General features: G+C 49.8%; 2 protein-coding genes across 11 annotated transcripts; one reads left to right on the top strand and one right to left on the bottom strand.

Annotated features, from left to right (window-relative positions):
* The first annotated feature begins 30,533 nt into the window (after positions 1–30,533).
* On the top strand, positions 30,534–72,331 carry TCOF1 (treacle ribosome biogenesis factor 1). Of its 9 annotated transcripts, none has more exons than XM_010373636.1 (28): positions 30,534–30,742; positions 34,150–34,205; positions 37,157–37,296; positions 40,506–40,579; positions 41,365–41,551; positions 42,148–42,221; positions 44,934–45,164; positions 46,137–46,349; positions 46,579–46,773; positions 46,913–47,122; positions 47,304–47,516; positions 47,669–47,857; positions 48,053–48,298; positions 48,392–48,589; positions 50,853–50,990; positions 51,177–51,356; positions 51,480–51,680; positions 55,014–55,124; positions 60,151–60,337; positions 62,408–62,544; positions 63,590–63,703; positions 64,002–64,221; positions 64,752–64,837; positions 65,421–65,601; positions 68,323–68,883; positions 70,356–70,450; positions 71,023–71,071; positions 72,094–72,331. In XM_010373636.1, the coding sequence occupies exons 1-27, from the start codon at positions 30,635–30,637 to the stop codon at positions 71,047–71,049; spliced, it is 4,572 nt and encodes a 1,523-aa protein (XP_010371938.1). In that variant the 5' UTR covers positions 30,534–30,634; the 3' UTR covers positions 71,050–71,071; positions 72,094–72,331. The 9 variants fall into 9 exon arrangements, 6 of the variants coding, with proteins under 6 accessions (XP_010371938.1, XP_030783620.1, XP_010371939.1 ...); XM_030927760.1 differs by having other exon boundaries at positions 55,017–55,124; positions 71,811–72,306; XM_010373637.1 differs by having other exon boundaries at positions 64,755–64,837; positions 71,811–72,306.
* Positions 72,332–73,616: 1,285 nt separating this feature from the next.
* On the bottom strand, positions 73,617–85,462 carry CD74 (CD74 molecule). Of its 2 annotated transcripts, XM_010373641.1 has the most exons (9): positions 85,151–85,462; positions 79,103–79,275; positions 78,838–78,911; positions 78,217–78,279; positions 77,038–77,133; positions 76,642–76,729; positions 75,089–75,280; positions 74,529–74,591; positions 73,617–74,215 (listed from the first exon to the last, which is right to left on the bottom strand). In XM_010373641.1, exons 1-9 carry the CDS (start codon positions 85,273–85,275, stop codon positions 74,205–74,207), a joined length of 885 nt encoding a protein of 294 aa, XP_010371943.1. In that variant the 5' UTR covers positions 85,276–85,462; the 3' UTR covers positions 73,617–74,204. The 2 variants fall into 2 exon arrangements, with proteins under 2 accessions (XP_010371943.1, XP_010371945.1); XM_010373643.1 differs by lacking the exon at positions 75,089–75,280.
* Positions 85,463–114,206: the final 28,744 nt, after the last annotated feature.

Below are 114,206 nucleotides of genomic sequence, written 5' to 3'. Positions count from 1 at the left end.
TCCCTCCAGCCCCAGTGTTTATTTCAGCAAAGAAATGGTCTTTGAAGTCCTCGCTTCTTGAAAACTGAGAGGGAGAGGGAGGCACTACAAACATTTAAAAGCATATCCACATTTTGGTTGGAATCTGGAAGTTTTTAAGGATTAATAACAGTTTTTAGAACCCATGGACCCCGCTGCTCTTTCAAGGTGAAAAAATAACCCCTTGAATATCACAGCTGCTGGGGTCTGGAGGAAGAAATCATCCAGAGCCATGCCGAGGGCCTGCTTCGGCCGAATGTGATGAGGAACAGCCCGAAATTCTGGTCCAGGGGGCGTGTTCATAGCTCTGTGGCAAAGCGGCAGTAAGAAAAGGGAGATTTTCCCAAAACTCCATTCCCTCCGTTGAAAGGATCGTCTTTCATGAGGGTTATGCCCTTCCTGCTTTGTTTGATGTCAAAAGTCCTTTCTTTAAGGAATTTGTGACTATGGTAAAAAAAAAAGTTATTTAAAAATGTCTTCAGCAAAAGAAAATAGTTGGCAATCCTACCTCAGTCTCCCAGTTCTTAATCTTTTGGAATGTGCCTGGTTAGGGAAATCTCAGTTCTTCAGTTGAGGAGGAAGAAAGAGATGGACACACAGTGTCTCACCCTGAAGTAGAAACTGGGGCTTCATAAGACACTGCCAAAGTGCAGAGTACGGTTCAGGGGCAGTCGCCGCAGACGCAAACCCCGGGGAAGGCTTCTCAGAGGGCAATGCATCCCTGGGCCGTGGAAGGCAGGTACCACCTCACCTCCACAGCCAAGGGGAACTCCAGGGAGAGGGAAGGAAGCAGCAGCAGAACATGTTCTAAGGACACCTGAGTGTCTAAGGGCTCCCTCAGATGCTGATCGCATCTACTTCTCCTCACAATCCTGCAATGAGTGTACTCCACTTATCCCCAGTGGACATCCAAGGAAACTGAGGCATGGTAAGGTTAAAGTCACGCTCTAGGTCATGCAGCAATCAAGGGCAGAGCTGGGGTTCTCACCCAGGCCACTCTGCGAGACTGGCTACATAACTTGCAAGGTCAGTACAAAATGAAAATGTGGAGCTCCTTATTCATAAATTATTAAGAATTTCACGGGGACAGCGGACTGTTCAATCAAGGATGGGGCCCTTCTAAGTGCAGGCCTGTGCAGCTGCTCAGGTCACACACCCATGAGAGCAACCCTGCTTCTGGGCCTGAGAGTCCAGCTCTCGCCGTTGTTCACCACTGCTTTCCATTAGATGGTGGAGTTAAGTTAAACAGATGAAGCAAAACCTAAAACTATCCATTCAGTAAAAATCTACAATATCTCTATTGAGACAGGGTATAATATACAATATACCAAATTATTCATCAATGACTATGTTTGGAGGGTGAGACCATGGGTGAATTTTTCTACTTTTCTGTATAGCTACTTTTTAATGTAAGTATGAATTTCTTTACAATAGAAACGAAGTGGGTGTTTGCTGTGTTTTAGTAATTTTACCTGTAGGACAGGAAAGAATTATGGGGTTTCCTGGCCATTCCCCCAGCTTCCCTTCCAGGACCCCTTGGCTCCTCTCTGCCTATCATCTCTCTGACTCTGGACCCCTGCCCACTCCACTTCGGGGCCCCAGCCTGGCTCTAATCAATGGCTGATGATCAGGACGAGAGTGTGTTGCGATCAACCAAAGCATGTTGGCCAGTGGAAAGACCATGGCCCTGGGAGAGAAACTGAGCCTAGTCCCTGCTCTGCCAGGCATGTGCTGTGTGGCCTTGAGCAAGTGCCTTTCCCTCTCTGAGCCTGATGTTACAGTGGGGTCCTTGAACACAGTGTGGCCTACAGCTCAATGACTGCAACAGTCAAGGAAGCAATTCCAGCCACCAAGACCTTTTCTTGAGTTTCCTCCTTTTCCACAAACAGCAGAGAGGGAGTGAAGCAGGATGATCTGGAGCAGGACAGTGTGGTATAGTGGGAAGAGGAACTCTAAGTTGGAGATACTCAGTGAGCAGTCTCTGCACCTCTTGAGACCCCTGTCCTCTCTGCTTCAAACTCTCCATGGTTCCAATTGCCTCCAGAATAAACCCCAAACTCCTTACCATGGTCCTCCACGATCCGTTCTGCCAGCCTTGTCTGCTCCCATTCCTGATTCTTGCTCACGCCCCACCTGCCACACTGACCTACTTGCTTTTGTGTCAAGCTCGTTCCCCTAACAGGACCTTTGCACGGGCTGTTCCCTCTGCCTGGAACTCTCTTCCCCAGATCTTCCCCTGACTGCCTCTTTGGATTTTGAGCCCCAGCCAAAATGTCAGTCTCAGAGAGGTTTCCCTAGCTACACAGCTCTTTATCCCACGAGCCCATGTCAGCGTCTTCACAGCACACATTGTCATCTAACATTTCCTACTTCAATGTTCTCATGTTCATTATCTTTGCATATCCCCCATCTTTCCAGTCCCAAGACACTGAACACCATGCCAGTGACCTACTGTCTGGTTCCCCACTTTGTTCTCAGTGCTTAGACAGTTAATAAATATTTGATGAATGAATGATTGAATGGGCCTCAATGTGCCTAGCAATACAATTAGATGGTAAGAAGAATTCAATCATTCTGGTCACAGATGTCTTTTAAAATATAATGAAATTTAGGGATCCTCTCCTCAGGAAAGCACAGACATAACATTGTACATCCAGTGAGGTTCCCACTCCCTTTGAAGCCTGCCCCAGAATCCCTGATCATGCTCTGAGGTTTTCAGATCTGGGAACAGAAGACGACAAAGATCAAATGAGTGTTCCTTTGATTGTAAAAGGTGCTTAGGACTTGGTGCTCCGTCTTTGTGGAGTTTATATTTCCTCATTTGGAGCCGAAAGTATGTCTTGGTGCCCCCTCCCACACTCCTGATCTCTAACTCAGCAGACCCGCTCGGCTGGAGGGACCTGGCTCTATTATTCTTGCTCCTTGGTTGCCGCCCCCCCCCCCCCCCCCCCCCCCGTTTTCCTTCTGGCCCTCTCCTCTCCTCTTCCTGCTGCTGGAATCTTAAGACAGCAGATTCAGGCCTCTGGAGAAATGGTCTCCCTTAACACCAACATGGTCCCCCATCTATAACACCGTTCAACTTCATAAACTCGTAACTGCAGAAATCTGTCCAAACATTCCGGGGCGGTTGTAACTATTGGTGTTGGCTTGCAGACCTGAACTAAGCTGCCAGAGCTTTAATGAGGAAATACTTAACAGGCCCAGCCCAGGGTGACGGCCAGGGAGGGCAGGGAGCCCACAGACGGGTGCCAAGGAGCCATGAGCTGGCCTCCGCTGGGCACAGTGGACAAGACAGGCTATCGATCGGCTTCTCAGAAAAATGAAATAGACTTTTTCCTGTTACCCTTTGAAGGTGTGGGTGGAAGAAGGTGAGATGGGTCAGAGACGGTGGGACAGCTGTCAGGAGTGAGAACCTAGCCAGGACTGAACTTTGTGTTGAGACCCATGTAGCCAGACAGATGAAAAAGGCACTTTGTCCCTCCCAGGCTGGGGCACGCTGTCTTTTCCATGATTAATGTGGAGAGAATGGCTTAGACGCTGTTGAGGGCCGGCGAAGAAAAGTGGTTCTTTTTTCCCTCCTCCCCAGGCGCCTGTCTGGAGAATGGAGGCAGGGGAGGGTCAGTTGTGTCAGTAGGGATGGCTGCAGGGCCACCTGGAACTTGCACAGGAATCCACATCACTGAACACCCAGAGCCCCTGGCACCTGGAAGGTGGGCTGCGGGTGACCTCAGAAAGAGGGGGCTGCCGCAGTCCCAGCTAGGCGGCTATAGAGAAGCAACTACCCCTGGTATTTCCCCTCCCAGCAGCCACATGAAACAGTTCTTGGGGCACAGGGAGAGAGTACACACTTCAGAGGTGGCTGTGAAAATTTGGACCTGGCAGACAAGTGCTATCCACAAGAAAGGGGCAATTCCGTGGTCTTGTACATCCTGCAAACTTCATTGAAGGAATTCCCTTCCATCTGATCGTCAGGAGGAAGGGCCCCTTGGCTGTGAGGTTGGAGGAAATTGTGGCCCCCCTGCAGCCCTACAACCCCATCCCCTCTTTGTGGTATGATGAAGGCCTGGATCCCGATGGGACCACACTTTGTACCTGTGGCTAGGTGGGCATTTCTAAAAGCTGGATACCCAGAAATACCAAGTCAGAACAGCATCTCTGACCTAACCACATGGCCCAGCTTAGAACCACACCCTGGAGCCCCAATTTCCAGGGCAGCTGCCCCCAGGCCAAGGAAGACCCATAAACTCCAGGTACATGAAGAAATGAAGTCCATGCTTGTAGAAGCAGGGAGATAGGGTTCTTTCCCAGCTGGGTGATGGATTTCTTTTCCCTTCATCACATCAACAGCTCTCAAGACCTTGCCTTACTTAATGTCATGGTCCCCACTGACACTCTCCAAGACTCCCATGGAATGAGGCCCTACTCTCTTTACAGATAAGACCCCAGAAATCCACTTGCAGCCCTGTGGGACAGAAAAGAGTGCTTAGGTCCCTGACTATTAGACAGAAGGAGAAACTGAGACCTCAGAAAAAAAGCTGAGTTCAAGTCATAGAACGGATTTTCCCTTGGAGGCCATCTGGCAACACACTGGTTTTGCAGGTAAGAACTGTACAGCTCTGAGAATAGAGGAGACTAAATATGTCCCCAACCTCCTCCACGCAGCATTGTACCATTCCCTCTCCCCAGGACCCCTGAACATGGCCTCCCCTTCCTCTGCTCTCATCTCTGGAGTGGGGCACAGCAGGCCATCCCCCCACAGATTTGCTCCCAGCTCCAGCAGAGGCCAGGCCTGAGCCTCAAGAACCTCGCCATAGCTGAGGGGGCTCAAGAAAGTACCATCTGCAGGGAAAGGCATCGAGAGCACCGATTTCAGTCCCAGATCTCTGCTGGAAAGCCTTGTGACTTTGTGGGGCCCCTTTACAAATATCCTAATATTTGAATAACACATTATGTTTCACAAGGCTCTTTCATATACGTTATTTCATTCTGTCCTGAATCTCTTGGGGCCTCAGTTTCTTCACATCAAAATGAGGGAATTGAACTGACAGATGGCTTCAAGGCTTTCTCTCCCACATGCTAATATTTTGTGAGAGACTATGGTTTATGGCATTTCATAGATTATATCGTTCCTTTTAGGATTTATGGTGCTAAGATGCTGTGTTCGGGGATCCTAGAAGCATCAGCTTCTAAAATTCAATGGTCTTTGATTCTCAGAGTATATGACTTTTTCGTTCCATGATTGCATATGTCAGAGTCTCCCAGATTTCACTGGTTCCTGTACCACCTTTAGCACATAGACTGTGTCTGCATGCCACCTGTATTATTATTCATTTGGTATTTTTTCTTTAAGTAGACACTTTTTTAACTTAAATAAATGTCTTTAAAATGGAAACTTTATATCACTGTTGCAAATGGAAAACTGGTCTCACCTGCCATAAATAGGAGCTAAAAGTAAAAATAAATACAATAAAAACAATGCTATTAAATTCTAACTAGATATTGTTGCTTGCCAAAGGCTCCAAGCCCAAGGCTTGCTCTTTAAAAAATGTTTTAATATACATACGTGTATATATATTAGCAAGGTTTAGAGAGGTATTAAAGACACATTAGCATCAAATTGAAATGGTGTAATGAGAAGGACTGAAAATATAACTGGACTTTTCATCTCTTTCTCATGAAGTGGTTCCATGTTGTTCAGTGCTGTACCTGGGCGTCACCTAGGTTCCCTGTGGGGCATGTCCCTTCACCAGATTTACCTAGTGTAAAACTCCTTGTTCTGCTACGTGGTAAAGGAACATAAACTCTCACCTCTCAGGCCACATGAACATTGTCCAGAGAGTCCATTTGGTTTCTTCTCTTCTGAGCTTGGAAGAGCTTTGCATTATTGCAAAAGCAGTCCCTCAGATTCAGGCCCAAGGCTTCCCTCTCATGGTCTTCCCCGGATAAGAAGAGGCAGACTAGAAACCTCCTAAGCCTATCAGCTGGAGATTGTTAGAGACGTCGGTGGTTCTGGAGCTGCCGACAGGACTCAGCTGAACAGAAATACACTTTCTTTAGCGCAGATCTGGTGACAGCTGGGCCCGCAAGTGATGCCTTTGCTTGTAGGGCAGAGAGAGCAGACACAGCTCTGGGGGTGCTGGCCCCCAGAGCCGAGAGTGGGGATCTACAGGAAGAGCCTGTTGGAAGAGCTCAGCATACCCCTGGAGGTTCAAGGCTGGACTCATCCTCTCTGGGGCTGGCTGCAGAGCCACAGTTGTATCAGGCTAGGCCTTGACCTGTGGGTAGAAGGACCCAGGTTCTAATCCCGCCTGCTGCTGGCCTACTGTGTGACCTTGAGCAAGGCCCTTTTCCTCTGCAGGGCAACATCCTGTCTGTACAATTGGTGCACACACTGGCTCTGACTATCTCTGTGAGGACTAGGGGTATAAGAATGCTTGCTGGCTCACAACTCTGTCTTCAGCACATGTTTGCACTCAAATAAATGGCTGCTGCTATTATCATTATAACAATAATTATCACTTGGTCTTCATGATTCTTTGAGAAAGGGTAAGATGAGTAACAATTTTCTCATTGACAGGGGCAACATATAGAAATGTTTTGATACACAGAAGTACTCCATATATTTGATAACAATGCACCCTGGTGCCTGAGGGTAACATCAGTCCTTGGCCTAGGCTCAGTTTCTGAAGCTGGCCTGATGACTTCTCTGTGATAGTGACATCGGCCTCACATCGAACACAGCCTTTCTTTGTCTGACTCCAGAACCCAGAACAATATATGAAAAACCAGGGCTGCCTTTCCCCTGCTCCCTTCACCCCACACAGAGTCCCACCTCCAGGCCTTTGCTCTTGCTCTTGCCTTCCCCTACAACGTCCTCCTCTCTCCCCATGACTTGATCCAGCCCTCAGAACCAACCTCCAAAACCCAGGTAGTAGTCCTGGCTCAGCCCCGGATTCTCTGATTGGCTGCTCTGGGCCTCAGTTTCCCCATGCAAAATAAAGGGATTGAACTGCATGACCTCCAAGCTCCTTCCAGTCCTGGCATTGGGAATGACAGATGCAGTAGTGCCCAACACGAAAAGGAAACGACCCTGGCTGCTCAATTAAGACGCTGTCAAACTTGGAATCAGGAGAATGGGGACAATTGGCTCCATGGCCTATGTATATAGCCTTTATCCCATAAACTGTAGGCAACCAGAGGACAGGGGTCACGCGTGATTTACTAACCCTCACAACTGCAGAGTGTTCAATGCATAAAAGTTCCTCAATAAATAATGATCAAATAAATACATGTATGCTTGAACTGTATGATAAGCATTCTTATTAGAAAACTGAAGTTGAAGTCAAATGCAATCAAGTTAACTCTCCTTGATTTTAAGCTCCAAGGAGAGAAGCCCCCTCTTTCTTTTCCTCCAGGCTCAAACTGCAGCATTAGCCTGAGCTTAGGGCAGGAGGCAGAGAGGAAAACAAAGCTCTATTAACTTATTTTAGTTACCTAGAGAAAACTTACTTTTTTTTTTTTGAGACAGAGTCTCTCTCTATTGCCCAGGCTGGCAGGCAGTGGTGCAATCTCAGCTCACTGCACCCTTCATCTCCCAGGTTCAAGCAATTCTCATGCCTTAGCCTCCCAAGTAGCTGCGGTTACAAGCACACACCACCACACCTGGCTAATTTTTGTGTTTTTAGAAGAGATGGGGTTTTGCCATTTTGCCCAGGCTGTTCTCCAACTCCTGACCTCAAGTGATCTGCCCGCCTTGGCCTCCAAAAGTGCTGGGATTACAGGCATGAGCCATCGTGCGCAGCCAAAAACTTCAAATCTAGGGGCATATTCAGGCTTTTTAATAGCTTTTCACCCTGCATAGTATTCAATCATTGATTCCACAAACACTTCTTTTTTTTAACTTTTATTTTAGTTTCACGGGTACATGTGACTGTTTGTTACATGGGTAAACTTGTGTCACGGGAGTTTGTTGTAGAGATTATTTCATCACCCAAGTATTAAGCCCAGTACCCAATAGTTAACTTTCCTACTTGAGAATATCTGTATAGCTGGGGCTACAAAGAGAGTGTGAAGGACAGGCATGGAATTTGAGGAATCTGAATACTTGGTTTCCAGCCCCAGCTCTGATAGGAACTCTCTGTGTGATCTTGGGCAAATCACTTCTCTCCTCTAGGCTTTAATGTGCTCATCCATAAAATGGAGTGTTGGACTTGTTAATATCTAAGGCTGTTTCCCTTCTTATTATCTATAATCAACATCTTTTTTTTTTTTTTTTTGAGACGGAGTCTTGCTCTGTTGCCCAGGCTGGAGTGCAGTGGCTGGATCTCAGCTCACTGCAAGCTCCACCTCCCGGGTTCATGCCATTCTCCTGCCTCAGCCTCCCGAGTAGCTGGGACTATAGGCGCCCGCCACTTCGCCCGGCTAGTTTTTTGTATTTTTTAGTAGAGACAGAGTTTCACCGTGTTAGCCAGGATGGTCTCAATCTCCTGACCTCGTGATCCGCCCGTCTCGGCCTCCCAAAGGGCTGGGATTACAGGCTTGAGCCACCGCGCTGGGCCTATAATCAACATCTTAACCTGTGAGCTACAGATTCCCAGAGCAGAGGGACTAGAATTTTTTTTAAGAGGTCTGGGAAGTAGTCTATGCATCAAGCATTATCTGTAAATAATACACAAAATTACATTTCCTTTTGTGTGTGTTGGAGAGAGGAGGCTAACGCACTTTGCATAAGGGCCTCACACTTGAAAGGGCAGAAGCTCTGGTGTGAATGGCACTGGCTATCATCCTGACTTGCACAGAGCTTACAGTCTAGCAAAGATATAACCCAAGCAACGTGAATACAATGAGAGAAACAGATGTGGGTCCTGAAAGTTCAGAAGCAGGAGAGACCAGTAAAAAGCAAGAAAGTTCTCTTAGAAGTTATAGACCCCACTGAGAAATTGGGAGAATTATTGGCCTCCCCCAACCCCCACCATACAAAATGCACCAAATTTTACAAACAATTGCCAGGTGATCGCAGGCCTTCAAGTTCATCTCACAGAACTCATCACAGTTCTTAATCAAGGTTAAGAATTATTGATTTAGATAAACCCATAAGCAGAAGTCAGGCAAGTCTGGAGCAAATCCCTAACTTGAATTCTTGAACAAGGGCACCATACAAGCTTGTAGGAGAGGCTAGAGACACTTTGGGATCAATGGTTCCAGGGCCTGAGAGGTCTTGATCAGAGAGAAAGGGGCACGGGGAAGCTTGGGTGAGATAAGCCATGAGCCACCTTCTCTGTCTCTTCTGCTAGACGAAGCAATTTTTTATGCTGTTTCGGAAGGCCAAACTCATAAGCTTCAAAACAAACAAGCACAGCCTCTTAAATCACTGGGGAATTGTTTATGAATTAAATCATCTCTTCATAACAAACAGAGACCAGGCTGAGGATCCACAACCTCCATGATTAGATGTAGACAGGCAAGGAATCAAGAAGGACCCCTGTGGCGATAAGACCTCATCCGAGATGGTCCCATTCAGAGGCAAGGCCACTGGCTAGAAAACCCTGCCTCTGTTCTCGTGAGTTCCTTGGGGTGGTAGAAACCTGATGGACATACAACAAGATTTAAAAGCTGAAAATATGCTTTTGATCCTGAAGTGGTAATCATTTTAAAGGTCATGGCCAACACCACAAGCATTACAATTACACTCAGCAGTCTCATGCCAAAGCACAAAGGACGCAATGGCAAAATGTAGTTTGATTGAGCCAAGGACATGGACCCTCTGAGTGACTGTGGGCGCGGAATGACTCCCGAGTCAGAGCTTCTCCCACTTTAATGTATATCTGAGTCACCCAGCATCCTGTTACTAGGTGGATTCTGATTCAGTAAGACTGGGATGCAGCTGAGATTCTGCATTAACAAGTGCCCAGGTGATGCCATGATGCTGGTTCCCAGGCCAAGATAATGGCAGTGACAGCAGAGCACAGCTAAATCCATGGACTCTGGGGTCAGATAGACCTGAGTTCAAATCTTGGCTTCCTTATCCCACTGACTGAATAATATTAGTTACTTAGCCTGTTTGAGATTTGGCTCTTTATCTGTAAAATAGGAATAACAGGCATGATTATTTGTTTATTCAATAAATATCTATTAACGTCTTCTATGTGTCAGGCTTGTGCTGGGCCCTGGGGATGCAATGGTGAGACAAAGCAGACTCGGTTCCTGCTCTCGGGGATCTGATGGTCTTTGAGATGATGGATGTAAAGTATTTAGCACAGTGCCTGGTACCTGGTAAGAGCTCAACAAATGATATGTATTTTTATTATTAGTAGTATAGTATCATCAATTTCAAGCACCCCGGGGAGAGAACTCTTCCGGTAAGTACCGAGTTCCTGAAAGGAGTTGTGATTCATTCTGTAATAAAGGGGACACTGAGATGAAGGGTATATGGTCCTGCCCCTTGAGGAGCTCCTGGTTTCGTGGAGAAATGTGTATTTAGCCCAGGTATAGCACAAGTTAGATGTAGAGTTCACTCTGTTCACAGGCTTGATCCAGAACTACTGGCCTCTGCATGCTTCTCAGAGCTGACCCTCCTTCTCTCTTGGTTGCCCTGCCCCCAACCTGTGTTTTTTGACTCTGCCTCCCATTTTTTACCCTTTTCCTACACGTTGACTTGAAAAATGCTTTACCCCCTCAGTAGTGACTATAACCCAATGCCTGCTGGCTAGACAGCCTGTAGACTTCCCACTAAAGCTATGTATCACCCCCTAGGCCTCCCTACCTTCCTGCCCACGAGGGTTATACAAATGGATCAATCTAGGCACCTGCTATGGAGCTCTGGAAGAAAATCACAAAGACTTGGAATGCTCTGCATTCCATTGGAATTCTCAATACGCTGAGTATCAGGAGGTTGGAGATCATGGATGGTGTTGATAAGGAAATTATAGTGTGCTTCCAGGCAGGCTGGTCGTAGACATCTAGGTCTGGACCTTCCCGTGGCCCATTCCTGGTACAGGCTTCGCTACAGTGAGGCTCTAAGTCAAGGCCAATGAGAAGGTGAGAAGGAGCAGGCAGCAACTTCAAGGAACAGCTAACAGAAGGAGACTCAGAGCCTTAATCTTAAAATCAACTGAAGCAAATCACAGAGACTTATTGAAATTGTCATGAGCAGCACTGGGGCCTAGGGATGAAGTAAGGACTGGGGCATAGTCCCTGCCCTCATGGAGTTTACCATCAAACACTGAAAACCATCAATGACAGGGCATGACAGCACAGCGTGGTGGGCACCATCATGGTGAACACACTGGAACTAGTGCAGCCCATCAACAGAGGCTTCCCAGGAAAAGCACTTCAGCTGAGACCTGAAGGAGAAGAAGGGTGAGGCCAAGGGCAGTGAAGGGAAGGAGCATTCCAAGATGAATGAACAGCACTCAGAAGGCTGGACCGAAAGGACTGCTCTATGTGGTCCCAGAGAGAGGTGTGAGACATGGACCTGTTAAGGGGGCCAAGGGCAAGCCGCACAAGTCTAACCATTCCAAGTGTCCAACTTGGACACCTCCCCAAGGGCAATGGGGAGCCACTGAAGGTTCTGCAGTACAATTCAGCACCAGTTATTAGTCTGCTTTTACAGATGGGAAACTGAGGCACCATGAAGTGGTTAGGTAACTGGCCAGAGGTCACACTATCAAAAAGTGCTAGGGCCAGGATTCCCTGACATCTGAGGCCAGAGCCTACACCCTCCAGCACGTAGTTAAGTGCACACAAAGGTACAAATACACATACATTAAAAAAAAAAAATACAGCCACGGCACAGGGCTCAGTCAGAGGCCTTGCAGGCAAACTCTATTTAAAGTCATTTAACAAGGAGCCTCTTAATGATCTCATTAGCCTGGACAGGGCCCTTAGGAAACTTGAGGCAAGGCCCTGCTTTAAATGGGGCTTCTTTGAAGTGGCCACCACCTGAAGCAGCCACCTGAGTGGCGGGTAACAACGAGGGCCTGTGAGCCCTGCGCCTGCTTGGGCTGCAGCCACGGGGCCTCTAGCACAGCAAGACTTGGCCTCGGTGGAGCCCAGGATGCCTGTCAGGTTGCTGTTAGCTCACTCCCAGCCACCCTCTCTGCAGGCCCATTCAGATGGGTGATCTGGCTGGCCAGGCCACAGTGAGGTCATGCGTCATGATGGCGGTGGCCGGAAGCAGACTGTGGCCTTCTTTAGGCCTCACCCTCTCATGTCTGGACTCCCAGGCTCCCCTCGGCCTGGTCTGGCTCCTGATCAGGGATGCTTCATGGTTCTCCCTGATCCCAGGCTCTACTTCTACCCTCTCTATCCCCAGCTCCTCTCATCAGTCCTCTTGTTTCTAGATTGACTCCCTTCCCTTCCAGCCACCCAACCCTGATCTCTTCATGATCCCCTTAAGGGTGGGTGCCTGATCTTCCACAGGAGCAGCTATGAGATTCCACCCAAACATCACCCCGAACCCCAGTCACCCTAGATGCCTACTGCTCTGGTCATCTCTGGGGCCTCTGGGCCCCCGCTCCCTCTGCCTGGGGGAGGGTCAGCATCCCAGCAGGGCCAGGCCACACAGCTCCCAAGCTGCCCTAGGAAACAACTGGGGGTGACTGACCTTCTGAGGAATATGCACCTGGCCAATTGTCCCACCACGGGGTGCAAAACCCAGACAGGCAGAAGGAACCGATTCACCTTTCCAGAACTGCATGCGGAGGCCCTCCCAGCAGGCTGTGGCTGCCGCCCTGCCTATTAATAGTCAAGCAGCTGTTTGCCTCTCTGAATGAGAGTCTTTATTGCAAGCTGCGTTGACAAAACAGATCCTGCTCCTTCCTGCCCAGAATATGTGGGGGTGGAGGGGCCACATTGAGATGTTCCTTCCTTCCAGGGACATTGAGAAGATCAGCACTGGGACAGACCTTAGCAGAGACCCCCTGAAAATCAGGGCCAATGCCAAGCTCATTCTCACCACCTCCTCGGCCCCTCACTCTGTCCTTTGCTCATGTTCCTAGTTTCAGCCAGCAGCTCCACTGTTCCTTGGTAGTTTCACAACATTTTCATCCCTCCCTTGTTCCACCCCAATCTAGAAGCCTCAAAGTTGAGGCCTTGGGCCAGCGCAGTGGCTCACACACGTAATCTCAGCACTTTGGAAGGCCAAGGCGGGTGGATCACTTGAGCCCAGGAATTTGAGACCAGCCTGGGCAACATGACAAGACCCCATCTCTACAAAAATACAAAAGTTAGCTGGATGTGGTGGCTGTGCCTGTAGTTCCAGCTACTTGGGAGGCTGAGGTAGGAGAATCACCTGAGCCTGGGAGTTTGAGTCTGCAGCAAGCCATGATCCTGCCACTGTACTCCTGCCTGGGCAACAGAGCAAGACCATGTCTCAAAAAAAAAAAAAAAAATTTAAAGCCCCTTCTGACATCTGGCCTCACCTCCCATGCCCCACCACCTCAATCAGCTGAGTATGTGACTTGACATGCTCTCCCTCAGCTCCTGGCCTTTGCACGTGTCATTTTCTCTGCCTGATGCTCCCTTTCCCCAGATATTCATGTGATTGATGGCCCCTTAAGTCATGGCTTGTCTCCCAAAACCTACCTCGGTGTGCCTCCATGCTCTGCTGAACTTACTTCCTTACCTGAAGTTCTTTCTGGGAGGGTAGAGGTGGGGCTTTTTTCTTCCCTTACTTTCCTCTACCAGCTGCCAGGACACTGACACTGAGCTGAATCAAAGAAAGATACATGAATGCTTCCATCTCCTTCCCCAAGCCCCCACACTCTGACCAGCAGCAAGTCCTGTTCATTCAACCTGGGGAAGAACGAGAGATCTGGAAATAGGTTGCCTGAGTTTGAATCATAGCTCTGCCACTTATCAGTTGAGGGACCCTTGGGTAAGTCATTAAACTTGCAAAGCCTGTTTCCTTACCTGTAAAATGGAGCCAGTCATAGTTCCTGCTTCCTAAGATTATTGTAAGAAGTCAAGGGATGGCTGGGCGCAGTGCCTCATGCCTGTAATCCCAGCACTTTGGGAGGCTGAGGAGGGCGGATCACTTGAAGTGAGGAGCTCAAGACCAGTCTGGCCAATATGATGAAACCTCACCTTTACTAAAAATAAAAAAATTGGCTGGGTGTAGTGACATGCTCCTGTAATCCCAGCTACTTAGGAGACTAAAGCAGAATTGCTTGGACCCAGGAGGCAGAGGTTGCAATGAGCTGAGATTGCATCACTGCACTCCAGCCTGGGCAACAGAGCAAGACTCCATCTCATAAAAAAAAAAAAAAAAAAAAAAAAAGTCAAGAGGCAATGCTTATAAAATGCCTAGCCCAGCATCTGACACAATCAGTAAATGTTAGCTGCGTAATTTTACTCAATGTTTCAACCTGACCACAGAAACTTCCCCTATCCTTGTCTCCTCCACCCCCATTTAATCATCATCCACAGTGGCGAATGTCCCACAGCACATGCTTTCAGAAATGCCTGTGTAGCTAACACTCATGGCATTGAACAGGTGAGGCCCATGGGGCCAGAAGGAATAGAGTACAGAGCCATGAGCCTACGTCTTAGACCTAATGGCTTGGCCACATCTTGGCCTAAGGAGCTAAACTTGTGGCTGTCTATGGGTCCAACAGCCTGCAGTGTTGGGTCTCCCAGGAAAGGACCAGGTACCAAGGGGCCACTCTCTTCACATTAGAGCAGGCTGGCACAAGTTTTGGTTCCCATGGACCCTCAGAGTAGCCTAAGGCACGCTTAGGTGAGGAGTTAATGGAGTTTTGTTCCTTCTCTGCTTGATGGGTGCCTGGAGGTGAGGGCTGTGTAAAGGAAGAAGATGTGCAGTTAAGCCTTGGTGCTGATGCTCTCTGCCTGCTGGAGGTTGGCTAGCTGCTAGCTGCTCCTGCTCCCCTGGGCTCCAGAGCCTTCTTAAATTGTCTTCAAAAAGGGAACAGTAATCCCTAACTGGTGCAAGACTTTTCAGTCCCCAAAACACATCGATTTTCATAATCTCACTTGATCCCTTAACTGCCCTCCCTGTGAGCAGACTAAGCCTCTCCTCAACTTGGCCAATTATAAATGTGAAGGTCAGAAAACACAATGCGCCTTGCCTAAGGCCACAGAGTTACGGTGTGGCCATCCTGAGACTGGAACCCAGGTATCCTGGCTCCCTGTCCAGCGCTCTTACCGCTCTACCTGGCTGCTGTCCAAGGCATTTAGTGGAATGTTCACTGTGGTGTGAGGGAACCAGGCTCCCCTTTTCTTTTTAACTCAATATTATTGAGCACCTACGAACTGTTAGCCATTGTGTTAGGGATAAAATTACAGGCCTTTGTGGTGTGTGTGTGTGTGTTTGTGTGTGTGTGTGTGTGTGTGTTTTAATGGCCTTATTAAGGTGTAGTTGATAAACAAAAACTGCACGTATTTAATATATACAGGACCCAGCACTTTTAAGCAAACAGTTCTAGGCCAATAAACATATGAAAAGATGTTCAACCTTATTAGAATTCAGAGAGATGCAAATTGAGACCATTATGAGATCCTTTTACACCCACTGGATTGGCAAGAAATTAAGGAGCCTGACAATACCAAGTGTTGGCAAGAATGTGGACCAACCAGATGCTTATACACTGCTGGGAGGAATGTCTATGGGAATAAGTGACTGGGAAAATCATTCCAGTATGATCTTGTAAAGCTGATCAGTAACTTTCCCTGCAGCCTCACAGTTCCACTGCTAGGCAACATATACTCCCAGGCACATACACACCCGTGCTTACCATTGTGCACACACTGGTTGTTAGAATCTTGAAATACTTCCATGCCAGTTGGTAAATAGCTACTATTCCAAGTCTCTCCCACCCATTTACCTGTGATCCCCTGTGATTCAACTGCCCCCAGCCTTTCCTTTAGGTACCCACCCAAATTCCCCATGATCCAACAACTAAAAGGTTAACACCCCATAGACTACCCCCAAGACCACATTCCAGCCCTACAGCATCCATTCTGATTGCTCAGTGCCCTCACCTCTCCAATTGTTCATTGTTATTGTGTCCACCCTAGAGAAACCCTTACTCCATGCAACAAGAGAAATGCACAAGGTTATTCATAGAATCAATCTTCTTAATAGAAACAACAATAACCACAACAACCACAATAACCAAACAACTATAAATAACCTCAGGTCCATGGAAGGGAAATGCCCATCCAACCTACTTCCTTCTGTCAGCTCAGAGAAGCTCCCGCAGGGTTCAGGGCAGACAGAAGAGATGGGCTCATTTTCTTTTCTTTCTTTCTTTCTTTCTTTTTTTTCTGAGACGGAGTCTTGCTGTGCCACCCAGGCCAGAGCGCAATGGCGAGGTCTCGGCTCACTGTAACCTTCTGCCTCCCGGGTTCAAGCGATTCTCCTGCCTCAACCTCTCGAATGGCTGAGACTACAGGTATGTGCCACCGCATCTGGCAATTTTTGTATTTTTAGTAGAGACTGGGTTTTGCCATGTTGCCCAGGCTTGTCTCGAACTCCTGAGCTCAGGCAATCCACTCACCTGGGCTTCCCAAAGTGCTAAGATTACAGGCATGAGCCACTGCATCCAGCTTTATTCTTTAAATATTGATTGCACACCCATATGTGCAAGGCACTGAACTGAGCTTGGGAGAAACAGCAATAGCCAGACAGAGTCCTTGCTTCCTGGAACTGTCAGCCTGCCCTGGGTGCCCCCAACCTTGAAACACATTCCTCAGAGCAGCTGGGTGCTGACATGAAGCCCACATGCCTGGCTCAGTGGCCCTTCATCCCAGCAAAACGGCAAATCCAGGAGGCTGGCACTGAAGTACCTGGGTGTTTTGTCCCCACGTGCCTCCTGTCTGACCTTCTGCCTGAGGAAAGAGTTTGTTTTTGCTCCAGGAAGAGAGGTATAGCTGTGGGAAATTCAATGTGCTTATTTATTTGTTTGGCTTCCCTAATTTAATCTTCTCAACAAATAAAAATAAAGATAGCATGTTTGCCCAAAGAGCAAAGGCCCCACCTGAGATGTTATTACGCTTTCCAGAATTAGTCACATCATTACTGCTAGTGGCCGACGTGCCCAGGGCAACTGAGGGTCAGAAGCCCAAGCTCCCAGCCCATCTCTGCCAATGATGGTTTGATATCAGAAAAGTCGTTTCACCTCTTCAACTCTTGTTTGCCTCCTTTATAAGATGAAATGCTTGGTGCTTCCAAAGTCAGAACTTTCACATTCACTATCTCATTTTTTGTTCTTAATATGCTGTGAAGAAGTCATTTTGATCCTATTTTACTGGTGGAGAAATTAAAGCAGAAGAGACAGACAAGTTCGAATGACCCAACTGATAAGAAGAGGCAGAGACAGAAGCCGAATCCAGACTTCCAACTCTTGCCTGAGGTCCTGGGGTCCTCACCAGGGTTTCTCATACTTGATTAACATACAGATACCTCCAAAACAATTCTCACTGGTCCTAAGAATATGTCCAGAAATCTCAGGAGTCTGCAGACACAAATTTAAGAAACTTCTCAGTTTGATTCACAGCAAAATCTTGGTTTATTCAGGTGGCTGTGAAGTCATTGATGATCCCAGCGCCAATGTGATCACAAAGGCAAACATCAACACAGCATTGAAATCACATGTCCATACAATGTTATAAGGCAGATGTTCAAATGATCCAAAAATATAATTTGTTTTTTCTTTTGAGACGGAGTTTCGTTCTCATTGCTTAGGCTAGTGTGCAACGGCGCGACCTTGGCTCACTGCAAACTCCGCCTCCTGGGTTCAAGCGATTCTCCTGCCTCAGCCTCCCAGGTAGTTCAGATTATAGGCGCTGCCACCACACCCAGCTAATTTTTTCTTTTCTTTTTTTTTTTTTTTTTTTTTGAGACCAAGTCTCACTCTGTCGCCCAGGCTGGGGTGCAGTGTCTGGATCTCAGCTCACTGCAAGCTCTGCCTCCTGGGTTCATGCCGTTCTCCTGCCTCAGCCTCCTGAGTAGCTGGGACTACAGGCACCCACCACCTCACCCGGCTAGTTTTTTTGTATTTTTTAGTAGAGACGGAGTTTCACCGTGTTAGCCAGGATGGTCTCAATCTCCTGACCTCGTGATCCACCCGTCTCAGCCTCCCAAAGTGCTAGGATTACAGGCTTGAGCCACCGCACCTGGCCTAATTTTGTATTTTTTAGTGGAGGCGGGTTTCACCATGTTGGTCAGGCTGGTGTCGGACTCCTGACCTCAGGTGATCCACCTGCCTCAGCCTCCCAAAGTGCTGGGATTATAGGCGTGAGCCACTGTGCCTGGCCTAAAATTTTTCTTTGTTTTTTTTTTTTTTTAGAGACCGAGTCTCACTCTGTCTCCCAGGTTGAAGTGCAGTGGTGCAATCTTGGCTCACTGCAACCTCCGCCTCCTGGGTTCAAGCAATTCTCCTGCCTCAGCTTCCTGAGCAGCTGGGATTACAGGCGCATGCTGCCACACCCGGCTAATTTTTTGTATTTTAGTAGAGACAGGGTTTTACTGTGTTGCCCAGGCTGGTCTCAAACTCCCGAACTCAGGCAATCCGCCTGTCTCGGCCTCCCGGAGTGCTAGGATTACAGACGTGAGCCACCGCACCTGGTTAAAATTTTTAATTATTTTAGATTATCATTGAAATTAAAATTAAAAATTAAACCCTTGAAGAACTTGTCGGAACTGTCCCCCTTCCCATTCTGAGATTCTGTCAGGCTGCCTCCACGTTGCCTGAAAACCCCTCCCCGTTCTAACATTCTTTGAGTTTCCCTGGTAACCATCTGCTGGTGGAAATGACAATTAAGCTGTTCAGCTGCCTGGTTCACTTAGTTCCCCCATTATGGCTCTGTGCCAGGGTCAAGAAGGCCTGAATTTACCCACCTGCAGCAATCTGCCAAAGGATAGGGATCCTCCCAGGGACAAGATGAGTCTCAAAACACAGAGTAGAAAAAGCCTGCACCTGGACCGACATTGTTCATCCTTCCACCACCTGGTCCACTAATCCATCCGTTCTGCATTCACTCTCGCCTGTTACATTCCAGGTCCTAAATTTGGGGGAGAGAAGATGGGGTGAAAAAAATAAGCAAGGTTTGCCTTTGTGTATATAATGTACTACTATCAATATTGTGTGCCTGTGTGTGTGTGTATGCAGTCACAGCTAAGCTCTGGTAATATTGCTTCCTCCTGGGAAGAGAACCGAGAAGCTGGGGAACAGAGGGTGGGAGCCTGGGAGATTTACTTTTCTCAGTACCCTTTGCATACCTTTATATGTTTGCATCATGCGTATGCATCGTCTACTCCAAAAATAGGCTTCAGTTTTTGAACTACATTTTCCACTGGAATCCAGTGCCTGGCCATGTAAGCAGGCTGACCCTTCAGAGGTGGTGATGGTGGAGTAACTCATGGTCAGTAAGTGGGACGAAGAAGGAGGCATCGTCCAGACCTATTGGCCATGGGTTCTGTGGCCTTGTTCAAGAGGCTGCTGGCCCCAGAGGCCTCTGCCCACCTCCCCTCCAAACCTGTTCCTGTGTATGCTGTGCCCAGGATTGAACTGCTCAGAGGTGATGGTGTAACCCCCTGCCATGGCCTCAAGAGACCACTTGTGTGGGCTGGCATGTGGTCACATATGAGTGAAAGTGACCAGGCACATGTATCCTTTTCTTTCCCCAGACAAATATTTTCTTGGAGTCCTCAGATGCCCTCCCCACCCTGCTGCCAGGGTTACTGGGCAGTTTTGAGTGGCCGTGGTATATGGAGGCCATGAGATACCTCCTCCGTCCTCTTCCGGTTTTCTTGAGACATCACAAATGCCACTTCCATAAGTTCCTGCCTCCGGAGTCACCAAGCATGGTCCCAGGAACAGCTCAGAACCCAGGGCCATGGGTGGGATGGAAAAGGAGGGAGATTGGTGTCTCATGTCTTGCATGTCCCGGCTCCTCCAGAGACTCAGCTCCACTTGCAGATGCAAAATTAGATTTGAAGAGACTGTGTTAAGCCCTTGGGGCCAGGCAAGATTAGGACATTCACATTGGATGGCTCTCAGGGAGCAGTGTCTTCTGAGGCTTTTCTCAGTGAATCCCCCCTCTCCCTGGAGGATTTCAAGACTTCCCACTGTGCCTACGGCTGCTTCCTCCAGCCTCATAGCATCCCAGAGAGCTCAAGATAGTTCTCTTCTCTATTTTGCAAGTAAAGAACCTGAAACCCAGAGGTAAAACGACTTACCCCCAAGTTCACCAGCCTGTAAATCACTCAGCCTGAATTTCAACCCAAGTGGGCCCTGCTCTAAAGCCCATGCTCTGAACATTCCACCTGAATTCAAGGCCTCCTGAGGAGGGTGCCAGGCCAAGAAATGGCCTCAGTTTGCTGCGGATTGTAGAACCCCAGACCGTAGAGGAAGACATTGGCGCAGTTCATTATATTCAAACCTAAAGCCTTTGTGCATCACAAGGCTGCATAAATAAAGTGAAAAAAGAATTCACAGACTAACAAAAGATAGTCGCAGCAGAGCACAGGATTAGAGCTCCTGCAAATCAATAAGAAAGACACAAACAGCACCATGGAAACACGGACAGGGGGTACAAGAGGCGATCCACAGAAGAGGAAATCCAAATCAGCAGCACAATTATGAAAACGGTTTAACTCTACTCATCAGAGAAATAAAACTTAAAAACAAGAACGAGAGACATTTGGCCCCCATCAGAGTAACAAACATTCCAAAGTCTGACTATTGCCAGGTCAAGTTTGGATGTGGAGCCGCAGAAACTCACTCTTTCAGATATAGCCGGGCAATGGCAGGGAGCCCCAAGATGCTCACACACCCGGCCATTCTTCCCCAGGCACATGCAAGACACGCATGAGGATGGTCACAGCAGTGTGGGTTTTATTATGGAAAATTGGACATCACTCAAATGCCCATCAACAGGAGAATGGATTGATAAACTGTAGTACATGCCTACAATGAAATTGATTGAATAGTGAATATGTGTATACTGGTGCTCTGCACATCAAATGTGGATAAATTTCAAACACAATGTTGAATGAAAACAAGCAAGTTGCAGAAGGCTATGCACAATATTATGTCATTTACGAAAAGTTTAAAGCTACAAAGCAACACTTTCTATGCTTTGTGAATGAATACATGTATAGCATGTATACATAAACATGTGCAAGAACAACTCATGCCAACTTCAGGGATGGGCTGGTGACTATCTCTGGGCAAAGGGAAGGGAAATGAACTGAGATGCTCTTATATATTTGAAATGTCTTTTTTCACAATCTAGGCCAGCTGCTGTGGCTCACACCTCTTATCCCAGCACTTTAGGAGGCCAAGGCAGAAGGAGGATCACTGGAAGCCAGAAGATTGAGACCAGCCTGGGCAACAAAGCAAGATCCTGCCTCTACAAAAAGTTTCTAAAAATTAACTGGGCATAGTGGTGTGTGCCTGTAGTCCCAGTTACTCTGGAGGAAGAAACAGGAGGATCGCTTGAGCCCAGGAATTTCAAGCTGCAGTGAGCTATGATCACCGTCTCACTCCAACCTGGGTGATAGAGCAAGACACTTGTCTCTAAAAAAAAAAAAAAAAAAGTAAAGACAAGAAATCTAGGCCAGGCATAGTGGCTCATCCCTTTAATCACAGCACTTTGGGAGCCTGAGACATTTGGATCACCTGAGGTCAGGAGTTCGAGACTGGCCTGGATGACATGGTGAAACCCCGTCTCTACTAAAAATACAAAATTAACTGAATGTGGTGGCACATGCTTGTAATCCCAGCTACTTGGGAGGCTGAGGCAGGAGAATCTCTTGAACCTGGGAGACAGAGGTTGCAGTAAGCCGAGATCGTGCCACTACACTCCAGCCTGGGCAACAGAGCAAAAGACTCTGTCTCAAAAAAGAAAGATAAGAAATCTAGATCATGGGAACAGGGAACTGTATGTATGTGTCCCTGCATTTTTCACATGCCAAATATCTTAGATATTAAAAATTAGGGAGCTGGACAGTTGCCCTAAGGTCAATTGTCTTCCAGGTCACTGACCATTGTTCGAGAGTTTCATCTGGAATTAACTTCCCATCCATTGGCCCTAATTCTCTTCCTTAAGGATCCCATGTGAAAATCCAATGGCTAGTGGCATACACGTGAACTAGCTCCTCCTGCCCTCAGCAAGCTGACTGTGCAGGCTGACAACTACAAAAAGAGGCCACATCTCCCAACCACCCCCTCCACTGGCGTCTCCCTCCACCCTCTCCCACCACCATCCCTCGCAACCCCTCTGGACTTCTCAGCAGATGGTAGCTTGTACAGCTTGTTTTCTTCTGTAGAAAGTCCTTGACAAGCCCAAAGGGAGGCTCAAAGAAACCCCACCACTTTTTCAGCGGGGTTATCTTTGCTAACCATGGACTAGGCTCAACAAGGGATGCTCAGTGGGAAGAACTGAGCTGGGAGTCAGGACAACTGCTCTTGACTTGCTGGGTGACTTTAAGTAAGTGACACAACCTCTCTAAATCTCCACAGGTACACTGAGGGAGGTGTGCAGTTTGAAACCTTGAAAGCCTCAGAATCCACTACAGAGATTTTAAAAGCCCAGATGCAAGGGTCCCAAAATGGGAGTTGCTTGAGGTGAGGCCTTGGAATTGTATTTCCCTTGACTAGCCAGGTGATTCCACTGCACAGCTAAGCTTAGGAATCATTAGACAATCGTGGCAGGTTGGACATTCAGGTATGTGAGCAAACTCTGTCCACATCGCCTATTTTCTCTTCCTACCCCCAGTGCCTTCCTGCATCCTTGTTTATCATCATCACCCTGAATAGTTTATGCCAAGCAGGGTGCTGGGTGAGAATGAGAGAGCAGATGAGCTTCCAGAATGAGGCCCCTTTCAGCCTCCCACTCCTTAGTAACCACAGAGAAGCTGAGAAAGAAGGTGGGAGGGGGAGCCAGCCCTCGTACCCTCCACAGGTGGAGGAGGGTCTGGGGGGCAGGGGCACATGGCCCATTTGCTGAGTTCCTGACCCTCTGCCCAAGGCCCAGCCTCCCAGCCCTGGGGCAGCTCTTTCTCCCTGTCTCCACCCCTACCAAAGGCAGGAGTCTGCAAATCACAGCATTCTAGAACATCAAAAGCAGACTAATGTTTTCCCGATTGCAGCCATTCACTGCTGTCTTACCACCTGTATATTATTTAATTGGTACTTTCTCTTACATTGACTCACTGTTTTTTACTTGAATGCCTACTTTAGCCCCATTCTAAGCAATAATATCTGCGAAATAACAGGTTTGATGTGCTAGTTATTTTTTGTCTAATACACGTTAAAATAAATACATAATGATTTCCATTTTAAAATGTCCATCTTTTTTTCTCTTGAAGTCACTTTGTGCATCACCACACTTTCAGAAACACTGAGCTAGTCCAACCCTGCAAATGCAAACCCCAGAGATGCAAACTGAGGCCCACAGAGGGGTGGAGCTCGCCAAAGGTCCTGCCACTGGGGTGGAACCTGATATCCACAGGTGGCCCCACTGGGCAGGCCCCAGGCACCCTGGTGACCTTGACCTTTTGAGAGACCTTTCTTCGGTTGTGCACTGCCCCCTCCTGGCTGGTTCTTCTGCAACACATGACCTCCAGGAGGAAGCAGCCAGGAAGGGTGGAGGCAGGGGCGCCTTGTCGCAGAACAGAGATGACTGACTGTCCAGGGTTGGAAGGCTGGGCAGTCAGGGAAGGCACCACTGCAGAGGCGGCCTTTGCACTTGGCTTTGAAAGATAAATAGGAAACAGTCAAACTCCAAAGAGCAGAAAGGCAATTCTGTCCAAATGGTGTGAAGGGAGGGAGATGTTCTGAGGACACAGAGTACTCAAGATTTAGCTGCTGGTTTGGATAAGAGACACACCAGGGAACAGACTGGGATGGGTTTTGAATGCCTAAGAAGAAGCTGTGACTTGAGCCTGTAGTCAGTTGTTAAGCTAGGGGAGGTTTAATGAGCAGGGAAGTGGTGTGATGCTGAGTGCAGTGTGGAGAGTGGACAGGAAAGGAGAGAGAGCCAAGGCAGGGGCAGCAGGGAGGGAAGAGGATGTGGCAATGACCCAGGGAAAGGTAGACAGGTACTTCCCTTTGCCTCTAACCTGCTGGGGTCCTTGTCGAGTCACTTCCTGTCACTGGGCCTGTTTCCTTATCAGCAAGAGGAGCGAGCTGGGCTAGATGCTCTCCAAGGACGCTTCTAGCTCTGAGAAATAAAACCACAAAAATAAGGAATTATGCTGATGAAGCTATGAATTGCTACAACCCTTTTGGCAGTTAATTGGGCTTTAGCTATTAAAATGAAACACATGCATCCCCTCTGGTCCACTTTCAATTACATCACACAGAATTAAAGCTCCAGTCTGCAAGGATGTATTTACTAGGAATGTTTAGAGCAACACTACTGTATTAGCCAAAAAACTAGAGGCGAATAACCTATATCATATCATCTACCATCTCTGTCTATTGATGGCCCTACCGGGGGACTGGTTATGAGCCCTCTGGAAGCTGGAGCCTGTCTTGAGCCTCAGTTTCCTCATCTACAACCATTTGACATGCTTTATAGGATGCTGTGAGGTTTTGATTGGTTAGTGTTGGAGCCTGGAAGCACCGCTCCAGCTCATTGCACACACTCAACAAATGATAGCTATTACTATTACTCAAAAGAGTATGGCAGATCCCAGCATCTGGAGAAATAGCTCTGCTGTATTGTTATTAGGTGAAAAAAGAGAGTTGCAGAGTTGAGTGTTTAGTATGATTCCCTTTTGTAAGAAAAGAAGCAAAGAAGCCAGGCACGGTGGCTCACGCCTGTAATCCCAGCACTTTGGGGGGCTGAGGCGGGCGGATCATTTGAGGCCAGGAGTTTAAGACCAGCCTGGCTAACATGGTGAAACCCGTCTCTACTAAAAATACAAAAATTAGCTGGGCGCGGTGGTGCATGCCTGTAGTCCCAGCTGCTCGGGAGGCTGAGCGCAGGAGAATCGTTTGAACCCAGAAGGCAGAGGTTGCAGTGAGCTGAGATCATGTCATTGCACTCCAGCCTGGGCAATAGAGCGAGACTCCATTTCAAAACAAAAAGAAAAGAAAAGAAAAAGAAAAAAGAAGTAAAGAGAAATGAAAAAGGAAAAGGAGAAGGGGGACTAAACCATATGAAGGATGTCTGTGTTTGTCTGGGCAGAGAAAAGATGTGAAGGGATCGAATACCAGGCTCCTTTCTGACTGGGAAAGGAAGAAGCTGGAGTGTGGAGAAGTGGGCTGGGAATGGCTAAGAGGGAGGGAAAAATGATTGACTTTATCTAAATATATCTCTAAATTGTTTAACTTGTTACTTCAGTAACAACTTGTAAACCTTTAAAAGCTCGTGTGAGATTAAAGAAAGAGACAAATTGTCATCCCAGGAAAGAGAAGGAAGCCTTGGGAAATCTCCTGGCCAAAATGACTTGGTCCAGGGAAAATCTGTTGTTACAATGGATGAAGGGAGCCAAGGGGAAGGACACCCTTCCCAGATGAGCCCTTCTCTTGAGAGTTCCACTACTGGAAGGGTCTTTGTTCAACAGCTTCATTTAACAGAAGGTAATGCTGAGGACCAGAGAGGGCAAGAGACTGGCCCAACGTCACACAGCTGATCCAGGTGAAAAGGGCCTGACTCCTGACAGTAACACAAGGGAGAGGCCCAGTAGCCTTTCCCTGTATCCCTGCTACCTCCCACCTCTGTGTCAGAGCCATTCCTGCTGGGAGAGGCAGGTAGAGTGTCCCATCTGTTGAGCTTCCTTCTCTTCTGTTGTTCATTCTTCCTTCATTCATTTCCTGAGTGACCTCGCCGTGCCCTGCATGGGAATCCAAGGTGACTAAAGCATGTTGCTTCCCCGAGAGGCACTCGCAGTGCAGTGGTCTGGGAGCATCTGGCTTCTACCACTAACAAAGGCATTTTCTCTTACTGGTAGAGAAATGCTTTGAGGCTTTTTTTTTTTTTTTTTTTTTTTTTTTTTTTTTTTAATGCACTGTTTTGTTTGCTGCTGTCTTAATTGTTGCCATGTTATATTTTATCAGTGTAATGTTCTAATTTTGTGCTTGGGCCCTGAGGCAATTCAGTGAAGAGTATGATTTGGAAAATGAGGGAAATAAAGAAATTGTCCACAGAAGAGGCAGCCTCCCAGGAGCCGAGGACAAAGCATAAGTGCCGACAATGAATTTTATTAGGAGCAAAACGAAAACAAACAACCTGTTGCCAGACAGAAGGTATTAGACCATCCTGGTGCGGTTTTTTTTTCGTTCTTTAATTTAATTCCAGCTCTGCATTTCTTCCAGGGTCAGCCAAGGATGCACAGTCCAGTTCCTTCCCCACTGCCTTCCACAGCCTTCCACATTGCTGCCTCCAGGCCTAGACTCAGTGAGCTCCTTGCCTGCCCAGCCCTCCCTTCTTCTTCAGGAGAGGTCTGTAACCATTCCTGCCCTTGCCAATACTTATTAAGTGCCTGCTGTGTGCAGGCACTGTGCAAAATGTTGGAAATAATGCAACGAACAAGGCAAAGGTAAGTCTGCCTTCAGGGAGTTTACATTCTACTAAGGCATGCATTCTCAAGTGGGGCCTTGATGCCCTCAAGGAAATGAAAACTAGTTCCTGGAGGTGTTGGTGGAAAAAAATATTAGATCTTACAATGGTTTGTATGCTCATCATGTATATTCATCACCTATCCAGCCACCCAAGTGGAAACCTGGGTGTCACTACCAGTTTCAGCTCCCAGCCCTCTCTGATATCAGGGCTCCCAACCTCATAAGGCCTGGCCCATGAAGGGTTTCACTCTCTCCCTGCAAACACCCCATCTGCCTTGCTTCCCTCACTACCCAGCCTAGATTCCAGGACCCAGAATTTTAGCATCTCTTTGCCAACACTTTAGACCCCTGTGCCGTTTTTTCCCTACCCATCTGGCAAAGCCCTAGGCCTGGATAAATCCCACTGTGTACATACATCCTCCCAGCCTGCAGCTGGGTAGGTGAGCCCTGATGGAGGATTTCACTCAGCAGGACAGGACGAGACACACATACACTAAGGACCACCAACCTCAACTGGGGAGCCAAGACTGTCAGGCAATTGGGGATTTTGTGGGCAAGTTGCTTCTCAACACTCTGAATGATCATTCTCCTTCTTTCAAACTCCTCACCACCTCTTCTTCACTCTCAGCAGAAGACCTTGCCTCCCACTTTGCAGAAAAAATAGAAGCTCAAAACGAAATCTCCCTTAACATCCCACTACAAACCTACATCTACATCTGCACCCATCCTCTCTTTGTTCCTGCTTTTGGGTTCTGCAGAACTCATCCCTCCTCCTCCCCAAGACCAACCCCCCCACCCACATGCCTGATCCCAGCCCCTCGCACATGCTTGAGAGAACTTTACTCACTGATTATCTCCCCTATTCCTTACACTCTTGATTAACCTCTCTCTCCTGGATCTGCCATTCACTTTTAAACAAATTTCAGGTTTCTTCTACTTTAAAACACACCTCCCCTAACATACATATTGGACCTATCACTTTATCTTTCTCGTTCTTTTTACACAAAATCATCTCGAAAGACCCACTGCCTCCCTCATCCCTCCTGCACTCATCAGACCACTGCCATCTGACCCCCTCCATCATGCCACACATAAATAGCCCTCCCTAAGGCCCCAACAATCTCCACGCCTGTCCATAAACCAAAGCCCAGGGCTGCACCCTCCTCATATCTGACCTCTCAGAGCATTTCCCTCCATCAAGTCTTCACAGCTTCCTAAAATGTCTCCCTTGGCCTCCTTCCATAAGCCCACTCTCCTGGGCTTTCTCCAGCCTGTCCAGCCACTCCTGATAAGCCTTTGCAGGAGATCCTTGTGTACACAGCCCTAATCTGTAGATGTACCTCAAACCTTCGTCCTGGGCCATCTCTCTTCTCTCTCCACATTCTTCGCCCTGGGCAAGCTTCTCCTCATCCACAGCCGCAATTATCATCTCTCTATCCACAACTTCTCATCTTCATCTCTAGCCCAGACCTCCACGCCACGTCCAAACCCAGGTTTCCAAGAACCTTCTCAACATCTGCACATGGTGACTGTAAGGCATTTCAAGCTCAAGATGTCTAATGTAGAATATATACTTTCACCTCTCTGTCCACATCCTCCTCTCCTCAATCAAACCACCCCCATCTCAGTCCTCTTCCAGTTTTTTCTATCTCAGTGAAAGATACTGCCTACTTGTTTGCACAGAAACCTCAAGGTCCATTCTGACATTGCCTCTTCCTTCCCCTCACATTCCAACACACCTCTGTGACAACTTTAGTTCCTGATTAACTCTGGGAACCTTCCACTGCTCTCCAACTCCACTGCCACCAGCAGCCCCCCGCCCCACCCCCCACTCCCTCCCCCGCCACTTCACCCCCTCCCCCGCCCCCGACACACATACTATCTTCTCCCTGGATGCGTGCCTGCACTCCTAACCCTGGCTTGTCTTCCCACATCTACTCATACCCACCAGACGCACTCCACTCTCCACTGGGCAGGCACACAGGTCACAGTAAAATTCGGATTTCATCCTGTACCTCTTGGGCTTACACCGTCAGTGGCTTCCAATGGCTCTTAGGATGGAGAAAAAAAACCTGATGTGCCCAGTCCTTCACATGGAGTCTGCCCTCTGCCCACCTTCTACACTCCCCAGTCACCCTGCTCTCCCTCTGGACCATGCTACCAAGGCCTTTTCTTGTCTATTCTCTCAGCTGTACCTTCTGCCCTAGGCCCTTTGCACAGTTTCTTCCCTCTGCTCAGGTTTCTTCTCCCCGACTCTCCCTTACACATAGTTCTGGTTTCCTCATGACCATCAATTTCTCAGGGAATCCTTCCCTAACTCCCAAGAAAAAAATAGATCCCTCCTTCCTGTTATATGCTTTCATAATAATAGCACACACGCACACACAGAGCGCTATTGTTCAGAGCTCCTCCAAGCATTTCTGCTGAGAATTCATTTACTCCTTATGACAACCCAATGAGGTAGAAATTATAATTATCTCCATTGTACAGATAAAGAAACTGAGTCACAGTGAAGTTATGTAACTTGCCCAAAGTCACCTAATGAGGCAAAGCCAGAGTTTGAACCCAGGCAGTGTGACTCCAGTGCAGCTTTTAAACACTGTATTATTACATAAGAAAACACTATCTTTTTCCTTCTGGCACTTACCTGCTGTTTGTAACACTGTATTGTATGACTATTAGTCTCCTCCATTAGACTGTAAGCTCTATAGGAGTAGAGACTATTCCATCCCCAGTGGTAGGTGCTTAATAAATATTTGCTCAAGAAAATGGGAAATGTTGAATGTGTACAGACACATAACATTTTCCACTCAAGTTCAAGACAAACATAAGCACACACTTGGACCTCCTAGGGTTAGGGACTCCTGCACTGGTAAGAAACATGCTGCCATCAGATTCTCAATGGGTCCATTAAGTTAAGAACAGCTGACTCTAGCATTCTCCAGCCTACCGTACCTTTTCCCTGCCAACCTTCCCTCAACAACTACAACAGCCTCACATTTAGTATTAATAGTATGTGCTTTGGTTTTAGCAATCTTTTAAAAACACAAAACAAGGTCAACCTCCTTTGAAAAGCCAGTCAGAGACTATCTAATGCCCTCAGAGCAAAGTCCAAACTCCGTTCGGGGTGGGGGTATGGCAGACCTTGTCTACTTCTTCATCCTCATGGGCCCTCATTTGTTCCCTTTTCCCCACCCCACCCCACCCCACCTCGACAGCCCAGCAGCGCAGACTGGGAGTTCTGGGTTTAGGGTTCCCAGGCAATAGCACGGTGTTTTCTCATGCCTAGACTCATGCAGTGCCCTCTGCCAGTCCTCTCCTTTGCACCCAGCAATTTCAGGTGTCTTTATGCCTCAGCTTAGATATCTCTTTGGGGTTTGGTGCCCCTCCTTGGGGCGCCCATAGGCCGCATCTGTCGCTGACAATGCACACTAGATATTGAACTATAGTTGCTTGGTTACGGACAGTCGTCTCTGTGAGCTTTGAGGGCAACCGCCATGTATTATGCATCTTCTGAATCCCCCTAGCCCAGCCCGGTGCTAGCCCAAGTTACAGTGCTTACTACAGATTTGTTTAATTAGCGAATGAATGAATGAATAACCTGACAACTCGTGTCTGGTTCATGGGCACCAAAAACCGTGTGAAATGGATAAACGAGCAGGTAATGGCAGTACGAAGTTCGGATCTAGAGAAAGATCCAGATTAGGGAGTTCAGAGACGAGTAAAACGCAGACCCAGCCATCAGAGAATTAACAAGGAAGACAAATCTCTTCAAGGAGCCAGCCAGAAGGATTAAAAGAGTCATCCCTGTCACGGCCGGGCCCGGGGGCGGGTCCCTGTCTAGCCCCGCCTGCTCAGCGCCAATGGGCGGTCTTGTTGCCCACGAGTCTCCGCCCCTTTCGCTTTGAGGGGCGGGGCCGGTCACTCCTGGAGAGGAGACTACGTTTCCCGGCGCGCCGCGCGGCCAGAGCCAAAGAGGAGCCGGAAGTGGGGCGCGCGAGGTCTTAGGGCGCCAGGGAAGTGGCAGGCGGGGACTGAGGCGGGGCGTGCAGGTAGCCGGCCGGCCGGGGGTCGCGGGCATGGCCGAGGCCAGGAAGCGGCGGGAGCTACTTCCCCTGATCTACCACCATCTGCTGCGGGCTGGCTATGTGCGTGCGGCGCGGGAAGTGAAGGAGCAGAGCGGCCAGGTAAGCGTTCGTGGGCCGTGTGCGAGGGCCGCGTGCAAGATGTGGAGATCAGAGGCCCGCGCCGCGTCCCCAGGCGACCCGGCGGGCGCTAGGAGTCGGGTCCCGCAGTGCTCGACGGCGCGGGCCAGGGGTACCAGAGGAGCCGCAATCTCTGCCTCCCCACTGCGACTTCAGTTCCCCTGGGCCTCACTTGCCTCATCTGTGCAGTGGGTTGGGCCAGAAAGTGTGCTCGCAGGGGCCGAACTTTGTAATTCCCGCGTCCCTTACCTCCACCCCCTTCCTGGTAGCGGGTGTTTTAAGTTTCCTAAGTCTCCCGCCACGTGGCTAGGCGCAGCGCGGCCCCCCTGGGACGAGGAGGTTGCTGCGAGTCTCGGGAGTGGATTGCAACCAGCCCCTCGGGGGAGCGCCTGGAGAAGGGACCCCACAGCCCCTTAGTTGAACTGGAACTCAGGCCTTTAGCGATTGCCTGTACTGAGACGGACAGCTTTGGGAGTCGAACTCGTGGTACAGTCATTTCTTACTTGGTTGATTAATCCGGTACTCGGGGCGCTTCCTGGTGTTCGAATGGTGTCTGGTTCAAGGGCACCAAAAACCGTGTGAAATGGATAAACGAGCAGTACGAAGTGATGGTGAGCACCGTGTCCCAGCCCTCCTGGAGCTTACACTCTAGTAAGGTAGACAAATCAAAGAATCACAAAAGTAACTATATGCTTAGCACTACAATAAGTGTTAAGAATGAGAGGGATGGGCCGGGCACAGTAGCTCACGCCTGTAATCCCAGCACTTAGGGAGGCTGAGGTGGGTGGATCACTTGAGGTCAGGAGTTCGAGACCAGCCTGGCCAACATGGTGAAACCCCGTCTCTACTAAAAAAATACAAAAATTAGCCGGGCGTGGTGGCACACGCCTGTAATCCTGGCTACTCATGTGACTGAGGCTCTAGAATTGCTTGAAACCCGGAGGCAGAGGTTGCAATGAGCCAAGACTATGCCACTGCACTCCAGCCTGGGTGATAAAGCCAGACTCCATCTCAAAAAAAAAAAAAAAGAGACGGATGGCAGATTGCCCTGGTCAGGAATAGCTGAGGTGTAAATGCCTTCTGGTAGGAGGGAACTTGTGTACACACTGGCCTCAAGAAAGTTCACTCTCTTGAGCCCAGGAGTTTGAGGATACAGTATGAGCCATGATCATGCCACCACACTCCAGCCTGGGCAACAGAGCAAGACACTGTCTCAAAAAAAATTTTTTTTTAAGTCCATAGCAGGCCAGGTGCCGTAGCTCACGCCTGTAATCCCAGCACTTTGGGAGGCCGAGGCAGGCAGATCACTTGAGGCCAGGCGTTCAAAACCAGCCTGACCAACGTGGTGAAACCCTGTCTCTACTAAAAATGCAAAAATTAGCCAGATATGGTGGCGTGCACCCGTAGTCCCAGTTACTCGGGAGGCTGAGGCAGGAGAATCACTTGAACCCAGAAGGCAGAGGTTGCAGTGAGCTGAGGTTGAGCCACTGCACGTCATCCTGGGCGACAAAGTAAGACTCCGTCTGAAAAGAAAAAGAAAAAATTTGTCCATAGTGGCTGAAGTGTGGAGTACAACGGCCAGATGCCCCTGGGGAGATGGAGGCAGGGGCTGGCTGGAGTGATCTGGTGGGCAATTTGATCTTCCTTGGAAAAGCAGTGGTAAACCAATGGAGAGCTTTGAGCTGGTGAGAGGGTATCCTGAGTAGTCAGATCCCTTTGGCCTATGGTGTAGGCTCTGTTCCTAATGCTTGCTCTTAGAACCTCCTGGAGGGACTAAAGGGTGATGGGCCCTAAGACGTTATCTATGCTTTTCCCACTCTCTGAACCTCACTTGCTCTTCCTACTGCAGTTATAGTACTTCACAGATAAGGGGAGCAGGAGATAGTACCCATCTTCATTGGAGCAAAAATATCCTGCCCTCGTGGAGCACACATTCTAGTAGGAGCAGACAGGTGACAAATAGAAAAAGTTTAATAAGTTAGTGATATAGTGTATCCAGTGATGGTTGGTGCTTACTGTAAAATAAGGCAGGCAAGGGGGATAAGGGATGTCCGAGTTCAGTTATAAGTAGGGCAGTCAGGGAAGTCTCATTGAGAAGGTGTCATTTGGGCAGAGACCTGAAGGAAATGAGAGAGTGAGCTATGTAGTTAACGGGGGAGAGAACATTCCAGACAACAAGAATAGCAAGGCCCTGTTAGAGGCAGGGTGGCTTGACACATTTGAGGACGGCAAGGAGGACACTTTGCCTGAGCTGGAGCAGAGGGAAACTGACTTTGAAGTCTTAGTGTTACCGGCTCACTGCTGGGCACTGACAGATGGTCTTGTTCAAACCAGATAGCAGCCTGCAAGGTGGGTATCGCTGTTGCCCCATGTTAAGAAGAAGAAACCTGAAGTTTGAAGAGGTGACGAGATTAGTTCAGTCCACCCATGCCCCACATTGCTTAGCCTCATTGGAGTGCTTGATATCCTGGCTTCTTGACATTTACAGAGACAGTGGTGGGCCCTCTGGCCTCTGCTCCAAAGGCCTGGATTCCACCTGGTTCTGTCTGCTTCCACCAAGGTACCGGTACCATTTGGGCCCAGTCCTTTCCCTGCAGACTAGTGGACTGTGGTTATGCCACCTGGATGCCTCCGGTGTCTGGGCTGTGGTTCGAGCTTGGGGAAGATTGGCTGGCCAGGTCTTTGAAAGCTTTTTTAAAGGTCAAAGGTGGGAAAAAACCTGTCTCATAGCCTCTAGGCATGGATAGTGCCAGAGAGACTGGGAGCTGGATAGATGCTAGCTTGGAACATTCCAACTCTGGCCTTTCAAAAGGGCCTCTCACCATGTTGTCTTAAAAGGTTTTAGCTGGGATTAGTTGTCCATCTTATCTCTGGAAGGTTTTGGACAGAAATGGCAGGGCCAAGCAGACATACTTCCCAGAGCATGTCGGGTTCAGAGAGAATGGGGAAAGCATAGATAACGTCTTAGGGCCCATCACCCTTTTTTTAAAGAAAGGGTCTTGCTCTGTTGCCCAGGCTGAAGTACAGTGGCGCGAGCATGGCTCACCGCGGCCTCGATATCCTGGGCTCAAGTGATCCTCCCACCTCAGCCTTCTGAGTAGGTGGGACCACCAGTGCATGCCACCATTCTCAGCTAATTTTTAAATTTTTTTGTAGAGACAGTCTCACTATGTTGCCCAGACTAGTCTTGAATTCCTGGGCTCAAGTGATCTTCCTGCCTCAGCCTCCCAAAGTGCTGAGATTACAGGTATGAGCCACCGTGCCCAGCCAAAAAGACCCTCTTCTGAACCACCTGTCTGTGCAAGTCATGAGTTTGGGGAGAGTTGGGCCCAAGGAGGATCCTTACTGTGCTGGGGGTTAATTGTGGCTTTCTCTTTACCTCTCTACAGAAGTGTTTCCTGGCTCAACCCGTAACCCTTCTGGACATCTATACACACTGGCAACAGTAAGTGGTGGGGCCAACAGGATGGAGTAGGGACACCTCGAGCAACTCAGCTTGGAATAAGCTGGGATACCTGTCTGGTCTAAGATCTGTCCCCGTAGCCCACTCTGGGCACCACTATTGCCTCCAGAAAGACAGCTCACATCACATGGATGGGTATTTCTGTGTGGATATCTGGTAGTGGGAGGGCACATTGAGAGCTGTGATCTCTTAAGAACAAGAGCTTCTCACCAGCCTGTTATTCAGTTGACCAACAAATGTTTATTGAGCACCTCCTGAAAGCCAAGTCCTATTCTTAGTATGCAAATATTGTCACGAGTGAGACAGACATGGTTCCTTCTTTCCAGCAGCTGACATCATAGCCAAGGAGGTAGGCATGAGTCAAAGAATGAAGCAAATGAATGTTAAATTACAGTGGTAGTAAGGATTACAAAAGAGAGGAAGCTGTTGTCACAGCCACATAAATGGGTAAGCCTGGCTTCATTTGAGGGTCCAGGGGAAGCTTCCCTGAGGTGATCTTTGACTTGAGAACTGCAGGAATTGGAGGAGTGAACTATGCAGTAGGTAGAGAGCAGCAGGTGGAACATACCTGCCAGTGGAAATTGCTCATGCTAAGTCCTGTGGCTGGTGGACAGTACAGATGGGGCTAGGTTATCGCATGGATAGCCACGCGTGGGCTGCTTATCCGTGGTGAGGAATTTTGTCTTTATCCAAGAGCAGTGGGGCCATGGTAGGGTGAAAAAGTGAGGAGATCACTCTGCATCATGGTGAGACTGGTCGGGCCATGGACACCATCATCCAGGCAAGAGCTGATGGGGCTTGACACAGGGAGAACGGGATACACAGTGGATTCCCAAGAATCCTAGGGATGAAACCAGGGCCTGTGGATGGGTGGAAGAGGAAGTATCTGATTGACTCCACGTCTGGCTTGTATGCCCATGCATAGAGCTTGAAGGGAACCCAGTTTGGAGGGGAAAGACTTCAATGACATGTTGAGTGTGAGATGCCTTTTAAACATATAAAATTTAAGTACTCTTTAAGGAAGGGGGAATCATCCAAGGATGTACCAACAGAGGAATGGTTAGAAAATGGAGAGAGTAATTGTGTCATCTTCATGCACTGGCCCGACCACAGCTGACTAAGGGAGTGAAGGATGTGCAGACACATCCCATGAGGCATGGTAGAGAGTACTGAATTGCCTTGGATGGAAAGGAGGCAGGAGAGGGGTGTGAGGGACCACTGCACATCTTTGAGGACCAAGAATAGTGCGTTCTCAGGCCCTGGAGACAGAAGCGGGCCCCAAATATACCTGCTTCAGGAAGACAGGTTTCAGCTTCTGAGTATAACGACATCAGAGCTATCTAAAAATGAGGTAGGCTACGGTGGAAGTGGTGAGCTCCCTGTCATTAGAGGTGTGTAAACAAAAGCAGAAATGGTGTGGAAGGGATTACAGCCTCTGGTGGAGAGCTAAGATCATTGAAAACCCTGCCAGCCCTCAGTTCTTGGCTGTCCTCTGCTGCTAAGGAGAGCTTAGAGTACAGGTTACAGCCCACACTTCCTCACCCTGACTTGCCCAGATGTGTGGGTGTTATTCGTAGTACTTCCTTCCCCCAGAAAACTGCTTCAGTGAGCTGCTCTGCACACTTTTCCCTGCCACTGGCCCCTTCTATGGGTGAGGGGTGCTGAGTGTGGGACAAGGACCTCAAACCCACCAAAGGCAGCGTAGCCTAGCAATTCCCTGCAGAGTTCAAACCCAGCAACTAGCTGTGTGTATGACCTTGAGTGGATTTCTTGGCCTCCCTGAGTCTGTGTCTTCACCTATAAAATGAAAATAATGATGGCAATTATCTCATTGCATTGTGAGGGTTAGACACAGTGGTCCATATAAAGTGCTAAAACTACTGGTTGGAAGCTCCCCAATTCCTACACCGCACCCCCCCCCCCCCCCCAGTATTTATTGAGCACCTACAACAACCCAGGCAATATTCTTGATATAACTACAACAACCCAGGCAATATTCTTGAACAAACCAGAGAGAAATCTCTGCTCAGCATTTTTGTTGGGGGAAAAGAGGCAGAATAAATTGATACATGTAAAAATGAAACCTGTTTTTAAAGGAGAATCCTGACAAGTGGTTTTCGTGGGAACAAGAGACCCGAGTGTCACTTCGCAAACCATAATAGAACAGAGTCCATCGTGGCTGGGAAACCTGAGGCCTGGACAGTGACTCCCTGGGATAGGGGTCAACGGGCGTGAGACTTGAAAGTCCAGGGGCCCAGCCACCTAGGTGCTTATCCTACCCATGCCCCAGACTCACTTTGCCGTGAGCAAGTCACTTAGCTGTTAAGTTTTTGAGACATGTGCGAGGCACTGAGGATACTGTAGTGAGCTGCCAGCTGCCCCCTTCCCTGGGCCTTTCTGTGTAGTGGAGGAGTCTAGGAAGTAAGTAAAATAACGGAAGATAGAGAAAAGCTCTGAAGAAAATGAAACAGGATCACAGGGCAGAGCATGCCTTGGGGGAGGGGCGCAATCATCGAGGGCCTCTCTGGGGAGGCAACATGAAAGTTGAGACGTGAAGGACAAGGACCTGGGCAGAGTCTTCCAAGAAAGCACAGTCCACACAGCACGTTCTGCAGGAGGAAGAGCCTGGGCGGTTCTGTGAGGTGCCTGTGTGGGTCGGCCCCTATCACTTAAAGACTGGTAGCTGCTGCAGCTATTATATAACATTATCCAGCATTCCTGATTATTTTAAAGACTAATCAAGAATTGTAAAAGCACTTTATGAAGTGAGTAAAAATGCAGAATACAAAATTGTATCTATACTGTGTTTTCACCACTGTTTAGATTCTATGCACATTGCCTTGAAGAGCTGGAAGGATGTGGGAAGGTCTAGTCAAATCTTGTGGAGTTGTTCTGTCACCCAGTTGGTATAGATAGTCACCCTTGTCCTGCAGAACCTCAGAGCTTGGTCGGAAGCGGAAGGCAGAGGAAGATGCGGCACTGCAAGCTAAGAAGACCCGTGTGTCAGACCCCATTAGCACCTCAGAAAGCTCGGAAGAGGAGGAGGAAGCAGAAGCCGAAACCGCCAAAGCCAGTAAGAGCCTTGCAGCTTTGGGAACAGGCTATGGAATATTGATTGTTCTAGGGTAGAGTCTACCTCCAGCTTCTTCTCTTACCACTGGAAGACCTAAAGGACCCTGGGGAGAAAATTGGGAGGGCACCACCTGTCTTTGGCGGTATTTGAGCCCTTCCTCTGTGCCAGGCATTGTATCTCCAGGCTCTGGGGATGCAAGGCCAAACCAAAACAACCAGATGGATCCTTCCAGTCTCGTTTGGTGTACGGGGCCCAGGAGCTGCCCTGTTACAGGCTCCTAGGTGATTCTTACTAGCTGGAAAGAAGACACATGTTCAGAAGTACTGCTGGAGGGATTTCAGAAGGCACCTAGCGGACACATTTTCTGTGTGACCTGTGGGATGCTTCAGGAATTGCTGACCTTCATGTTTTTAGAATTGTACCCATTAGCACTGGAAGGCTGTACTAGGTACTGGTTTTACACCGTTTGCAGGAGTAACTCAGTCAAAGCTTTTATAGCCCCTTCTTCCCCTAAGGTCCCAGGGCTCCTTGTACTTTCCCCAACAGCAGCCATAACTCTACAGAGGAATTCCTGTGTCTCCTGTGCATCATATTATCTTCTTTTGCTTACATATGAGACAAATCTCTTAATACTTACTTTTTATTTTTCAAGACGAGGTCTCGCCATGTTGCCCAGGCTGGTCTTGAACTCCTGAGCTCAAGCAGTCCTCCTGCCTTAACCTCTTAAGTAGCTGGAATTTAAAGTGTTTGAGATCATACTGGATATATCTTTTATTATTATTTTTTTTGAGATGGCATTTCACTCTTGTCACCCAGGCTGGAATACAATTGCATGATGTCAGCTCAGAGCAACCCCCACCCCCTGGGTTCAAGTGATTCTCCTGCCTCAGCCTCCCGAGTAGCTGGGACTACAGGCGTGCACCACTACTCCCAGCTAATTTTGTGGGTTTTTTTTTTTTTTTCAGTAGAGACGGTTTCACGATGTTAGCCAGACTAGTCTCAAACTCCTGACCTCAGGTGATCCGCCCACCTTGGCCTCCCAAAGGGCTGGATTACAGGCATGAGCCACTGTGCCCTGGATATAGATTATATATCGCTTAATTTTACATTATAAATGCAAAACGAGTTCACTTTGAATTGCAGAAGAATGAATAGAAGAAAAATTAAAGATTTCTTGTTCTCCTACCCTGTTCCCCATCATTCCTAAGTGCATCTCCTGGTAAGCAGCCTTTAAAACTTCCTCCTTTGCCTCTATAGTCATTCAAACATGTATTCATACATGCATATGTGTAGACCTGCATGCTATTTGAAACACAAATGGTAAAATTTCATACTGATTGACTATTTGGTATTAATCAATTTTATAAGCTATGATAATGTAAGTGTAATTACATTTTATTTTTTTGTTTGGGGCTTTTTTTGAGATGAGGTCTTGCCATGTTGCCTAGACTGGAACGCCTAACCTCAAGTGATCCTCCTGCCTCAGCCTCCCAAGTATGTAATTTTATTTTTTAAAAAGTCTTCATTGGGTTGGGCATGGTGGCTTATACTGGTAATCCTAGCACTTTGGGAGGTCGAGGTAGAAGGATCACTTGAGCCCAGGAGTTGCAGACCAGCCTGGGCAACATGGCAAAACCCTGTCTCTACAAAAAATTTAAAATTTAGCCGGGCATGGTGGCATGTGCCTATAGTTTCAGCTGCCTGGGAGGCCTGAGGTGGGAGGATTACTTGAGCCCAGAAGGTCAAGGCTGCAGTGAGCCATGACCATGCCACTGCACTCCAGCCTGGGCAACAAAGCAAGACTGTTTCAAAAAAAAAAAAAAAAGGAAGGAGTCCTCTTTGGCATCCTGAGCAACATAGTGAGACCCCATCTCTGCGAAAAATAAGAAAATTAGCTGGGCATGCTGGCATGCACTGATAGTCCCAGCTACTCGGGAGGCTGAGGTAGGAGGATCACGTGAGCCCAGGCATTGGAGGTTGCAGTGAGCTATGAATGTGCCACCGTACTCCAGCCTGGGCAGCAGAGCAAGACCCTGTCTCAAAAAAATTTTTAAAAGGGTCCTCATTGAGAGAGAATCATGCTGAAGTATTTGTGGGCAACATGATAGGATATCTGGTATTTTCTTCAAAGTACTGCTTGATGGGGAAGGGTGAATGAGGTATTAGATGAGATGAGAAGATTGGTCACAAGTTGCTAATGGTTGGAGCTGCCTGGTTCTTCCTACTTCCTACTTAAAATTTTCCATAATTACAGAAAGAGAGAGATGAAGTGCCAGGAAAAGAATTAGATCATGCCATTCATCTCAGCAACATTCTCCTTAACAATGGAAATCTAAGATTTAAGGAGACAATACCCTGGTATAAAAGCACTGAGAAGCTGGGCGCAGTGGCTCACACCCGTAATCCTAGCACTTTGAGAGGCCAAGGTGGGCAGATCACAAGGTCAGGAGATCGAGACCATCCTGGCTAACATGGTGAAACCCCGTCTCTCTAAAAATACAAAAAATTAGTCGGGCATGGTGGCAGGCGCCTGTAGTCCCAGCTACTCGGGAGGCTGAGGCAGGAGAATGGTGTGAACCCGGGAGGCAGAGCTTGTAGTGAGTTGAGATCATGCCACTGCTCTCTAGTCTGAGCGACAGAGCGATACTCTGTCTCAAAAAATTAATTAATTAATTAATAAAAAAGCACTGAGAATCAGTGAATATCTATATCTAATGGGACTCAGGTGGCATGGTTCAGCTACCTGTCCACTAAGAAGCCATTTGAATTCCAGGCAACTTTCTCTATGGACCTGGGGCTGGCTGGCTGCCTGCCTGACCACTGCCGCTTTTTGCCGAGCAGCTTTTAGGGCTACAGTGTGGTGGTCTGTGTGAATGGTGCCCATTGCCCATTGCAGTGTGAAGTGCCCAGTAGGCAGCGAGAACGTGGGCCAGTCCTTTTCCCTCCAAGGGCCTCAACGCCTCATGCTGCAGGGGAGTTGGGAATCCATCAGGGATGCAGACACATACATCCTCTTCTCTCTTGCTCCTGGTGGACCTGGCTGATGTATCACAGAGCTCATTCCCGCAAGTCTGGGCTCAGCCTCAGATCCTCATGCCAGCACCAGGCAGCCAATACCAATAGAAGTGTTAGGTGAGATGAAACCTGTTTGCCATTCATAGATGAGAAAAGCTCATCTGGCTCCTTTAGCAGATATTTGTTTCTTGCAGCCCCAAGACTAGCATCTACCAACTCCTCAGTCCTGGGGGCGGACTTACCATCAAGCCTGAAAGAAAAAGCCAAGGTGAGTGGGACTGCTTTCCAAGCTGTTGCTTATGGGATTTACCTGGTAGGGGACAGTCTCCTGTGTCAGAGAAGGATAGGGTTGTAATTGCCCCACCTGGATTCAGAGCTGAACCTGTGTCACCAGTTGTGGGATCTTACTCCCTTCACCTCTCTGGGCCTCAGTTTACTTTTCTATAAGATGAGGATGATGCCTGCTGCAATGGGCCACTGGGCACATTCTACACCTGAGATAGGTGATTTCTTTCCTCATTAATCCCTGCATTCACCTGTTCACTCAACAGATCTTGACTAATACCTGTTATGTTCCAGGCACTGTGCTAGGTGTGGAGGCACCGTAGTGATCAAGACACCTGTGGTTCTGAAACTCTAAAAGCATTTTCCAAACTGGAAACTGCTCAGAAAACAGGGTGTCATTTTCTGATAATCCAGAAAGCAGAGTCAGATACATACATGTATAAAGAATTGTGCCTCTGCAGTTGCCTGGAGCATTAGCAACAATGTCTCAAAGTAATTATGAAATAATGATAAGATCAACAAACTGCTACTTACCACTTAGTAAATAACTACCGTGTCCCAAGAACTGGGATTCTGTTCTCTCAACACATCTGGTGAGAGGAGGTACTGTTTTTAACCTCACTTTAAAGATTGGGAGACAGATTGAAGGGGTAGTTTACCCAAACTCACACAGCTAGGAAGTGGTAAGATTGGGTTCAGATGCAAGTGGCCTGTGCTCTTACTTCACCATGCCATACCAGATGTGTCTGTCACTCTTGTTCTCTGTAGGCAGAGACAGAGAAAGCCAGCAAGACTGGGAACTCCATGCCACACCCTGCCACTGGGAAGACGGTGACCAACCTTCTTTCTGGGAAGTCTCCCAGGAAGTCAGCAGAACCATCAGCAAATACTACCTTGGTCTCAGAAACTGAGGAGGAGGGGAGTGTCCCGGCCTTCGGAGCTGCTGCCAAGCCCGGTGAGAATCAAGTCCCCAGAACTTGGGCTGGTGAGGCAGGCCTAGGCATTGCTTTGTTAAGTTCTGGGACGTTTCTGGAATCAAAGTTTTGTCTCCATGACAGCCAGATTCCTGCACCTTAGGCCATTTTCCCATCCCCTGGATGAGGGAGGGTCAGCTACAGGGACCTGGCCTTGGGCCGAACAGCCCATCTAGTGGTTGGAGCATTTTCTGCTTTATGACTCCCTGGTGAGTTACAGGTACCACTAGTAGCTCAGAGACTAAACTGAAAGGCCTGAGTTTGCCTGTTTCCTATGTAGAGTAGACATGTCTGGCCTGCATCAGTGGATATGATGGTGGATGGAGGTTCTGTAGACTGTTGCTGGTGCATGCTTTTTGGGTCCCCTCACAGCCCTTCCCAGGGCCTCAGAGATGTGTGGGAACATAGGGATGGTGATGGTACCCACCTCAGAAGGGGGCTTCACAGCTCAGTGCACATGAAGGGCAAGCACCCTTCACCTGGCTTTGATGAGCAGCTGGTTTGTTGGGAGGTGCTGGGAAGGGGCAGGTGAGGCTGGAAAGGAAGTCCCTCAGTCCCCTTTGTGTCCGACCCTCAGGAATGGTGTCAGCAGGCCAGGCCGACAGCTCCAGCGAGGACACCTCCAGCTCCAGCGATGAGACAGATGTGGAGGTAATTGCCACCCATCCCTAGGAGTTGCCCTCTCTTAGCCTCTAACCCTCCCAGGAGCCTCTCTGGGGCTTCAGACACCAGTGGGCCCAGATCAGTTCAGCACCTGTGGCAGGGTGACCGGGAACTGGAAAGGCTGCAGCCGGGGAGGGGCAGGGAGAGGAGCCTGGTGCTGCTTGCTGCACTGTGAATGTAAGATCAGCCCCGGGGGTGGGAGAGGGACACCCTCCTGCCTGTGAGACTAGACAAGCCTTCCTGGGAGAGGTGGCCTGGAGCAAGGCCTCAAAGCACAGTGGGCTTCACTGGGAAGGGGTGTGGAGGAGTCAGGGCATTCCAGACAGGAAATAGGGCAAGAGCAGGGCCCAGGGGCAACAGTGTGGCTATCTTGTGGTGTGGCTAGGGCTGCGGCTGCTGAGAGGGTTCTGGGCCCACTGGTGAATGCCAGACCTAGACACTTGGCTAGAGTTGGGCTGGACTCTTGGGTTTGTGAACTTTGACCTGGAAAAGGTCCTCACAGGTTACTTTTTATTGTGTACCTACTAAGTGGCAGGCCTGGGGAATATATAGTGATGAGCAGGACAGGCAGAGTTCCTGGTGCCATGGGGCAAGGGAGCGTCGCTCAAATATTTAACTGTGGTGATGGCTACTATGAAGGGGAAATGTAGAGAGCCATGTGGGGCAGGAACCTGACATTGATGAGTAGGCGTAAGCAGAAGGAATGGCATGTGCAGAGAAGGAGGCAAAGAGAATTTGGTGCTTTTAAAGAACATTTTTTTTTTTTTTTAAGACAGTCTCACTCTGTCACCCAGGCTGAAGTACAGTGGCGTGATCTTGGCTAGCTGCAACTTCCACCTCCTGGGTTCAAGCGATTCTCGTGCCTCAGCCTCCCGAGTAGCTGGGATTACAGGTGCATGCCACCACGCCTGGCTGATTTTTTTTTTTTTTGTAGAGATGGGGTTTCACCATGTTGGCCAGGCTGGTCTCGAACTCTTGACCTCAAGTGGTCCACTTGCCTTGGCCTCCCAAAGTGCTGGGATTACAGGCATGAGCCGCTGCACCTGGCCAAAACATTGATCTTTAAATGAGAGGGAGAAACCAGGCACGGTGGCTCACACCTGTAAGTGCAGCACTTTGGGAGGCCAAGGCAGGAGGATCATTTGAGGCCAGGAGTTTGAACCCAGCCTGAGCAACATAGTGAGACCCTGTTTCTACAAGATGTTATTTAAAAAAAAAAAAAACAAATTAATTATGGGGAAAGTGACACAAGATGAAGTCCTAGGTAGACAGGGACCAGATCTTCTGTCTGACCTTGAGGACCACCATAAAGAATTTGGGTTTTGGCCGGGCGCGGTGGCTCAAGCCTGTAATCCCAGCACTTTGGGAGGCCGAGACGGGCGGATCACGAGGTCAGGAGATCGAGACCATCCTGGCTAATACGGTGAAACCCCGTCTCTACTAAAAAATACAAAAAACTAGCCGGGTGAGGTGGCGGGCGCCTGTAGTCCCAGCTACGCGGGAGGCTGAGACAGGAGAATGGCGTGAACCCGGGAGGCGGAGCTTGCAGTGAGCTGAGATCCGGCCACTGCACTCTAGCCTGGGTGGCAGAGCAAGACTCTGTCTCAAAAAAAAAAAAAAAAAAGAATTTGGGTTTTATTCTAGGGGCTGTGAGAAGCCATCCCAGCACAGACAGATGGCCTGATATGTGTTTCAAAAAGATTGCTGGCTGCAGCCTGGGTTGGAGGGCAGTGCAGAATAAAAGCAGTGAGACCATGTAGGAGACTATTAGAGTAATACTAGCATAAGAGGCTGGGGGCTGGAAGAGCAAGGTGTCCACAGTTGGAAAGATGTTTTCGACGGAAAACCAGCATAAATCAGGGATAAACTGATCTGGTTCCCAGGGAACTTCTGACTTTACTGTAGTGCAGTAACCCTGTGAAGGTTGAAAGCTCACCCCCATCTACCCCAGGCCTGACCAAGGGCTGCCCTCCACCTTCCATCCTCACCTTTGGGCCCTAGATACCACCAGCCATAAGGACACCCCTGGCTTCTATCACCCCAGGCCTTGCCAAAGGGAAGGGGCCACTCCCAGCCCTCCATAAACACACAAACTCAATGGGCTGAGGCTGTGCAGAGCTCCAGTAGCAGACGCCCCAGAAACCCAGGGCTGCAAGGGGTCTGATGGATCTCAGAGGTGGAAGTAGGGCACTGACTGCCTGGGAAATGTCTGAATTGTGGAAGTGCAGGAAAGAGCTCACAAAAGGAAGGAATTTGCCCAAGGTGTCCAGCAAGCCAGTGGCAGGGGTGGTGTTCACATCCTGAACTCATGGCCCTCGGGATGGCTGCTGTGATCAGATACTTGAGTTTAAGGGGCAGACAGGATGAGCTCTCCTGATTGAGAGATGCGGCCCATCTCTCAGGCCGAGCCATGTGTGCCAGGTGGGAGATGAGCGTAATGATTTTGAGATCTGTGCCAAAGTCAGACAGTCCAGGGTTCCAGTGGGGCTCTGCCCCTTCATATTGATGAGTAATTTTACCTCTTTAAGCCTCTTGTATTTTTCTGGAAAATGGGTCTAAAGCTAATAACTGTCTCAGGGAATTGCTTAAAAATCCAATGACATTAGGAAAGAGCTTTATCAACTGTTGAAGCACCTAATGCAGAACCTTAGGGGAAACAGTAATTGTTATTAATTTTCTAATTCCATCCTCTTGTTCCAGGGGAAACCCTCAGTAAAACCAGCCCAGGTCAAAGCCTCATCGGTTTCTACTAAGGAGTCTCCAGCAAGAAAGGCGGCCCCAGCCCCTTTGAAGGTGGGGGATGTGACACCTCAGGTCAGAGGAGGGGCCCTGCCCCCAGCCAAGAGGGCCAAGAAGCCAGAAGAGGAGTCAGAGAGTAGTGAGGAGGGGTCTGAAAGTGAGGAGGAGGCCCCTGCAGGGACACCAAGCCAGGTGAGGCCTGAAGGAGGGCTGCCCCTTGGAGGATCCTGCGGGTCCCCCAGCAGCCTGAGCACTATCCCATGAGCACCTCTGCCACTGGAGTTGGGGAGAGGGAGGAGTACAGTGTGAAGCTGAAGAGCAAGAACAGCCTGCTTCCCACAGGGGAGTCCTGCACTTTACTTTGTCTGTGACCAACTTTGCCTCAGTTTCTCTGCCTAGTAAATGGGCCGCTGTCCTTCCCAGCCAGTCCTGCTGTGAGGTACTTGAGAAGTTTTGATTGCCTGGTCCTCTGACGTCTCAGGACAAACCAGACCCTGAGCAGGGAAACACCATGTTAGCTAAAGGGAATCCAGTTCCCTTCCCCATCTGCTGGGAGCGGGTAGGGCTGCAGCCCCAAGGCTCTGGGTGCATCCCAAGGGCAAGACGGGGCTGGAAAGCAATGGAAGTCAGAGCAGGAAGGAGGAAGAGTGAGGGTCACCCACCCAGCCCCAGGCCTGGGGAAGGACAAGGTGGAGGCATGCAGTAGATAAGCAGATCTCCTGTGTTAGCTGCTGATAAATGGTAAAGGGGAAAGTCGGGTGGGGGATATAGGAATGGCAACTTGAAACAGGGTGATCTGGGCTGGCCTTGGGAGAAGGCGTCTCAGCAAAGACCAGAAGGAGGAAGCACTCTTAGGAAGGTCATTCCAGGCAGGGGCTCAGCAACTGTCAAGGTCTTGAGGTGGAAGTAGGACTCCCTCCCTGATCTTGTCCATTGTATCTCCCAGGTGAAGCCCTTGGGGAAAAACCCCCAGGTGAAACCTGCCTCTACCATGGGCACGGGGCCCTTGAGGAAAGGCGCTGGCCCAGTGCTACCTGGGAAGGGAAGCGGCAGGGAGGGGGGGCGTCTTAGGAGCCTCATTAAGGCCTCTGGACTTTATCTTAAAGGCATCACCAGAGAGTTTTCACAAGCAGGAGAGCAAACTGCCCTTTCTTTTTTTACTAGGTAAAGGCCTCTGAAAAAAATCTCCAGGTCAGAGCTGCCTTGACCCCTGCCAAGGGGACCCCTGGGAAAGGGGCTACCCCAGCACCCCCTGGGAAGGCAGGGGCTGTAGCCTTCCAGACCAAGGCAGGGAAGCCAGAGGAGGACTCGGAGAGCAGCAGCGAGGAATCGTCTGACAGTGAGGAAGAGACGCCAGCTGCCAAGGCCCTGCTTCAGGTAAAGCCTGAGGAGGGAGACCCCATGCAGCCAGGCCCTCCCCAGAAGGCCTTCTTAGGACTTGTTCTCCCACTCTATGTCAGAGCCCAGGGCGTGCCTCAGACCCCAGCTCCTTACTCCCCTCTCACTGTGTGGCATCATTTGCCCTATCTGGTCTTCTTTACCTGGTGTCCTGTGTCTCCTCACACATCCATCCCCTGGGCTGCCCCCCCTTATCTTGTTTCTCCAGGCAAAGGCCTCAGGAAAAACCCCTCAGGTCGGAGCTGCCTCAGCCCCTGCCAAGGAGTCCCCCAGGAAAGGAGCTGCCCCAGCGCCCCCTGGGAAGACAGGGCCTGCAGTTGCCAAGGCCCAGACCGGGAAGCAGGAGAAGGACTCGCAGAGCAGCAGTGAGGAATCGGACAGTGAGGAGGAGGCGCCTGCTCAGGTGAGGCAGAGGGGAGGGGTGGAGAGTAGCCCCATGCCTAAACCCCAGCACCTGCATGGGTATGGCCACCTTTGCCACATCCAGCTCCTGTCTCCTCACACCTTCCGGGCTCTCCCTCTCATCCTGTTTCTCACTCCAGACGAAGCCTTCAGGGAAGACCTCCCAGGTCAGAGCTGCCTCGGCCTCTGCCAAGGAGTCCCCCAGGAAAGGGGCTGCCCCAGCGCCTCCTAGGAAAACAGGGCCTGCAGCCACCCAGGCCCAGGCAGGGAAGCAGGAGGACGACTCGGGGAGCAGCAGTGAGGAGTCAGACAGTGACAGGGAGGCACCGGCAGCCATGAACGCAGCTCAGGTGAGGCTGGAAGCCGCCGTGCATGGCCTGTGCCTTGCCTCAGAAGACCTCCTGTGGGCTTGACTTTTCCTCTCTGAACCTAGAGCCCTGTGCGGCTGGCTTCGTTTGCTCTCCTCCCCACCTATGTCTTCACTCATATTCTCCTTCTGGACTCCCTGATCTTGTCCATTGTGTCTCCCAGGTGAAGCCCTTGGGGAAAAACCCCCAGGTGAAACCTGCCTCCACCATGGGCACGGGGCCCTTGGGGAAAGGTGCCGGCCCAGTGCTACCTGGGAAGGTGGGGCCTACAACACCCTCGGCCCAGGTGGGGAAGTGGGAGGACTCAGACAGCAGCAGTGAGGAGTCATCAGACAGCGATGATGGAGAAGTGCCCACAGCTGTGGCCCCTGCTCAGGTGAGGCCCCTTCTTATAAGGCTCTTTTTTCCCCCCTCAGTGTGGAGCCACCCATGGCCTCCCACTGGGACTCTGTCTACCGTCTTGGTCTCTTAATGTCTGTACACACCTACTCTGGGCTCCCTCTCCTGATCCTGTGTATCTCACTCCAGGAAAAGTCCTTGGGGAAAGTCCTCCAGGCCAAACCTGCCTCTGGTCCTGCCAAGGGGCCCCCTCAGAAGGCAGGGCCTGTAGCCATCCAGGTCAAGGCTGAAAAGCCCATGGAAGACTCAGAGAGCAGCAAGGAGTCGTCGGACAGTGTGGACAGTGAGGAGGCACCAGCAGCCGTGACTGCAGCTCAGGTGAGGCCTGGGGAAGGAGGCTGCCACATGGCCTGATCTACCACACCACAGTCAGCCCCCCGGGGAGCTGTGCTTCCTCAGGCAGATCATGGGTTCTCACTGGTGGGGCAGAACAGTAGTGGCGATCCACCTCAGAACAGATGGGGGACTCTGAGTTCAGGAACCTTCTCCAGCCTTTCTTTGGTGTCCCCTTAGGCAAAACCAGCTCTGAAAATTCCTCAGACCAAGGCCTGCCCAAAGAAAACCAATACTGCATCTGCCAAGGTCACCCCTGTGCGAGTGGGCACCCAAGCCCCCCGGAAAGCAGGAACTGCACCTTCTCCAGTAGGCTCATCCCCAGCTGTGGCTGGGGGCACCCAGAGACCAGCAGAGGATTCTTCAAGCAGTGAGGAATCAGATAGTGAGGAAGAGAAGACAGGTCCTGCAGTAACCATGGGACAGGTGAGGCCTGTGTTTTCTGGGTGGACCTCAGGGCCGCCCCTACGTGGTCCTTTGGACTCCTGGAGACACCTCTCTTCCCACTTGTCATCCCAGGCAAAGTCTGTGGGGAAAGGCCTCCGGGTGAAAGCAGCCTCAGTGCCTGTCAAGGGGTCCTTGGGGCAAGGGACTGCTCCAGTACTTCCTGGGAAGACGGGGCCTACGGTCACCCAGGTGAAAGCTGAGATGCAGGAAGACTCTGAGAGCAGTGAGGAGGAATCAGACAGTGAAGAGGCAGCTGCAACTTCAGCACAGGTGAGGCCTAGAAGGAGCAGGCCCATCCCACCCACAGCTGTTCCTGAGCCAGGGCTGAGGATGGGCTTGATTGGGGGCTAGTCTTGCCCACAGGTGTGTAGAAGCCTCCGTGGTCGCCTCAACACAGCTTCCTTCCTATCTTTCACTCCATGCCTCCTCTGCCCATCAGAGCTCCAGGGTCTCTTGTCTTGTTGGCCTTTTGAGCTTCCGCTGATTTATTCCCTGTGGTTTCCACAAGCTCTGGAGTTCCCACCCTGCCAGGTGCTGCCCTTGTCTGGGACTGCTGAGGCCCTGTTCCTCGGGGAAGTCCTGTCTCTCTGGAGCATGGACATGCTCCTCCAGTGTGGAGGGATGGGGTTGAGTTAGAGGGTGTGAGCCTGGGCTGCACAGCATGGCAGGTGAGAGTATCTAGGCCTTTTACAGGAGGTGGCGGCATCTGAACCATGGGCTGAAAGAGATGGGCAGGGAGAGTGTTCCAGCAGAGGAAGCAGTCTGTGCGAGGCCAGGGAATGGGAGAGTCCCGGCTTGGGTGCCTTGCCACAGGCAGCACATTGTGGTGGGATGGCTGGCAGGGCTTTAGAGCCAGACCGCATGGGTTAAAGTTTTAGCCCCAGCCCCACATCCTGGCAAGTGCTGAAGTCCTCAGAGCCCTTACTCTTCTGTAAACACAAAATCAGCCCTCACAAGTTTGGGTAAGAATTTAGGTGAGATCTCACCTCAACACCCAGCAAGGGACCTGCACACAGCAAGTTGTCTCCTGTCACCCTGACGATGGGCCAGGCTAATGTGGAACAGATCGAGAGTGAGGTATCCCTGCCTGGAAGAGCTGAGAGAAGATGGCTCACTCCCTGCACTCACCCACCCACTGTTTATTATTTTTAATTGTCGCTCTATTTTTTTCTGTAACCACTCAAATTAGTCATTTCTTTTTTCTCGGTACCAGAGCACACATTTCTACCGATTTTTTTTGTCCCCCTCTCATTATTGACTTGTGGGACCCGAGGGTCCTAGGATTCCTCCATTGAGGCTTTTAAGCTCTGCAGGGGCCCCTTCCAGAGCCTCCTCTCCTCTTAAGCTGCAGGCACATTCCAGACCCATTGCCTTACCAGAGTTTCCTTGTGCAGATCACTTAAATATTTGTCTTCCCTTCTGAGCCTCCCACCTGTACCATGAGGTGGGTGTTTTGCTTATATTTTTTGAACCATGGGCTGTTTTGAAGTAAGCTGTTTAATTTCCAAATATCTGGGATTACCCAGGTTTCTTTTTGTTGCTGATTTCTAATTTAATCACATTGTGGTTGGAGAACATATTTTGTATGATTTCAATCCTTTTTTGTGTATTGAGACTTGTTAGGTCAAGTCAGTCTTGGTGTCTTATTTCTTGTGGAAAACATGGCTCCCCTCTGGAGGACTTACTTGCTGTGCTGATGAGTACCTCGGCTTGAGTCATACTTGGTCCACACTGTAGGGAATCTTTCAAAGTCCTGATTCTTCACCTCACTTGACCTCATGTGTTTGAGGAATACTGGGGGATGGGGATGTTTCCTGATACTGACCAGATGCCGTCCCTGAGTGAGGCAGGGGTCTTGAGATGCTGCCAGATTTCTCGTTCTGTTTCACATCAGGCTTGCTGTCACTCCTGTCAAGGATCTCACTCTGGGAATTTCCCTCTTTCTTGCTGTCCTATTTGTTGGAGTCCCTGACAGGCCTTTTGGGGGTTCTCTGGATATCAGTTAAGACTAGGTTAAGCTGAAGAAAACCTTGAACAACAAGTATCTTGTTCTGCCGTGGCTGCTTGAGCTCCAGCTCTTACCTCAGCATTCCATCTAGCCTGGAGGAGGAAGGACATGTTTCTGACTTTTTATGGTACTCAACTTATATTCTATGAACCAGAATTTAATGACATGACCACCTAGCTGAAAGGAAGCCTGGAAAACATCTTTGTTTTAGGTAGTTTTGTGCTTAGGTAATGCTAAGGAAGGCACGCACAATGAGTTTGAGTGTTTATTATGTTCCAGACATGTTAAACTCTGAATCTCCTATTTAGTCTTCATTATAACCCGTAGGTGGGCCTTATTATTATCTCCACTTGTTAGAGGACTGAACTGAGGCCCAGTGAGATCAAGTGATGTGCTCAGGTTCACACAGCTATTGCATGGAGGAGCCAGAATCCAGACTCGGGCTCCGGCTCTAGAATCTGTATTTTTGACTAGCTGTTTTACTCTCTCACCTTCTCCCTCCTTAATTTCCGTTTCTCCACTCAGGTGAAAACCTCAGTAAAAAAAACCCAGGCCAAAGCCAACCCAGCTGCCGTCAGAGCATCTCCAGCAAAAGGGACAATTTCAGCTCCTGGAAAAGTTGTCACTGCAGCTGCTCAAGCCAAACAGAGGTCTCCAGCCAAGGCAAGTGGGGCCAGAAGCCACAGGAGGTGTGGAGGGTTGGAGCAGAGAGGAGGACCACTCACTGAGCCCAGCCTGGAGAAGGCTCCTGCATGGGCAGGCCACCCACCCAGAGTTGTGCCATGGTGGAAAGTGGGACCTGAAAGGAATCACTTCCGCCTCCAATCCTGTTATCCCCCTGCAATTCAGGCGAAGCCACCAGTGAGAAACCTCCAGAACAGTACCGTCTTGGTGAAGGGCCCAGCATCTGTGCCACCTGTGGGGAAGGCCGTGGCTGCAGCAGCACAAGTCCAGACAGGGCCAGAGGAGGACTCGGGGAGCAGTGAGGAGGAGTCAGACAGTGAGGAGGAGACAGAGATGCCGGCTCAGGTGAGGGGGAGGGAATGGAGAACATCTCCTACATGGGATGTAACACTTTTGCCGCATCCAGCTCCTGTCTCCTCACACGTCCACCCTCCAGGCTCTCTCCCCTCATTCTGTTTCTCACTCCAGGCGAAGCCTTCAGGGAAGACCCCTCAGGTCAGAGCTGCCTTGGCTCCTGCCAAGGAGTCCCCCAGGAAAGGGGCTGCCCCAGCGCCTCCTGGGAAGACAGGGCCTTCGGCCACCCAGGAGGGGAAGCAGGATGACTCAGGGAGCAGCAGCGAGGAGTCAAACAGTGATGGGGAGGCACCGGCAGCTGCAACCTCTGCCCAGGTGAGACTTGCCAGGCCTCTGAGCCACCAACACCCACTTAGAACTGGGGTATAGGGCCGGGCACGGTGGCTCACACCTGTAATTCTAGCACTTTGGGAGGCCAAGGTGGACGTATCACTTGAGGTCAGGGGTTCGAGACCAGCCTGGCCAACATGGTGAAACCCCATCTCTACTAAAAATATAAAAATTAGTTGGTCATGGTGGCGGGTGCCTGTAATCCCAGCTACTCGGGAGGCTGAGGCAGGAGAATCCCTAGAACCTGGGAGGTGGAGGTTGCAGTGAGTTGAGATCATGCCACTGTACTCCAGCCTGGGTGATGAGAGTGAGACTCTCAAAAAAAAAAAAAAAAAAAAAAAAAAAAAGCAAAGTGAAAAATCAGGGTTTAGGGCCAGGTAAGGAAAAGGAAGGAAGGTCAGGTTAAGGCTTAAGGCTCCGGCTCCACCATGCCCTCCTCCCTCTGCTGTCATCCACATCTCCTTAGGTAAAACCTGCTACTAAAACTCCCCAAACCAAGACTTCCCTAGCTAAAAGTGTCCCGGGTCTATGTCTAGGTTGAGGTCTCCACCAGCCCTACAGGTTAGGCCAGTATCTCCCACCAAGTCATGTGAGACCAAGAGTCTATATGTTGGTTATTGTGCATACATTGACGTAATACAGAATGACTCTCCCTATTAGAGTCCCAAGGAAACTTGGAGTGTGGCACAGGTCCCCCGAGGCCCTGAAGAGATGGAGGAAGTCTTGTCCCTCACCTTGGCCTGGGGCTCACATTAAGCAGGTGCATCTTCTCAGGCAGGGCTTGTCTAGCTTAGTGCCAAGCCTAGGCCCTGAAGATTGGGGAGAAAGAAAATCTGGACAATTTCCTCGGTCTGCTTGCAGAAGGCAGCAGGGCTTGCTACATCCTACAGAAGTGTGGGATGACAGACTCTAGCACTGCCAGGGCACAGGTGTGTGATGGACATGACTGATGCAGGCCTGGCAGAAATGATAGATGTCAGCTGGGCGCAGTGGCTCAAGCCTGTAATCCCAGCAGTTTGGGAGGCCAAGGCGGGCAGATCATGAGGTCAGGAGTTCAAGACCAGCCTGGCCAACATGGTGAAACCCTGTCTCTACCAAAAAAAAAAATACAAAAATTAGCCAGGCATGATGGCAGGTGCCTGTAGTCCCAGGTACTTGGGGGGCCGAGGCAGGAGAATCGCTTGAACCCGGAAAGCGGAGGTTGCAGTGAGCCAAGATCGTGCCATTGCACTCCAGTCTGGGCAACAGAGTGAGACTCTGTCTCAAAAAAAAGAAAAATGTCAGGAGAGGTGGTAGATAGTGGTAGCAAGTAGGGCAGACCGGGGAGCCCTTGCGCCATCCATAAGGACAGTTCCTGTCAGCTTCAGCCAGTCATGACTGTGGAAATGGACCTTCTTTGTGGCCAGAGCTTCCATTTCTTAAGGGAAGCTGGAAGTCCCTGTGCCAGGCCAAGCTGCATAACCTCTCTTAGATTTGTTTTCTTCATGAAAAGCAAGCACTGAGATGAATGCTCCCTATCCCTAACCTCTGCCTTTGATACACCAAACCAACCATTACTGGGGACGAAAGACATTGGCCCTGCCCTCAAGGAGCTCACAGTCTGTGGGGCAAGACAGGTGGCCGGATTATCGCAGAGTATGCTGGTGGTGCTGACAGCTGAAAGGGCAGGTCTCTGAGAGGCCAGAAGAGGAGGGGATGATTGAGCTGAGCCTGAAGGATGACCAGGCACAAAAGTGGACAGGGCCCCTCAGTGTGTGCAGACGGGCTGGGCATGAAGGTGCATGGTCACTGAAGGCTGCTGTCCTGCAAGTCGTAGGCCCTCCCAGGTGCTTGTTACTGGTAGATTTATGGAGGACCTAAATGACAGACTAAGGCATAGTCCTCAGCCATATTTTGGCCTGTGTAGTATTTTTGTTTCTAAGTTTTCAACGAGTTCCTCTATCCATCAGAATGGCCTGAGCTGCAGGAGAAAGCCCCATTCAAATAGAGCTTCACTAAGGGGATTGACTCTTACAGTGCACAGAGTCCCAGGTTCCAGTGGCTGAAAAGCTGGTTCCTTCAGCTAAGCATCAGTGGTGACCAGATTTCTTCTATCTCTGTGCTCCATCAGCTTTATGGTCATAGCAGGGCTGCAGCATCTCCTAAAGTGCTGGGGGCAGGCCAGGTGCAGTGGCTCACACCTGTAATCCCAGCACTTTGGGAGGCTGACACAGGCAGATCACTGGAGGTCAGGAGTTCAAGACCAGCCTGGCCAACATGGCGAAACCTGTCTACTAAAAATACAAAAATTAGCTGGGCCTGGTGGCACGGACCTGTAATCCCAGCTGAGGCAAGAGAATCACTTGAACCCGGGGAAGAGGAGGTGTTGCAGTGAGTAAGATTGTGCCACTGCACTCCAGCCTGGGCGACAGAGTGAGCAGAGCAAGACTCCATCTCAGAAAAGACGGGAGTAGACTTAAGGCTACTCAGACCTCAGGCTGAACGTGCTAGCTACCCCCTTAGCCATAGACAAGAAGCCAGTAGTTCCCATGACTGGCTGGGAGGAGGGACCACCCTCCCTGAAGCATATGGTAGGAGCCACTGAACAGAGTGAGGGTTCTATTAGCAAGGAACAGATGGGGGCATGGCTGTTAGGAGGCAGCCAGCAGTGTGCATTGTGGTTGCCCCATTTTAAAATTGGAAATGACATACACAGATCTTCCAGCTTCTCTTGAGAAATTGGAAGCTCAGGCAGCCTGGGTCCTACTTTTTTGGCTAGGCTGAGTAGGATAAAGGGGTCCTCTATTCCAGTAGGGACCACTGAGCTGCCATCACCACCAGCATTTCCACCCGGATTTCTGAGTCCTCCTCTGACTGCAGTGCTCACCAGTCCAGCCCCCATCATCATGCCTGCCCCAGCAGGAGGGTGTGGTAGCCAGTGGAACACTTCTAGGCGGCTCCTGCTTTTGGCTGGGGATGTTACAACCAGAGATGAACTGTGCTGGGACCACTGGCTTGTGCCTGCAACCTTGTCCCAGACTTCTGTCACCTCTTGTCCAGACCCTGGGCCAACAGCCCTGCAGCCCTCAGGTTTTAGCTGTATCGGAGTCATAAATCCCTTTCACGTTCAAAGTTAGCTCTGGAAGGAGCTAGCAGGGTGGAAGCATGTTTCCAGTGGCTGTGGGGCAGGTCAGGCTAGCAGCTATTCCTGTGCGTGTGCAGGAAGGGGCCACGGTGCCTCCCCTGGAAACCAGAGTGCCTGAGGATCATTGCCTGCTGGGTGTTTCCCCCTCAGCAAATGCCCCTCTACCCGACCACGTGCTTAACTTGTCCCCTCAGAAGGACAGTAACTCCAAACCTGCCAGAAGCAAGACCCTGGCCCCAGCACCTCCAGAGAGGAACACGGAGGGGTCCTCGGAGAGCAGTGAGGAAGAGCTGCCACTGACCCAGGTACGCCATGCCTTCTCTTTGCAGTCGCTGCAGGGTCAGAGCTGGGCTGGCAGGCCTTGCGGGAGAGGGCAGATCTTTCCCATAGGGAAAATCTCGTCATATTTAAACAGCACCTCACAGCTTCCAGAGCTCTTTCTTATATTGTGACATTCATCTGAGCCCTGTGAGGCAGGCAGCAGTGCACAGTTAAACATACAGGCTTCAGAGTGTTGGGGCGAAGCCCAGCTCTACCACCTAACAGCTCCGTGGTCCTGGGCAGACGCCTTTCCCCCGTGTGAGGCTCAATGTTTCAACCACAAAATGGGGACAGTACTAGCGCCTCCCTCCTGCCTCTGTGCACTGGTGCCAGCACACAAAGTACTTGCCACAGTCCCCTGCCTAAGGGTGCCTGTTAACTGCGAGAAGGGCAGGGAGTGTTGCCCCATTTGACAGATCGGGAATCAAGCCTTAGAGTTGAAGCAGTTTCCCCAAATTCTCATGATTCATAAGAGGCTGAGGAAAGGTGCAAACACTGGTCCCCTGGCTCCCTATATCTCCGTTGTCTATTTAGGACCGGGAGTCTTCTCAAATTCCATGAACTTTGCCCAGGACTCTTTCTCAAGTGCCTGTGGCATACCTTCACATGCTCCACTGCACCCAGAGCTTAAGCCATAGTCCTGCCCAGGCTACACACCCAAAGATGAGACCAGGCCCACCTTATCTCCCTATACTCCAGAGGCCTAAGTCAGCCATGCTGGTGTGGTTCAAGCTTCTGTGTGAACCCTGGCCCTTCCATCAGACAGCATTACCCTTTGTCCTCCTCTAGCCCCAAGCTCCCAGAAGCTTCTGCCAGACACCTCAGAGCACCAGCTCCCCTCCCAGGGCCTAACGACAGATCCTGGAGTTCTGCAACCTCCAGACCAGAGTGGTCTCATGAACCACCTCCCCTTGAATATCACATACCACATTCTTATCAATTCATCAGTAAAGTCAGATGCTGTTTGCACACTTCCAGCAATAGGGTGCTCACTGCCTCTCACTTTCCAGTAGCACAGATTACAAAAGTAAAGAACAACCACCACCAACATCGGTAACTCCCTGTATTTGCATTTTTCTGTTTAATCCCCACAACAGCCCTATGAGGGTGGCTCCCTTTGTGGTTTGCATTTTAAGGAACTGGGAATGAGGCTCAGAGAAGTTGAGGGACCTGTCCCAGCATCACATGGCTGATGACGAGTGGACAGACCTGGTGTTGGAGCCCAGGCCATTCACATTCAGACCCGTTGCCCTGGGCTGCCCCAACACTCCCCTCTCCCAGGCTTGGGCATTGCCCTCAGGCTCTGGGTGGAGCCTTTACGAGGCCACCTGCCTCTCTGAGGGATCTCAACAGCTGGGAGGGAGGGGACCGCTCCACCTTTCTCTGTGGGGGTGGACTAACACAATTAAAATGAACATCCTGCTTAAACTGAACCGTTTAATTGGTATGTTAGTCCGGAAGATTCTGGAATCCCTATTTAAAAAGCAGAAAGAGGCCGCGCGCGGTGGCTCAAGCCTGTAATCCCAGCACTTTGGGAGGCCGAGACGGGTGGATCACGAGGTCAGGAGATCGAGACCATCCCGGCGAACACGGTGAAACCCCATCTCTACTAAAAAATACAAAAAACTAGCCGGGCGAGGTGGCGGGCGCCTGTAGTCCCAGCTACTCGGGAGGCTGAGCCAGGAGAATGGCATGAACCTGGGAGGCGGAGCTTGCAGTGAGCTGAGATTCGGCCACTGCACTCCAGCCTGGGCAACAGAGCGAGACTCCGTCTCAAAAAAAAAAAAAAAAAAAAAAAAGGCAGAAAAGTCAGCAGTTTGTGCATTTCCCCAGGAGGATTCGGGGAAGACAGGCATAGCCCGGGGAAGCTGCAGCCTCTTTCTGATTGAGAGATTTTTAGTTCCTAATCCCCAGCTCACTAATTATGATTATTTTCATTATTGTACATTTATTGAGCACCTCTCTATTGACAAGTTTTAGTCTGATTTTATTAGCCCATCAGTGGGGAAAGGGATTGAGGCCAGGGTGGTGGGCAGAGCCCCAGGCTAGGAGGCAGGGATAGATACCTGGGCTCCATTCCTAGACCCTTCACTGTGCCTCCGCCCCGTTGTGCAGAGCAGACCTCAGGCCAGAGTCTGCTGGGGTCTGGGATAGCTTCCAGATTTGAAAACAAGTATGTGAGGTGATGCATATGTTAAATAACTTAATTTAGCTATTCCACAATGTATATGTGTATCAAAACATCGTGTAATATACCACAAATATATGCAGTTTCACTTGTCAGTAATATAATTTTGTAAGGCCAACTTCTATTAGTTTGTCAAAGAGGTAGGCCCTGCTCTTGAAGTTTTAGGTTGAATCAAAGAAAACGGAAACCTGTAAGAAACTAAATTTGGGTGTTAAATTGAGACCTAGCATAATTGGTTCTAGAAGGAGCTCTAGTCTGGTGCCTGGAGAACTAACTTCTAATCCTGGCTCTGGCACCAGTTTGCTGGTCACCCTGGGTGAGGCCACTTGCCTTCTCTGAGCCTCATTCATCTCAGTCTCTGAGATGAGACTTCCTGGGTGGGTGGGGTGGACTTTGAGGCTCCAGGCCACATCCTCAGAGAGAACTTCTCAGTCCCCTGGAGTGGGGCTGGCCTAGATCTGTTAACCAACCCCAGGCAGTTTTGAGAGAGCTTCTTGAGAGTGTTGCCTTTGTGGTTATGTCCCTTGCCAGGGTCCGCAGCCTAGGCCATCAGCCCCCTCTCCCCACTCTGTGCCCCAGACTTGTTGGAATGAAGGCACAGTTAGAATGAGCTCAACTTTGACAGGAGGGGGTGAGCACTGTCCAGAAATCCCCTAGGTTTGGTTCTGCAGGCATCAGACCTGCAGGTAGGAGGGGTATCCCTGTGTTCCCTCTGGGTGCTTACTGCCTAGCACCTATAGGGAGGTACAACCACATGTTCAGACTGTGCTGGTTTGCTGCTTTACTCCCATCAGTTTTTTCCTAGCTGACCCCAGAACTACATTCCGGTGTGTACTGTGCTTTGCAGTTTCCACAGTGCATTAGAACTCTTCCAGTGACTGAGCCCAGGCTAGGATAACTACTAGCCCTTTCATTAAACAGGAAACTGAGGAGCAGAAAGTGGAGGGGCTTGACCACACAGTGAAGTCATGAGAGGTGGGATGAGAAGCAGGTCTCCCCCTACATCCTGGACAAACTTCACTGCCCACCTTTGTGAACTCTACAGACTAATGCACTAATGCCCCGCCCTGACCCCCCACAGCCAAGCCCCCTGCACCACCTTCCTCCTACGGCCCAGAGACCCAGTGGGGTGGCGTGGGCGGGTGGAACTAAGAGGAGGCTTTTGCTGCTGAGCTGCTTTTAACATCCCAAGACGCTATTGTTCGCCTCAGTGGGTTCGTTGCTTCTCTTCATCCCCGACAATCTGTTCCTGTCTTCTCACATATATATAGATCCCCCCTCCCTCAACTGTAAGCCTTCTCCCACTTTCCATCCTTCTCTTTTTTATATCGTAGGAAGGAAGGCTCTGGAAGTGGCAGATCAGAGCAGCCGTGGGGGAGGCTATTTGGCAGGGGTAGGAAAGGCCTAAGCCCAGGGAAGCTTCCACCCTCAGGCAGGCACCTTTCTGTTTTACTTTTTACTTTATGCCTCTCCACAGCACCTTAGCACCCTGAGGAGCCAGGTGTGCTAAGTCAGGCTCAGAGGGTAGACAGGATGCTGCAGCAGAGACCAGTCTGGACCTGACTCCACTCCTCCCTTAGCCTCAGGCAGCTCCCTCTTCCTATCCTCCAGCCCTTTACTGGCCAGAGAGGGAGCAGAGCTCACACCAGATCTGACATTTGGGGGAATCGAAAGTAGACCTAACCAGCTCCCTGGCTCACAGCCATGTGTGTTCTCATTAGCTGGGGGTTTGGGAAGGAAATGGACCTGGAGGTGCCCTTGTGTGCAGTGAACATGTTCAGGGATGGTGCAGTTCACAATCAGACTGGCCTGGAGAATACCAGGGAGCTGCTGTTGTTTGCTTTTTCTTTTACTGTTTTATTGGAAAATTTAAAGCATACCCAAAGATAGAGTGATATAAAGAACCCCCAAGTACTATCCCCAGCTTCAACAGTTAGGAACTCCTGAGCAGGCTTGTTTCATGCAAACTCTCCACTCAGTTCCCCAACGCCCCTGGATTACTTTGCAGCCAGTCTCAGACGTGTCAGCTCATCCACCAGGATTTCAGTATGCAGCTCTCAGTTATAAGGACTTTTTTAAGCACAACTACAATACAATGTCACACCTAATAAGTTGATCTATCCAGTGTCCCTGTTTCCCTGATTTTCTCATGGAGTTCAGTTAAAGGCCACATAGTGCATTGAGTTATTAATCCTCTAAGTCTTAATCTGTTGGTTCTCACCCACTCACCCAACCCTTGTTTCTCTTGTGCGTTTTTTTGTTGAAGAAACTGAATCGGTGTATAGCTGGGGAGTTTCATCCTGGGCCACGTATCAGGAGGGCTGATTCAGAACCTCTGGGTTGGGGGCAACTAGACTAAATACCTCCCCAGGTGAATTGTATATTCCAACCAGGCAGCCTTGGAAAACTGCTAGACCACCCCCTGCATTCAGCCCGTAACCATCTCTAAGCCAGCCAGGGGAAAGAAGGCAGAATTGGACATTCTGGCCTTGGCTTTGCTTCCAGTAGGCACGGTGGCCTTGGGTCGCTCCCTTCCCCTCTGGGCTTGCAGTTTTCCCACTTGTACAAGGGAGCTGATCCTGCTGAACGTAGGGCTTCACCCTGAGGGTCAGGTGGGCTGTGAGTTGTGAAGTGCTGCGCTGGGTCTTAGCAGATGTGTAGGGTGGGAGGGGGCACCCTGGGCAGCTGGAATGGCTTCTTTGCCCAGCTGCCCCTGAGCTCTGTGGACCCCTTGCCTTGTAAAACACTCCCTAACCCCATCACCTCCTTTCCCTGGCCAAGCCTTTAATCACTGGGGGGGTGTTTTGTTTTTGTTTTTCAAGGTGATTAAACCCCCTCTGATTTTTGTCGACCCTAATCGTAGTCCAGCTGGCCCAGCTGCTACCCCCGTACAAGCCCAGGCTGCGAGCACCCCGAGGAAGTCCCGAGCCTCGGAGAGCACAGCCAGGAGCTCCTCCTCCGAGAGCGAGGATGAGGACGTGATCCCCGCTACACAGTGCTTGACTCCTGGTGAGCACAGCCCCTATGCAGTGGTGGGAGGGGCTGCCAGCACTGCCCACATTGAGGCCCAGAAGGGACGGGACACTGGCTGAGTCACACAGCAAGGTGTTGGTCAGGAAGGGCTTGGGACCAGGTCTCTGGGCCCTGCATTAGCCATTCTGATTATGGCCTGGCTCAGACCTGCAGTTCTGGGGGAATAGTTGCCACGGCTTTTTTGTGCCAGCCCCAGGCATGGAATCCAGAACAGTGGCTAGAAGCTTCAGGGACCAGGTTCCTCCATAGTCTAAGGAAGAATTCTGTGTCCGTTGACTGCCTGTGGAACGAGTGGTCAGGGTGGTTTTGAGTTTCCCGTCCTTGGCGGCATGTAAAGTGGGTTAGGCAATCCGTAAGCCAGAGACATTACAGGGAGAGATTTCATCTGTCAGCGAGAGACAGGACCAATCTGAGGTTTCTTTGACTTCTGAGAATCTGTGATTCTACCAATGACAACAGGAAATGGGCTAATGTTACTATTAGTTATTATAACATTTTTACAAGGAAATAATACCTGATCCTGATAGGATAATTTAAAAATACAGGCCGGGTGCAGTGGCTCACGCCTATAATCCTAGCGCTTTGGGAGGCTGAGGCAGGCAGATCACCTGAGCTCAGGAGTTCAAGACCAGCCTAGGTCACATGGCGAAACCCCATCTCCACTAAAAATACAAAAAAATTAGCCTGGCGGGCGCCTGTAATCCCAGCTACTTGAGAGGGTAAGCCACGAGAATTGCTTGAACCCAGGAGGCAGAAGTTACGTGAGCTGAGATGTGCCACTGCACTCCAGCCTGGGCAACAGCGAGACTGTCTCAAAAAAAAACAGAAAGCAGACAAAATGCAGATTACTGCTGGACACGGTGGTTCACACCTGTAATCCCAGCACTTTGGAAGGCCATGGTAGGAAGATCACTTGAGCCCAGGAGTTCAAGACCAGCCTGGGCAACGTAGTGAGAGTTCTATCCTACATATATACATTTATATGTGTATATATATGTGTGTGTGTTTGTAGGTATATTTGTGTGTGTATATTTTTTTAACAAAAGTGCAGTTTAGCACATAAGAAACTATAGGCCGGGCGCGGTGGCTCAAGCCTGTAATCCCAGCACTTTGGGAGGCCGAGACGGGTGGATCGCGAGGTCAGGAGATCGAGACCATCCTGGCTAACACGGCGAAACCCCGTCTCTACTAAAAAATACAAAAAACTAGCCGGGCGAGTTGGCGGGTGCCTGTAGTCCCAGCTACTTGGGAGGCTGAGGCAGGAGAATGGCGTAAACCCGGGAGGCGGAGCTTGCAGTGAGCTGAGATCCGGCCACTGCACTCCAGCCTGGGCGACAGAGCGAGACTCCGTCTCAAAAAAAAAAAAAAAAAGAAACTATATCACCTGTAATTCTGCCCCAAATACTGTTAACATGTGACAAGTGCTAACTTTATAAAGACCTAAGATATACATGTGTTTTAAAGCAAGACCGTACTGTAGCTAAAGCTCAGTAACTTTTACTGGATATTTTATGACATCGGGTTTTTTTCATCTTTACATATTTGCAGCACAATTCCTAATGACTACAAAGAAATCCTTGGGTGGACATACCACAGTATGTGTAGCCAGCACCATGTTGGAGGAAGCAGAGGGTTTTGTTTCAGGGTGGAGGGGTGAGGGAGTTGGCTGTTATAAATGTTGCTTTAAAGAATATGCACGTAACCAGGACTCTGCAGATAACCACGGGGACTCTTAGGAGAGATGGTACCTGTGCTTTGGCTCATTGCTCAGGAGTGGCAGCCCGACCAGCTAGGAGGGGATGGGATGGGATGAGGAAGCCTGGGGTCACCCCCAGGGCAGCCATTTGAGCTACCTGAGCCTTGTCAAATGACATAAAGACATCTGCCTGGGAGGCTTGGAGAGGGAAGTAAACAAACTTATGCCTCTGTAAGCCCTGAGCACAGCTCTAGATCACCAGCACAGGCCGGTAAATTGGGTTATTGCCACTGCTCAGGAGGCTATGGGGCTTGTATGCCCTGATATGCCCCTGTCTCACTCCATTTCAGGCATCAGAACCAACGTGGTGACTGTGCCCACTGCCCACCCAAGAATAGCCCCCAAAGCCAGCATGACTGGGGCCAGCAGCAGCAAGGAGTCCAGTCGGATATCAGATGGCAAGAAACAGGAGGGACCAGCCACTCAGGTACCTGGTGGGCAAGGGAGAGCAGTGCAGGCCAGTGGGGTGGGGCCCTACTTCCATACTTAACCACATGTGCTGATGGGATGGCCTGCAATTGCTGTCACCCCCACACTCCAGAGGTGGTAGCCTCAAAGCCAGAGGCTTTTTGGCCTCCTGGCTACAACCCCTGTGCTGGCTTCCCAAATCACCTTTGAGTTATGAGGAAGAGTAATCTGGGGACACAGCCTCCCCGCCAAGCAAGCCCCTGCACCTCGAGTCCCTCATGAGGTTTTCCAATGTGGCGGGGCTTTTGGTTTTTTTTTTCTTCCAGTTTTGGAATGCCATGAACAAAAGTTGCCCCTTTTTGGTGTTTGTAATAGTGACGTCAGCATTCTTCCCAGCCTTCTCACCATCTTCAGTGCATTTTTATTTGGTCCTTGCCTGAATCTAAAAGCTGGGCATTTTAGGGTTAATGGCTGATACATTGTTTAAATCATAAAACTTAGTACACATCCCCACCCCACGGGCTGTGATGTGACCAGCGTTCAGCAAGGCCAGAACCCGCTAGGCCACCCTCCAGGCAGGGAAACTGCAGGTACCAGGGCCTTCTGGGGAAGCGCTTGGGGATGAGGGAAACTGAGAGATGGGGACAGCTGGATCAGGAGCTGGGGGAGAGGAGAGGAGCCAGGCCGTGGCAAGGGCCACGCCACATCTGAAGGCCCTCAGCAAGGGGTCATACCCAATTTCCTAAGTTCTCTCTCCCTGACTGCTGGTGGGTGTAAGAAGTAGAGATGGGGGACCACCAGGTTGGGGATTGTCCCCAGTGAAGGTGCAGATTGAGTGGTGGGGCCTAAGCTACTTCCCTGCCCTGGGCTGGGAACTGTCCCTTGCTCCTTGAGGACAATGTGATTAGCTCATAACCTGAGGCCTGCCACCAATTTTGCCCCTTTGACTGTCCCTCAGTCCCCACTCCAGCCTTCACCCCAGCTAGATGGCATCTGACCAGGGTGTGGCACAGCTGGCATCCCGAGGACTTGTGAGTCTCAGGACTACCTCTTGCCACCCACAGGTGTCAAAGAAGAACCCAGCTTCCCTCCCACTGACCCAGGCTGCCCTGAAGGTCCTTGCCCAGAAAGCCAGTGAGGCTCAGCCTCCTGTTGCCAGGACCCAGCCTTCAAGTGGGGTGAGCCTGGGGAGCAGGGGAAGCAAGCCCGTGGAGCATAGAAGGTGCAGGCGTGGCCCTGCATCCCGGCACCAGCACTCACCTGTTCTGTGACCTCTGCACTTGGTTTGCCTCCCTGGGCCTCAGTGGCCTAATCTGTAAGAAGGAATTACAGTACATTTTGTAGTTGGGAGGATCAAACGAGGCTGCATGTGTGCTCCGTCTAACACAGTGCCTGGCCCTGTTGAAGTGTTCAGGAAGGACCAGGTCTTACTTGCCCTAATTTTTCCTTCCATTGCTTCTCCTTTCACCGAATTAGGCTGACAGTGCTGTGGGAACACTCCCTGCAACGAGTACCCAGAGCACCCCCGTCCAGGCCAAAGGGACCAACAAGCTCAGAAAACCTAAGCTTCCTGAGGGCCAGCAGGCCACCAAAGCCCCTGGGAGCTCAGATGACAGTGAGGACAGCAGCGACAGCTCTTCAGGGAGCGAGGAAGATGCTGAAGGGCCCCAGGTGGCCAAGTCGGCCCACACGCTGGGTGAGGGTGCCAGGGGAAAAGGAAGGGTGGGCCAGGAGGAGGGTGGAGTGTGGCCTGGTGGAGCCATAGCTCTGGCCTCAGCTCCATCTCTCAGACTTGTTCGGCGCCTGTGGCTGAGCCTGGGCCTCAGTTTCCCCACCTGTACAACTTCATGAAGAAGTCAGTCCAAATGATTTCAGAGACCTGACTTGGCTGTTTGACCACTCTCAGCTTTTTGGTATCGGACTCCCTTCACTGGCTCCCCAAAACTCCAGGGCCATATTTCTGGAACAGTGAAAAGCAGGAAACTAGAAATGGGGCCTCAGGAATTAGAAATAAGGCTTTGGCATTCAGATGTTGTGCCTAGCATGCTGTGACTAGTGATGAGTGTGCAAGGAGTGTTGAAGCAGTAGGAAGATTTGGGGTGGGGCGGGGATGGGGGTAAGGGACCTGCAGAGAGACCAGGGCCTTCCTGACGGACTCTGCCCCTCCCGGCTGGAAGGGGCCACCTGGGGCTACCAATAGTAACTGGAGATACTGTGCTTCTCCAGTAGGTCCCACCCCCTCCAGGACGGAGACCCTGGTGGAGGAGACTGCAGCAGAGTCCAGCGAGGATGATGTGGTGGCGCCATCCCAGGTAACTGCAAGGGAGAGGGCTGGCAGCCCAGGGGCCTTAGGGTGGAGCCCCAGGCCAGGCTCCTGTCTACTCCATCACTCAGGTCAGGAGTCTGGGTCCCCTCTCTTCAGAGGCCTTGGGCAAGGTCCTGTCTGCGAGGCACCACATGTGGCCCAGCCAGCAGACCACAGCCAGGCTGCCTCCCTCCCCTCATAGAGCCCTGAGTAGCTAACCCTTAGGGTCTGTAGAAGGGATCGACCTTGATTCTGGGTGATGTCCGGACAAAAACATTCTTTAGCAGATTTCTTTTAAGGTTACTTACTATCTGTATGTGGCAAAAACTAGTAATTTTCCATTTGCATTAATAAGAAATTTCCTTTTTAAATGTGCCTGTCTAGAAAGTGTATTAATTAAAATAGTTCAGGAGGCACACACCAAGGGCTGAAGTGCTGCTCTGCGCCTTGCTGTCCACCCACTCTGCACCATCAGGGCAGGGCGATCCTAGAGGCCCCAGGCTGCTTTCCTCGCAGCAGGCCATCACTCGGGCTGGGTTATGGGTGGGGGTCGGGGTGGTGGCAGCCTCTTTCACAGTGGGCTTCTTCAGTCTCTCCTCTCAGGTTATGTGACCCCTGGACTAACCCCAGCCAATTCCCAGGCCTCAAAAGCCACTCCCAAGCCATACTCCAGCCCCTCAGTTTCCTCTACTCTGGCCACCAAAGATGACCCAGATGGCAAGCAGAAGGCAAAGCCCCAACAGGCAGCAGGCATGTTGTCCCCTAAAACAGGTAAGTTAAGGTCTGCAGGAGGGACATAGCAGGACACAGAGGGACAGGGCAGTGGGCCCCTTCCTGCTCTCCTGCAGCAACAGTCCTCCCAATATGGTCCTGTCTGCCCCCAGAGCCTTGCCAAGTGCGACCTTGTGGCCCTGCACTGGATCTGGACATGCTCATCAAAGTGCAGGTGGGGCCGGGTGTAGTGGCTCACGCCTATAATCCCAGCACTTTGGGAGGCCGAGGTGGGCAGATTGCTCGAGCCCAGGAGTTCAAGGCCAGCCTAGGTAACACAGGGAGACCTCATCTCTAAAATGTATTTGAATTAGCTGGTGTGATGGTGCACGCTTGTAGTCCCAACTACTTGAGAGGCCAAGGCAGGAGAATCACTTGAGGCCGGGAGGTTGAGCCTATAGTGAGCCATGATCATGCCACTACACTCCAGCCTGGGTGCTACAGTGAGGCCCTATCTCAAAAAAAAAAAAAAAAGTACAGGTGGGCCCCACGCCCAGGTGTCTGGCTGCCATGGCCCTGGACAGCCTGGAAGTAGGGGTGTATCCAGGCCTGGGTTGGTGCTGACGCACCTGGTAGGATAACCCCTGCCTCAGAGGAAGCTGCATCTTTTGGCTTGTGTAGCAAGCATTGGCTGTCTCCAATCATCCCTATCAACTTTTTTTCTCTGTAAATAGGCTAACGGTGTGGGGTGTGGGCCATGGGCCCCAGAGGATAGCTTAGACAGTAGGCTGACAGTGATGTCTGGAGGACACTCAGCACATGCAGGAGACCCCAGGCAATAGACTCGCCCCAGGCTGTTCCCATTCACTGTAAAGCCTTGGAAATCCCCTGGCCACTCTGAGCCTCTGCGTCTTAACCATACAAAGCAGGAGTTGATGTATCCCGTCTGTGTCAAGGCATGGCACGTGTAGAAAATAGTCACATGGTGTTTGGAGGGCAGAATGGAGTATTCCAGTCACCCAACCTCTGGGGCATCCACTATCCCTGACCCTACTGGAGCTGAGGTCAAATATATACCAGCTGGGCACACCTGGGACAGCTCCAGGGCTTCCCCAGCCTTGGTGTTCTGCGTATTTGCAGATAAGCAGCAGAAAAGTGGGCCGGGCGCAGTGACTCGTGCCTGTAATCCCAGCACTTTGGGAGGCCAGAGCAGGCAGCTCACTTGATGTCAGGAGTTCAAGACCAGCCTGGCCAACATGGTGAAACCTTGTCTCTACTAAAAATACAAAAAACTAACCAGCGTGATGGCAGGTGCCTGTACTCCCAGCAACTCAGGAGGCTAAGGCAGGAGAACTGCTTGAACCTGGGAGGTACAGGTTGCAGTGAGCCGAGATTGCACCACCGTACTCCAACCTGGGCAACAGCAAAACTCTGTCTCAAAAAAAGCAGCAGCAGAAAAGTGGGCTCTGGGGAGAGAGGTTGCCGGAGCTAACTGTGCCCTCCCCAGCTTCCCTCTCTATTGGCTCCTGCCATCTTGAAGAATCCCCAAAGGATGGAATTGGGCCTCCAGCCATCCTGGGGCTCCCTCTGCTTAACCTGGCCTGCCCTGCCCAGCCCACCTCCCCCAGCCCACTGCAGCTCTAGAGCCAAAAGTTGCCAGAGATCCCGGGTGGGGCTGAGGGGCCAGGCTCACTGCATGCTGCAGGGGGCAGCCCTAGCCTCAGTGTGACATGAGTGTCACATGGAGTGTGACATGGAGTATCCACCTGGGCCTTCCTCCAGGCAAACATCTCCAGGGCCAAACCACCAAGCCACCTTTCAGATCCCAGCATGCAGGAGTGTTGTGCCCATGAGACCCAGAATGGGGCAGAGACCTCCAAGTCACCTGGAAAGTTAGAGATGGCGAGGGGACCCAGTCATGGGGCTTTCAGCTGCAGCTTGCCCCGGCTGGGTCGGAAGAGAATTGCTGCTCACTTTCTTCCCCAACATTCTTTGTGAGAGGCGGTGCAACAAGGAGACATTTTAGAGGGGGCTGTGGAAGGTTTTTTTTTTACACGTGTAGTCAGCACACAATTATCAAAGGCAAGCAGAGGCGTGGAAAATTCTAAACAAAGGCTGCACCAGAAGTCTCTCTGGCAGGCAGTAAACCTGCTTAGTCAGCCACCACGTGTGTATACACTGCACCCAGTACTCCCCACCTTGCCTGGACACCCTGACCAGGAAGGGCTGAGTGTGGGTAATCATCATTTGAATGTCTGCCTGGCCCCCACTTTTATTATAAGTCTACAATGTATCATAGGTAGCCTTACTGTTCATCTACCCCTCAGGTTATAGACAGGGAAACCAGGCCCTGGGAGGAGACGGGTCCTGGCCAGAATCACACTGAAAGTTGGTGGGAAAGTCAGACCTAGAACCCAGGTCTCCTTCCTCCCAGCTCCACACTCCATCTCCCTCCCTTCTGACTTTTCATTTCATTGATAGATTTCAGGCCCTTTCATTCACATTCTGGAGTCATTTTCTGTCTCCTACCCTAACTGGAGTTTTGAGTGTAAAGAGACAGGGAAAAGCTGTAAGTTAGAAATGAAGTCAGAGTGTGAAATTGGTGGAAAGATGTGAGCTTAGGAGACCGGCTGGGCAGAGTGACCGCCAAGCCTTGCTCTCCCCCTCTGTGCCATTGTAAGAAAAGATGGAGTCACTCCCTGTACCCTCTTCGCTCTTGGGTACCATTAAGATCTGTCCCGAACTCTCCCAGATCTGTGACCCCACATTCTCTCTCCATAGGTGGAAAAGAGGCTGCTTCAGGCACCACACCTCAGAGGTCCCGGAAGCCCAAGAAAGGGGCTGGGAACCCCCAAGCCTCAACGCTGGCGCTGCAAAGCAACATCACCCAGTGCCTCCTAGGCCAACCCTGGCCCCTGAACGAGGCCCAGGTGCAGGCCTCGGTGGTGAAGGTCCTGACCGAGCTGCTGGAACAGGAAAGAAAGAAGGTGGTGGACGCCACCAAGGAGAGCAGCAGGAAGGGCTGGGAGAGCCGCAAGCGGAAGCTATCGGGAGACCAGCCAGCTGCCAGGACCCCCAGGAGCAAGAAGAAGAAGAAACTGGGGGCCAGGGAAGGTGGGGAGGCCTCTGTTTCCCCAGAAAAGACCTCCACGACTTCCAAGGGGAAAGCAAAGAGAGACAAAGCAAGTGATGATGTCAAGGAGAAAAAAGGGAAGGGGTCTGTTGGCTCCCAAGGGGCCAAGGATGAGCCAGAAAAGGAGCTTCAGAAGGGGATGGGGAAGGTTGAAGGTGGAGATCAAAGCAACCCAAAGAGCAAGAAGGAGAAGAAGAAATCTGACAAGAGTGAGTGACCTCTTCTCCCGGCCCACCCCGAGGGCTGCTGGGCACCCCACGGGGGTGGGAGGGACTCTCAGCCAGCACCTGGTCTAATTCCTCCCATGTAGAAAGGAGAGGCTGAGATCAGCCTGGCCAACATGGCGAAACCCTGTCTCTACTAAAAATACAAAAAATTAGCTGAACGTGGTGGCAGGCACCTGTCATCCCAGCTACATGGGAGGCTGAGGCAGGAGAATTGCTTGAACCCGGGAGGCAGAGGTTGCAGTGAGCCAAGATCACGCATATGCACTCCAGCCTGAAAGACAGAGCGAGACTGTCAAAAAAAAAAAAAAAAAAAAATGCTGAGAAGTGATTTGTCCAGAATCATGGGGGCAGCTTGTGGCAAAGCCAGAACTCGATTCCAGAGCACTTGGGCCAGCACTGCCAGGAATGCTCCAGAAGGACGAGGAGTAATGTCCTCTTTCCCCAAGCCCAGTGCAGCAGATCTTGGAGGAACCTGCTTCTCCAGCCAGCTCCTGGGTGCAGAATGGACCAGGAACCAGACTGTCAATCCTCATCCCAAACCCCATCTTCTCTCTAGACCTCAGTTTTCCCTCCATAGTAACACTGGCCCATTACTGAGTGCTGCTCTAGAGACTCAGCTTACAGCAGGACCTCATTTAGGTAGAAATGAGGCTCAGCAGGTAGAAATCTGAGGCTCAGAGAAGTAGAGATGCTGTTCAGGGCCACAGAGTTTTACTAGGTGGAGCCAGAGTCCAACCTAAGCAGCACTCTCGAGCATCACCCTGGATGGTGGGATGCCAGTGATACCCATAGAGCCAGCTTGTTCTAGAACAAAAGTCAGGCACCCTCAGCAGGATATGCAGCTCCTTGGTGCTCAGAACTGTGCTAGATTTCCATTTACAGTACGGATAGTTAGTGTCCATAATTTGGCGGGAGTTTTAAAAAAGTGAGTTGACCTAAAGAAAAATGGTAGTCATCCAGGTGGTCCATGGATGGGACAGAAATCATGAGCTGGCCCCGCTGGGTGGTCGTCACAGCTGCCAGCCCATTTTATTTTTATTTTTGAGACAGGGTCTTGCTCTGTCACCCAGGCTGGAGTGCAGTGTCAGGAACAGCTCACTGCAGCCTCAACCTCCCAAGCTCAAGCGATCCTCTTGCCTCAGCCCCCCCAAATAGCTGGGACCACAGGCATGTACCACCATGCCCAGCTAATTTTTTGTATTTTTTGTAGAGACAGGTCTCACTATGTTGCCCAAGCTGGTTTTGTACTCCTGGGCTTGAGCGATCCACTGCCTCAGCCTCCCGAAGTGCTGGGATTGCAGGCATGAGCCACTGCGCCCAACCCTGCCGGCCTGTTGTGATGGCTCCCAGTGGTGTGGGGAGAACTGGGAGCCCTGCCCTGTGCACCTCCCAACATTGACCCCAGCACTTAGGATTACCATCTGTTGTTCAAGAACTTTAGTTTCTTCCCTCAGGAAAAAAAGACAAGGAAAAAAAAGAAAAGAAGAAAGCAAAAAAGTCCTCAACCAAAGATTCTGAGTCACCATCCCAGAAGAAAAAGAAGAAAAAGGTAGATAGTTCCTGAGGGGTCTCAGGCCAGAAAACGGATCAAAACCCAAGCCCCCTCCTACACACCCAGACCTGGTTCCTGCCCCCTTCCCATTTTCAGGGCCCAGTGGGGGGCGTCATAAGTTGTGACACACCAGGGAAGAGGCTGGCAGTGCATGTTCCCTGAGCATGTGGAAGCCGCAGAAGTGGGCTGCCTGAGGTAGAAGGGTGTTGGGGAAGGAAGGAGAGACTCCCCCTGCCCAGCACAGGGAAACCAGGTAGACTGGCAGGTTTCCAGGTGAGAGGAAACGTTGCCTGGGCTGCGTGTGCCCCAGCTGGCAGGCTAGCCCTGAACAACAGCTGTCCTTACGGCCTGGGGCCTCAGCACCTCAGACACAGATGAAGTTCTCACCTTGACCAGCAGGGCCTCAGCTGTATTTAGGAGAGCTGAACATCTGTTTGCCTCTGCCCTTGGAGGTTCCTGCAGAGCCAGTATCTGTTCTAGAGGAATTCACTAGTCCTAAGGAGTTGGGGGCAGCAGTGGGTGGGGAAAAGCTGCAGGTCTGAGATCCTCTTGTACTTCCCTCCTCACAGAAGAAGACAGCAGAGCAGACTGTGTGACGGGCACCAGCACCAGGCACAGGTACGCTTCCCAATCATTCCTGAGAATTCAGGGCGGGAGGACAGCTCTGGCATCCACTGTTGTCCCAGAGAGCCAGGCAGACCTGATAGGTGGGCTCTAAGGGGAAGGAGGCTGGGGAAAGAGGTTCTATTGCCAAGGGTCCGTGGGGCCGGTGGGGTGACATCAGGAGCTGGCGCTGCAGCATCAGAAGGATCCAGAACAGTAATGGCAGTGGCTGACACCGAGTGCACCCTGGGTGCAGGTGTTGTACATGCTTTAGGGAGTGCGCCCTGGGATGGAGCCTGTTTGTAGGTGAGGTCGGATACAGGTTGGTTTCTCCTTCACTTGGGTCCAGTTCCTTTTCCTCATGATCCTGTAACTTGGGGATTTCCTTTTGGGAAGGAAGATGGTTTGCTCAAGATGAGCTATCACCATGGATCTATGCTTCCCTATGGAGGACAGGCCCTGCCAAGTGGTGGTGACAATTAGCTGCTCCACCTGGCTGTGCTGGCCCTGAGGTCACCCAGCCTCCTGTAAAGGGGAGTGATGCAGAGCCCGCCTCCTGGGCCAGTGGTGAGGCTTATGTGAAGCTCAGCTAAACACTAAAGAACTCAGCCCAGTTCCCAGAACATTCCAAGTGCTAAAAAAATGTCTGCTTTGGTTAATGCCTCTCCCCTGCATTGGAGATGCCAGGTTTCATTTTCCTTGCCGGGGAAAAGGGTCAGGAAATTTGACGTCTGCGTGTGTTTCCTTCCCCCAGGGATTTCCTAGCCGAGCAGTGTCCATCCCCATGCCTCTGACCTCCGCCGACCTCTGCCCACCATGGGCTGGAACTAAACTGTTACCTTCCCTTACTCCATAGAAGAAGACAGCCAGCTGCAGGGGTCCCTGTGCTGGCCAAGCCAGTGAGCCTGCAGGGAGGCTGGTCCGAGGAGAAAGTGGACCAGCTCCCATGACCTCATCCCACTCCCCCAATACAGGACGCTTCGTATAGATGTGTACAGTATATGTATTTTTGTAAGTGACCTCCTCTCCTTCCGCAGACCCCACAGGCCCAAAGGCTTCGGGACTTCCCACCACCTTGCTCCACAGATCCAGCTAGGTCTGACTTGTGCCTCATCCCATGCCACTCGGTCTCTGGCTGATCCCGAGGCTTTGTCTTCCTCTCATCAGTTCTTTTGGTTGTGTTTTCTGTTTTTTTTTTTAAATAACAAAAAAATAAAAGATTTGGAGGAAGGGTGCAAGCTCCCAGTGCATCTGGGGCACACATTTCTCACGACTGTCTTGCTGACACTCGGGATTCCTTCTTGCCTGCGTGTTGAGGCTGTGGGTGACTGGTTAGTGGGTCAGGCGGTGAGCTTAAGAGACGCAGTGAAGTGCCTGGGTGCTGAATTGGTGGGGAAGGCTTCCTGGATGAGGTGGCATCTAAACTAAAGGATGGTCATGGTTGATTTCCTGTTGCCAGAGTAAGTCATGCAAATACCCAAAGACAAGAAATGGGCTGAGAATCCTTGAGTTAGGCCTCAGGCTAGGGGCAGGCTCCCTGGAGGTGTGCATGGTGAACAGCTGTAGCAGGCACAGCAGGTCTAGGAAAGTCGGGAGTGAGGTGCTCCTCACATGGAGCTCACCATGATTCTGTGGTGGTGAGGGCGCAAGAAGTGGATGAACATGAAAGACAGGATGATGTCTTGGGTGTGGACTGAGGGAGGGGAGGGGTAGCAAGGGAGGTGGTCTGCTGCTCCGGGCTGGAAATGCAGAAGCCCACTTCCCTGGGCCCAGAGCCATATGGAACACCAGGGGTCCTGGAGATGTCTCCAAAGCTTTTAGCCTCATGCTGGAAACAGCCAGAGGCAGTGCAGAAAAGGAATGCGCGGCTGGAGGTGTCAGAGACCCAGGTTGGCATCCAGCTGCACCCTTGACTTGGGGCCCGGGGCCAGACCCTCCCCCATCTGGCCTCTCCTCTGAAGCATCCTCTGAAGCATGTTGCTCTAGAACACAACTACAGAGTAGTGTCCTCATTGGGCCTTGTTTGACCCATAGCAAGACTTCAAAATTAAACATGGGGTGATTGCACGGCAGTTCTTGATTTCTGGCTCCTCTTAAAAAGACAACATCTGGCAGTGGGGGCTGTGCTCCATCCTGGCAGCAACCAGATAGAGCTGAGTAGCAGTCAGCCCCTTAGGTAGGGCATGGGCGCCCAGTCTTCCACAGTCCCCTACTTCCTGTCCATCCTGACACGGAGGCCCTGTTTCGGTTGCCATCTGTCATCACATTCGCACTGTTCTTAGTATAGAAATGAAATTGGGGACATAGGAAAATGAAAGCTGTACCAAGAAGAGCTTGTGCTTAAACTAGGCAAGAGCCTATTTCTTTTTGGAAGTAAAGAGTGTTCGTGTGTGTTAAACATGTAATCAAGTATATCTGTGTCCAAAGACTGCAGGCCCCCCAGGCATCTCTGGGTTCCTTGGGCTGTATTCTCCCACCTAAGTGACTGGCTTTAGCATCTTTAGTTACCTCTTTAGGATAAATGAACTAGATCCCAACAGAAGAGCCAGGAGCCAGAGTGTTCTACTTACTACCTTTTATTCTAACATTGAACCATGGCCCTGAGAGCTAATACAAGCTTGTCTGAGCAGAGGGAACTAGGGGTCAGCAGAAAGGATTATGGGTGGAAAATCTTGGCTCTTCCTTGGGGAGTGATGCTGGGGAAAGGGAAGAGAGTGGCTCAGCCTGCAGGTAAATAGAAAAGCCGAGGCCAAAGGCCAGAGGGGAAAGGACAGTCAGCCTGTCCAGCCTGGGGGTAGGGTTATCCCTTCTTCCTGTGCCTTCCCACCTTGTCCATGAGCCCAGATCTCAGAGCCTTGTGTTGGAGGCTGCTGTGATGTTAGGAATGGGGTTCCGTCTAGCTTTTGGCCACCTCCTGGGACCTCATGCCCCTGTTGACAAATGGAGGTTGGGCAGCAGAGCCTTGCTGCATTGTTATCTGCTGTTCCGACTTGGTTTTTCGTTTCCAAGGGTGACGAAGAACCAGGCACCAGGGTCTCATGGGATGAGGTACAGGGTGGGAGATGGGGGAGGGGCTGGGGACCGAAGGGAGCAAGAAAGCTGTAGCTGTGCAGGGCCGGCAGGATGTTGAAGACCGTCTCTGCTGCTCTCACATGGGGACTGGAGAAAGAAGCAGCAGGTTGAGGTTGAGGTCCCCCATTTGTTGTCTCTGCCCCTTCCTAACATCCTGGACCTGCAGAGCAGTTGAGGACTGCCCACCCTCCCCTGCCCCCTGCTTGGGTCCAAGTAATGACCATCATGGATTTGTATAACTCCCTAGAGCCCCCCAACCCTGTTCCTTCATCTGTGAAATGGACATTCCAGGGATGTTGGAGAGTGGCCCAGCATCACACTCCTTCACCTGCCCACAAAGGAGCTGACCCCGCTGGGGATGAGCTGCTGGTGACCAGATGCCCCTCTGCAGGGCCCTTACCTGGGCCCAGATCCTGCTTGGTCACACCCAGCCCAGAAGACGGGTCCTCCAGTTCCAGTGACTCTGCAAAGGAGCAGCAAGTCCATTTGTCACTTGAAGTGCAGCCTACCTGACCCAAGATACCTGAGGGCAGTGCTTCCCACCTAGCCGCAGGCTTAGTGCCTGGGAAAGCAGGTGCCCAGGGAAGGACAGCTGCAAGCGGCAACGAAGAGGTGTAATGGCGGCTTGAGTGAGAAGAGGGTGATGAAATGAGATGGGTGGGCCTGTAGGACTCCTGCTTGCTAGAGGATGGTGCGTGGATGGATGAAATTCACAGATGAAAGGACTGACGGATAAGTGAACAAATAGATGAGTGGATGTAAGAGGAGAGATGACAAATGGACAAATAGGAACGCACAGATGGGTGGATGGATAAGGGGCTGGATGCATGACTACGTCACTGCCCCCAGGAACTGCCATCCCGGGTGTCCTGGTCCCATGAGCTTCAGAGGGGACCTCTTGCCCCTCAACCTTCCTAGTCCTTCCTGGTCCTCTGACACTGGCACAGTGCAACTGCTTACCACTGCAGTTCTGGTGCCCGCGGCTTCTGGTGTTGGGGACCTCTGTGCCGTTGGGGAAGACACACCAGCAATAGCCGGTGCTCCCATAGCACTGGAGCGGCAGATAGTTGCCGTTCTCGTCGCACTTGGGCCTGAATGTACCCGGGTGGACAGCAGGGATGCGGCTGACCTCTTCCTGGCACTTGGTCAGTACTGAAGCGACAGGCATGATGAGGACACAGTGAGTGAGTGAGCTCTGAACCAGGGTCTGAGCAGAGCTAGAGACCCACACACCACTGCTGTGGGCCTAATGCCTTCTTCCCAAGTGGCTTTACTCACTCCAGCCATCACACGGATGGGAAAACTGAGGCCTAGACCAACAAGGTCTGAGAACAAAAAGGAAGTGAATGGCCATGTGTCCAATTCACCTCAGAAGTTGATGGTTTCTTCTGACACTCAAAGCCCATTACAGTTTTGGGCCGGGCACAGTGGCTCATGCCTATAATCCCAGCACTTTGGGAGGCCGAGGTGGGCGGGTCACTTGAGGTCAGGAGTTCGAGACCAGCCTGACGAACATGGTGAAACCCCGTCTCTACTAAAAATACAAAAATTAGCTGGGCGTGATGGCCATGCCTGTAATCCTAGCTACTCGGGAGGCTGAGGCAGGAGAATTGCTTGAACCCAGGAGGCTGAGGTTGCAGTGAGCTGAGATCGCACCACTGCACTCCAGCCTGGGCGACAGAGCAAGACTCCATCTCAAAAAAAAAAAAAACAAAAACAAAAGAAAAACACCATTATAGTTTGGAATTGCACTTCGATTCTGATTCTAGAGAAAAGTGATGGGCTCCTTGGTTAAGTCTAAGCTTCCTGTTGCTGAGAGTTCCCAAGCAGAGAAATGGGGGTTACCATGTGTTGGAGATGTCTTAGAAGGGTTTAAGCATCAGCTAGGAGTTGTTGGAGGTAGCATGTAAGGTGTCTTCTAGGAATCTGATGCAGAAACTGAGGCCCCGGCCAGGGTGGCCCTTTGACCTTCTACTTCAAGACCCTGAATCCCAGAGGGAAGAAAACTTGTCCAGAGTTACATAGCAAATTAGAGGCAGCACCGGGATAGAAACAGCATTCTGGCTTTGGGGCTAAAAACATCCTAGTCTGTGTTGTCCGTGAGGTGGGAAATGCCCAGAGCTCTCTTGGCAGCAGCTGTGACCTTGGCGCCCTCACTGGGTTGTGGGCAGCGCTGGGGCAAGGTCATTACGAGGATTCCTTCCTGCGGTGTTTCGGGCGGGTTCTGCCCCAGGCCCCCTGTGCTGTACCATCCTCCATGAGAGAAGCCCCTGCACCCTGTGGTGACAGGCCTCTGTGGGCCCTTAGGAACCCTTACACAAGATGGGGGTGAGTCGGGGGCGGGGGACAGCCAAACCAAGAAGGAAGAGACAGGAGAGAGAAGTGAGAGCTGAGAGGATGGGAGATTCCGCAGCGCCGGAACCAGGGAGTGCTGGAGGCCCCGGCCTCAGCAGCGCCAGGAGAGCCCCGAGGGTCGAGAAGCCCTCGCACCCTAAAGCTCCGACTCCCTGTACCTTTTGGTGGAGCCTCAGTGGGCTTTTGCTCCAAGGAGTGCCTGCTCATTTCAAACAAGAGCCAATGGTGCATCCAGCTCTCAAAGACCTAATAGGGATAGAGGTGGAGGTCAGGTTCAATAGCCACCACCAAGCCCCTACACTGCCTGGCTTTGCCCCTGGGGACAGAAACATGCAGGGCCAAATAGGACCCTGACACCCGGGTCCAGCTGCAGCCTCTTAAAGGCCCATGGGGCTGAGCCCCACACACTGCAGCCTCCAGGTTTTAGAAGTGCTGGTAAACCCCTTCAGCTTCCTGAGAATGGCTTCCCCAGCCCACCCTCACCCCACCTCTCCCAGCCCTGCCCTAGGACATCGGAGGAAAGAGACAGTTCCCATGCAGGGAAACCTGCTGACCTTCCAGTCCAAGGTCTCCATGGTGTTCTTAAGGTGTCTCAGGTTCTCCGGGAAGCTCCCCTTCAGCGGTGGGTACACCTTCAGGGGGTCAGCATTCTACAGGGTGGCAGAGCAGGAAGGATGGTTCAAAAAGGGCTCCCTGGCAGGCAGTGTGAAATGTGTAGCCCATGTTCCCTTGGTCTTCCATTCTGAGGAATGGACCAGAGCCGCACCAAGCCTAAACCCTGGACTTCAGCCATGATGGGAGGGGAGGGAAGGGGTAAGGGCAATCCAGCTGTTCAGCTACAAGACTGCAGGGTTGCAAGTCCAGTTCCAGACTCCAGGCAAGCTCTACCAACAAGCCCCAGTGTCCTCCCTATGGATGGCTGCTCAGCTTTCAGGACTCACCCGCTCCAGAAGGTGAGGACCCAACCTTGACTGCCCCCAGCTAGGTTGAGTCCTCTGCCTCTTTCTTCACAAAGCCTCTTCACTTCTGTCATCACCTGGTCACTTGTCTGCCTCCCACACTAGCCTGGGATCCCCATGGCTTCAGGAGCTGGGTCCAATTGCTCCCCATTGTGGGCCCAGAGCCTTGCACAGTGCGGGCACAGAATAGACATGCGGTACAAATTTGGGGAGGAAAAACCAAAACTACGGGTGTCTTGAGCAAGTCACTTCCAAGCTTTGAGCCTCAGTTTCCTTTTTTGTTTTTATTTTTTTGAGATGGAGTCTCACTCTGTCACGCAGGCTAGAGTGCAATGGTGTGATGATCTCAACTCACTGCACTTCCTGGATTAAAGTGATTCTCTTCCCTCAACCTCCTGAGTAGCTGGGATTACGAGTAGCTGGGATTACAGGTGCCTGCCACCACGCCCGGCTAATTTTTGTATTTTTAGCATAGACTTTCACTATGTTGGCCAGGCTGGTCTCAAACTCCTGACCTCAGGTGATCCACCCGCCTCGGCCTCCCAAAGTGCTGGGATTACAGTTATGAGCCGCTGCGCCCAGCCAAGCCTGTTTATCTCAAAAATGCGGAGAGGCCGGACTACATATAACATTTAAGGGTCACCCTTGTAGTCAGTAATCCAGAGAGTACTTGTTGAAAATCTGCCCTGAGCCAGATATACAGGACTTCGAGCTCGACCTGGCCAGGGTCCTGCATGGGCAGGCAGGGTCACCCGGCTAGCTCCCTGCACTCACCTGGAGCAGGTGCATCACATGGTCCTCTGTCATGTTGCCATACTTGGTGGCATTCTGCATGGGCTGTGGGAGGAAGGAACAGAAAGTTACCAGCGCTGGTCCCTGGAGTAGGGGGTGTGGAGCAGGAGCCAGTTGCTGGGATCTAGGTAAGAGACTGGAATCCCAGGCACTTGGTCAATGGTTCCATCTCTGCCACTTCCAAACATGACAGCTCTAGCAAGTCACTTTAGCTTTCTGCCTCAATGTCCTCATTGGTCAAACTGGCATAAGCTTTCTTGCCTAGGGTTTTGTCCACAGCACAGTATTGTGAATATAAATACTGTCAATGCATGATTGCAAGGTCTTTGAGAATGGGAGAGGACAGTAAGGTGCTATAGGAAATGAGAAGCACTTTGTAAACTGTAGAGGGCTGAGCCTTCCTCCCAGGGATGGCGCCAAGAGACTCTTCACCTGTGCCCTCCACACCTGGGAGCCCTATTCTTCCTGAGACAGGCACTGTGCCTCCCACAGCAGTCAGGACCCCTCCCCAGCTGGGCTTTCCTCCCTGCCCCTCCCCTTGGCACTGTCCTCCATCCAGGTAGGATAACCTTGCCCCTCCCACCACCCTGGGGCTGTCCTTACCCCCTGGGCTCCCATGGGTAGCGCCTGCATCAGCAGCGGGGTTGCCATGCGCATCTTGCTCACAGGCTTGGGAGCTGTGGGGACAGGAACAAGGATAAGTGTGGCCCCGGTGACCAGGGAGGAGGGTATCAGACCCAGATGAGGAAGGGCTGGAATTCCAAACCAGAGGGAGAGGACAGTGGACCCAGCTGGGTGCAGGGATGGGGGTCTCTGAGGTGAGCAACAGTGGGAGGTGGGGGGTGTCAGGACGTAGGGGTGTACGCACGCTTGGGAAGCTTCATGCGCAGGTTCTCCAGCTGCAGGTTCTGGCTGGTGACTGTCAGTTTGTCCAGCCGGCCCTGCTGCTGGTACAGGAAGTAGGCGGTGGTGGCCTGGCCAGCCAGAAGCAGAGTCACCAGGATGGAAAAGCCTGTGTACAGGGCTCCGCGGCTGCACTTGCTGTGGGAGGTGGGGAGGATAGGTCAGAGGAGGATCCACAGTGGTTCTCCCCAAGGGCTGGCTAGGAATGCAGAAATGTATACCCCCATCTCAATCAGCCCCCTAAGCCACCCCTAACAAACAATGCACTTGAAGCACCAACAATAAGCTGGCTATGGAAATGCAGCTTGAAGACCTCACCCTGCCCCTCCTTCCAACCATCGATGTGCCTGAAGTCCTCCCTGGCAGAGACCCTGCAGCTGCCACGGGCCTCACTTGAACAGAGAAAAGCAAAGAGGCATGCTCCTTGCCCTCTCTGGACCTTGGTGTCCTGCCTGTGCGATGAGGGGTTGAGGTGGGGGGGGGTCTCCCCAGGCTCCCTTTGCCATGCAGCTCTCCCGAGGATCAGGGCTGCCCTCAAGGGGAACGGGTTTGGTTTTTGTTTTGTTTTGTTTTTCTGCTGGCAGGATCAACCAAGTATGTTATTTGTTTTAATGGACAAAAAAAAAAAAAAAAAAAGATTGCATGTGCTTACCAAGTAAGGGGAAGGGAGTTTTCACCCCTCTGCCCAACCTCCCACCCTCACAGTGAAATCAGATTTAAGGAGAAAAGGAAAGGAAGTGGGACCAGGATAGCAGAAAATGTGGCCCACCTGAGAAGAAGTGGGGCCTGGCCATTTTAGGAGTGGGTTGGGGGAGCCTTGGACAATGTCAGGCTGAAGCAGGGCCAGGCACCACCCACTCTGGGACCATCCTCTGCCCAGGCTCTCCATGTCTTTGAGCATGTCCCTGCCAATCTCTGTGGCTCTGTTCCCTCATTTGTCACATAGGTGCCCCCACCTCTGCGATTATAGAATTTGGTGGTTTCTTCTTTTAAGCAAGAACTCAATACAAGGGCCAAAGTATTTCAAATGGTAATATCCACCCTGCAGGGAATGGGCAGGAGTATAGGTGCCTAAGCCTGTGTGGCCTGGATGAATTTCTCATGCTCCCTAGACTCACCATCCAGACCCTCAGACCTCAGCGAGCCCTTGTATCTGTGGGCCTTGGATGCGATTTTGGGGGTGCATGCATATGTTACAGTAGAGGGGATGTAAGGATCCTGCCCCTGCACCCTGGGATTTTCTGATCTGTTCTTTGACGACCCCAGAGGTGGGACTACTAGGACCCTAGTCTAGGTGTTGCCAACATGAAGGTGTTGGGAGGTGATCCGGCCACAAAGTCTTCTCCCTCATGAATGGGATTAGGTGCCCTGTAAGAGGGCTTGACAGAAGGAGTTGGTTCTCTCTTGCCCTTCTGCCTTCCACCATGTGAGGACACATCAAGGAAGCCCCTCACCAGGCTGGGCGTGGTGACTCACGCCTGTAATTCCAGCACTTTGGGAGGCCGAGGTGGGTGGATCACTTGAGGCCAGGAGTTCGAGACCAGTCTGGCCAACATGGCAAAATCCTGTCTACAAAAAATACAAAAAACTTAGCCATGCATGGTGGCATGCACCTCTAATCCCAGCTAGTCAGGAGGCTGAGGTGGCAGAATTACTTGAACCCCGGAGGCGGAGGTTGCAGTGAGCTGAGATCGCACCACTGTACTCCAGCCTGGGTGACAGAAGGAGACTCTGCCTCAAAGAAAAGAAAAGAAAAAAAAGAAAAGAAAAGAAAGAGGGAGGGAGGGAAGGAAGGAAGGCAAGCAAGCTAGGCCGGGTGCGGTGGCTCACACCTGTAATCCCACTTTAGGAGGCAGAGACAGGCAGATCACCAGAGGTCAGGAGTTCGAGACCAGCCTGGCCAACGTGGTAAAACCCTGTCTCTACTAAAAATACGAAAGTTAGCCGGGCGTGGGCCAGGTGCGGTGGCTCACGCCTGTAATCTCAGCACTTTGGGAGGCCAAGGCTGGTGGATCACCTGAGGACAGGAGTTCCAGGCCAGCCCGACCAACATTGGCGAAACCCTGTCTCTACCAAAAATACAAAAATTAACCAGGTGAGGCCGGGCGCGGTGGCTCAAGCCTGTAATCCCAGCACTTTGGGAGGCCGAGACGGGTGGATCACGAGGTCAGGAGATCGAGACCATCCTGGTCTACACGGTGAAACCCCATCTCTACTAAAAAATACAAAAAACTAGCCGGGCGAGATGGCGGGCGCCTGTAGTCCCAGCTACTCGGGAGGCTGAGGCAGGAGAATGGCGTAAACCCGGGAGGCGGAGCTTGCAGTGAGCCGAGATCGCGCCACTGCACTCCAGCCTGGGCGACAGAGCTAGACTCCGTCTCAAAAAAAAAAAAAAAAAAAAAAAAAATTAACCAGGCGTGGTGGTGAGCACCTGTAATCCCAGCTACTCGGGAGGCTGAGGCAGGAGAATCACTTGAACCTGGAAGGTGAAGGTTGCAGTGAGCTGAGATCATGTCATTGCACTCCAGCCTGGGCAACAGAGTGAGATTCCATCTCAAGAAAAAAACAAAAAACAAAACAAAAAAACCACACACATGTATATATGTGTGTGTGTGTGTGTATGTGTGTGTGTGTGTGTGTGTGTATGTGTGTATATATATATATATATAAAGTGAGCTGAGATTGTGCCAGTGCACTCCATCCTGGGGGATAGAGTGAGACTCTGTCTCAAAAAACATAACAAAACAAAAACAAAAAAAAGAAAGCTGCTTCAGAACTGTGAGAATTTTCTGCGGTTTTTTTTTTGTTTGTTTGTTTTTTGTTTTGTAAATTATAGTCTGTTGTATTCTGTTAAAGCGGCACAAAATGGACTAAGACAGACCCATTGCGGACTGCCAGGATGAGGCTGCACCCTGCCTGCTCCAGCAACCAGCAAGGATGGTTTAGGAAGCTCCAGGAGTCCCTTCTGCCTAGTAACTCATGACATCACAGACTGTCTCATTCTCATTGGCTTGCTGCGTGTCAGTCTGTGCTTTCTGGGGTAAGGCCCCGCCCAAGGGAGAGTTATTCTAGAAGGAAACAGCAAAAACCCGACACGGGGGCGGGGAAAGTGGGGAGACTAGACAGGAAGGGAAAACAAATTCTACTTCTTGGCTTTACTAAGGAACAGGGGTAGCCTGGCCTGGGTTCAGGCTCTCCAGCCTCATCCTCCACCTGTTCAGTGCTTCTGCAACCCCACACCCAATTCTAGCCCCAGCTCTACCTCCCACACGCGACATGGGAAAGTACCTTCCCCTGTCTGCCCCACAGTTCCTCAGGAGGCCTAAGAATCTAGAGATTCACCCTGAAGACGAGACCACATAACCTGGATTGGAATCCTGGCTCTGGAGTCCGTTAGTTCTGGGACCATCTAAGTTGCTTTACCCTCTGTGTGAGTAAAATCGGGTAAAACATCTGCTCCAAGGCTGTTCCGTTCAATAAGATGATGAGGGTAAAGCTCTTGGCTCCACACCTAGCGCATTGTTAGCACTCTATAAATAAATTACACTCAGTGCGATTCTCAGGGAGTTTGTAGTTAAGTTTAGCATCTGCTTTTCTTCCTCTTTATGCATCTTGAACGCCTGTCCCCTGGTTCTGGTAGAGTGCCAACTCTTGTCACCCCCCTCTTTATTTCCTCATTTATACTACCTTCTTCTGCAATTTAAAAATAAAATAAAATACAAATAAAAGCCAAAGTCAGGAGCCAACCAGAGCTGGCAGGAATCATGACACAGATGTTGCCAGGCAGAAGAATTCAGAAAAGCCTCCAAAACAGGCTCCAGTCTGGAATGGCCTAAGCACACATGGCCAGCTTTAGAAGCAGTAACTGAATAAAGGGAAAACTAGGCAAGGATTAGACAAGGGGACATGCACTCTGAACACTGAGCCCAACTGGGTCTGTAAATCACTGGTTGGAGCTCAGAGGGGTCCCACCTCCCCTCCCCACAAAATGCACCTCTGAAAGGGGGCCAGATGGAGGAGTGAGCTCACACTTTGATGTCAGACTAGTCCTGGTTCAAATTCTGCCTCCAACCACTCACTAGTTATGATTTCTTGGGTAAGTCACTTACCACTGTGAACCTCAATTTCCTCTTCTGTAAAAAGGGACAACAAAAGTACCTGATTCATAGGGTGACTGTAAGAATTAACATTGAGGCCGGGCGCGGTGGCTCAAGCCTGTAATCCCAGCACTTTGGGAGGCCGAGATGGGCGGATCACGAGGTCAGGAGATCGAGACCATCCTGGCTAACACGGTGAAACCCCGTCTCTACTTAAAAATACAAAAAACTAGCCTGGCAACGAGGCGGGCGCCTGTAGTCCCAGCTACTCGGGAGGCTGAGGCAGGAGAATGGCGTAAACCCGGGAGGCGGAGCTTGCAGTGAGCTGAGATCCGGCCACTGCACTCCAGCCTGGGTGGCAGAGCAAGACTCCGTCTCAAAAAAAAAAAAAAAAAAAAAAAAGAATTAACATTGAGTTTAGCCCTTACATATGTGTCCCGCAAATAATCATAGTACTAACTAACAGTGGCTGAGGCCTGGTGACAGGTACACAGTGGATGAGAACTATTGTAGCTATTATATTATTACTGAGACTCAGGGAGAGGCAGTGATTTATCCAAGGTCATGCGTGGCCTAGACCAGAATCCATTCCTCAGAAAAGAGTCTGCCCTCCTTGCCATGAGATTCCCTGGGGTTTTCACAGGCCACAGCTCTAATGGTCTGCAGTGGGTTACCTTGTTCCCCAGAACATAGCTTGTCATAACATCTCTGCAGGGCTCTCCCAAACCCCTTTCTGCCTGGCAACAGCTGACATCACACCTAGCTGTAAGTCCCTGTAGATCGCAAATTACTTTGTGAAGATTGGAGTAGCAGGGCCATTGGGGTAACAGCCTTCTAGCCCTTTTTGAGGGAAACACATGGGTGAGGCTATTTTGGGGCTGGGAAGTGGGGCCTGGGGTCCTCTGGATGGCTGTGCTGGCCTCTGGCTGCAAGGGAGAGGGGCACAGGAAAGGACATGACCCCGATCAACCCTGAGCCCCCTCCAGAAATTTAACCAAAGCCTGTCCCTCCTTTCTTGCCTGCCCCCAACATCTCACAATCCCTTCTGTGATGGCAGAACGTCTCCATCTACTCTGTAGACACCTGCAACTATCATTCCCCTGATCCGTGGTAATTAGGAGGAAAATCCTCTGTGAAGAACTGCTTCTACCATCCTCTTTTAGAAACTCTGTTTCTCCACTGGGATCTTGAACATTTTCAAAATCTGGTCCAAGGTCTTTATTTTTATTTTATTTTATTTTATTTATTTATTCATTATTTTTTTTGAGATAGAGTGTCACTCTGTTGCCCAGGGTGGGGTACAGTGGCACGATCTTGGCTCACTGCAACCACTGCAACCTCTGCCTCCCAGGTTCAAGTAATTCTCATGCCTCAGCTTCCCAAGTAGCTGGGACTACAGGTGTATACCACCATGCCTCGCTAATTTTTGTATTTTTAGTAGAGACGGGGTTTCAACATGTTGGCCAGGCTGGTCTCGAACTCCTGGCCTCAGCTGATCTGCCTGCCTCAACCTCCCAAAGTGCTGGGATTACAGGCGAGAGCCGCCACGTGCAGCCTGGTCCAAGGCCTTTAACCTAGCATTCACGGCCCAGCTTCAGGGGGGTCTCAAAGCCCCTGGATAGCATGTGAAACTCTAGGGAGAGAACCCAGGCTCTCTTCTGCTTTTCAGAAGGAGGGGGTCTGATGCAAGGAAAGTTACAAACTCCTGCTCTTAAAGGAACCCCTTCCTTTGACAAGAGAGGGAGCCGGAGCCCAAAGCAGGCCAAAGACTTGCTCAAAATCACCCAAAAAGTCAATGTTAGAGTCAGAGCCTGAATCCCTCTTTCCTGTGACTCCCGGCCAGTGCTTCTTCCCAGCACATGCGCACGGCTCTGCAGTCTAGGATTTGTGTGCCCTTTCCTGGTGCTCACACATACCTCTCCGGGGTTCCAGGGCGCCGGCCCAGCATGGGCAGTTGCTCATTGTTGGAGATCAGGTCGCGCTGGTCATCCATGACTGGCTTCTGATCTTCCTGACAGCTCCTCCTGCTGCTCCTGTACATCTGGGACCCTGAACCCCTGGCTCACCTCTTAAAGTTGGTGCTGGAGAGGAATCTGATTCGTCCACAGGAGGCCACTCCACCCACTTGGTAGATGTGGAAGTGAAAGCTACAAAGGCTGGAAATACCCCACTTTGGTGAAGCTGCCTTTTGAGGGGCAGGATGTGGGGCGGGGGGGCTCCCCAGGCAGGTAGAAAGGACAGCACGATCCCATTGGCTGCCCAGGGCCCTCATCACTTGTTTCTGGGCAGGCCTTTGGATTCATAAGGCTCTTTGAATGTTTGAAGAAACAGGCATATGTCCACTCCCTAGACAGGAAAGCACTTTGAATCAGAAGACACCTTTGTTTGTCTCCCCTTCTCACCCACAGATGAGTGGGTGCAGAAAGGGGCTGTGCACCTTCAGTGAGCTCAGACAAGTCCTCTTCTCTGGCCTCCATTATGTCGTCTCAAACATGCGGGAGGAAGTTTGGACTACCTGCAGGGGTGAAAACATTTCTTTTCTTTCCCTGTTTAGATTCTTAGTTGAGATACTCCCCTGAAAACAAAAGTCAAATTAACAAAAGAAAAACCAGCCAAAGTTTATTAACACATGCTGAACCCATTATGCAGTAGTGGCCTCAGTTGAGAAGTATTTCTCTCTCAAGGCAGTGGTTTAGGGGCCTTGCTTAAATAGTATTTTAACAAAGAGCCATAAGTCCCATAGAGTGACAGGACAGAGAAGAGGATATCTTCAGGGTTCCAAAGGGCTGGAAGTGTAGGAAGATAAGCGTGTGGAAAGAGTCAAGTCTGATCCAGGATCCTCTGAGCTCTGCTTCTGAACTGATCAAGGCAGAGAGGAGGGGCAGAGGGTACTCCTGGGTTTTAACCTTTTACCTTTAACTAAAATCCGCAGGGCTTTAAAGAGGAATATTTGGGTTTCCTTCAAACCTGACAGTCCATGGTTTTAAGGCTCCAGCACTCAGACTTGCCTCCACTCACTAAGGTTTCCTTCGTGCCAGGCACGTTGTCCATGCTTTGTTTCCTGTGATCTTTACGGAGGCCCTTTGAGGAGGGTTTCATCATCTCCATTGACAGATAGGGACACGGGGGCTCTTGTCCAGGATCACACCTCCAGAAAGTGGTGGAGCCTGCAAATTTAACCACTCTACCCCTCTGCCTCCTTGTGTGGTTCAGATCCAGGAGAACGGGGGCCTGTGCTGGGAGGCAAGAGGGCCTGGGAAAGGGTGCCTGGAGGAATGGGACTGTGTTGACAAGGCTCCTGCGCTGTGACATAGTGAAAAACGTCTCTGGTCTCTGTCCCTGGTTCCTGACTCAAGGACCACTAAGAACCATAGAATCTCCAGAATAAGGCTGGGTGTGGTGGCTCACACCTGTAATCCCAGCACTTTGGGAGGCTGAGGGGGGGAGGATCACTTGAGGTCAGGAGTTCAAGACTTGCCTGGCCAACATGGTGAAACCCTGTCTCTACAAAAAATATAAAAATTAGCCAGGTGTGGTGGCACACGCCTGTAATCCCAGCTACTTGGGAGGCTGAGGCAGGGGAATTGCTTGAACCTGGGAGGCGGAGGCTGCAATGAGCCAAGAACGCACCCCTGCACTCCAGCCTGGGTGACAGAGCAAGACTCTGTCTCAAAAACAGAAACAAGCAAACAAACAAAAAAAAAGACCAGACACAGTGGCTTACGCCTGTAATCCCAGCACTTTGGGAGGTCGAGGTGGATGTATCACGAGGTCAGGAGCTCGAGACCAGCCTGGCCAACATAGTGAAAGCCCACTACTAAAAACACAAAAATTAGCCGGACATGTTGGTGTGTGCCTGTAGTCACAGCTACTCGAGAAGCTGAGGCAGGAGAATCGCTTGAACCCTGGAGGCAGAGGTGTGAGATGGCGCCACTGCACTTCAGCCTGGGCAACAGAGCGAGACTCCGTCTCAAATAAAAAGTATCCCCAGAGTGAGAACAATGTCTTTTTTTATATATTCAGGAAATGCTGGTGACTGAAAGGCCCTAGTTTGCTTCAGATGGGGGCTGGGTGCCGTGTGAGGAGAGGGTTGGGACTTTCAGACCTCATCCCCACTCACCCCACCCCAACTTCCAGAGAGGAGAGAGGGGTTGGAGGTTGAGCTCAATCCGTGATGTAACCAACCATGTCTACATAATGGAACTTGCATAAAAATCCCAAACAACTAGGTTTGGAGAGCTTTCAAGTAGACGTCTGAACACATCCATGTGCCAGGAGGGTGGTGCACCCCAACTCCACAAGGACAGGGACAGAGAGGCTCCTGTGTTCAGGACCCCTCCCGCTCGCCATACGCTATGGACCTCTTCATCAGCTGCTCATCTGTATCCTTTATAATAAACTGGTCATAGTAAGTAAAGTGCTTCTCAGTTCTGTGAGCCATTATAGCCATTTGTCAAGTATGAAGAGGGAGTTGTGGGAACTCCCAATTTGTACCCAAGTCATCAGAAGTACTGGAGGCCCAGGACTTAGGATTGGCATCTGAAGTGGATGGGTCTTGTCTGACTGAGCCCTCAACCTATGGGTTCAGATGCTAACCCCAGGCAGATAGTGTCTGAATGGAATTGAATTGTAGGATGCCCAGCTGGTGTCCAGAGAGTCAGAACATTGGTTTTTGGTGTAGAAAAAATCCACACATTTGGTGTCAGAAGTGCTGTGAGTGTAACAAAACAAGTTTCCTTTCATATGCCGTATTTGTTTTATTAATCTTTTTTTTTTTTTTTTTTTTTTTTGAGACGGAGTCTCGCTCTGTCGCCCAGGCTGGAGTGCAGTGGCCGGATCTCAGCTCACTGTAAGCTCCGCCTCCTGGGTTTACGCCATTCTCCTGCCTCAGCCTCCCGAGTAGCTGGGACTACAGGCGCCCGCCACCTCGCCTGGCTAGTTTCTGTTTTTGTATTTTTTAGTAGTAGAGATGGGGTTTCACCTTGTTAGCCAGGATGGTCTTGATCTCCCGACCTCGTGATCCACCCGTCTCGGCCTCCCAAAGTGCTGGGATTACAGGCTTGAGCCACCACGCCTGGCCTGTTTTATTAATCTTTATGTATTGCGTGTGCTTTACAATTTGCATTAATAGACTTTTTTTGTAAATTAAGACTGTGGTTCGAAGGTTCAATGAGACTTGGATTTCAAGAGTCAAAGGAGATAGTATATGTATTTTGGGAGGAGAGAGAAGAGCAGACATAGCCTTTGACGTGGCCAGACCTGAGTTCAAATCCCAAGTCAGAAACATCCTAGGCATGTGAGTCCCTGAGCCAGTCCCTCAACCTTTCTTTCTTTCTTTCTTTCTTTTTTTAAGACGGAGTCTCGCTCTGTTGCCCAAGCTGGAGTACAGTGGCATGATCTCGGCTCACTGCAAGCTCCACCTCCCAGATTCACACCATCCTCCTGCCTCAGCCTCCCGAGTAGCTGGGACTATAGGTGCCCGCTACCACCCCTGGCTAATTTTTTGTATTTTTAGTAGAGACGGTGTTTCACTGTGTTAGCCAGGATGGTCTCAATCTCCTGACCTCGTGATCCACCCGCCTCAGCCTCCCAAAGTGCTGGGATTACAGGCGTGAGCCACCATGCCTGGCCCCTCAACCTTTCTGATTTTGCTTTCTGCTTTGTAATGTAGGGATGGTAATACTAGCCTCGCAGAGCTGTTAGACTAAATAAGCATTTAGCCAGAGCCTCACACCATAGAAGATGCTGAAGATATGAAACTGGATGGAACTGGAGACATTTTGTAAGTGAAATAAGCCAGGAACAGAAAGTTAAACACAGAATGTTCTAACTCATATGTGGAAGCTAAAATAAGTTCAACTTATAGAAGTGAAAAGTAGAACAGAGGATACTAGAGGCTGCGAAGGGTAGGGGGAAGGGAGGGATGGGGATGCAAAAGGATACAAAATTGCACCTAAATAGAAAGGCTAAGTTTGTTCTATACCCCTGTGGGATGGCTATAGTTAACAATAATATACAGTTTCAAATAGCTGTAAGACAGAGCAGGGGCCTTCTTAGGGGCTGGCCAAGCACCCCACCAACATAAAAACAGAGAAAAATATAGGCCAGAAATGGTGGCTCACACCTGTAATACCAACACTTAACAGGTCCAGGGTGGGAGGATCGCTTGAGGCCAGGAGTTCAAGACCAGCCTGGGCAACATAGTGAGACCCCATCTCCACAAAAAATTTTCTAAAATTAGCCAGGCGTGGTGGCATGTGTCTGTAGTCCCAGCTACTCAGGAGGCTGAGGCAGGAGGATCCCTGGAGGCTTGAGTGTCCAGGCTGCAGTGAGGTGCAGTGATGCCACTGTACTGCAGCTTGGGTGACAGAGTAAGACCACCTCTAAAGAGAAAAAAAAAAAAAAAAAAGAACAGAAAAGAAAAGAAAAAGAAACTAAGTTTCTTCAAAAGTATTTCAGGCACCTAGCTAGCCTTGAGAAGTAAATGAGCAAGCTGATAAACAAAAATGTAATACTAACTTAAGACGATAGCCAAAACAGTTAGAATCACGGTGTATTTGGCTCCCTATAAAAACTAAAGATAACATCTTAACTTATGTCCTTTCATTGCTTTTCATAAACCCAGACCCCCACCAAACACATCCACTGGCACATAGATCTCAGACAAGGGGGAGCAGAGGAATAAACTCTAACCACCAGTCTTTGCACTAAATTTCTTCCTCTCACACCTGTAACCTCAGCACTTTGGGAGGCCAAGGTGGAAGGATTGCTTGAGGCCAGAAAGTTCAAGACCAGCCTGGGCAACAAAGCACGACCTCCATTTCTACAAAAACAAAACAAAACAAAATTTAATTAGCCAGGTGTGGCAGCACATATCTGTGGTCCCAGCTAGATGGGAGACTGAGGCAGAAGGATCACTTGAGCCCAAGAGTTTGAGGCTGCAGTGAGCACTGATTGCTCCACTAAACTCCAGTCTGGGTGACAAAGCGAGCCCCTGTCTCAACAAATAATAAATTTTAAAAATTAAAAATAAATAAATTTCTTTCTGAGGGGCCTGGAAGAGGTCATGCACACAGGCCAGAGCTAACATTCATTTTTTCTGACCCCAAATGTTTAGACAAAGGTTCATGTCCTTAACCAATGACAAATGAGAAAATCTTTAAATCCACCCATGACCTGTGGACCCCCACTTCAAGATGTCCCACCTTTGTTTTTCTTTTTTCTTTTTTCTTTTTGAGATGGAGTCTCACTCTGTCACCCCAGGCTGGAGTGCAGTGGCGCGATCTCGGCTCACTGCAAGCTCCACCTCCCGGGTTCATGCCATTCTCCAGCCTCAGCCTCCTGAGTAGCTGGGACTACAGATGACCACCACTGCGCCCGGCTAATTTTTTTTTTTTTTTTTTTTTTTTTTTTTTGTATTTTTAGTAGAGACGGGGTTTCACCATGGTCTTGATCTCCAGACCTCGTGATCCACCTGCCTCGGCCTCCCAAAGTGCTGGGATTACAGGCGTGAGCCACCGTGCCTGGCTCAAATATTTATTAAGCTATTTTCTGCATAGTCAGACAAATGATGTCTTATATCCACACAAAAATTTGCCCACAAATGAATGTTCATAGGGCAATAGGGCCATTATTCATAATATCAAAAAAGTAGAAACAACCCAAATATTCAATTGATGAATGGGTAAACAAAATGTGGTGTATCCATACAAAGAAATAGTATTCTGCCATAAAGAGGAATGAATACTCAATAAAACTATTACTTTAAAAAATAACGAAGTACTGATTCATACCACAACCTGGAGGAACCTTGAAAACATTATGCCAAGTGAAAAAAGCCAGACACGAAAGGCCATACATTGTATGATTCCATTTATGAGAAATGCCCAAAATAGGCAAATCCATAGAGACAAAATACAGATCAGGGGTTGCTGGGGGCTGTGGGGAAGAAAGGAGGGGGAGTGGTTGCTAACAGGTATGGGGCTTCCTTTTGGGTGATGAAAATATTCTAGAATAGATAGTGACGATGGTTGCACAACTTTGTGGATATACAAAAAGTCATTGAATTACACCATTTTTAAAGGGTGAAAGTTATGGTACATGAATTAGATCTCATTTTTTGAAGATTTTAATGATGGAAAGAGCACACATTTACTTTTGCTTCCTCTCTCACTTTGCTTTTGTCACTAACATGACCACAGGTTGTTTTAAGTGTAAATCTACAAGAACAAAGAGAACAGGAGATGAGAAAACAATAGAATTTTAGAAGCAGGAAAGCAGGTGAGCAAGTGTTAAGTCCCTTAGTGGACACCCCAAAAACTGCATCCCAAACCTGCAGCTAGAAAAGCTGAGAAGCCACCTAGTTATGTGTCAGAACAGACTCAGGAACTGGTATGTCGGGTACCCGGGTGGTGAGTAGAGGTGGGGCTAAAAAGAGGAGGGTAGTTCGGAAATCTGTTTCTAAGGTAGTGAAATACCCACGCCCTCTCCCTCTCCGAGTGCCTTCCATCCCCTTCCTTGAGGGAAAACTGCAAGTGTCTTTCCCAGACACAGTGGAGAACGTGAGCCTGGTACTGAAGCTGAGAGGCCCAGTGTTCTCCCCTGCCCACAATGTGAAGGCCAGGCCTTCACCCAAGCCACAGCCTGGAAAATACTTCTCTGTGGAGCATGACCATCCCAGGAACAAAAGACCTCAGGACTGTGACACTGGGAGTTTCCTGATGAAACAGCCCAGCCAGAATACCCTATAGGAAGCCCTCGGCAGATAAACCCTACTCATGGGTCACAGTTGTCTTAGACAATCAGGTTTTTTAGATAACCCAGAATCATGGCACATCTAAAGAAAGCCCTTAACATAAAAGAGAGTGAACAAAACAATCACACAGGAAAAAGAAAAAAAAGCACTGTGGAGGAAATGAACTGTCATTAATAGCCCTAGGGAGAAGAAGGACAACACTGTGCCCATGAAACAAGAATAGGATGCTATAAAAGTTTAAGTAGTACAGAAGAACAAAACACAGCTCTTGAAGATTTAAAATCTGAGGGAAGATATTAAACAACCAATAGATGGAAGATAAAGTGTTTTTATAAAACCTCCCAAAGTGTAGACCACAAAGATAAATTTAAAAATCAGACAGAAAAGATAAGAGAATTAAACACCAGTCCAGGAGGCCCAACAGCCAAATACCAAGTTCCAGAAATAGAGAACAGAAAATATAGAGGGGAAGAAATCATCAGTGAAATAAGTCAATATATTTTCCAGAACTCAAGGACATGAATTTCCAAACCGAAAAGGCCCAGTGAGCACTGAGGACAAGGTGTGAAAGCAATTTCACAGCAAGACATGCTGTTGTGAAGTTTCAGCCAAATAAGAACAAAGAGAAGATTCTGCAATTTTCCAGAAAGGAAAAATCAAGACAAATACATAGGATTAGGAATCAGAAGATTAGGAATCAGAATGACTTTAGATTTCTTTCTTTTTTTTTTTTTGAGACGGAGGCTTGCTCTGGCTGGAGCGCAGTGGTGTGATCTTGGCTCACTGCAACCTCTGCCTCATGTTCAGGTGATTCTCCTGCCTCCACCTCCCAAGTAGGTGGGATTACAGGTGCCTGCCACCACCACTGGCTAATTTTTGTGTGTGTGTGTGTGTTTTTTTTTTAGTAGAGATGGGGGTTTCACAATGTTGGCCAGGCTGGTCTCGAACTCCTGACCTCAGGTGATCCATCTGCCTCGGCCTCCCAAAGTGCTGGGATTACAGGCGTGAGCCACCGTGCCCAGCTGAAAAAGTTTTAAATTGCGTTGGGGACGGAGATGGAAAAAAATTTTTTTTGTTGGAAAGTGGTGTAAAGAGGATGGTGAAGATCTGCTACTCTTTTTACAGCAAATCTTGTAGAACTATTTGATTCTTTTTATTTTTATTTTTTTGTTTGTTTGAGACGGAGTCCACTCTGTAGCCCAGGCTGGAGTGCAGTGGAGCAATCTTGGCTCACTGCAGCCTCTGCCTCCTGGGTTGAAGTGATTCTCCTGCCTCAGTCTCCTGAGTAGCTGGGACTACAGGTTCGTGCCCATGCTCAGTTAATCTCTTTGTGTTTATAATAGAGATGGGGTTTCACCATGTTGACTAGGCTGATCTTGGGAGGCTGAGGTGGGTGGATTGCCTGAGCCAGGAGTTCGAGACCAGCCTGGGAAACACAGTGAAACCCCGTCCCTACTAAAATACAAAAAACTAGCCGGCCATGGCAGCGTGCACCTGTAGTCCCAGCTACTCAGGAGGCTGAGGCAGGAGAATTGCTTGAACCAGAGAGGCAGAGGTTGCAGTGAGCTGAGATCGCGCCACTGCACTCCAGCCTGGGTGACAGAGCAAGACTCTGTCTCAAAAAAAAAAAAAAAAAATGTGACACCTGCCTTCTCCAAATAATCAATGTCACAAAAAAAGGTATGTGTGTGTAGATACACTGGGATCTGCATTTTAAAAGATGTAAAAAACAATAAACCAAATGCAATTTGTAAATATTTGCAAGATGTACGATTTGGAAAAATATATATATAAAAGATTTTTTTAGAAGCTGGAGAAATTTGAATATCAGATGACATTTGGAAATTGTTATTGCTCTTCTTAAGTATGATAATGAAGTTTTAGTCTGGTGGGAGAATTTTTTTAGGAGATGAAGGCTGAAATACTTGGAGGTAACATGACATGATGTTTGAACTTATTTTCACGTTGTTAGGAAAAGAGAGAGAGTGGAAGGGTGTGGCTCACGCCTGTAATTTCAACACTTTGGGAAGTTGAGGTGGGAGGATTGCTTGGGAAGTCAGCTTGAGGCCAGGAGTTTAAGACTAGTCTGGGCAGTATAGAGAGACCTTGTCTCTTAATTTTTTTTTTTTTTTTTAATTAGCCAGGCATAGTAGTAATCCTAGCTACTCAGGAAGCTGAGGCAGGAGGATCGCTGGAGCCCAGGAGTTCGAGGTTGCAGTGAGCTGTGTTCATGCCACGGCACTCCAGCCTGGGTGACACAGCAAAACTCTCTCAAAGATAAAAATAAAGGCCAGATGCAGTGGCTCACATTTGTAATCCCAGCACATGGGGAGGCCAAGGCAGAAGGATTGCTTGAGCCTAGGAGTTCAAGACCAACCTGGGCGACATAGTGAGACTCCATCTCCACAAAATTTTTTTTAAAATTATTATCTGGGCCTGGTGGCACACAATTGTAGTTTCAGCTACTTGAGAGGCTGAGATGGGCAGATGGCTTGAGCCCAGGAGATCAAGGCTGCAGTGAGCCGTGATCACACCACTGCACTCCAGCCTGGGTAACAGAGACCCTGTTTCAAAAAACTAAAAATAAAGACCCAGGCATGGTGGCTCATGCCTGTAGTTCTATCACTTTGGGAGATCAAGGCAGGCAGATTGCTTGAGCTCAGGAGTTCGAGACCAGCCTGTGCCACATGGCGAAACATCGTCTCTACAAAAGATAAGCCAGACATGGTAGCACGTGCCTGTAGTCCCAACTATTTGGGGGGCTGAGGCAGGAGGATTGCTTGATCCCAGGAGGTTGAGGCTGCAGTGAGCCAAGATCATGCCACTGCACTCCAGCCTGGGTGGCAAAGTGAGACCGTGTCTCAAAAAATAATAATAAATAAAAATAAAAGTAAAAGATCAGACACTGGCTCACATCTGTAGTTTCAACACTTTGGAAGGCTGAGATGGGAGGATCCCTTGAGCCTAGGAGTTCGAGACCAGCCTGGGCAACATGGAAAGACCCCATCTCTACAAAAAAATGTTAAAAAAAAAAAAAAAATTCACCGGGCATGGTGGTATGTATCTGTGGTCCTAGCTACTTGGGAGGCTGAGGTGGGAGGATCACTTAGCCCAGGAGGTTGAGGCTGCAATGAGCTGTGTTGTGCCACTGCATTTCATTCAGCCTTGGTGACAGGAGAAGACCCTGTCTCCAAAATAACAAAACAAAATGATAATAATAATAAAATAAAACATGGAGAGAGAAGTGAAATTAATAGTAGTTGAAGCTGAGTGGTGGGTATCTGATCAACTTTTCTGTATGTTAAATTTTTTCATAATAAATGGTTAGAAAAAATTTTAAGTCAATTATATACAAACTCAGTTTCCTTTGTACAGGAATTGTCCTCACTGCCAAGAAGGCATTGTTCATTCCCATTGCGGTTATATTGACAACTGGGGGACAATGGGCTCTTTTACAGCCTAGACACACAATGTGTGTGTGGTTTTTTGTTGTTTTTTGTCTTTTTTTTTTTTTTTTTTTTTTTTTTGAGACAGAGTTTCGCTCTTGTCGCCCAGGCTGGAGTGCAATGGTGTGATCTCGGCTCACCGCAACCTCCACCTCCCGGGTTCAAGCGATTCTCCTGCCTCCGCCTCCTGAGTAGCTGGAATTACAGGCATGCGCCACCCCACGCCCGGCTAATTTTGTATTTTTAGTAGAGACGGGTTTCTCCATGTTGGTCAGGTTGGTCTCAAACTCCTGACCTCAGGTGATCCACCCATCTTGGCCTCCCAACGTGCTGGGATTACATTATGGTCCCCATAATGTGTGCTTTAATCGCCCAGCCCATAATGTGTGCTTTAATCCTCTTCAAAATGTCTCAGTACTTTATCAAAAGTTTTCCATTTTGTTTTTCAGTTTTGTGGGGTTTTTTTGTTTTTTTGTTTTTTTTGGTTTTTTTATGGAGTCTTGCTCTGTGGCCCAGGCTGAAGTGCAGTGGCGTGATCTTGGCTCGCTGCAACCTCCGCCTCCCAGGTTCAAGTGATTCTATTGCCTCAGCCTCCCAAGTAGCTGGGATTATAGGTGCCCATCACCATGCTTGGATAATTTTTTTTTTCATAGAGATGGAGTTTTACCATGTTGGCCAGGCTGGTCTTGAACTCCTGACCTCAAGTGATCTACCCACCTCAGCCTCCCAAAGTGCTGGGATTACAGATATGAGCCACTGCCAGTTTTCTATTTTCATAGGAAAAAAAATCCAAGTCCACCATTTACCAGATGTATGATTTTGAGCAAGTTACTTAAATCCTTTGTGCCTCAGTTTCCTCACCTATAAAATGGGTATGATAATAGAACCCATCTCATTGGGTTGCAAAAGGATTGAGTGAAGTAATACACACATGGCTGACATAGAGACAGCATGCAATACATGTCAGAGAGCTCAGCGATATTTTCTTTTCCATAAACGTGTTCAATCTGAATCTGGGACCCTCTGCATGTGCAGAGATTTGGAGCTGCTCAACAGAGCCAGAGGGAGCCTCATCCTCCCTCTCTGGACTTTTCTGGGGGTCTCATCTTGTGGGTCTCATCCCTGGTGTCACCCCTGAGCTAGTCTGAGTGACTGACTGCCTAAGATGCCTGCCCTCTCTTGGTCTGGACATTCTAGGCCCCAGAGGTGTGAGTTCCTACCAGTTCACCCTGGGTGAACCGGGCGTGTGGAGTCCCTGAGACCTCCCCTTCCCCATTCTCCTTCTTGGTCCCCGAGTCCCTGATGAACTGCCTCAAGAAGCAGGCAGGTGGTGTGCACACAGCCCTGCCCACCAGCCCACATGGCCCAGTCCACCCATCTTGTGTGGGGCCTCTTGGACTCCAATACACCTTGGCCATGAATAAGGGGCTGGAAAGAGGACTCTTTGTGGGGAGGGAGCAGGCCTGGGCTCTAGTCCTATACCTTCCATATGTGCCCCAGGCAAGTATACATCATCCCTTCTCTCACTTGTTCAGCAGTTATTTATTGAATATTTTATGCCAGGCACTGTTCTGGGAGCTTGGGATGTATGGATGAACAAGGCAGACAAGTTTCCCCATCCGTGTGGAGTTTACATTCCAGGGGCAGGAAACAGGTCAGAAATTTTATTTTTGTTAGAGTGGTAAGTGTTATGGAGGAAAGGAAAGTTGTTTCTGGAGACGCAGGGCTGAGGGCAGGTTGTAGTCTTTGATAGGGCGTTGGGATGGGCCTCATTGACAAGGTGAGATTTGAGCACAGGCCTGAAGGAGGGGAGGAAGTTCACCAAGCCCACAGCCGGGCAGAAATCACAGCCAGAGCAGAGGTCCCATGGTGGGAATGTGCCTGGCCTGGTTGACAAACTGCAAGAAGGCCAGCATTGCTGGGGTGGAGTGACTGAGAGGGAGAGGGAGAGGGAGCGACGGGAGGTCACAAGGTGTGCAGCCAGATCCTGCAGACACCCACTGGACTTTGGCTTTACACCGAGTGAAGCCAGGAGCCGTGGGAAGGCTCTGAGCAGAGGAGTGTCGTCTCCTGACTCGTGCTGTGAAAGGGCGGCTTGGGCTGCTGCTCAGGGGATCTGTACAGGATGGGCAGATCATCCCCATGCCTGGTGGGCTGCTGTGAAGGTCGGTGGGGACACTGGGTGAGGAAATGCTTGGAAACAAAAGGCCCTGAGTGTGGTTACAGGGCTTCCAGGAGAAGGACCTGAGTGACTCTGCTTACACCCATCTTACTGAAGGGTCAGTGGAGCTCAGGAAAGGGTTATGATTTGCCCAGGGTCATATGTTCTACCACCAATTCAGGATCCGGGACTTCCCACTCTTCTCCCAGGGCAAATACCATCTGGCAGGTGGCTAAGTAGCGCAGCCTTTGGACCTGTGATGGCTGTAGTGCGGCTGACGGAGACGAGTCCTCCCGTGAAGATCCATTCATTCCACAAATATTTGTTAAGTGCCAGTTATGGGCCAGGCATAGATCTGGACTAGGAGCTGGGACCTAGAGGCATTGGGAGACACCTGGCAAGGGCTAAGTCCTGGTCCCTGGTGGGGGTTGGTCTCTGGCGGGGTTGGTCTCTGGTGGGGTTGGTCTCTGGCGGGGTTGGTCTCTGGTGGGGTTTGGTCTCTGGCGGGGTTGGTCTCTGGTGGGGTTGATCTCTGGTGGGGTTGGTCTCTGGCGGGGTTGGTCTCTGGTGGGGGTTGGTCTCTGGTGGGGTTGGTCTCTGGTGGGGTTTGGTCTCTGGTGGGGCTGGTCTCTGGTGGGGGTTGGTCTCTGGTGGGGTTGGTCTCTGGCGAGGTTGGTCTCTGGCGGGGTTGGTCTCTGGCGGGGTTGGTCTCTGGTGGGGTTGGTCTCTGGTGGGGTTTGGTCTCTGGTGGGGTTGGTCTGTAGTGGGGTTGGGGCTCAGTCGGTCTGTGCAGGATTTAAGTGTTAGAGGCCACGCTACTGAGGACTGATGTTGGACTTAGGGTCAAGAGTCCATCTGGGACTGGGGTCAGGTCACAGCTGGAGTCAAGCAGCCCAGTCAAGAGGCTGTGGAAAGTCAAGCTGGAGAGGCAAGGCCTGCTGGGGGCTGTGGAGGTCAGGAGAAGGCCACACACCCCGGGCCAGACTGTGTATGGGAAGGGTGGGACCAAGGTTTCACGGAGCTTTTACGTTTGGGTGGTAAAGAAGATGATGTCATTCATAAAAGCAGGAAGGCATTAGCTCATTTGAGGAACAGAAAGAGTGCAGTGCGTCTGATGAGCGGGGAGAGGCGTTTCAGCTGAAGAGACAGGCTGGGACCAGGTTGTATACTCTGGTAGTAGTCTCTTGGGGATTATTCCGAGAACAATGGGTAGCCCTCAGAGGGCCAGGCGGGAGGTGCTGGGTCTGGTTTATATTTGAAAATTATGTGTAGCACACAGATTTATGGGGGCAAGAGGCCAGGCACGGTGGCTCACACCTGTAATCCCAGCACTTTGGGAGGTGGAGGAGGGCAGATCACTTGGGAGTTCGAGACCAGCCTGGCCAACATGGTGAAACCCGATATCTACTAAAAATACAAAAATTAGCCCGTCATGGTGGTGCACATCTGTAATCCCAGCTACTCGGGAGGCTGAAGCAGGAGAATTGCTTGAACCCAGGAGGCGGAGGTTGCAGTGAGCAGAGACCACACCATTGCACTCCAGGCTGGGCGACAAGAGCAAGACTCCATCTCAAAAGAAAAAAAAGGGAGGGGGGGGGTGGGGGGCAGGAATGGGACCGGGAGACTAGAGAGGGGCCCAAGTGGTTTAGAGATAGTGGTGACTTCAAGTGGTGGTGGAGAAGAAGAAGGGGGCAGATTCCACAGCTGTCTTGAAGGTAGAAGTGTCAGGATTTGCTGGGGGAGGAAGGGAGAAGAAGGTGAAGGTAGTGCCCAGGCTTGGGCCTGCACAAGGCATGGTGGTGGCCTCCACTGAGATGGGGAGATGGCAGAACACCTTCTGGAGCAGGTAGAAATCAGTTTTCTTCTGGCTGTCTTCTGCTGTGGCACTCATCTGTAGACACCAAGTAAGTGGCTGAGGATGCAGCCTGAAACTTCCTAAAGAGAGAAATGAACATGTACATTTGTGGGTTATCAACGTGCCCCAAAACTTAAGAGTGTGGATGGAGGAGCAGCTCTGATCAGTAAGGAGGAAGGGCAGAGAGGTGGAAGGAAACCTAGGAGAGGGGCCATCATAGTCCCAGGAAAGACTTGAAGGACGGTGTGGACAACTGTGTTGAATACCGCTGAGAGGACGAGTCAGACAAGCGCAGAGGAAAGCCCGGTGGACTTGGGCATGTGAGGTCACCGGCGACGCTGACAAGAGCAGGCTTGTGAACTGCTTGAGGGTGGGTGGAGCAGCACTGGGAGCAGGGGCAGGAGGTGAGGCAGTGGCTGGACAAGATGCGGCCCCGGGTGTGAGCATGCTTGTCTGCAGAGGGAGTGACTCCATGGGGAGGGAGAGCCAATGATGCTGACGAGGGGAGGCAACAAAGGAGGGATCCAGGCCGGGTGCAGTGGCTCATGCCTGTAATCCCAGCACTATGGGAGGCCGAGGCAGGAGAATCACTGGAGCCCAGGAGTTCGAGAGCAGCCTAGGAAACGTAGGGAAATCCTGTGTCAGTCAGCCAGTCAGTGAGTGGCCCTGCGCAGCCCAGGCTCTCTGGTTAATGCTGCCACTGCAGTTCATATCCACTGGGTTTGAAGGGAAAGTGAAACTTTCGAATCCCACAAAGGCCCTGCCTCCTGAGCCTCACCTCTTTGATTGAGTATAAATTATTCCCATGTGGCTTCTCATTTTATTGTCACAACAAGCCCTGTGAGTTTCAGGGGATTAAATGAGCCGCATAAGCACCAGCTGAGTGCTAGTAAGTGGCAAAGCCAGGATTTGAAGCCAGGTCTGAGCTGTCTCCAGAGCACGTCCTCTCAATCCCCATGTCATACTGCTTCCCACAGGCTTCTTACTTCAAGCAGTAATAGGGTCAGGTCACTTGCAATCCCTATTCCCAAGGGGATGGATTAGGCAGGCAGATGGGATTCCTTCCCAATCATTGTTTCCTATGGGCAATTCCTACCTCTGGTACTTTTGAGACAAACTTAATATCAGTCCTCCAGGCTTCCGTCCTACCCAGGAAAGATGCTTTTTGAGCATTTCCTCACATGCCTGATGGTCTACTTACATGCCTCTAGAGATAGAAAGCTCACTATCTCCATGAGCAGCCCATTCTAGGCAGTGGGCTTGCGTGACAACCCACGGCACAGACTCTGATCCAAGTTGCTTTGGCTGCATCTCAATTCTGCCGCCTACTAGCATCCTGGGCTTCAGTTTCCTCACCTGTAAAATGGTAATAACAGCCTGGTACAGTCGTCCATCCCTCTTATTCCAATAATTTGGGAGGCCAAGGAAGGAGGATTGCCTTGAGCCCAGGAGTTCAAGACTAGCCTGGGCACCATAGGGTGACGCCCATCTCTTAAAAACAAAAAAAATATTTAATTAGCCAGGCATGGTGATGTGTGCCTGTAGTTCTAGCTACTCTGAAAGCTAAGGCAGGAGGATCACTTGAACCTCGGAGTTTGAGGCTGCAGTGAGCCATGATCGCACCACTGCACTCCAGCCTGGGCAACAGAACAAGACCCTATCTCTAAAAAACAAAACCAAAAGAGGCAGGCCAAGTGTGGTGGCTCACGCTTGTAATCCCAGCACTTTGGGAGGCTGGGGGTGGGTGGATCACTTGAAGTCAAGAGTTCGAGACCAACCTAGCCAACATGGTGAAACCCTGTCTCTACTAAAAGTACAAAAATTAGCTGGGCAAGGTGGCAGATGCCTGTAAATCCCAGCTCCTTGGGAGGCTGAGGCAGGAGAATTGCTTGAACCCGAGAGGTGGAGGTTACAGTGAGTTGAGATGGTGCCAATGCACTCCAGCTTGGGCAACAAGAGAAAAACTCTGTCTCAAAAAAAAGAAAAAAGAAAAAAAGTAATAATAGCAATACCTACTTCCTCACATCTCTGATGGTCTCAGGAGTTTGAGGCTGCAGTGAGCCATGATCACACCACTGCACTCCAGCCTGGACAACAGAGCAAGACCCTGTCTCTAAAAAAACAAAAACAAAACGGGCAATAATAGCAGCATCTACTTCGTTACCTCTCTGATGGTCTACTTGCGTGCTCCTTACTACTGTATGAGAATTAAATAAGCTGCTACTTTTTAAAAATTTTTTGTGACAGTCTCACTCTGTCACCCAGGCTGGAGTGCAGTGGCGTGATCTTGGCTCACTGCAACCTCCGCCTCCTGGGTTCTAGTGATTCTCCTGCCTCAGCCTCCCGAGTAGCTAGGACTACAGGTGTGCACCACCATGCCTGGCTAATTTTGTATTTTTAGTAGCGACTGGGATTCACTATTTTGGCCAGGCTGGTCTCGAACTCCTGACTTTAGGTGACCCACCCGCCTTGGCCTCCCAATGCGCTGGGATTACAGGCATGAGCCACCTCACCTGGTCAATAAGCTACTACATTTAAGTTGCTTAATAAGTGCTTAATAAATTTCAGCTGTATAACATTGTTAGTATAGTTAGTGCTATTTTCCCTAAAGTCGCACCACGACTTGCCTTCCTGTAATTTCCATACTTTAGGTCTAGCCCTATCCCTTGGAATTCTAACCTCTTTTGCACTCACCTGCAGGTTATTCCTATTGTTCTGCATTTCTCAATTTTTCTTTTTCTTTTTTGAGACAGAGTCTTGGCCGGGCGCGGTGGCTCAAGCCTGTAATCCCAGCACTTTGGGAGGCCGAGACGGGCGGATCACGAGGTCAGGAGATCGAGACCATCCTGGCTAACACGGTGAAACCCCGTCTCTACTAAAGAAATACAAAAACTTAGCCGGGCGATGTAGTCCCAGCTACTTGGGAGGCTGAGGCGAGAGAATGGCGTAAACCCGGGAGGAGGAATTTGCAGTGAGCTGAGATCCGGCCACTGCACTCCAGCCTGGGAGACAGAGCAAGACTCCGTCTCAAAAAAAAAAAAAAAAAAAAAAAAGAGACAGAGTCTTGCTCCATCATCCAGGCTGGAGTGTAGCGACTCCATCTCAGCTCACTACAATCTCCATCTCCTGGGTTTGAGCAATTCTCCTGCCTCAGCCTCCCAAGTAGCTGAGATTACAGGTGACTGCCACCACGTCCAACTAATTGCATGTGTGTGTGTTTTTAGTAGAGACAGGGTTTCACCAAGTTGGCCAGGCTGGTCTTGAACTCCTGACCTCAAGTGATCCGCCTGCCTTGGTCACCCAAAGTGCTGAAATTACAGGCGTGAGCCACTGCACCCGGCCACTTGATGCCAGATTTTCTTTTTGCAAGTTCCATTTTTCATCATGCAAACATAATTTCCCCAAGATCATGGTTTCTTCTTGTCAGAGTCACTGGTTGTTTGCCAGGCAAGCTCAACTTTGCCAGACACACAACTGTGGGGGGTGGGAGAATGTAGCTTCAAGGCCTCACCTCCTGCCCTGACAGGCCTGATTGTTTGCTCCCAGGAATTTGCATTACATGGATTTGGAATCCTTGTCAGTGGGCCTCTTTGACTGTACACCCTAAGCATCTGCCATCAGGGCAAGATGATGTCATGATGAAGGGCCCGGACTTTGGAGCCAGACAGAGCTAAGTTCAAATCCAGACTCTTCCACTTACTTGCTGTGTGATCTTGACTGAGGCACTTAGTCTCCCTAAGTAAGCCTCAGTTTTCTCATCTGTCAAACAGGACTACTACTACTAATAATCTTGCCTGCTTCATAGCATGTTGTGAAGATTGATTAAGAGAATGTGGCCAGGTGCGGTGGCTCACACCTGTAATCCCAGCACTTTGGGAAGTCGAGGCAGGCAGATCACGAGGTCAGGAGTTCGAGACCAGTCTGGCCGATATGGTGAAACCCCATCTCTACTAAAACACAGAAAACTAGCCAGCGTGATGGCAGATGCCTGTACTCCCGGCTACTCGGGAGGTTGAAGGGAGACAATCTCGCTTGAAGCCAGGAAGCGAAGGTTGCAGTGAACTGAGATCATGCCATTGCACTCCTGCCTTGGTGACAGAGTGAGACTGTCTCAAAAAAAAAAAAAAAAAAAAAAAAAAAAAAAGAGAGAATGCATGTAAAACACTCAGCATAGTACCTACCTCAATAAACGTTTGGCATTGTATCTAAGGCTGTGCTATCTAACATGGCAGCCACTAGTTACACATGTGGTTGAGCCCTTGAAATGTGTCTAGTCCAAAAGGAAGTTTTGTGCTATAAGTGTAAATATATAATGGACAGGCCGGGCTCAGTGGCCTGTAATCCCAGCACTTTGGGAGGCTGAGGCGGGTGGATCACCTGAGGTCAGGAGTTCGAGACCAGCCTGCCCAACATGGTGAAACCCCCATCTCTACTAAAAATACAAAAATTACACCGACGTGATGGTGGGCACCTGTAAATCCCAGCTACTTGGGAGGCTGAGGTAGGAGAATTGCTTGAACCCGGGAGGTAGAGGTTACAGTGACACAAGATCGCGCCACTGCACTCCAGCCTGAGTGACAGAGAGGCTCCTTCTCAAAAAAAAAAAAAAAAAAGTACAATGGATCTCAAACTTAACACAAAAAAGTAAAACATCTTAATAATTTTTATACTGATTATATATTGAAATGAAAATATTTCGAACATGTTGGATTAAATGAAATATATTATTAAAATTAATGTCACTTTGTGATACTTTATTAGTATGGCTACTGGAAAATTTGAAATTACATCTGTGGCTCACTTTTGTGGCTTGCATCATATTTCTTTGGTGCTAATTCTGGTGGGTTTTGCTGTTTTCAGTAGGGGAGAAGAGATATGGTTTGGTTTGGGAGCATTTGAATTTCACTGGCTGCACCTTTCTCCTTTACACGGTATCTCAGCTGCAAGGGCTCAGATCACAGAGATGCAACCTCCTTTTGTAAAGATGAGGAAACAGAGGCACATAAGAAATGGATATGCTAAGGGTCACTGAACCAGGGGTGGCAAAAGCCAGATCAGAACTAAGGCACCAAGGCAGCAGGAGGCTTCCTGTCAGAACAATGCTGCCACCTGGTGGCCACCTATATATGACTGATGCAAGCTCCCATGGCAGCGGGGCTCCCTTCAGGGACAGGACTCTGCCACCATGTACTTCCAGCACTCTGCAGAGATGCTAGGACAGGCCGGGTCCTCCTCCTCAACTTCCTTGGTAGCCTGATTGCACTGAGCCCCAGACTGCTAGAAGTGAAAGAGTGTGGCAAGTAAGGGTACAGTCTGTGGCTATAGACAAGCGTATGTATGTTTGAATCCTTGCTCCTGCCCCTTTCCAGCTGTGTGCCCCTGGACAAGTCACTTAACCTCTCTGACCCTCAGTTTCCTCACATGTTAAATTTAGATAATAACAGTACTTACCTCAAAGCGACTGAATGAGGTAATACTTGTAAATCGAGTCATAAATATATTTATAGGATACCAGGTACACATTGTCTCAGGTGCTGGGACAGCAGTGACCTGAACAGAAAAGTCCAGTAGTCACCAAGCCTAGTGGTTCTCAAAATGTGGTCTCTGGACCATCAACATCAGCACTACGTGGGAACTTAGAAATACAAATCTTCAGACCAGATGCGGTGGCTCATGCCTGTAATCCCGGCATTTTAGAAGCTGGGGTGGGTGGATCAATTGAGCCCTGGAGTTCAAGACCAGTGAGGGCAACATAGCAAGACCCTGTCTCTAAATAAAGAAAAAGAAAGAAAGAGAGAGAGAGAGAGAAAGAAAGAGAGAAAGAAAGAAAGAAAGAAAGAAAGAAAGAAAGAAAGAAAGAAAGAAAGAAAGAAAGAAAGAAGAAAGAAAGAGAGAAAGAGAGAGAAGAGAGAGAAGAAGAAGAGAGAAAGAAAGAAGAAAGAAAGAAAGAAAGAAAGAAAGAAAGAAAGAAAGAAAGAAAGAAAGAAAGAAAGAAAGAAAGAGGAAGGGCAGGAGGAAGGAAGGAAGGCAGGCAGGCAAAAAGGAAGGCAAATCTTCAGGCCTCCATCCCAGATCTACTGAATCAGAAACTCAGGGTGGGAGCCCAGCAATCTGAATCTGATGCATACTTCTGTTTGAAAACCACCAACTTGGTGACATAGACATTAATACCAAGTGGGGCTAAGATCCACACATTTAGCAGCATACATGGATAAATAGCTTGAGAATGATGGGCAGAGTTGAGGGATGCTAATGGATCTGTGATGTCAGGGAAGTTTGTCTGATAAGGCGACAGGTTCCAGCAAAGATCGAAAAGTGAATATCTAGAGGAAAGAGAAGAAGGTCATGCCTTCTCCTCTTCAAGACTGTCCCTGTAGACTGTAGACTGCATACGTGACTCTGCTTACCTCTCACTGGCCACAACTTAGTTGTGTGAGTCACACTTAGCTGCCTGGGGAGGCTGGAAACTGTAGTCTTTATTCCTCATTTCTCTTAATTCTATGTTTCTTCTTTTTTTTTTTTTCTATTTTAATATTGCTCAGACCATCCTCCATAAAAATGTAGTCTTCATTCTGATCAGCCATACACGCAGCTAAAAATTGAGATTCCTATTTCCAATAGAAGATGAAGAGAAAGCATACTGGGACACAATTATATCTGCCACATGGTAGTTGAGCCCTTGAAATGTGGCAAGTCCAAATGGAAGTGTGCTATAAGTATAAATGTACAACAGATCTCAAACTTACCACAAAAAAAAAGTAAAACATCTTATTAATTATTTTTATATTGATTATATGTTGAAGTGAAAATATTTTGGACATATTGGGTTAAATGAAACATTATTAAAATTAATGTCACTTTTTGGTACTTTATTAATATGGCTACTAGAAAATTTGAAATTACATATGTGGCTCACTTTTGTGGCTTGCATTGTATTTCTTTGGTGCTAATTCTAGTGGGTTTTATTGCTGTTTTCAGTAGGGGAGAAGAGAGATGGTATGTTTGGTTTGGGAGCATTTGAGTTTCGCTGACTGCACCTTTCTCTTCTATGTGTTTCTGATATAACTAGCCTTTGGAAGTCTTTTACACTTGTATGTCTCCAGTGATGGAGAGATCACTATCTCATGAAGCAGTTTAAATCCCTCTTTGAGCAGCTTTTTTAGAAAACTCTTTAGGCTGGGCGCAGTGGCTCATGCCTGTAATCCCAGCACTTCGGGAGGCCGAGGCAGGCAGATCACCTGAGGTCAGGAGTTCGACACCAGCCTGGCCAATATGGTGAAACCTCATCTCTACTAAAAATACAAAAATTTTTCGGGCATGGCGGTGGGCGCCTGTAATCCCAGCTACTTGGGAGGCTGAGGCAGGAGAATTGCTTGAACTTGGGAGGCAGAGGTTGCAGTGAGCAGAGATCGCGCCATTGCACTCCAGCCTGGGCAACAAGAGCAAGACTCTGTCTCAAAAAAATAAAAATAAAAAACTCCTCTTTAGGCCAGGGACGGTGGCTCACACCTGTAATCCCAGTACTTTGGGAAGCCAAGGTGGGATAATTGCTTGACCCCAGGTGTTCGAGACCAGCCTGGGCAACAATGTGAAACCCTATCTCTACAAAAAGTGGGGAAAAATATTAGTTGGGAATGGTGGTGCACACCTGTAGTCCCAGCTACTCAGGAGGCTGAGGTGGGAGGACTGCTTGACCTTGGGAGGTCGAGGCTGGCTGCAGTGAGTTTCAATAGCACCACCGCACTCCAGTCTGGGCAGATATCTTGTCTTCAAAAACATAAATTAAAAAAGGAAGGAAGGAAGGAAACCCCTCTTTATTTGATGTCAAGTCTACCTCTGTACGACTCCTTCCCTAGCCAACTTCTACCACCTTAGGACCACGCATAACAACACTGCTGCCTCTTCCCTGAGACAGAACTTTACCTGTTTGAAATCCCTTATACGTTTTCCTTTTTGGCCCATTTAAAGTAAATAACCCTCCTTTGCAGCCACCTCTTGGGAAAGGTTTTCCTGATCCTGCACCAAGAGCTTGAGGATGGCCTTGCTAGTGCCCTCTCTGGACAACAGGGGGCCACTGCCAGGTCCCCCCAGGTGAATGGAGGCTCACCGGGCCCCAGAGTGGCTGGCAAGGCCGCTGCTCCCTCAGGCAGAATTGTCTTCAGTTCCAAATCCTCTTGGAATCTTCTCTGTTTTGTAATTTCTTCAGATTTATTTTGCAGTACAGTAACTTTTTTTTCTTTTCTTTTTCTTTTTTTCTTTTTCTTTTCTTTTCTTTTTTTTTTTTTTTTTGAGATAGAGTCTTGCTCTGTCACCAAGGCTGGAATGCAATGGCGCGATCTTGGTTCACTGCAACCTCTGCCTCCCAGGTTTGAGTGATTCTCCTGCCTCAGCCTCCTGAGTAGCTGGGACTACAGGCCCACGCCACCAGGCCCAGCCAATTTTTGTATTTTTAGTAGAGATGGGGTTTCACCATGTTGGTCAGGCTGCTCTCAAACTCCTGACCTCGTGATCTGCCCCCCTCGGCCTCCCAAAGTGCTGAGATTACTGGGCGTGAGCCACTGCGCCTGGCCAGTAACTCTTCTTGCAGCTGGTTCTAATCTGCCATTTAACCTATCCACTAAGCATTTCATTTCATTGATCACATGTATTTTTCTTTCAGAGGGTTTTCTCTGGTTCCATTTTGAATATACCTGATTTTTAAAATAGGTTTTATCCACTCTTTTTGTTCCATTGCATATTTCTTTCAACATTTCATATGTAGTTATATTCTAATATCATCAGAAGTCTTTTGGGTATCTAAATCTGTTTGTTGTTTGTGCTGCCTCTCATTCTGGTGGTTTATCTGTATGTGTGATGATTTTTTTTCTATGAGCTCTGAGAGGGCAGGGAATGGGCCCATATTTGGTTTTACCTAATGTGTGGGAAACTGGAGGGCTTCCGTTGTAGAGGGCTTTCCTCAGAGAGGATGTGCTTTTGCTTCTGCCAAGACCTCAAGGACACTCCTACCTGGGCTCATGTTAGCCCAGAAATCAGAGTATTTAGGGCTTAATGTGAGTGTCAAGTTCAGCTCTCTCACTTTGTTTGGGGTTGGGGATGGGGAGTGATAGAGCCTAGGTCTAACCTCCCGGCCGCTCTCAGGGATTCTCCACCATTCTTCTTCAGATTCTAACAGGTAAGCAGATGATAGTGAGGCCAAGTTGGGGAGAGTAGATGCTCTATGAGCCAAACTGGGAGGGAAGACACAGAGGAGAGGCGGAAAACACGAGAAGGCATGGAGGAGGGGAGAACTGAGGGAACCAGGCTTGGCTTGGGCAGAGTGAGAGGAGGGCGGAGGATGGGGTGGGGCTAGCTAAAACACAGGAGATTCACTGAGGAGATTGGATCTGTTCTAAAGAAAACAGGGAGGGCAGTGATAAAACAGCAAGGGAGGGCCAGGCGCGGTGGCTCACGCCTGTAATCCCAACACTTTGGGAGGCCAAGGCGGGCGGATCACCTGAGGTCAGAAGTTCGTGACCTGAGGCCGGGCGCGGTGGCTCAAGCCTGTAATCCCAGCACTTTGGGAGGCCGAGACGGGCGGATCACGAGGTCAGGAGATCGAGACCATCCTGGCTAATACGGTGAAACCCCGTCTCTACTAAAAAATACAAAAAACTAGCCGGGCGACGAGGCGGGCGCCTGTAGTCCCAGCTACTCGGGAGGCTGAGACAGGAGAATGGCGTGAACCCGGGAGGCGGAGCTTGCAGTGAGCTGAGAGCCGGCCACTGCACTCCAGTCTGGGTGGGTGGCAGAGCAAGACTCCGTCTCAAAAAAAAAAAAAAAAAAAAAAAAAAAAAAAAAAAGAAGTTCGTGACCTGGCTGGCCAATATGGTGAAACCTACATGATGAAACTCTACTAAAAACTACAAAAATAGGCCGGACGCAGTGGCTCAAGCCTGTAATCCCAGCACTTTGGGAGGCCGAGACGGGCGGATCACGAGGTCAGGAGATCGAGACCATCCTGGCCAACACGGTGAAACCCCGTCTCTACTAAAAAATACAAAAATCTAGCCGGGCGAGGTGGCGGGCGCCTGTAGTCCCAGCTACTCCGGAGGCTGAGGCAGGAGAATGGCTTGAACTCGGGAGGTGGAGGTTGCAGTGAGCCCGAGATGGCACTCCAGCCTGAGTGACAGAGCAAAACTCCGTCCCCCCCAAAAAACAGCAGGGGAGTGACAGAATCCAGTTAGTTTTAGATGGCAAGTTGCAATGTGGTCCAGAGGGAAGACCGGGAAATGCTAGGAAGGAAACCATGGCATAAGAAAGCAGCCAGGGAGGGGAGCAGGGGAGAGGGCCAGGGACTGTCTCTAGAGGCCTGGTTGGGCCTGCAGGCGCCTCTGCTGCAGGTTGCAGTCTCAGGTGGGCAGCCGCCTCTGCGGTCAATAGGCTGCTACGTTCTCACCTGAGCCGCACCACAACTTGGCTCTCCTTTCAGGCAAAACCCCCTAAAGGAACTGCTTTCAAATACCCGGCTGATTGCATCCCTGGTTACCAGGAAAGAGCAGGACAAGTTACAGTCTCACCACAGGAAATAAAAAGAATGCTCCGGCAACTGGCAGCATTTTTCCACCATGATTCCAGCCAGCTGTCCTTTATGCTGCTTGGCACAAGAACTGCACCAGTGTAAGAATAGCAGCAGCTTCTTCAGTGCCAGGCACGGCGTTAAACACTTTGATCTTGTGTGATTCCATCTGAGGCAACCATCATCACAGGAGTTTCCACTGAACGGCTGAGAGGTTAAGTGTTTCACCTAAGGTTGAACGGTCTGAAGCTGTGGAATAGGATTTTCATCCAGGCGTGTCTACCTCCTGAGGGTCTGTGCATCACATCCTGCCTTGGAAACCAGACTGACAGTACAAAAGCATCCCTCATTTTTCTTCCAATAATTTGACTTTGGAATAATTTTAAGTTTACCAAAAAGTTGCAAAGATAGAGTTTCTGTGGGCCACTCACCCAGTTTCACCTGTTACCATCTTACATCGCCATGATACATTTGCCAAAAGTAGGAAACCACTGGTACATTACTACTAGCTTTATTCCAGACTTTAACTCCAGACTTTATTCATATTTTTAAATTTATTATTTACTTATTTAGTTTTTAAGATAGGGTCTTGCTCTGTGGCCCAGGCTGAATGTAGTGATGCAATCACGGCTCACTGCAGCCTCCACTTTCCAGGCTCAAGCAATTCTCCCACCTCAGCCTCCCAAGTAGCTGGCAGTACAGACGTGTGCCACCATGCCCAGCTAATTTTTTATTTTTTGTAGAGATGGCATCTCCCTATGTTGCCCAGGGTGGTCTCAAACTCGTGGGCTCAATCCCCCCTCCTGCCTCGGCTTCCCAAAGTGTTGGGATTATAGGCGTGAGTCACTGTGCCCTGCCTTTATCCTGTTTCACTAGTTTTTTTTTTTTTTTTTTTTTTTTGAGACGGAATCTCGCTCTGTCTCCCCAGCTGGAGTGCAGTGGCCGGATCTCAGCTCACTGCAAGCTCCGCCTCCCGGGTTTATGCCATTCTCCTGCCTCAGCCTCCCGAGTAGCTAGGACTATAGGCGCCCGCCACCTCGCCCGGCTAGTTTTTTGTGTTTTTTAGTAGAGACTGGGTTTCACCGTGTTAGCCAGGATGGTCTCGATCTCCTGACCTCGTGATCCACCTGTCTCGGCCTCCCAAAGTGCTGGGATTACAGGCTTGAGCCACCGCGCCTGGCCTCACTAGTTTTTATGTTAATACCCTATTCTGGTTCCAGAATCCAATCCAGGATACCACAATGCATTTAGTTTTCATGCCTCCTTAATCTCCTGTCCTTGACTTTTTTTGAGATAGAGTCTCCCTCTGTTGCCCAGGCTGGAGTGCAGTGGCTCGATCTCGGCTCACTGCAAGCTCCGCCTCCCGGGTTCACGCCATTCTCCTGCCTCAGCCTCCTGAGTAGCTGGGACTACAGGCGCCCACCACCTCGCCTGGCTAATTTTTTGTATTTTTAGTAGAGAGGGGGTTTCACCGTGTTAGCCAGGATGATCTCCATCTCCTGACCTCGTGATCTGCTCACCTCGACCTCCCAAAGTGCTGGGATTACAGGCGTGAGCCACCACTGCGCCCGGTCTGTCCTTGACTTTCATGACTTTTAACAGTTTAAGAGTACTGTTATTTCGTAGATGTCCTCTAATTGGGTTATGGGTTTTTAGGAGAATATCAGACGTGAACTGCTCTTCTTATCATGTCAAACCAGAGTATGTATCAATGGATTTTTCACAAGTGATATCAACCTCAATTTGGTTAAGTTAGCATGTGCCAAGTTTCTCCACAGTAAAGTTACTATTTCCCTCCTCCATATTCTGCTCTTAGGAAAGCAAATCACTAAGTTCAACCCACACCCTAAGGGGTGGGGAGATCCACTTACTGAAGAGGGGAGTATCTACTTATATTATTTAGAATTCTAAGATTTGTACCTTCTCCCCCATTTATTAAAATAATCAGTATCAACACCCTCATTTATCTTATGCTTTTGGCTTAATCACATCCTTTTTTAAAAACCAATTTTTTTTTTTCTTTTTTTGAGACGGAGTCTCGCTCTGTCGCCCAGGCTGGAGTGCAGTGGCCAGATCTCAGCTCACTGCAAGCTCCGCCTCCCAGGTTTATGCCATTTTCCTGCCTCAGCCTCCCGAGTAGCTGGAACTACAGGCGCGCCCGCCACCTCGCCCGGCTAGTTTTTTTGTATTTTTTAGTAGAGACGGGGTTTCACTGTGTTAGCCAGGATGGTCTCAATCTCCTGACCTCGTGATCTGCCCGTCTCGGCCTCCCAAAGTGCTGGGATTACAGGCTTGAGCCACCGTGCCCGGCCCAATTATTATTATTATTTTTTTTAAGTGAGATTGGGTCTCACTTGTTGCCCAGGCTGGAGTGGAGTACAGTGGCACAATCACAGCTCACTGCAGCTTCGACCTCCCGGGCTCAGTCTCCAGAGAAGCTGCGACTGCAAACATGCACCATCATACCAATTTTTTTTTTTTTAAGAGATGGGCATCTCGATATGTTACCCAGGTTCTGTCTCAAGCCATCCTCCCACCTCGGTCTCCCAAAGTGCTGGGATTACAGATGTGAGCTACTGTGCTTGGCCCACACCCTTTAAGATGAAGGGATTTGGCCGGGCACGGTGGCTCATGCCTGTAATCCCAGCACTTTGGGAGGCTGAGGTGGGCAGATTACCTTAGGTTGGGAGTTCAAGACCAGCATGACCAACATGGAGAAACCCCGTCTCTACTAAAAATACAAAATTAGCCAGGCATGGTGGCACATGCCTGTAATTCCAGCTACTTGGGAGGCCGAGGCAGGAGAATCGCTTGAACCTGGGAGGTGGAGGTTGCTATGAGCCGAGATCATGCCATTGCACTCCAGCCTGGGCGACAAGAGCGAAACATCTCAGAAAAAAAAAAAAAAAAGATGAAGGGATTCAGTGGGACACAGTGGCTCATGCCTGTAATCTCAGCACTTTGGGAGGCAGGCAGGAGGATCACTTGAGCCTAGTTCCAAAACAGCCTGGGTAACACAATGAGACCGTGTCTCAAAAAAAAAAAAAAAAAAAAAAAAAAAAAAAAAAAAAAAAAAATTAGCCAGGTGTGGTAACACACGCCTGTAGTCCCAGCTACTCAGGAGGCTGAGGTGGGAGGATTGCTTGAGGCCCAGAGATTGAGGCCACAGTGAGCCGTGATCACACCACTGCACTCCAGCCTGGGCAAGAGCCAGACCTTCTCTCAAGAAAGATTGAAAAAGGTTGTCCAAGGTGGAAAAAGACTTGTGGAGCACAGTCTGTACATCCAGACAATGGATTATCATTTGGCAATAAAAAAGGAACTTACATGAGACCACACAAAGTAGATTCCACTTAGTCATGCACCAAATAATGTTTCAGTCAACAAAAGACCATACATTCACCAGTGGTCCCATGATTATACTGTATTTTAACTTCTACCTTTTCTAAGTTAGGATACACAAATAGCATTGTTATAATTGGCTACAGTATTCAATACAGTAACATGCTGTACTGACTCCAAGCCTAGAATCAACAGGCTGTATTATCTAAGTTTAGTTTGCACAAAATCACCTGACATTTCTCAGAATGTATCCCCATCATTAAGCAATGCACAGTTGTATATGAAATGCCAACAGGCAAATTTATAGATGGATTAATGATTGTTCAAGGCAGGGTAAGGACCAATTGCTAATGGGTTTTGGTGTGTGGGGGGGGGGGGGGTAGCAGGACAGGGTGTGAAATGCTCTAAAGCTCATTTTGTTTCATAATCTACAGTACTAGAAATCATTTTATAGGTGAATTGTATGTAAATTACCTCAATAAGGCTGTTACCTAAAATGTGTGCAGCTTGAGTCAGAACTATTATCCTCTTGTAAGCTGTGACCTTTGCCAAGTGACTTCCCATGCTGGTTTTCTTAGCTATATGATGGGCATAGTTGTATTTTTTTCATCAGATTAAGATTCAATGAGATTAACATCTCTAGCAAGGTTTGGCATGTAACACTCATCACAGTTACCCCTTGTCTCAGAACCCATTTATTTGCTTATTCCCTCTGCCTAGAACACGCCATCAAAGACTGAAAGCAGCATCCCCAAACAAGTTTTCCCCTCTTGTTGGTTTCTTTCCTCTACAACTACCTCAGTGGTCTCCTCTCTCCAGCCTGTGACACACAGCATCCTCTCCACTGGGCCTCACTAA

Source organism: Rhinopithecus roxellana, chromosome 3 (genome assembly GCF_007565055.1).
Source record: "Rhinopithecus roxellana isolate Shanxi Qingling chromosome 3, ASM756505v1, whole genome shotgun sequence".
Classification (NCBI taxonomy): domain Eukaryota; kingdom Metazoa; phylum Chordata; class Mammalia; order Primates; family Cercopithecidae; genus Rhinopithecus; species Rhinopithecus roxellana.
Note: the sequence above shows the minus strand (reverse complement) of the source record. Positions and strands in the feature narration are given on the sequence as shown.

Excerpts from the sequence above, each read along its gene's own strand:
- TCOF1 (XM_010373636.1), top strand. The coding sequence starts at position 30,635 with ATGGCCGAGGCCAGGAAGCGGCGGGAGCTACTTCCCCTGATCTACCAC. Across the intron at positions 46,774-46,912 it reads AGGAGGAGGCGCCTGCTCAG|ACGAAGCCTTCAGGGAAGAC; the intron begins GTGAGGCAGAGG and ends TTCTCACTCCAG. Across the intron at positions 62,545-63,589 it reads AGGAGGGACCAGCCACTCAG|GTGTCAAAGAAGAACCCAGC; the intron begins GTACCTGGTGGG and ends TGCCACCCACAG.
- CD74 (XM_010373641.1), bottom strand. The coding sequence starts at position 85,275 with ATGTACAGGAGCAGCAGGAGGAGCTGTCAGGAAGATCAGAAGCCAGTC. Across the intron at positions 79,276-85,150 it reads CGCCCTGGAACCCCGGAGAG|CAAGTGCAGCCGCGGAGCCC; the intron begins GTATGTGTGAGC and ends CACCTCCCACAG. Across the intron at positions 78,280-78,837 it reads TACCCATGGGAGCCCAGGGG|CCCATGCAGAATGCCACCAA; the intron begins GTAAGGACAGCC and ends TTCCTCCCACAG.